Source organism: Taudactylus pleione, unplaced genomic scaffold (genome assembly GCF_031769625.1).
Source record: "Taudactylus pleione unplaced genomic scaffold, aTauple2 ptg000179l, whole genome shotgun sequence".
In the NCBI taxonomy this organism is placed as follows: Eukaryota; Metazoa; Chordata; class Amphibia; order Anura; family Myobatrachidae; genus Taudactylus; species Taudactylus pleione.
The window spans coordinates 5,376,908-5,521,086 of record NW_028284581.1 but is presented as its reverse complement, the minus strand read 5'-3'; positions in this window follow the sequence as shown (position 1 = coordinate 5,521,086).

Below are 144,179 nucleotides of genomic sequence, written 5' to 3'. Positions count from 1 at the left end.
TTGGGAGCCACCAGGGTTCTCTTACAGGGAGCTGTACTGCAACATTACGCTGTATATTGCATTGTGGATGGGTGTACTGGTTCCTTGTGTAGACTGTGGAGTGTAGGGTTGATGTGACTGTGCAGAATGTGGGGATGGAGGTGGTGTAGTCTGAGGCTGTAGTGGCCTAAATGTTTGATGTAAAGGCCTTGTTGTCAGAACAGTGTCTGTGGTCAATTCATCACTTAACCCCCTCATTATTGTGGTAAATATGATCCGCTCTGCGTGCATGCACTGGTCTTCAAACATGCTACACATTTTAAAAGCATAAGAATTTAATAAACTGTCCCACTCGTCGGGGGGCTTCTTCAGTACATTCTTTGCAGAAGTAAGTACTTCACGCTGCAGTAATAAATTGTCCTCTTGGACTTCTGTTTGAGGCTGAGTTTTCCTCTTCCTCTGGCGCGGTGGGATGGCTCAGACACTGATGAGACATGTTCGCTTTCTATGGCCTGGCTGCCTATGGAACTATCCTGAGACTGCTCTGGAGCAGTATCTGCAAAAGCAGATGGCTGAAATGAAACAAGAAAAATATGACATGAATATGTTGATAAAAAATACGTGTGTATATAGTTGATGAGATGTATAATGATAACACTTACACTTTATATATTTTTTCTAGCTCCCGACAACTGCAGATGAGTGGAAAGTATTGCTGAGGAATTTGAGGGCCACTGGCATTTCCCAAACCGTGGAAGAGCTATAGATGGAAAGCACATTCTTATAACACCAACTCCCAACAGTGGATCCTACTACAATTATAACGGCTTATTTAGCATTGTGCTGATGACAGTGGTCAATGCTTACTATTAACTTATTTTTGTGGACATCGGTAAGAAAGACAGAGCTTCAGATGGTGGCTCCTTTGAACTGACTGTTTTTTTTAATGAAAAAAATGTCCCACACTCTGAACTAGGGATGTGCAGGCTCGGATAGGTTCGAGTTTGCACGTTGAGTTCGGATTTTTCCCTCCAAAAAAACGGAACTCAGAAAGAGGCAAAACGTCATCTTACATGGACGAACATCATCATTCCTGGACAAAAGTCCAGGAATGATGATGTTCGTCCATGTAAGATGACGTTTTGCCTCTTTCTGAGTTCCGTTTTTTTGGAGGGAAAAATCCGAACTCAACAGGCAAACTCGAACCTATCTGAGCCTGCACATCCCTACTCTGAACATACTATCTATCGCAGAAATCAAACATGGACTACCGTTTGTCTTTGTGGCTTATGAGGCTTTTGCTTTATAAGAAAACTTTATGAAGCCATACCCACAAAGGACATTTATCAAAGAGAGGTGGATTTTTAATAATAGACTTTCAAACAAGGGCTAGGCGAATTGTTGAGAATGCTTTTGGAATGCTAAGCAACAGATTTCGCATTTTTCACACAGCCATCAATCTGCGTGTGGACAAAATTGACTGAGTGGTAATGGCATCCTGTGTGTTGCAATTTACTATGCAGCAAAAGCCAACATCATAGGCCCACTTCCACTGTTTTGTTAGATCAAGTGGAGTATGTGGAGGAGGAGGATAGATGGACACCACTTGTGGCATCTGGAACTCAATCACTTAGATCATGTGTCAGGCAGATCCATGAGGACTACATTTCATATTTCCATGGTGTGGGTGCAGTGCCATGGCAAAACAAATTTGTTAGATGATTGCAATATGCAATTACCATCTCAATGCCACTAAATTCCAGGTCCTCATCTTCCTCCCCATCTGGCAGGTATTCCGAATTCAAAGAGGTACTCTGCTCACCTTGGTTTGAAGGTAAATTTCAGCAAGTCATAAAACCACAATTTAGTGTGGTACACCTCATCTGCTCCTGCCCCGGGTTGCTTTTAAGAACACCGTTCGGTAACTTTAGATTATTTTGCGTAAATCCACATCCACGTCACTGTGGTACAGCTTGCTTATGCAGATGAGGGCCTGGATTGCTGCAGCACGTTTATGCTTGTTTCAATACTCCTTTGCTTCGGACCTTCCAAAGACATTCATGTTCTCTATAGACTTCAATGAACTCTTTTGAAAATCCATTGCTCTTTTCCAATGACATTTTGCTTAAAAAAAAAAAAGGACATAAAATTGAGTAATGCAAATGGTGTCATACTACACCATACCCAAATGATATAATTTGTGTCTATAAACTGTATTATTATATTTTGCTTAATGCTTTCATTTTTGATGTTTAATTTTTACTGTCAAATTGTTGTTTTTAAAGTTCTGCCAATTTTTTTATAAATGTTATATAATTTTATTTGGATATTATTAATATACCTTACCAATAAAGTCAGAAAGGTTTACGTGTCCATGGCAACTGCCCCCCAAAAACTGCAAAAGCCAGTCCCAGGATAAAAACAAACACAGACAGGTTTACATCACCCTGGCAACAGCCCCTCAAAGACTGCAAATGCCAGTCCCAACATAATAACAAACATAGCAGAATTATGTCACCCTAGCAACTGCCCCCCAAAGACTGCAAAAGCCATCCCCCATATAATAACAAACACAGCAAGGTTTACACCACTCTGGCAACTGCCCCCACAGACTGCAAAAGCCCGCCCCCAAATAATAATTAAACACAGCAAGGTTTACGTCACCATGGTAACTTCCCCCCAAAGACTGCAAAAGCCAGCCCCTACATATTAACAACAAACACAGCAAGGTTTATGCCACTCTGGCAACTGCACCCCAAAGACTGCAAAAGCCAGCCCCCACATAATAACAAACATAGCAAGGTTTATGTCACCCTGGCACCTGCCCCCCAAATACTGCAAAAGCCAGCCTCCACATAATAACAAACATAGCAAGGTTCACTTCACCATGGCAACTGCCCCACAAAGACTGCAAAAGCATACCTCCCAACATGACCTTCTCCAGGAGGGACACGATGCTCTGGTCCTGGACTTCCCTGGTAAGAGGTGGGGCTGCAGCGCTGTTCAAAATTCAAATAGGGGAGCCTCACCAACTGTCATTTCACACTCTGCCAAACATCACTGGCTGGGACTCACTGGCAGTTGGTGTGACTCCCCTATTTGAATTTTAGACTGTACTGCAGCCCCACCTCTGGAGCCGCCACCAATCATAAATTACCAGGGAAGTCCAGGACCAGAGCATCGTGTCCTTCCTGGAGAGGGTCATGTTGGGAGGTATGCAAAAGCCAGCCCCCACATAATAACAAACACAGCAAGGTTTACGTCACCCTGGCAAATGCCCCCCAAAGATTGCAAAAGCCAGCCCCCACATAATAACAAACACAGCAAGGTTTACGTCACCATAGCAACTGTCCCCCAAAGACTGCAAAAGCCATCCCCTACATCACACATAGCAAAGTAGTATACACCGTATAATTGAAAATGTGTTGCTGCTGCTCCTGCTGATGCTAGAATACACGCTCTGCACGAGGTCCAGCATACAAATGGCAGAGGGAAGAGGGAGGACCAGAGCGTGACATGAGGATGACGTCAAATCGATACGACATATCGTTTGTTTTCAGACACAAAATTGCTAGTGATATCGCTAGGTTTAATGTGCAGCACATCAGTCAGTGTGCAATTTTGTACAATATGATGTTTTGAAACATAGGGGTACATTTTCTAAGATTCGTGTTGATCCCGATTTGCATTCTCGGGTGAAAATATCACTTTTTTGCAAATATGGAATTTACTATCATTAAAGTTGGATTATTATTTTTTTTTTTTCAGATTGAAATCGAGTGGTTTAATGCTGCAAATTCGGCTGTTTTGAGCTTTAGAAATGAAATCACCATCGGCTCAATTCAAAAGTACTTTTCACTTATTCTGCCTAAATCGGGAAATTACCATTATTCATTTTGCTCAATTCGGCCATTTTACACTGAAATCGGGGACTCAATAGAAGTTTTAAATGCACCACCTCCAGACCTGCAAGTTGCCATCCAACATATACAAATCAGTGTGATTTGTGTATGTATATGAATGGCTAGTGTGTTGTAAGGGTTCATTTTAAAGAAAAAATTTACGTGAGGTCCCCCCCTAAAACAAAACCAGCCCCAGACTTTTCATAGCCAGTCCTGGTTGTCTAAGTACAAGGAAAAAAATGCATAGGATTCCACTGTACTTAGTACAACCAGCACTGGGCCCTGGGAACCAGTCCTGATTCTGGAATTAGAGGAGAAAAAAATGCGTAGGGTCCCTCTGTAATTCCCAGAATCAGCACTGGACCCTTTCTAGCGGGCGGCTGATGCCACAGCCAGGGGAGCCCTTTCACTCTGCCCCCCAGCCACAGCATCAGTCCTGACTGCTAGTCAGCCCCTCTCCAGGGCACCCCTGGCCTAGGCTATCAACATTGTCTTTACAGTCTAATTGCAGGTCCCAGCAAGCCTCCACCGCCTGCTGGTACTTGGAGAACCAGCATGTGGGACAATAAGGGCCCGCTGGTACCTGTAGTTCACCATGAAGCAGTCCAGGCACACCAGCCCAGAGAGCCCCACACCCCAATACCAGTCCCAAAACTAACACACAGCATATATATATAATAGGTCTTACCCTCAGCGTGCCTCATTAGATGTGCAGTCTGGAGTGCAAGGACTCCTTGCTAATTAAAAACACCCAGGAACAGGTGAGATGGGTGCTAATCAAGGTGGAAGTAGTCACATCCTTCCAGTGTACATACATACATGCACATAGTACAGAATACATAGGGGAGGGGCCCTAGATTGCATGCCCTAAGCACAGTGTGAGATGCTACCTGCTGAGACTTGTAGTGTTGCAAGCCCATAACTATGGCCATTATTATGCCAAGAACTTCTTCTGCAATTTAGCAGTATTATTATTAGGTTGAGCATGGTAGAGTGTGCACTTGCATTTGTCTGTTTCTGCTGGCAGCACTACGAGTCTCAGCAGGTAGCACCTCACATTGTGCTAAGGGTGTGCAATCTAGGGCCCCTCCCCCTATGTATTCTGTACTAAGTGTATGTATGTACCACCTTGATTAGCACCCCTCTCACCTGTTCCTGGGTGTTTTTAATTAGCAAGGAGTCCTTGCACTCCAGATTGCACATGTAATGAGGCACACTCAGGGTAAAACTTATTATATATATATATATGCTGTATGTTAGTTTTGGGACTGGTATTGGGGTGCGGGGCTCTCTGGGCTGGTGTGGTTGGACTGCTTCATGGCATCATAATGTACACTTTTTCACTTGTTTAGTTTGTTTTTTATATATGTAGCACTTTATACACTTTTTATTATAACCTCCTACTTATGTAGGACTTAACACATAGGCTTTCTTTATTATTCTTTAACCCTCACTTTAAATCTCACACTATTGTGATGCCGTAGGATGGTTCTGCTGGGTTGGCCTGGGGGGTCCCGTGCCCTGTATTTGTTCCATAGGAGTGTTAGGGATCTGCCTGATAGAGGTCATCTGGACCCAGTGGGCAGGCCCATAATTATGGCCATTATTATGCGAAGAACCTCTTACGCAATTAACAGTATTATTATTAGGTTCAGCATGGTAGAGTGTGCACTTGCATTTGTCTGTTTCTGCTTAAAGTACAAGAGTCTTCAGAGTAATTACATGCAACACAAGTTTACAGATCTATAATTAAAATCTGCAGATTTCATAATTACATAGTGACACAGAGGGAGAGAGGGCCGTGCTCACAAGAGCTTACATTCTAATATGGCATGTATATACATTTTTCTTAGCCAGGTGGATGAGGTCCTCCAATTCTTTGATATGATGTCAGAACACAAGCTCATCCTTTGGTTAACTGGGTAACACTGCCAGAAGGTCACTGAAAGAACCTCATTATTCCAACCTATTTCTGCAGCTGAAGTCAAGAACACAATAGCACACTGTCCATATCTTATCTTACTATAATGGCAAAAAAAAAACAACCAATAGAAAATGTTCAGCAACATAGGATGGTCAAAAATAAGAAAGTCACACAATGTCATAATGGAAGCACAAGTCGATAAAAAGGAATTCAGTATGGCGTAAGGGATAGGTTTTAACAGTGAGCGAATTGTCTGGATTGGTAACAGGTCAAAACAATAACACATGGTAATTTCCCGAAATTCTGTAGTGTGTAGGGAAGTTAGGGGGACACAAATGCAGGAGAGCTATAGAAGGTTAGAAGGTGAATCTCCGATTCAAAACTTTAAAGCTCAGGTTCAAGACTTCCCACCAGGGTGCTTATATCTGTGGGCAGTCCCAAAATACATGTAGTAAGTCCCAGACAGAATAGCAATTGTGTCAACACAGATTAGATTGGGAAGGCCACAAGTTGTGCAATTTTGCCAGGGTGAGGTACAAAAAGTAAACTAATTGAATTTGTATTTCTAGGTGGTTACAGCCTCTGGAAACCTGGTGCATATAGAGGAAGACCAACTACCACTGTTGACTGATAATGTCACCTGGATGTCAGTCTCCCATTGTAGCTGAGACATTGACTTCTCTGTGGGGGCATCGCTTTGTAAATAATCATACCAAAAAGCTGATACCACTTCTACTGTTACCCCTGGGAAGCCCAGTCAAAACTTCAGGTGGTGGAGGGTAGGATTGCTATATTTCAAAAATAAAATCTGGGACACGTTAATTCTCCCATATAAAATAAGGCAAAACTTGCCCGGGATTTTGCCGGCACAGTAAACCTGCACCACACCCTATAAATGGCATAATATGGAATATATTTTGTAGTGATGGCAAAATACAGGCTGTACTTAGTGGTGTTTGTACATTTAAAGCACATTTAAAGTTAACAATTTATCCTGACTATATTCATTTTCAAAATATGTCTACTGAATAAATAAAGTAATATTTTTAAAAGCTGACATTATTATGTAGATGATGATGCTCCCTCACTTTCATTTTGGATTTGAGAGTGAGGGGTAAATTTACTTAGAATCGAGATTGATCGAGATGTCAATTTCGGGTGATTTAAGGGTTGATTTTCATCTCTTTTCTTACTCGCAAAACTCGGGGGAGGTAGCTAACTCAAATCAACTCACCATCAGGCAAGTCGGAAGTACTTTTCACCTAAAAAATACATCTCTCAAATTTACCAAGAATCGGGATGACAATTTCGAGTGAGATGACAGCAAACTCTCTGCGAGTTTGCCAGAAACATACACAGATCAGTGTGATTTGTGTATGTTTCTGCCTGTAAATAGTTAAATTAGGGTTAATTTTTTTTTAAAATGACGTAGGGTCCCCCCACCCAAAAGCATAACCTGCCCCGGACTTGTCAGCCTGTCCTTGTATCTAAAATTATGGGGAACAAAACGAGTAGGGTTCCACCATAATTTAGGTACCAGCACCAGGCTGCAGGGCCAGTCCTGGTTTTCAATATAGGGGGAAAAATTGCATAGGGGTCCCCCTATATTTAAAACCAGAACCAGACCCAAAACGGCCGGGGTGCAATGCCACAGCCCAGAAACCCTATTACCAGATCTCCAGGGCCAAAGCATTGTCACCCCAAGCTGCTCAGGCCAAGCCAGGGATCTCAGGGGAGGTGGGGACCCCCCAAAAAGGGGTCCCCCCTCTCCTGAAACCCCAGGCTTGGTCTGAAGCTCTTCCCTACACCCCAGGGCTGTGTGTATGGGGGTAATAAAGTGTAAAATAGATGGAAACTATTGTATTTTACCATGGAACTATAGGTGCCAGTATGCCTGCCCTTTGGCACTTGTGGACCTACCAGTGACAGCAGGCGGCCGGCACCCATACCCCCACTGTAAAATAAATAGTTAAATAAAAACATGACACACACCGTAGTTAGTAAAGATTTGTTACACACATACATCAATCACACATACTTACCTTCTACCAGATATTTCTGATCTCATCTCCAAGTAGAATCCGTGTGCATGGCCCTGCAAAAAAGATCGTATACACACCAACATCCTGGTGCTGCTCTCCATAATATCCAGGCTCTACTTTAAATAAAAAAATGACTTCATGGACAGAACCTTGAGGTTTAGGTTGCGGGTGGAATCCAGACCCCTGGAGTGGGTGTGGCCACAGCATGTTGGGGGCATGGCTACACCTCTTTGGGGGCATGTCTAGCATGTGAGAAGCACCCGCTACTACAGTAGGAGCATGACATCCACCCAGCAGCTAGGACAAAAGTATTAATTATTAGGATGGCGGTACAGTCCCATAAAAGCTGCATTTTTAGCAGGTTGGGGGTCTTCTCAGTTCTGAAATGTTGAAATCCTGACCATATATTGGTTTAAACTCATCAGTTACTGTCAACTTGGATAGAGGAGGAATATAAACTTGTGACAAACGAAGCAAGCCACCATGCCCAAAGAGTGGTGAGCAGACAAATTTCTTCTTTTGGTGGCCTTTATGAGCATGGAACTGCACTTCTGCCCTCACTCCACGTCACTTCCAGGTACATCTACGGAAGGGGATCTATACACTATCCAGAGTATATAGGGCCTGATTCAGAGCCGGACGCTCTGACCAGAGCGCTAGCTCTGAATCAGGGCCCTCCTCCATTAAAATGGAGCGTCCTTCTGGACGCTCGTATAGCTGTGGGTCACCACCCACAGCATATACGAGCGTCCAAAAAGATGGTCGCGATGGTCTTGACCATCACGACCATCGGACTTGCGACGGAGACCCTGCGGTAGGGTCTCCCTGTCACAAGCCCTGGAGTGATTTTGGCTCTATCAGATCTATCTATCTATCTATCTATCTACCTTCGGTGTGCGCACCTACTTGGGGGGTGGGGATTCATTTTTTAACTTGTCCTGGGCTCCAAATACCCTAGTTATGCCACTGATAGGGACGGTTGACTTGTGTGAAACATTAAATCAACCCCTTACTGTAGATGGCACAATTGGACAAACTCTCCATTTAGAGCATGAACTAAAAAGCCAAATCTTTCCCAGCTTAACTAGGGCCTGCTAACATTGGGTCTGATTATTTACGGATCGCAACTGCGATTACGCACGCAGATCCACTGCGAAAGTATGCTAATGTTTGCAATCACAATGTCATCGCAGCCTAACATAAGGACGCCCACTTCCCTTACACACATCTGTAATACTTCGCAAAACAGCAAAACCATCGGTAACATCGAGTACCATTGTAGCCTCACGCACAATTGCACAAGGTCAGACCTTTCTGAGAAATTGGTAACCTCGTTGCATGCAGTGGGAGCTCAAGTTGTGTATACCATCACAGTGGCTAATTTATGCATGCCCCTGTAATGGCGTTTAAATGCACCGACACACCTGTGTTTGACCGACCACCCCCATCACCACCCCCATCCTCAGGATGCTCCAAGCGGCTGTTAGGGCAGCAATATGCACATTTGAAGTGTCTTAGGAGTGCCGCCCGTAATTGCATATATACATATATATATATTTGGTTTTTATTTTCGGATCTGTATCTCCTTCATGTTTTGGATCTGGATTTGGTTTTGCAAAACTGCGCTTGCTTGTTTTGGTTTTGATCTGTGTTTTTTTTTTCAAAAAATGATAAAAACAGCTAAAATCACATAATTTGGGCCTGTTTTTGTTCCTACAGTATTATTACCCTTAATAACAATGATTTTTAGGCATTTCCAGTCAATTTTAACCACCTCACAGCACACAACATTGTTTTTACAACTTTTCACCAATATAGGTCAAGGACTGCAGCGAGCTGGCTGGCTAAAGTAAGCGGCAGAGCAGCGGCACAAACGCACGGCAGTTTAAAAGAAACATAGGACATCTATGAAGCATTACCACACAACAGTGGCAGACAGGATGGCAGTTTAATAAACTATAAAAATGCCAGTCAGCAATGTCCCAAAGAAAAGAGATGCAAGATGGAATTGTCCTTGGGCCCTCCCACCCACTCTTATGTGGGATAATAAAAAGGACATGCACAGTTTAACAAACCAAGCACTTTAGCAACACGGATGAAACTTTTGTTGGTGACGTGATGGGTTTGTTTGGGCAACCACAAAACTATTTTTTGGAAGGACTACCTCCAATCATTAAGGAGGAGGTTGATAATGAGGGTGTTGGCGGTGTAGATTGCATGTGCTGGTCCAAACTGCTGGTTGCTGATACTGGACTGCTTGTTATTAATTTATAAATTAATATAATTTTGTTAAATAAATTGCATGAACTCGCTGCAAATGATGTATCAGGAAAGAGGTGCCTAGATGGTTAATGTCCCTAGCTCTACTAACTTTAGCATCACAAATGGTATAGATGCCTTCACAACCCAGGATTTGGGTTAAAATCATTCCACACCCAAGACGTGGCTTTTCTGGTCTGATGCCCAGGCATGACAAGAGCTTTCTTTTTATCAAGAGCAATAACTGCTGCCACTGGTGGCTGATTTACACAAACAACATCCTCATCATCAACATCCTCATTAGCGTCCTCCTTTTGCACTTCCTCCATGCTACCATCCTCATTTTCTATTATTTCACCATCAAATCTTCAAACGGGCTCTCAAGACCCACTACTTGCAATGGATATTATCGCCCCTGTGCGTATACGACCCCGCATACCACACCGTCAAGCCCTTGGTTTGACAATAGTGTTAGTGAACTAAAGAAAAGGGGGCGTAGACTTGAAAGACGATGGAGGAAGACTAACCTGGTAAAGGATAAGTTAACACTAATCAAACATATTGGAGAATATCAATCAGCACCCATAAGAAAAAGGAGTTACTTGCAAATGAGATCAAGGCAGCAAACAATAGGCCAGCTCAGCTTTTCCATACAGTGGAGATGCTTTGCAAACCAGCATGCCTGCAGCTTGATGAAACCCTCTCCCAGGCAAGATGCAATGAGTTTGCAAAATTCTTTGCAGATAAAGTATCCTCCATCCGGGCTGGAATCCACACAGTGCCATCAAAGAATTGCCAAACTACCAAGCCTGCCAAGGTAAGCCACCTGTCTCCCTGGAACAGCTTTGACATAATGGATGTAAAAGACATTGGCAAAATTATCAGAATGTTGCCACCCACCACCTGTGATCTGGACCCTCAACCAAGTTTCTCATAGGGTGTATGGACAGGATTGGCCCTGTAATTGCAAAAATAGTTCAATGCTCTTTGCAAACAGGCATTTTATAGAACCACTAAAGGAAGCAATTGTTAGACCACTTCTTAAAAAACCTAATTTAGACCCCGACCGCATGACCAACTATAGACCAGTATCAAACCTTCCTTTTCTAGGAAAGGTCATTGAGAAAGTGGTTGCAATGCAACTGGAAACCCCCCTGTCTACCCATGATATTTATGATCCATTCCAGTCAGGATTCAGGAGAAGACATAGCACTGAAACAGCTCTGGTATGTGTGCTTAATGATCTTCTGATGGCAAGAGACAGAGGTGATTGTTCAATCTTAATCTTTCTGGATCTCTCAGCAGCATTTGATACTGTGAACCATGGGATTCTAATTGAGCGCCTGAAACATTTCTGTGGACTGGATGTCACAGTCATTAGCTGGTTCAAATCATTTATGACCAGCAGGTCACAGAGAGTTTCTTCTGGAGTAAACTCTTCATCACCAGTGCCACTTCCATGCGGTGTCCCACAGAGTTCTATACTATCTCCCATGCTTTTTGCAGTATACATGCTACCATTGGGTGAAATAATCAGACATCATGGCCTGGTCTACCACTGCTATGCAGATGATACACTACTGTACCTGTCCTTTACTCCAGGTACAAAGGACCCCATAACAACCCTAAATGGCTGCCCAGCTGAGCTTCAGGAGTGGATGAGTGCCAGTTGGCTGTGACTGAACCCTGATAAAACAGAGGTCCTTATGAGAGGTCACAAGTCAGGGCTACAGCATAGCCAACCAACAGGACTTACGCTTGGGGGATCAGAATTACAAAACACTGAACATGTGCGGAATCTTGGTGTTGTCCTGGATAGTGGCTTGACACTTAAACATCAGGTATCAGCCACAATCAAATCCTCATTCTTTCATCTGAGGAACATTGCCAGAATCAAGCAGTTAATTCCCTCAGAAGATCTGCCTAAAGTCATACATGCATTTATATCATCACGCCTAGACTACTGCAATGCCCTCTACCTTGGTCTCCCAGCAAAAGAATTGCACTGCTTGCAGATGGTACAAAACGCAGCTGCCAGGCTATTAACCAACCAGCCCCAATCCAGCTATATAACACCCACTCTCTACTCCCTTCACTAGTTGCCTGTCAGATGGCGAATTGTTTTCAAGATTGGATTACTAATTTACAAAGCCCTACATGACCATGGCCCAAGGTGCATAAAACAGCTTCTGATTCCTTACCGTCCCACTCGAATACTGCGATCCGTTGATGAAGGACTATTAACAGTACCTAGAATCTCCCGGAATTCGTCTGGGGGTTGAGCCTTCAGTTTTGGGGCGCCAACCTTATGGAACTCACTTCCCCGCACAGTTCGAGAGGCCTCCACTCTAGAATCCTTCAAAAATAGACTCAAGACTTACCTCTTCACCAAAGTATTTCACTATTGTCCCTTGTTTAAGCTTATTTTGTACTGTAAAGGCAAATGTAAAGCACTTTGAGTCCTTTAGGAGAAAAGCGCTATATAAATAAAATTATTATTATTATTATTATTATTATTATTATTACTTCATCAAGGCCTTCCAGCTCTCATCCTAACCTACTTCATGCTCTTTCCGCCTTATCTACCCCTTCTGTGTCACGCCTGTCTGTCCGCCCCTCCCCTTTAGAATGTAAGCTCTCACGAGCAGGGACCTCTTCCCTCATGTGCTTCTCTTTACATTTTCTTCTACTCCTTACTCCCCATAAGGGCACCTAACACTTGACTACCAACTCTGTGTTGCTGCTTATTGTGAGTGCTTTAATCATTATTGCAGCAATGTATATAAATCATGTCCTTGTCCTGCACTGTAATGTACTGTAAGTTACTTGTTTCTTGCTCACTTACTTGTTTTATGTACTATGTAAGGCGCTGCGGAACACTTGTGGCGCCATATAAATAAAGGATAATAATAATCTAATACTAGCACAGCCGTCATAGCGTCAGTGATCTGCTGTGCAACTGGGTGATAGCTGTCATACCTGCGTCCCCTATCAAAGGATTGTTTAACAGTCAATTGTTTTTTTAAATTACTACTAGTAGTAGTCTTCTTGGTCCCTTTCTGGGATGAAGATTCTTCTAAGGAATCCTAGATAAGGGAGTAGTCACCTAGCCTTATGTTGGATGCAGAACTACCTCCGATCATTAGTGAGGATATTGATGATGAAGGTGTTGGTAATGGTGATTGCCGGTGCTGGGATCTAGCTGATTGAAGGGAACTGATGCTGGTCTGTCTGTTGTTATTTTTCTAGCACAAGTTTCTGATTTTCACTAAAACACTGAAAATTAAGTACAGATGGACCCAGCTGTTTGTTGCTCATAGTGCAACATTCAGGCTACTAAGTCATGCCTTGGAACCTTATTTGTGATGGCTGTACTGTGGCGCACCGTGGCGTTCTACAACGTAAGAGAATCCACAGCATGTAATTCTCCACTTAATCGCTGGGTGGCGAGTGCTCCATTGATGAAATTAATACTACTGAGTACCATACTGCAGAAGTGGATATCCCTGATGAGCGGGCCAATCACGTTCACGCAGTGTATTTGCATGTTCGCACAACTAATCTTTTTAATAATATCGCAGAAGCTCATTGAACGGGATGCAAATCAGTACACATACTGTACTGTACGGTAGTGTAATTGCCGAGTTGTTATGATTGTTATGACTGTATAAACGATACATTAACTAGACGCATGCACAGCTTTCAATGAGAGGGGATGAATTATTATTCACTAATGGTGGGGTTATGTGTTTACATGTATTAGTATAATATTTAGAAAGGAAGACACATTTTTATTATTATCATTATTATTATGCTTCCCTCACTGCACCCTCCCTAAAGGCAGCGGGTGGGTGGAGTGCACAAGGATTCAGTAGATGGATGTCAAATCCTTCGTGGCCTAGTGGTAGAGCGGAGGTTTTACTTTGCCATGGTCCAGAGTTCAAATCTCACCACAGCCCAATGTTATTTCTTAATCAAGATTACTTTAGATTGGGGTTCAGGGACTCAAACACAACCTCAGTTTTAAATAAGACCACATGATTTCCTGTTCAATAATGTTGCAGTAGTGTATTGAAGGCTCCACAGCTCCCTGCATCCTGCAGTGACGCACCCATACAGTTATGGGGTGCAGGGACTCAAGTGTCGGGATTAAGACACAGTGTCAGGGCTTAGACGGGTCAGACACATGCACAGCGTGTTGGGGTTCAGGGGCTCAAATGCAACCTCAGTTTTAAATAAGACCACATGATTTCCTGTTCAATAATGTTGCAGTAGTGTATTGAAGGCTCTAATCCAGGACATCCCATTTAATTTATGATTGCTGTCACCTGTGGTGACCTTTATTGTCAATTAACTTGCTCAACACAGGTGATGGTATTCATAAATTCAGAGGGATGTCCAGGAATAGAGCTTTTCATCCCTACTGGAATGGGTCATGTTGGTACAGTAAGTACTGTATAACTTACTGTAGTCACATAGAGTAGCGCTACATTTGTGAAAGTACAGTATGTTTAATTGTTTACACTGCTATAATGTAAAAACTTTATTTTTCCACTATTGTGCTTAATATTTACAGTATCCTTATACTTGTATATTTCAGAGTGCACTGAACAGTTAAAATGGTGAAGAGTGGAAACTTTTACATCTGTGCCCATTCTCGTCCACTTCAAGTAAGCAAGAAGTTGACTGCAGTAGTGCCACCAAAGTCTGCAAGACAACCTTCCAAGAAGAAAGCAGGGAAGGAAAATGTGCCTGTTGTCAAGGCAAGGAAGAATGCAAATGCAAAGTGCCTGGCCTTGCATAAGTCAGAAGGCAAAAACTATGAAATGTCTTACCTTGGTGGCATAGAAATGGAGCAACCAATGAACGTGGAGACCCAGGAGGAAATCTCAGTCATCAATGCACCAAATCCCCTCAATGAACAACTGGACACCTTGGAGCATCTGCACTCTACACCCCTGAAAGTGTCATCCCATTCACCAACCCGTCGAAAACTTGCATTTGAAGATCAGAATGCATGCACATGTAGCTGTGCTCAAATGGTGAGAGACATTATGGGAAAAGTGTGTCATCTGGAGGCAAAAATTGACAGTTTGAAAGAAGGCCTGAAGAACACACTTGCAGAAGCAATGAAGGAAACAATCTGTCAAATAAAAGAAGAATGGCAAGTTGCTATTGCCCAGCCTAAGAGGAAAAAACATGACCAAGCAATACAGTATGATCTCAAAATGGCCACCCCGGATGTAATTGACCTTGATGAGGATTAAAACTTGGAGACTATACCATCATTCCACTTGCTAGACTTGGACACTACAACAGTGGCATAACACCACATTGCCAACCTGGAAATAACACCACTTCCATCATCCAGCTTGCCTCATGTGGAGAAGACACCACTTGCATCATATTGCCTGCCCAAAGTGTCAGCTGAAGCAAGTACAGGTACCATGAGAAACAACAATGCACGCTTACCTGTACTCTCGCCTGGAACACCTGTCATGTTCAGCACCCCAGCACCACAGACTGTATTTGGGACACCATTGCAGATATACCATTGGCTGTAATCAGCACTGAGAAGGATAATGACTTTTAGAAAAGCATTCAATGGAGAGATGCATCGTTATGCACAATTAATCTTCCAAGAACATGTGCCCTACTACCTTCACCGGGATTGGGCCAAGCATGTGAACTTTGATGGCAGTTGAAAGAAATACTAATCCCCAACAATTTAAATGAAGATATCCTCTCAAGATGTCGGGCAAGATATAGAATTGGAAATGAGGAAATGACCAGGATAAAGGATACGTTGAATGGGGTGCTGCGGATGCCAACAAAACACATATGGAGGGCAGTCACACGGCCAACAAGTACAGGACATCAAGCTTCAAACAGTGAAGCAACAAACACGACTTGAAACAGCTGTGATGTGAAGAAGGATCAAAATTTCTTTCTTCAGTCAGAATGAAAAAAGGTAGAGTATTGTACTGTAGTGGGTAATACTGTATTATGTGCTTACTGTGTAAACAGTTATATTGTACTGTAAGTGTTACAGATTGAATAACAATATTGTTAAAATGCATAGCAAAGTGTTTCTCAAAATCATCAATTACAGTACTATAATGTTTACATTACTGTTACAGTATTAAATCTGTAACATCTGTTATCAATTAAAGTTTCCTTTACTGTTATTAAATATGTATTGTACAGTAATATGTTTACATTACTGTTATTCAAACTGTCACATTTACAATTTAAGTCAGCTACAGTAATAATGTGTACACTGTACTATACAGTGTACAGTACTGTAAGTCAGTATTTTATATTGTATTCTGTCCTCAGAACACCTAATATTTCTTTTCATGCTAGGGGTACTGGGGACCGAGTACGATATGAAAGACTGACATACTGTTCGTACTGTACAGTGTGTTGTCAGCAAAGGAAATTTTGTGAACAGTAGTGTACTGTAGTCATAACAACATAATGTATATTTTTCTTTTTTACCACCATGCATGCAACCATTTTAACAACCATTATGTGTATTCTGAATCTGATAAAGTTGTGATATTGTTACAGATTTTGGCACTCTATGACAAGACTGTACAGTAGGTCATACTGTTGGTTATCAAACTCGGTGCTCAGGACCCCAAACAGTGCATGTTTTCCAGGTCTCCTCACAGAATCACAAGTGAAATACATTAACTACAGTAGATCCACCTGTAAATCTTTTAAAATGTGTCAGTGACTAATGAATACACCTGTGCTCCTGCTACAGTAGGTGACCTGCAAAACATGAACTGTTTGGGGTCCTGAGGACAGTGGGCCTGATTCAGAGCCGGACGCTATTTGCGCTCGCTCGTTCAGAAAAAGGGGCCGGATATTTAAATAGAGCGCTCGCTCTTTGCGGTCTGTTGACGCCTCTATGTCTGAACGAGCGAACGAAACATGCGCTCGCTATTTTTAAAAAAACGCCCCCTGGCCGCTCGCATCCTACGTCATCTCCGCTATTTATTAGATTAATCGAGTACATCGAAAGGCATCTGAACTGCTCGCAGTGCTTGTGGTAGCATTTTCCTACCGCAATCATGCGAGCAGCTCAGGCTAAAAGACAACCAAGTGACGTGGTCGATGACGCCGCTTTGTTAATTATGCACACCCTTAAAACGCCCGTTTTGACCGTTTGGCACGCCTGCGTTCGGATCTCCACTCCCCGTTTTCAAGCACCTTCCCCTGTTACCACCCACAAACGCCTCATTCTGTCACTCAAATTAGCAGGCATTCGCTATTTTGAGAGCACACAATTTCCAACCGCAATGACTGGTTCGCGCATGCGTATTACACAACCCATACGCATGCGCAGTTGTGCGAACATCGCTCAGAGCGAACGAGCGGCCGCTAACGAGCGGCTCTGAATCAGGCCCAGAGTTTGATAATCACTGCTGTACAATAGATGTATATAATGTACAGTGAATGCTGTATAAAAGTTATTTATTTTTGTTTCACTGCATACTAATGTCATAGTAAAATACTGTACACTTATAGCTAAATAAAGCCTTACTGAAAAAACTACACTATAGTACATAAAGATTTATATAAAAATAATACTGTACATGTCATTTTACTGTACTGTACAGTACTGTATGTTGTCTAACCTACAGTAATCATTTTTGTTTTGTTATTCAGGTCGCCATCACAAGTTTATGGTCTTTCTTCAGTCAACATTGCAGAGTATTGTACTGTGGTGGATATTTTAATTTGCTTACTGTGTAAACATTAATATTGTACTGTAAGTGTCAAAGATTGAATAACAGTAATGTTAACATGCATACCAAAGTATTTCTCAAAATCAACAAGTTACTGTAATGTTTTCATTATTGTTATTCAATCTGTAACATTTGTCATCAATTAATGTGTTCTTTACTGTTATTCAATATGTAACACTTACTGTACAATATAAGTAAGCAATTAATGTTAACATTTTACTATACAGTATGTCAGTCTTGTATACAGCACTACTGCAGCTGATGTACCCGATTTCACCTGGGTAGACCTTAGATACAGTGGAGTTGGACACTACCCTTCCCTGCCATATACAGTACTCATATTAAACTGCCCTGCCCTGCTACAATATATATCGTACTCCTATTACACTGCCCTGATACTGTATATTCTGTACTCCAATTACAGTAACCTCCGTTATACTCCTATTGCACTGCCAGTGTGAGGTGTCCTCATGTAGTAAGACACACTGGCAATACTGTATGTATGTACAGGTGGCTTAGTCAAGGCATTGCACAGGGGGAGAAACATTTTACTCCTTTTCACCCCATTAGGAGTGGAATTTTGAAAAATCCCTTCTTAGTGAGTACTTACGTAAAGGAAGTAATATACAGTGCTCCCCGAAATTCATGTTTCTAGGTCCAGGGGTTTGGAATGGGCATTGGTCAGTCAGTCAGAATATACTGTACTGTATATTCAAGACTGTAGATTCTGTCCTCAGAACCCCTAACATTTAATTTCATATCAGCTACAGTAGCCAGAATCAGTATGTACTGTATTCCCGACGGATGGGATGCCAGTGGTCTAAAGACCGTCAGCGGCATCCCAATGTTCAAAATACTGACAGGGGCTGGTAAGTATTGTAATCCTCCGTTGGTGGTGCTTAACTGTAAATTCCCCTCAGTGGTGCCTGGGCATAGATTGTAAGATATACAGTACAGTAAAAAGGTAGACAATGTCTAGATAGACACCAGATATTAGACAGTTAATAGGTCGAAAGGGACTAAAGGTCGACACAAAAATGGTCAACACAAAAATGGCTGACATTTTTGTTTCTAATCCTAATATTCACTCCTATCCTAACCCTCCCTTTGGTGTCTGACCTTAACCTTCCCTCCTGGTGCCTAACCCTAACCATTGCGGTAGGTACCTAACCCTGACCGTCCATTCTAGCGCTTAACCCTAACCCTCTGGTTAGTGCCTAACCCTCCCTCCTAGTGCCTAACCCTAACGCTCCCCGGTACGTGCCTAACCCAGTCCGGGAGGTCCCTAAACCTACATCCCCCATCCCCGGCCTAGCCCTAACACAAACCCATATACTTACCTTTGAGATGCCGATGTCTGTATCTTGAATTGTTCGAGATATCAGTGTCGGCATCCTGACTGCATCCCCAGTAGCCTACATGAAACCTGATAGTACTGTACATAAAGTAGCAGAGGAAATGTTGTGAACCATAGCGTATAGTACTTGTAACAACATTTTTTTTCCCACCATGCATTGAACTGTTGAACACTCATACTGCGTATTCTTGTAAAGTGGACAGTAGTTTGTTGGGCTGGAGAAGGAAGAGGAACTGTTGGCAGTTATCCAGTAGCTGCATTGAAGAATGTAAGTTTGTGATACTGTTCTGTTTGGCACTCTGTAACAAGACTGTACAGTACTGTATGTGGTTCTACTGTAAATACTGTATACAGTAAATGTAAATTATTTACAGTTTCAATGCATGCTAATGTCATAGACTAATACAGTTGTTGAGTAAAGACTTCCTGAATCTACAGTACAGTACTGTTGCCCTGATTCAACAAGCAACACAAATGAGAGAACGAATGGTGCGAGCCGATGTTTGCGATGTGTGCATGCGTATGCATCGCATTGCGCGTTCATGCACAGGTCTCTGAGTATGGTAAGGGCTCTCTCAGGGTATGCAGGGAGCACACAGAGGGCCTGATTCAGACCTGCTCGCGAGCGCAGGACGCTCGCAAGCCGGTCGATGGTGCCCTACTGCGCATGCGCACGACGGAGGGAGCTCCATCGTGTGCATGCGCAAGACCCGGCTAGCGACGGGGTAGCCGTCGCTCCGGGTCTCGCACCAAAGGGGGCGTGCTGTCGATGTTGATTGACAGCACGCCCCCTTTGGTGGGCGTGCCGGGGGCGTGGCTGCCAGACGGAGGCGTTCCCATGGGAATGCCTACTGTCTGAAGCCGGCCCCACTGACATCAGTAGTGATGTCAGTGGGAGTGATTTTGGCTCTGATAGAGCCAAAATCACTCCTGGGCTTGCGGAAGCGAGACTCTACCACAGGGTCTCCGTCGCAAGCCAGATGGTCGCAATGGTCTTGACCATCGCGACCATCATCATGGACGCTCGCTATAGCTGTGGGTGGTCAGCCACAGCTATGCGAGCATCCATGAGGCCGCTCCATTTTCATGTAGGAGGGCCCTGATTCAGAGCGAGCGCTCTGGTCAGAGCGTCCGGCTCTGAATCAGGCCCTCAGACCTTTGATGCTGAGTGACAGGAAGTGCCATGTGTGGGTGGTGACAGGGGGGTGGAATCTCTCAAGTCCTGCGGCAGGGTCAGGTCTACCATTAGCTTACGCGCAGCTTCGATGGCACTCAATGCTCCTGATGTTTAAGCTATCAATCACGGCATAGGTGGGCAGCTTTATGTTTTGCTGGGTGTCTGCTTCTTGTGCTGCGGTCTCTGGCCCTGATTCAGAGCCGGACGCTCTGACAGAGTGCTCGCTCTGAATCAGGGCAGTCCCTCTTACTTTTTGGAGCGGCCTCCTGTGACCACCCACAGCTATAGCGAGCGGCCAAAATGATGGTCGCGATGGTCAAGACCATCGCGACCATCAGGCTTGCGATGAGACCCTTGTGGTAGGGTCTCGTCTGCCGCAAGCCCTGGAGTGCTCCACTGGCATCACTAGGGGGCGTGCTGTCAATCACCATCGACAGCATGCCCCATTTGGTGCGAGACCCATAACGACGGCTTGGACGTCGTTATTCGGGTCTCGTGCATGTGCACGACGGAGCCGCCTCCGTCATGCGCATGCGCACTTGGGCAACATCGACCCGCTTGCGAGTGCTCAGCGTAATAACACTGAATGTCATTTTTCTTTACTGTACACTACTGTATGTTGTCTGACCTACTGTACAATAATAATTATTGTTTACTTTTTCTAGTCGCCATCCTGCAGTGACCATTTGCAAAAGTACTGTAATCTGATCTACACTCTGGACCGTACAGCTTCTCACCAAAAAGAGTGCACATTTTTTAAACCTTCGACTGTATTGTACAGCACTGTAGCTATTGCTAATGTTTCCAATAATTTTTTTTTTCAGTTTGTACAAAACAGTTTACTATACAATATTTTTTTGTGCTACAGTATTTGCAGAAGGCCACACTTGTTGAATGGCCCTAGGCCTGGAGAGCATAAGGTCTTGCACTTGCATAAAGCAAGTGTGCCTGATGCAGCAACCATTTTGTTTCATATAGTATCTTAGCTAAAAGCATGTAATAAAAAGTGTGTGTTTGTCTCTGCAGGTGTGATTAACTGCATATGCATACAGTACAGCACCCTCACACATGATCCCAGTGGATGTGTACATGACTCGAAATTCAGCAAAATACAGTTACATTAGAAACAATGGGTTGTACAGGCAGGCCCGCATTAGCACAGCTGTTGTGGCTCTATACACAAGGGTATGCAGCACCATAGGCTACTTATACCAGCCAAGGAGCGATGGTGACCAGTGGAGAGTGTAAAACCGCTGACACAATAGCCAACAGCACACGGGCTGGATGTCTGACGATCGCAGCACAGTACCAGCCTCACCAATGCCTGGGTCTCCAGCTGCCACCTGTTCCCACACGCAGCTACCTGGTGCCCACACACACGCGTCTCTTCTGCACCACGTGACCCACCTCCTCCAACTATCTGCTGTGTCAACTGGGCTCTACGGGCGGACGGAAGGAAAGAGAATAATCGATGATGTGTGAGGGAGGATTCAGAGCGCAGCAGGGACTCTTCCTTCTATACTTATACCAGCGTGTACATATACAGGCACGTATCTACCCCCTGGCCATGGATGGCACCGCTGTGTGGCGCCCCTCCCTTAGCCAGCACCCCTGGTGATTGCCATCCTGGCCAGTGTGTAGATACGCCCCTGCGTGTGAGACCCACCAAGTGCATATGTCATTGCAGGGTAGGGGTTCTTGTGAATAATGTAGTGAGTTCAACACAGTACCCCAACAGTATTGAACAGGAAGTAATCTCATCTTAGGGTGCCTATACACTAGAAGACCTGCAAATGATGCAATATCATCAATGATTTCCCTTGAACTCTCCCGGGCAGCTCCCCGGAAATCCAGGACATGATATGGAGAAAAAACAGTACGTGACATAAGATCTATCATGTATGATCTAACGATTTTCATATCATTATAGTGTGCGCAATAGCAGACAGATGCTTGCAGAATGGATCAGGGAGTTCTGTGCTGCAAGCATCGGTGTAAAAAAATTAATCACAGATGCATGCACGGATCAGTGTGATCCATGCTGCAAGCAGATGTGATAAAAAGAAAAAGTCAACAAGACACAAATGCACAGACGGATCAGTGAGATCCATCCATGCATCTATTTTAAAAAAATGTATAGTGTACAAGTGTAAAAAAAATGCATGCCTAACCCCGCCCCTTTAAAGCACAACCAGCCCCGGGCTTTTCAGGGCTGGTGAAAATAGAAAATACAGGGGTACAAACGATGTAGGGGTTCCCTGTATTTAGCACAACCGGCATTAGGCTCAGCTGAGCCGGTCCTGGTTTTGGATATACAGGGATATACTCGGGGGAGTAATACCACAACCAGGGGAACCCTTTCACCATTTCAAGGCACCCCAGGCATGGGCTGATAGCCTGAGGCTATCCCCAGCAACTCCTGGAGCAGTGGGTGCCGGGTTGAATGGGTAAAATGTAGTGCAAATGAAAGAAGTAAAGATATTGGGCAAAATTTACTAAGCAGCGGTTTGACGGCGGGTTCTATTCTATTGTAAACCCCGGCGGTTTGGTGTCGGGTTCTATTCTGTTCTAAACCCCGGGGGTTTGGTGGTGGTCTCTATCCTATTCTAACCCCGGGGGTTTGGTGGTGGTTTTGCAGCGGTTTCTAATTGACAGCCCTGTTCTATTCTATTCTAATATGTGTTTTGACTGCGGTTTGGCGGCGGTTTTGCTATCTGCAGATTTACTAAGGCCAAAACCGCTGCAAAACTGCCATCAAAACACATTTCAGAATAGAACAGGGCTGTCATTTAGAAACCGCTGCAAAACCGCCACCAAAACCCTGGGATTTAGACAGAATAGAACCTGCCATCAAACCGCCGGGGTTTAGAATAGAACCCGCAGTCAAACCGCCACTTAGTAAATTTTGCCCATTGTCTTTTGCAGTAGAACTACGGGTACCACCAAGCCTCCCCCACATGCTAGTTCTTGGAAAACCACAAGTACCAGCATGTGGGGAATTACAGGCCCGCTGGTACGTACATGTACATGTAGTTCACCGGCAATAGAAATATTACAATAAACATAGGACATACACACCATGATAGTATAGTTTTATTAAAGCATACATGCACACTCACATTCACACTCATAATCACTCATACTCACCTACAGTACTTTAGGTGCATTTGAGTCTTTGAAGCCTAACACCTGTGGGTGTATCTGATCCATCTAAGCCCCTGATGCTGAGAGTGCATCTGAAACCCGACACTTGAGCCCCTGCACCGCATAACTGTACGGGTCTGTCATTGCAGGGTGCGGGGGAGTTGTGGAGCAATGTAGTGCCTTGAAAACACTACTGCAACATTATTGAACAGGAAAACATGTGGTCTTATTTAAAACTGAGGTTGCATTTGAGTCCCTGAACCCCAACACCTGCAAGTGCGTTTTATCCGTCTAAGCCCCTGATACTGAGAGTGCATCTGAAACGTGACACTCGAGCCCCTGCACCCCATAACTGTATGGGTATGTCATTGCATGGTGCGGGGGAGTTGGGGAGCAATGTAGTGCCTTCAATACACTACTGCAACATTGTTGAATAGGAAATCATGTGGTCGGTCTTTTTTAAAACTGAGGTTGCATTTGAGTCCATGAACCCCAACACATGTGGTTGCATCTGAACCTCGATTAGTGCGGATGGATCCACCACTGTATTTTATAAAAAAAAAATATAGAGAGGAATGAATCTAAAGTAATCATGATTACAAAATAATATTGGGCTATGGTGAGATTTGAACCCTGGACCATGGCAATGTAAAACCACCGCTCTGCCACTAGGCCAAGGCTTTCACATCAATCTACTGAATCCTTGTGTACTCCACCCACCCACTGCTATTAGGGAGGGCGCAGTGAGGGAAGCATAATAATAATGATAATAATAAAAATGTGTCTTCCTATCTAAATATTATACTAGTACATGTAAACACAGTACCCAAGCATTTACCCAAGTATTAATTCATCCCATCTCATTGAAAGCTGTGCGTGCGTGTGGACCCTGTCTGAGCCCCTGAGACAAAAATATTAAAACATATTTTTTTTAAAAGTACAGGACTCACACATATACTGTACTAATTCCATGATGAAAATGCTTTACTATAGTGTACCGAATCACGAGTTCTGTCAGCCAATCATCGGGCGGCGATACAGAAAATGCATTGGATATCAGACACATGGGCAGTGTAGTTTAGGAAAATCGACACATGGTGGAATAAAAGTTGTATTACAGTCTATGACTTTTTCCAGTGCCATGGTACGTTCCATTGCAATTAATACTGAAAGCCAAGACTCAAGGCGGTATGTGTGGCACAAGATGCAGGGTGCACTTCATGGCATATGGAGCAACAAACTAACTGGGCCCATATGTAACAGGGAGGAGGTTCCTAGATGGTCAAGGTCCATACTTCTACTTACTGTGGCTTTGCAAACACTACAGATGGCTTGACCATTGTTGTCCGGTTTTGTGAAGAAATAATTCCACACATAAGAAGTGGATTTTTTTGTCTTATGCCCAGTCATGACAATGGGTTTTTTCTTATCATGGGCAACAACTGTTTCCACTGGTGCCTGCTTTCCACAAACAACATCCTCATCATCAATATCCTCATCATCAACATCATTATTAGCGTCAGCTACCTAAATATCCTCCTCATCCTGGTGCACTTCCACAGCAGCATCCTCAATTTCTATGTCAACATGTTGACTTCTGCTGCTCATCCCCACATTTGCAGAGGGTGCACAAATGGTGGAAGGAGGCTCCTCTTTGAGCACAGTACTGAGTATTACACTGTGCTATGACCTACAGCGTCACAATACTTGTATGAATATTACACTGTGGTATGACCTACAGCGTCACAATATGTGTATGAATATTACACTGCGGTGTGATCTAGAGTGTCACAATATGTGTATGAATATTGCACTGCGGTAGAGCCAGCAGGGTTACAGAGCTTATATCGATAGACTGGGGTACAGCACAAACATATTCTAATTTTACCTTTTTTAAAACGTATTCTTTTTTAAAAATGTTTAAATTTTATTGACTTTTTTACAGGCTGTGGATGGACAGCACACTGGATGGACATCACACCCCTGAACAGCAAACCCCTGGATGGACAGCACAATGGATGGACAGCACAACCCTGGACAGCACACTCCTTGATGGACAGCACAGCACACCCCTGAATTGGACAACACAGCCCCCTGGGTGGAGCCCAGTACACCCGTGGATGGAAAACACAGCCCCCTTTACAGAGCACAGCACACCCCTGGATTGCACAACACCCCCCTGGATAGAGCACAGCACAGCACACCCTTGGATTGGACAACACAGCCCCCTAGACAGAGCACAGCACACCCCTGCACACCACTAGATTGGACAACACAGCCCCCCTGGATGGAGCACAGCACAGCCCAACAGCCCAGAAATCAGTAAGGAAATGGTGCCAATCACCGCGGGGAGGAACTAATATACAATACAAAACCTGCGAGAATCCAACAGTGGGGGCATGACATTTTGCCTCATTTTGGATTCCGAGTCAGATGGGAAAACCCGAGCCTGACGCGGATCCACCATGTTCGGGTGGGTCCGGTTCTCTGAGAACTGGACCCGCTCATCTATATATATATATATATATATATATATAGATGTCAGGTGCATAAATATTGAGACATTGACAGAATTTTCATATTTTGGCCTCTATTCACCACCACAATGGCTTTGAAATGAAACAAACAAGATGTGCTTTAACTGCAGACTTTCAGATTTAATTTGAGGGTAATTACATCCAAATCAGGTGAACGGTGTAGGAATTACAATGGTTTCTATATGTTCCTCCCACTTTTTAAGGGGCCAAAAGTAATGGGACAAACTAAACAATCCTAAATCTCACTTTCACTTTTTAATACTTTGTTGCAAATCCTTTGCAGGCAATTACAGCCTGAAGTCTGGAACGCATAGACATCACCAGACGCTGGATTTCATACATGGTGATGCTCTGCCAGGCCTCTACTGCAAATGTCTTCAGTTCCTGCTTGTTCTTGGGGCATTTTCCATTCAGTTTTGTCTTCATCAAGTGAAATGCATGCTCAATTGGATTCAGGTCAGGGGATTGACTTGGCCATTGCATAACATTCCACTTTTTAGCCTTAAAAAACTCTTTGGTTGCTTTTGCAGTATGCTTCAGGTCATTGGCCATCTGCACTTTGAAGCGCCGTCCAATGAGTTCTGAAGCATTTGATTGAATATGAGCATATAATATTGCCTGAAACACTTCAGAATTCATTCTGCTGCTTTTGTCAGCAGTCACATCATCAATAAATACAAGGGAACCAGTTCCATTGGCAGCCATACATGCCCACGCCATGACACTACCACCACCATGCTTCACTGATGAGGTGGTATGTTTTGGATCATGAGCAATTCCTTTCCTTCTCCATACTCTTCTCTTCCCATCACTCTGGGACAAGTTGATCTTTGTCTCATCTGTCCATAGGATGTTGTTCCAGAACTGTAATGGCTTTTTTAGATGTTGTTTGGCAAACTCTAATCTGGTCTTCCTGTTTTTGAGGCTCACCAATGGTTTACATCTTGTGGTGAACCCTCTATATTCACTCTTGTGAAGTATTCTCTTGATTGTTGACTTTGACACATATACACCTACCTCCTTGAGAGTGTTCTTGATTTGGCCAACTGTTATGAAGGGGTTTTTCTGCACCAGGGAAATAATTCTTCTGTCATCCACCACAGTTGTTTTCCGTGGTCTTTTGGTGTCGCTGAGCTCTCCGATGCGTTCTTTCTTTTTAAGAATGTTACAAACAGTTGATTTGGCCACACCTAATGTTTTTGCTATGTCTCTGATGGTTTTTTTTTGTTTTTCAGCCTAATGATGGCTTGCTTCACTGATAGTGACAGCTCTTTGGATCTCATATTGAGAGTCGACAGCAACTGATTCCAAATGCAAATGTCACACCTAGAATCAACTCAAGACCTTTTACCTGCTTAATTGATAATGAAATAACGAGGGAATAGCCCACACCTGTCCATGAAATAGCTTTTGAGTTGCTAGTCCCATTACTTTTGGCCCCTTAAAAAGTGGGAGGCACATATAGAAACCATTGTAATTCCTACACTGTTCACCTGATTTGGATGTAATTACCCTCAAATTAAATCTGAAATTCTGCAGTTAAAGCACATCTTGTTTGTTTCATTTCAAAGCCATTGTGGTGATGAATAGTGGCCAAAATATGAAAATTCTGTCAATGTCCCAATATTTATGCACCTGACTGTATATATATATATATATATATATATATATATATAATGTGATGTCTTGGGGTTTATAAGCTCGGCAGAGGGTGAATGGGTACAGTGTTTAGGTGCTTAATGAGGGTCCACACACAGCTTTCAGGTGAAATAACCAAGGTGATGCTTTACTGCCAGCATATGAAATCAGGAAACAGAAAATAACAAACAAACCTAGCCCCTGTTTGGGGCGACTAACTCACTTCTTCAACCCTCTCTATAAGGGAGCAGCTATTCTGCAAACAAAAGTCCCAAGTCAGCTTAGCCCTGCTTCCTGCAGGTTAACACAGGCTCCGGCATGGTCTTTAGTTGGCTGACACAACTACACACACATAGTCTGTCTCTATGCCTTCCCTGTATCCTCCAGGTTAGGCATTGGCTTCATCAGCCTGCAGCTCCACTGCCTTCTCGTCTGAGAGTTTGTGGTCCCCCCTTGCCTCCTGCAAGATTTGGACACCGGCCTCCTGGCCTCCCAATGGCTCGCTCAGCTTCACTGAGCTCTCTGACTGGTCTGCCTCATCAGCCCACACCTGAGCTCTCTCCACCAGGCAGCCCTTACACAACTTCCCAGACTCCTTTTCTTCTCTGTGTGAGCGGATCTCTCCTGCCCCACACAGAATCTGCTGCTCAACAGAGCCACCTCTGGTTATACTGGCACAATATATATATACATACATACATATATACAGGTTGAGTCTCCCATATCCAAATATTCCGAAATATGGAATATTCCGAAATACGGAATTGTTTTGGCTTGACTGAAATAATGAAACTTTTGATTTTTGATGGTTCAACGTACACAAACTTTGTCTAAGGCACAAATTATTAAAAATATTCTATAAAATTACCTTCAGGATGTGTGTAAAAAGTATATATGACACATAAATGAATTTCATTTCTGTACACAAACTTTGCTTGAGCCACAAAATTATTGAAAATATTGTATAAAATTACCTGCAGGTTGTCTATATAAGGTGTATATAACACATAAATGCATTCTGTGTGTATGTTTGGGTCCTATTCCCAAGATATTTCATTAAGCTATGCAAATATTCCAAAATACGGAATATTCCATTATCCAAAATACCCCTGGTCCCAAGCATTTTGGATATGGGAGACTCAACCTGTGTATATATATATATATATATATATATATATATATATATCTACAGTATATCTCGAAGATAGTTTTATATATATATATATATGTATATATATATATATATATATATATATAGACACACACACATATATATATATATATATATACACAGTATATATATATATATTTAGATAAAAACAATTAAATAATGCCACATGATCTTTAGAGAACAAGAAAGGTTGACAGAAAAAAAAAACCTCCCATGATTAACACAATTAAAGTACAACTTTTATCACGTTCTAGTAAAAAGTGGGATGTTAGTATTACTTTACATATAAATATCAGATGTGGTTAATACAGTTTTACATCATTATGTTTGAAAACTGAGAACTTTATGATTTAAATCAAGCTTTAGAATTCATATTTAAATATAAAATAGAAATACATATAGGAGCTTGCAATTGAAATACATAACTTTGTTTATTTTTATCATGTAGTGTAAAATAATCCTATGTAGTTATTCACAAATATATTGCTCATAGAGTCATTTCAATAAGCTGAATATTTCATATATACAACAAATCATTTAAGCTTGCAACTCAACATTACAGGTCCTAATTTTTGCAAGTTCTATACCAACATACTGTATATGCTTCAAACTTTACAGAAATGCAGTTAATATCAAATTCATTCACCTGCCAGGCCTGTAGGCCTGACATGCAGTAAAGGGCAGGTTTATAAACCATACCCAAATAGCCTTATATAATCTGGATGGACAGTAGCTAAACCAGAATTAGGAAATATTTGAAAACTAAATAAAATTAACAAAATCTGGTCTTGGTTAATCCCATTGTACATGCCAGTACAGTTGCATGGCAATATAAATGTATTACTGCAAGGCCGTAGCTAGGGTAGTGCGGCCGGTGCCATCGCACAGGGCACCACAGGTCAGGGGGCGCTGTTTGGGCCTGTCATATTTCGGTTTATTATAATTCTTGCTTGTAGCTTCCTCTTATTTCATCCCCAGCATCTCCTGGCCTCCCCTATCTCTTTCCTGGCCCTTCCCCATGAAGCCATGACCCATGGGTGCATTATGTCCATTTAAAAAATGAGGGGGGCGCCAATGCTCTTTCTGGCACAGGGCACCAAAAAGTCTAGTTACGGCTCTGTACTACTGTATATAGAAACTAAACAAAAATGGTTCTCAATTATTTACTATTGCAAAGCATATGATTTCAGCAAGATAAACTTTTATATTATCCTAGATCACGCCTTAAAAATTACACATATTACAGGTGAATTAAAAGATTATATTATTTCTATAAATTAAAATCCATCCATGCACTACAGTTAAAGAACTATTGCTGAAAACAAAATTGTATCCTCCACTTTTTAGATGTGGGGATGACTTGTATTTACAGCTATAAGAGACCAGTAATACAGCTGCCTAGCTTCGAGTCCTGTAATAAAGTGGCAAGTAGTGAGTAGTAGCTAATCAATCTAGCAGGTCCCTTTTCCCATTTGCATTAGCTAAATCACCACTATGATCCGTGCATTCTTCTTATGCTTAAAATAACCTAAACAGTTAAAAAAAAAAAAAAAGGTCCTCCATAGACCCATAACTAGCCCTGGATGTTTTGGCCTGTTCCTTTAATGGGTAATCGGAGGGGGATGGGGGGTGGGGGGGGGGGGGGGTTGGTGGTGAAACAATGTGGGGTTCCCCATATTTTCCATTAACCAGCACCAGACTGAACCAGCCTGGGTGGTAATGCCACAGCAGGGGGACGCACAGCATGGGGTCATCCTGCCCGAGCATTAAATCAGCCCCAAACTGGTCAGCCCAGGGCTCGCAATCCCCAGAAAGTGGGGACCCCCCCAAAATGGGATCCTCCATCCCAAACATTAACCAGCCCAGGGCTCTTCCCTGCATCCCTGGTGGTAGTGGATGCAGCAATGGGTTAAATGAAAAAGTAATATAGTTTTTCACAGTGGAACTACAGGTACTAGCAAACCTTCCCTTTGGCACTTGTAGGTAATATAATGGGAAAACAGCACAGTGTACCCCCACTGTGAAAAAAATATTAAGGCCTCATTTTGGGCCTGATTCAGTGGACGGTATTGCACAGTCACAAGGAAGCTGCTGTGCAATCCGTCCAACTAAATACAAATGCAGTAGGAGGTGTCTGTAGAAAATAGATACCTCCTGCTGGCATCTGTGATCCGAATTCGGCGACCATAGACGCTGCCTCGAATCACTATTGTGATCATCAGTTGCGATCGTTTCTGCTTTGGCCAGGCTGCGTAAGCGGAAGCACCTGGCTGCTTGCGAAGTCAGGAAATCTTCCTATGACTCAGACCCAGGCATCCACACTTCCAGGAAATGGGTGCGACACGACTCCATTTCCAGGAATGCAGCCTGGCGCCGTCACCTACCAGCCCACAAATGGCCGCAGCTTGTTAATCAGACTACAGCTCATGGGACACTGAGAGCATGATCGGAGGACTAATGCACAGTTCACCCACCATTGGGTTAGTACATAAACCATCAGGTATCTTGGTCGGTATATATGTTTCAAGGTATACGTTGGTTTTCAGATCTATTCATTTTGGAATATTGTTGTTATCACCCTTACTAGTACAATGGTTGCTATGCAATAGACTCCAGTAACACAATATAGGAATTAAGTATATGGATAGAGTACATTATATGTGTTTTTAGGTGCAGATTCGTGTAACTGTGCATATGTGTTTATGTATATATACGCTATGTGCATATGGACATATATGCAAGTATGGATGAGTATAGATGTGATTATATGGGTGAGAACTGTATAATGCACATTTATACATCGGTGTAATTCCCAATTACACGTATTACAAATTAATGTTTAGAAGTTAATTTATTCATTTATATATTTATATACTTATATGGAAGATACTATTGTACTTTCCTTCTGCGCAATACTACGACACCATGAATGCAATACTAGTAAGCTGGAACAGAAGTATTTGAAAACACACTAGTGATATTGGAACATAGAGAAAGAAAGCAAATGAGTAACAAAGAGATAGAATGAAAAACAAAATATGAATTAATTGAACATTTATGAATGTATTAATCTATTAACATACCTGAAAAAGTACAAATATTACATATGTGTGCATGCATATTCTTAGAGATATTTATTGAAATATTATGTGTTATTTTAACTCTATCTTCTATATATATATGTGTATATATATATATATATATATATATATATTAGGGGTGAGCGGGTTCGGATTTCTGAAATCCGAACCCCCCCGAGCCCCCCCGATCCGAGTCCGATCCGAGTCAGGCTCGACTTTTCCCGCCTGACTCGGATTCTGAAATCGAGGCAAAACGTCATCTTCCCGCCTTCCGAGTCTCGCGGGTTTTGGATCCTATATAAGGTACCCACGTCGGCGCCATTTTCTCACTCGGCTGTGGACAGTGAAGAGGGAGGGTGGGAGTTAGGGCTGTGTAGTGTAGTGTAGTGTAGTGCTGCTGTTGTCCACTACTTCAAAGTCCATAGGGGCTGGCTGTGTTGTGCTGTGCTGCTGTTGTTAATAGGGGCTGTGTCCACTACTTCAAAGTCCATAGGGGCTGGCTGGACTGTGTTGTGCAGTCAGTTCTCCATAGGGGCTGTGTCCACTCCAAAGTCCTGTGCAGTGTCCCAGTCCTAAAGAGGTGCTGTAGTGTTGTCCAGGGGGTGCTCTGTCCATCAGGGGTGCTCCCCCCAAGTGCTAAAAAAATAATATATTTTCTGTGTTTGTGAATTGTGTGCGCAGTAGCCGCACGTGTATCAACAAAGTAGTGCCAAGCGTGCGCCTGTGTCATAAGTAAAGGGCCGGCTGGCTTGACCGTTAAAGGGTGCTGTAACCCCTGAAAGTACACTCCAGTCCAAACCAAAAAAAAATATTTTCTGTGTTTGTGAATTGTGTGCGCAGTAGCCGCACGTGCATCAACAAAGTAGTGCCAAGCGTGCGCCTGTGTCATAAGTAAAGGGCCGGCTGGCTTGACCGTTAAGGGTGCTGTAACCCCCGAAAGTACACTCCAGTCCAAACCAAAAAAAAAATTATTTTCTGTGTTTGTGAATTGTGTGCGCAGTAGCCGCACGTGCATCAACAAAGTAGTGCCAAGCGTGCGCCTGTGTCATAAGTAAAGGGCTGGCTGGCTTGACCGTTAAGGGTGCTGTAACCCCCGAAAGTACACTCCAGTCCAAACCAAAAAAAAAATTATTTTCTGTGTTTGTGAATTGTGTGCGCAGTAGCTGCACGTGCATCAACAAAGTAGTGCCAAGCGTGCGCCTGTCTCATAAGTAAAGGGCCGGCTGGCTTGACCGTTAAAGGGTGCTGTAACCCCCAAAGTACACTCCAGTCCAAACCAAAAAAAAAATTATTTTCTGTGTTTGTGAATTGTGTGCGCAGTAGCCGCACGTGCATCAACAAAGTAGTGCCAAGCGTGCGCCTGTGTCCCATAAGTAAACGGCCAGCTGGCTTGACCGTTAAAGGGTGCTGTAACCCCCAAAGTACACTCCAGTCCAAACCAAAAAAAAATTTATTTTCTGTGTTTGTGAATTGTGTGCGCAGTAGCCGCACGTGCATCAACAAAGTAGTGCCAAGCGTGCGCCTGTGTCATAAGTAAAGGGCCGGCTGGCTTGACCGTTAAAGGGTGCTGTAACCCCCGAAAGTACACTCCAGTCCAAACCAAAAAAAAAATTATTTTCTGTGTTTGTGAATTGTGTGCACAGTAGCCGCACGTGCATCAACAAAGTAGTGCCAAGCGTGCGCCTGTGTCATAAGTAAAGGGCCGGCTGGCTTGACCGTTAAAGGGTTCTGTAACCCCCAAAGTACACTCCAAACCAAAAAAATATATATTTTCTGTGTTTGTGACTTGTGTGCACTGTGGCTGCACGTGCATCAACAAAGGAGCAGCGCCAAGCGTGCACCTGTGTCCCATAAGTAAAGAGCCGGCTGGCTCATTTCTTAAAGGGTGGTGTAACCCACAAAGTGCACTACTCTCCAGCAAAAATAAAAAAATATTTTCTGTGTTTGTGTGCGCTTTAGCCGCACGTATATATATCAATATAACATAAATGGAGGACCAAACTTTCTCTGATAAAAATAAAATAGGGAAAGATCAAGAACCACTTCCTACTAGTGCTGTTGCTGCTGCTGGGAGTTGTTCATCATCCCAGAGAGGAAGTAGGAACATCACTACTTTTACTAAACAATTGACCCTCCAACAGTCCCTAGCGATGAGGATGAAGTACGACAGCAGTCATCCTGAAGCAAAATGTATAACTGAGGCCTTGACTGCTATGTTGGTGTTAGACGTGCGTCCGGTATCCGACATTAGTGCAGTGGGATTTAGACAATTGATGGAGGTAGTGTGTCCTCGGTTCCAAATCCCGTCTAGATTCCACCTGCATCCTCAAAGCAGCAGCGACAAGCGTGCGTCTGTCTGTTAAAGGGTGGTGACACCCTCAAAATGTGCTACACAAACAATTAAAATATTGTTCTTTTTTTTCTGTCTTTGTGAAATGTGTGGGCTGTAGCCGCACCTGCATCCTTAAAGCAGCAGCGACAAGCGTGCGTCTGTCTGTTAAAGGGTGGTGACACCCTCAAAGTGTGCTACACAAACAATTAAAATATTGTTCTTTTTTTTTCTGTCTTTGTGAATTGTGTGGGCTATAGCCGCACTTGCATCCTCAAAGCAGCAGCGACAAGCGTGCGTCTGTCTGTTAAAGGGTGTTGTAACTCTCAAAGTGCTCCAAAAAAATCAAAATATTTTTTTTAATGTGTTTGTGACTTGTGTGCGATGTAGCCACACTTGCATCCTCAAAGCAGCAGCGACAAGCGTGCGTCTGTCTGTTAAAGGGTGGTGACACCCTCAAAGTGTGCTACACAAACAATAAAAATATTCTTCTTCTTTTTTCTGTCTTTGTGAATTGTGTGGGCTGTAGCCGCACCTGCATCCTTAAAGCAGCAGCGACAAGCGTGCGTCTGTCTGTTAAAGGGTGTTGTAAATCACGAAGTGCTCCAAAAAATAAAAAACTATTTTTTTAATGTGTTTGTGACTTGTGTGCGATGTAGCTGCACTTGCATCCTCAAAGCAGCAGCGACAAGCGTGCGTCTGTCTGTTAAAGGGTGGTGACACCCTCAAAGTGTGCTACACAAACAATAAAAATATTCTTCTTTTTTCTGTCTTTGTGAATTGTGTGGGCTGTAGCCGCACCTGCATCCTTAAAGCAGCAGCGACAAGCGTGAGTCTGTCTGTTAAAGGGTGGTGACACCCTCAAAGTGTGCTACACAAAGAATAAAAATATTCTTCTTCTTTTTTCTGTCTTTGTGAATTGTGTGGGCTGTAGCCGCACTTGCATCCTCAAAGCAGCAGCGACAAGCGTGCATCTGTCTGTTAGAGGGTGGTGTAACCCTCAAAGTGTGCTCCACAAACAATAAAAATATTCTTTTTTTTTTCTGTCTTTGTGAATTGTGTGGGCTGTAGCCGCACTTGAATCCTCAAAGCAGCAGCGACAAGCGTGCGTCTGTCTGTTAAAGGATTACATCGGTGACAGCATCCAAGTAGGCATGCCAGACAGTCCGTACCTGTACTGGCAGGAAAAAGAAGCAATTTGGAGGTCCCTGTACAAACTGGCTCTATTTTACCTGAGTTGCCCCCCCTCCAGTGTGTACTCCGAAAGAGTGTTTAGTGCAGCCGGGAACCTTGTTAGCGAAAGGCGTAGGAGGTTGCTTCCACAAAATGTGGAGAAGATGATGTTCATAAAATGAATGATCAACTCTTCCAGGGAGACCAGCCTCCAGAACGTACAGAGGGACCTGTGGTTCCAGCAGGGACGAATTAATACTCTGTGAGGATGAGGATGTACATAACACTGAAGAGGGTGAGGAATCTGTGGAGGAGGAGGATGAGGACGACTTCTTGCCTCCGTAGAGCCAGTTTGTGCAGGGACAGATTAATTGCCAGCTTGTTTTGTGGGGGCCCAAACGAACCAATCATTTCAGCCACAGTTGTGTGGCAGACCCTGGCGCTGAAATGATTGGTTTGTTAAAGTGTGCATGCCTAGTTTTTCAATGCCATCCTGTCTGCCACTGCAGTTTCACGCCTAGATGGGTCACGTGTTTGTGCCGCCCACTCGTGTCGCTTAGCATAGTCATCCAGCTACCTCGGTGCAACCTTTTGGACATAAAAACACTATTGTGAGGTGTGAGGTATTCAGAATAGACTGGAAATGAGTGGAAATTAAGGTTATTGAGGTTAATAATAGCATAGGAGCAGAAAAACCTACAAATTCTGTGATTTTAGCTGTTTTTATGCTTTTTTAAAAAAAAATACAGATCCAAAACACAAAACCCAGAACCCAAAACACGGAAGGGTGGTTTTGGCAAAACCAATCCAGATCCAAAACACGAAGAAAGATCCAGATCCAAAACCAAAACACAAAACACGAAAAGTGGCCGGTGCACACCCCTAATATATATATATATATATTAGGGGTGTGCACCGGCCACTTTTCGTGTTTTGTGTTTTTTCCTGGCAGCCCCAGTTGCGGGAGAAAATGAAGAAGGAGCTGTTGACGTGTCACGTTCCGCTTCAGCTGACAGTGTGTTCACCAGCAGGTCTTTGCACCTCTGCAGGCTTGTGTCGGCCGGAAAGAGAGACACCACATAGGCTTTAAACCTAGGATCGAGCACGGTGGCCAAAATGTAGTGGTCTGATTTCAACAGATTGACCACCCTGGAATCCTGGCAAAGCGAATGAAGGGCTTCATCCACAAGTCCCACATGCCGAGCGGAATCGCTCCGTCTTAGCTCCTCCTTCACTTTCTCCAGCTGCTTCTGCAAAAGCCTGATGAGGGGAATGACCTGACTCAAGCTGGCAGTGTCTGAACTGACTTCACGTGTGGCAAGTTCGAAGGGCTGGAGAACCTGGCACAACACGGAAATCAATCTCCACTGTGCTTGAGTCAGGTGCATACACCCTGCTTTGCCTATGTCATAGGTGGATGTATAGGCTTGAATGGCCTTTTGCTGCTCCTCCATCCTCTGAAGCATATAGAGGGTTGAGTTCCACCGCGTCACAACCTCTTGCTTCAGGTGATGGCAGGGCAGGTTCAAGAGTGTTTGCTGGTGCTCCAGTCTTCGGCACGCAGTCGCTGAATGGCGAAAGTGGCCTGAAATTTTTCGGGCCACCCAAAGCGTCTCCTGCACGCCCCTGTCGCTTTTCAGAAAATTCTGCACCACCAAGTTTATTGTGTGAGCAAAACATGGGACGTGCTGGAATTTGCCCAGATGTAATGCCCGCACAATATTGGTGGCGTTGTCAGATATCACAAATCCCCAGGAGAGTCTAAGTGGGGTAAGCCACTGGGCGATGATTTCCCTCAGTTTCTCTAAGAGGTTGTCGGCGGTGTGCCTCTTACTGAAACCGGTGATACACAGCGTAGCCTGCCTTGGAACGAGCTGGCGTTTCTGAGATGCTGCGACTGGTGATGCTGCTGCTGTTGCTGCGTAAGGTGATACATCTACCCAGTGGGCTGTCACAGTCATATAGTCCTTAGTCTGCCCTGTTCCACTTGTCCACATGTCCGTGGTTAAGTGGACATTGGGTACAACGGCATTTTTCAGGACACTGAGGACACTTTTTCTGACGTTTCTGTACAGTCTCGGTATCGCCTGCCTAGTGCAGTGGAATCTAGACGGGATTTGGAACCGGGGACACACTACCTCCAGCAATTGTCTAAATCCCACTGCACTAATGGCGGATACCGGACGCACGTCTAACACCAACATAGCAGTCAAGGCCTCAGTTATACGTTTTGCTTCAGGATGACTGCTGTCGTACTTCATCCTCCTCGCTAAGGACTGTTGGAGGGTCAATTGTTTAGTAAATGTAGTGGTGTTCCTACTTCCTCTCTGGGATGATGAACGACCACCAGCAGCAGCAACAGCAGCAGTGGCAGTAGGAGGCGTAGCAATGCAGGATCCTCCGGAGGAATCCGGGATAGGAGAGTCAGTCATGCCAGTGACATGGCCTGCAGGACTACTTCCGATCCTGACTAAGGAGGAAATTGACGAGGAGGGAGTTGACGGTGTGGTTTGCAGGCGCTTGGATACAACAGGACAACGGGATTTAGGTGTCCCTGGACTGCTTACGGTCTTAGCCAAAGTTTCTGAACTTGACAGTAACTTATTATGAACGCGCTGCAGGTGCCGTATAAGGGAGGATGTTCCTAGGTGGTTAACGTCCCTACCCCTACTTATTCCACCTTTACATAAGGTACATATGGCAAGACAGTTGTTGTCCGGATTTGGATAGAAATATTGCCAGACCAAAGAGGTGGAATGTTTGGTCTTCTGCCCAGGCATGACTGTGATGGGCTTTTTCATCCCACGGACAACAACTGTCTCCCCCGGAGCCTGATTTAAACAAGCCACATCATCATCAGAATCCTCCTCGCCAACTTCCTCCTCAGCGCCAGCTACACCAGTATCCTCATCCTGTTGTACTTCAACAGTGACATCTTCAATTTGCATATCAGCAAGTGGACTGTGGGTGCTCCTTTCAGCACTTGCAGGGGGCGTGCAAATGGTGGAAAGAGCCATCTCTTCCCGTCCAGTGCTGGGAAGGTCAGGCATCGCAACCACCACCACAGTTGGACTCTCCTTGGGGATTTGTGATATCTTCTTAGAAAGCACAGTTCTTCGCTGTGCTTTTGCCAGCTTAACTCTTTTGATTATTTTAGTGGGAGGAGGGCTTCCATCGTCATGTGAAGCTGAACCACTAGTCATGAACATACTAGGGATCGACCTTAGCCGTTCCTTGCCACTCCGTATCGTAAATGGCATATTGGCAAGTTTACGTTTCTCTTCAGATGATTTCAATGTTTTTTTCAAGGTCATTTTCCTGAACTTTGTCATTTGGGATTGTATGTGCCCTCTATTATGACATTGGGCATCGGCCTTGGCAGACGACGTTGATGGCATGTTATCGTCTATGTCATGACTAGTGGCAGCAGCTTCAGCACTCTATTTTATTTTTATCGGAGAAAGTTTTATCGGAGAAAGTTTGGTCCTCCATTTATGTTATATCGATTTGATATATACGTGCGGCTAAACACAGAAAATATTTCTTTATTTTAGCTGGAGTAGTGCACTTTGTGGGTTACACCAGCCTTTAAGAAATGAGCCAGCCGGCTCTTTACTTATGGGACACAGGCGCACGCTTGGCGCTGCTCCTTTGTTGATGCACATGCGGCTACTGTGCACACAATTCACAAACACAGAAAATAATTTTTTTTTTGGTTTGGACTGGAGTGTACTTTGGGGGTTACAGCACCCTTTAACGGTCAAGCCAGCCGGCCCTTTACTTATGACACAGGCACACGCTTGGAACTACTTTGTTGATGCACGTGCGGCTACTGCGCACACAATTCACAAACACACAAAAAATATTATTTTTTTGGTTTGAACTGGAGTGTACTTTGGGGGTTACAGCACACTTTAATGGTCAAGCCAGCCGACCCTTTACTTATGACACAGGCGCACGCTTGGCACTACTTTGTTGATGCACGTGCGGCTACTGCGCACACAATTCACAAACACACAAAAAATATTATTTTTTTGGTTTGAACTGGAGTGTACTTTGGGGGTTACAGCACCCTTTAACGGTCAAGCCAACCGGCCCTTTACTTATGACACAGGCGCACGCTTGGCACTACTTTGTTGATGCACGTGCGGATACCGCGCACACAATTCACAAACACAGAAAATTATTTTTTTTTTGGTTTGGACTGGAGTGTACTTTGGGGGTTACAGCACCCTTTAACGGTCAAGCCAGCCGGCCCTTTACTTATGACACAGGCGCACGCTTGGCACTACTTTGTTGATGCACGTGCGGCTACTGCGCACACAATTCACAAACACAGAAAATAATTTTTTTTTTGGTTTGGACTGGAGTGTACTTTGGGGGTTACAGCACCCTTTAACGGTCAAGCCAGCCGGCCCTTTACTTATGACACAGGCGCACGCTTGGCACTACTTTGTTGATGCACGTGCGGCTACTGCGCACACAATTCACAAACACAGAAAATATATATTTTTTTGGTTTGGACTGGAGTGTACTTTGGGGGTTACAGCACCCTTTAACGGTCAAGCCAGCCGGCCCTTTACTTACGACACAGGCGCACGCTTGGCACTACTTTGTTGATGCACGTGCGGCTACTGCGCACACAATTCACAAACACAGAAAATATATATTTTTTTGGTTTGGACTGGAGTGTACTTTGGGGGTTACAGCACCCTTTAACGGTCAAGCCAGCCGGCCCTTTACTTATGACACAGGCGCACGCTTGGCACTACTTTGTTGATGCACGTGCGGCTACTGCGCACACAATTCACAAACACAGAAAATATATATTTTTTTGGTTTGGACTGGAGTGTACTTTGGGGGTTACAGCACCCTTTAACGGTCAAGAAAGCCGGCCCTTTACTTATGACACAGGCGCACGCTTGGCACTACTTTGTTGATGCACGTGCGGCTACTGCGCACACAATTCACAAACACAGAAAATCTATATTTTTTTGGTTTGGACTGGAGTGTACTTTGGGGGTTACAGCACCCTTTAACGGTCAAGCCAGCCGGCCCTTTACTTATGACACAGGCGCACGCTTGGCACTACTTTGTTGATGCACGTGCGGCTGCTGCGCACACAATTCACAAACACAGAAAATAATTTTTTTTTTGGTTTGGACTGGAGTGTACTTTGGGGGTTACAGCACCCTTTAACGGTCAAGCCAGCCGGCCCTTTACTTATGACACAGGCGCACGCTTGGCACTACTTTGTTGATGCACGTGCGGCTACTGCGCACACAATTCACAAACACACAAAAAATATTATTTTTTTAGCACTTGGGGGGAGCACCCCTGATGGACAGAGCACCCCCTGGACAACACTACAGCACCCCTTTAGGACTGGGACACTGCACAGGACTTTGGAGTGGACACAGCCCCTATGGAGAACTGACTGCACAACACAGTCCAGCCAGCTCCTATGGACTTTGAAGTAGTGGACACAGCCCCTATTAACAACAGCAGCACAGCACAGCACAGCCAGCCCCTATGGACTTTGAAGTAGTGGACAACAGCAGCACAGCGCAGCACAGCACAGCACAGCACAGCACAACACTACTCTGCACTACACTACACTACACAGCCCAGCCAGCTCTAACTCCCTCCCTCCCTCTTCACTGTCCACAGCCGAGTGAGAAAATGGCGCCGACGCGGGTACCTTATATAGGTTCCAAAACCCGCGAGACTCGGAAGGCGGGATGATGACGTTTTGCCTCGATTTCAGATCCGAGTCAGGCGGGAAAAGTCGAGGCTGACTCGGATCTGCCTCGGATCGGGGGGGCTCGGGGAGGTTCGGATTTCAGAAATCCGAACCCGCTCACCCCTAATATATATATATATATTAGGGGTGTGCACCGGCCACTTTTCGTGTATTGTGTTTTGGTTTTGGATCTGGATCTTTCTTCGTGTTTTGGATCTGGATTGGTTTTGAAAAAAAGCATAAAAACAGCTTAAATCACAGAATTTGTGGGTTTTTCTGCTCCTATGCAATTATTAACCTCAATAACCTTCATTTCCACTCATTTCCAGTTTATTCTGAACACCTCACACCTCACAATATTGTTTTTATGGCCAAAAGATTGCACCAAGGTAGCTGGATGACTATGCTAAGCGACACGAGTGGGTGGCAAAAACACGTGGCCCATCTAGGAGTGACACTGCAGTGGCAGACAGGATGGCAGTTTGAAAAACTAGGCCCCAAACAGTACATACTGCAAAGAAAAAAAAGAGGTGCAAGATGGAATTGTCCTTGGGCCCTCCCACCCACCCTTATGTTGTATAAATAGGACATGCACACTTTAACAAACCAATCATTTCAGCGCCAGGGTCTGCCACATGACTGTGGCTGAAATGATTGGTTCGTTTGGGCCCCCACAAAACAAGCTGGCAATTAATGTGTCCCTGCACAAACTGGCTCCACGGAGGCAAGATGTCGTCCTCATCCTCCTCATCCACCGATTCCTTGGATAAAACAGGAAAAAGGGATTTAGGTGTCCCTGGACTGCTTACGGTCTTAGCCAAAGTTTCTGAACCTGACAGTAACTTTTTATGAACTCGCTGTAGGTGCCGTATAAGGGAGGATGTTCCTAGTTGGTTAACGTCCCTACCCCTACTTATTTCACCTCTACATATGGTACATATGGCAAGACAGTTGTTGTCCGGATTTGGATAGAAATATTGCCAGACCAAAGAGGTGGAATGTTTGGTCTTCTGCCCAGGCATGACCGTGATGGGCTTTTTCATCCCACGGACAACAACTGTCTCCCCCGGAGCCTGATTTAAACAAACCACATCACCATCAGAATCCTTCTCGCCAACTTCCTCCTCAGTGCCAGCTACACCAGTATCCTCATCCTGTTGTACTTCAACAGTGACATCTTCAATTTGCATATCCGCAAGTGGACTGTGGGTGCTCCTTTCAGCACTTGTAGGGGGCGTGCAAATGGTGGAAACAGCCACCTCTTCCCGTCCAGTGCTGGGAAGGTCAGGCATCGCAACCGCCACCACACTTGGACTCTCCTTGGGATTTGTGATATCTTCTTAGAACGCACAGTTCATCGCTGTGCTTTTGCCAGCTTAACTCGTTTCATTTTTTTAGCGGGAGGAGGGCTTCCATCGTCATGTGAAGCTGAACCACTAGTCATGAACATAGGGAAAGACCTTAGCCGTTCCTTGCCACTCCGTGTCGTAAATGGCATATTGGCAAGTTTACGTTTCTCTTCAGATGATTTAAATGTTTTTTTCAAGGTCATTTTCCTGAACTTTGTCATTTGGAATTGTATGTGCCCTCTACTATGACATTGGGCATCGGCCTTGGCAGACGACGTTGATGGCATGTTATCGTCTATGTCATGACTAGTGGCAGCAGCTTCAGCACTAGGAGGAAGTGGTTCTTGATCTTTCCCTATTTTATTTTTATCGGAGAAAGTTTGGTCCTCCATTTATGTTATATTGATATATACGTGCTGCTAAGGCGCACACAAACACAGAAAATATTTTTTTTATTTTTGCTGGAGAGTAGTGCACTTTGTGGGTTACACCACCCTTTAAGAAATGAGCCAGCCGGCCCTTTACTTATGGGACACAGGCGCACGCTTGGCGCTGCTCCTTTGTTGATGCACGTGCAGCCACAGTCCACACAATTCACAAACACAGAAAATATTTTTTAATTTTGTTTGGAGTGTACTTTGGGGGTTACAGCACCCTTAAACGGACAAGCCAGCCGGCCCTTTACTTATGACACAGGCGCACGCTTGGCACTACTTTGTTAATGCACGTGCGGCTACTGCGCACACAATTCACAAACAAAAAAATATATTTTTTTATTTTGTTTGGAGTGCCCTTTGGGGGTTACAGCACCCTTTAACGGACAAGCAACCGGCCTTTTACTTATGGGACACAGGCGCACGCTTGGCACTACTTTGTTGATGCACGTGCGGCTACTGCGCACACAATTCACAAACACAGAAAATATTTTTTTATTTTGTTTGGAGTGTACTTTGGGGGTTACAGCACCCTTTAATGGACAAGCCAGCCGGCCCTTTACTTATGACACAGGCGCACGCTTGGCACTACTTTGCTGATGCACGTGCGGCTACTGCGCACACAATTCACAAACACAGAAAATATTTTTTTATTTTGTTTGGAGTGTACTTTGGGGGTTACAGCACCCTTTAGTGGTCAATCCAGCCGGCCCTTTATTTATGGGACACAGGCGCATGCTTGGCACTACTTTGTTGATGCACATGCGGCTACTGCGCACACAATTCACAAACACAAAAAAATATATTTTTTTATTTTGTTTGGAGTGCCCTTTGGGGGTTACAGCACCCTTTAACGGTCAAGCCAGCCGGCCTTTTACTTATTTGACACAGGCGCACGCTTGGCGCTGCTCCTTGATGCAGCCACAGTGCACTCAATTCACAAACACAGAAAAAATATTATTTTTTTATGCACTTGGGGGGAGCACCCCTGATGGACAGAGCACCCCCTGGACAACACTACAGCACCCCTTTAGGACTGAGACACTGCACAGGACTTTGGAGTAGACACAGCCCCTAAGGACAACTGACTGCACAACACAGTCCAGCCAGCCCCTATAGACAACAGCAGCACAGCGCAGCACAGCACAACACTACACTGCACTACACTACACTACACAGCCCAGCCAGCCGTAACTCCCACCCTCCCTCTTCACTGTCCACAGCCGAGTGAGAAAATGACGCCGACGCGGGTACCTTATATAGGATCCAAAACCCGCGAGACCCGGAAGGCGGGATGATGACGTTTTGCCTCGATTTCAGATCCGAGTCAGGCGGGAAAAGTCAAGCCTGACTCGGATCGGCCTCGGATCGGGGGGGCTCGGGGGGGCTCGGGGGGTTCTGATTTCAGAAATCCGAAGCGCTCACCCCTAATATATATATATATATATATATATATATATATTTCTCAAACACACAAGGCTGGCACTCCTCAGAAACATGAAAAAAAACTTGCCCTGGTACCATCGGAGGTATGGAAAGCCTTATCAATAAAGTACAAAGCAGAGGCACTCATGGGTATTGTAATTGAAGAATGAGAAAACAGCTAAGTTCTTTGTTCAACAACTTAGCTGTTGTCTCATTCTTCAATTACAAAACCCATGAGTGCCTCTACTTTGTAATATATATATATATATATATATATATATATATAAAAATAATCATTTGTATTGATTTAGCGATGTTAAGTTCAGATGTTGTCACGGTTCTGGTATTCTGTAGATCTGGCACAGCGCCCAGGGTATTAACTGAGGAGTGCAGGAATCGGGGAGGCTTCAAGATACCATGACTCATAGGTAATACAGGTACTGGCAGACTACAGACACTAGGAATCATGGACCGGAGCAATGCAAGGATACTAGAATTGGAACAGGATCCCAAGCCACCGGGCAGCCTCTCACCTAATGGTCCAAGGACCAATCAGACCAGAGAACTACTCCAATGACAAGAAGAAGCTGAACTCAAAACAGTATAGTACTGACAGTTTGGACCTGGGAAGCAAGCCAGGAATCAGAGTCTTATGTAACCAGGGAAGAACTAATAAAGCTATATCCCTGGTACAGCTCTGACGCAAGACCTGGACCATAATCCTGAAGGGGAACTCAGGATAGAGAGACACTTCAGGCACACACAGTACTGAACACCTCGATGCTAAAAGACTGTGTTCCGATCATGCCCTCCAGACCTGGAACCCCAACGCTAACTGTCAGCCCAAGACAAGAGCTCACAGTGCAGGATAACCAAAACAGTCAACCTAGATAATGCTTTAAACCACTATAGCCACAGAGTGTAGTGAGACTTCCAACACAGTCCAGATGATGCCTGCACAACGCAGAGTGGAAACCATGCAAATGATAAGATGTGTGGCAACAGCAGATGGTATGCACTGCAGGTACACTGGCAGAACTGAAGCTGGAATTCTAAGCGGTCTGTGTGCAGCGTGGGAGCCGCAGCACTGATAAATGGTACACAGCGCTAGATGGAAAGCAGACAATGATGATCAGTCTGTGTGCAGTGTGAAAGCCGTGACACTGAGAGATTATACATAGCAGTAGATGGAATGCAGACAACAGCAAGCAGTCTGTGGGCCTGATTCAGAGCAGGTCGCTCTGACAGAGCGCTCGCTCTGAGTCAGGGCCGGACCTTTTTTTTATAGAGCGGCCTCCTGGCCACTCGCATAGCTGTGGGTTACCACCCACAGCTACAGTGAGCGGCCAGGAAGATGGTCGTGAAGATCAAGACCATCGCGACCATCGGGCTTGTGATGAGACCCTTGTGGTAGGGTCTCGTTGCTGCAAGCCACAGAGAGAATTCGGCTCTAACAGAGACGAAATCTCTCCCACTGACATTACTCGTGATGTCAGTGGGGCCGCCCCCAAACGAAGGCATTCACTTGGGGAAGGCCTCCATTTGGGCAGCAAGTACCCCGGCCTGCCCACCAAAGGGGGCGAGCTGTCACTCAACATCGACAGCTCGCCCCCTTTTTTGCGAGACCCGAAGCGACGGAGTGCCCGTCGCTATCCGGGTCTCGCGCATGCGCACAACGGAGCCGGCTCCGTCGTGCGCATGCGCACTGGCCCACCATCGACCCGGTTGCGAGCGCACAGCTAACTCCAGCTAACTGACCAGCGGTCTGCAATTTCAAGCAGCCAGAATTATATGTCCACATTATCGGGGATCAATCATAATATCAGGAACTTAGCCTCCTAATTATTGAGGCCAATACTGGGGCACATCATTACTACAAGTCTGTGGGTGAGTATACCATCATTTTCCCTGCTTATCCTTAATTGTGGATTCATATATGGTGGAACTGTTTCACCTCTCAGCAATATAAGAGAGGGAACTGTATTGAAAAAACATATACAATTTTATTGGCTCAGATCCATAAGTGAAAGTACTGTAGCAGTTGGTTAGATACAGTCTGTTTAATTATATAAATTTTTGTAGCATGTGATGTCTCATGTTTTTTTACCTTTTTTTGTGAAGCAAGCAAACGTAAATGTCTTATTACATTTATTAAGAGAAGTCTGATTATTGAGATCAAGCAAGCACGTTTTTATTGGTATTTTTTTATTGGTATTATTACATGACTATACAGTTTCATATTACAAGTACCAGCGCAGACCATCTACCTTTACTTAAAAATGATATAAATTATGTTTGTAAATTAATTTCTGCAGGAAGGAATTACTGCACCATCTACCTTTACTTAAAAATGGTATAAATAGCTTTTCCTTTGTATGTCAAACATGGTTATGTATATTCTGTTATGTGAAGGATGTGGGGAAGGGCAACAATGATCGATTTATATTCAGGTTAAAAGTCAGATGTACTTTCACCTTCCGTATAATACTTACTGGAGGTACAGTACAGTGCTTTTGTGCATTGTGCTGGGATTCTTGATTGATTCGTATAACAGAAACAATTAAGTTTTCGTATTTCAGCAATCTCAAGCATGTTCTTGTGCTAGTATACTAGAATATATATCTTCATGTAGAGCAGAACTTTAAAGTTTACAGGTTTGGAAAACATAACAACGTATAATAATATTCTTTAAGCCAACCATGATGATATTACAGTTTTGAATGTATATGTAAAATGATACCTGTGTCCCACTTTTTAATAGGTGATGATTTAAGAGGCACTTTCATATTATTACTGTTTGGGCTTATTTTTATGTTTGCAGTTTACACACCTGTTAAGTAACTGAATGTTAGGTCAATTTAGAACAATGTGATATTGTTTCATTGTTTAGTAAATGTTTTTGTAATGTGTAATTAGCACGTGATGTAGTGGTAAAACCACTGAAATGTTATGTTGTCTTAACTACTTGAAATATGCTTTATACTAGAACCTGAAACATATCTGTAGATGCAGTATAACCTCATTTATTTTGTGGGTACAGACTATGAGGCTTATATAATAGGGTTCGAGCTGGCGCCACTGCGGGAATTCATGCGCGTGTTCCCGTATCTTTAAAGCAGCAATCATTTTCAAGGCAAAGCCAAAAATGGGGACTGCAGTATGCTACAATACTTATGCTGGCCATACACTCTACAATTATCGGGACGATCCGCCCGATATCGGTGGATCGCCGCGATAATTGCAGCGTGTATGCGGGTGACCTAGGGTTAAATATTGCTCGGTCGGGCATGCTGGATTGTCCAGCATGCCCGTCCGATGCGATATTTACCCGGGAAACTGTCGGCCGCATCGGGCAGTGTATGCCCAGCGCGGCCGACAGACAGAAATTTCCTGTGTTCCTTCCTACGGAAGGAACAGGGAAATGTCTCCTCCCCCGGGGGGCGGAGCGCGGATGTCGGGCTATACACTGTGAGATTTCTCTCACAGTGTATGCCGGCGACATCTGCGGCTGGCAGGCAGCCAGATAAAATGTCTGTCGGTCTGACAGACATTTTATCTGGCAGTGTATGCCCAGCATTAGATGAACACAGTAGATATCTCCAATGATCAGCATTTTGTAAACTGCAGTGATATATAAATTATGCTGAAACTGCTGTTTCCATATGATTTTCTTAGGTGAGACCTTTAAAAAAATAGACCTGTAAATAATTACTGCATGTGAATATTGGCATAGCTCACTCATAAAAGCTCAAAGTCTTTTCATAGCAGCAGTATGTATATGCTTTGAAATCAGAATAATATACATAACAGTGATCCTATAGCTGTGGAACAATTGCAGCAGCCTGTGATGCCAAAAAGCCACAGGCTCCATTTCTCTAACAATAATGTGTGTATGTTTGCTGTAAAGCATGATGTATCAGCTGACTCCTGCATCTGGTCTAATACATGTGTAATGTAAATTTTGATTGCAACTGACAAGCACCTGATACAAGGTGAGCTGGAGCTTATGGCAGACAGGTCAAGTGACTTGACATAATAGATGAGGTCTTTGAGAATCCAATCACACAAGTATATTGTTTAACTCTTTTATTACTTGAAAGTCAAGAAATAAATTGCTTTACAAAGTGTAAACCAGTCTTTATCAGCAGCTTAAAGCGTTATTATGTCTTTTCAGAATACAGTATATGCAAGCAAGCATCTGTGAGCTGATTTTTTAAAATCTTCCTTTAAAAATAATTTCCAGCTGAAACATATTTATTAATAATGATAATGATGATGATAATAATAGACATCTCTTGCTATTATATATAAAGGGGTGGCTTGCATTGCATATTTTTCAGCCTATTACAGTAAGCTGATTCTGTGAGATAACGTACAGGAAGCCCTGGAACAGGTTCCAACGTTTCCATGTTTAATTGAATCTGTCCCAAAATCTTGGAAATGACTTACAGTGAGTTGTTGGGCAACCTCTTATAGTCAGTTAGTTCTGGTGTCATCACTTCCGGATTCATTATGGAAATGTATTTATTATAAGTTAGTGGTGATTGAGTTAGGAGCCAAGATGGCATTTACATTTTCCAGACCCTGTCTTAGGTCAGTATCCAGTGGCAAAGACAGGATTTCAAGAGGGGGGTTTCCAAATGCTTGATTTTAGAGTAAGGGTGTATACACACGTAACTTTTTTTGAGCGATTTAACTGTAACGATGTCGTTATTGTTCAATCACTGAAAAAATCGTTCACTTTCTGAGTTGTAACGATGAATGATTATCGTTCATGCGCGTTCACGTTTGTAGTTTGTAGTTCATTCAGACTGACCAACTCAACGATTTTCAGTAAGGGAATATGAAAAAATTGTTAGTAGTTCAAAAAAATCGTTCATTACATTTAGTAAATGGACGATTTTAGTAAACGATTTTGATTAGTTTTTCTCTTGAAAAAATGAACGAAAATCGTTCATTTACTAAATCATTGTGTGTGTGTAAGCACCTTGAGTGTGGCCAGTCCATGAAGAGGGCATAATTACCACTTATCCAGCTTTAATTTGCATCATACGAAGTGTTTTGTGTGTCATAATTCCAGCATATAGAGGACCAGGAATCACAGTAAGCAATTAAATGCAACAGTAGGGCCATCCTGTCTGAGCTGAATGTTTTTATTTTAGATGTGTCACCATTCCAGAGTATTAGAACAAGTGCGGGAGTCTGGGGGAGCAGCAGAATAACCTAGCACTGCCCTGGACATATATGTACATATTGGGCTCTATAGCAGCACATCCCTAATGCTGGGCATACACTCTACAATTATCTGTCAGATATCTGTCCAATCTGTCTGGTGGGAAGGAAAATCTGGTCCCTTTTTCTAGTGTTTGGGAGCAAATTTCTATTGTCATTTGCTCCCATACATTACAGTGAATGTTTTCAGATCTCCTAGTTGATGCACAGGTTATTTATTACTAGCTGATACATATTAAAAGATCCACAGGTAGTGCTAATTATTTCATTTGTGATACTGAGAATAACATGCAGCTTTTGTTAAATTCTATTATATTACTATTTCTATTGTGGTCATGGTGTGGGCTGGGGAGGGGGGTTTCCAGGCAGACGTAAACCCCCCCCCCCCCCACACTGCATTTGCCTATGGTATCTGTATGGCTGGCTAGGTAGTACTGATCAAGTATCACTATTACAGCATTGCTCCTAATATATATATATATATTACCTGGCCAACCTAATAGCTGCTTTTTGTAAGTAGCAGGCGCCTGCTAATAGGTATCTTTACCATCACCACCACCCTCTCACTGGAGGAGACAGAAGAAAGAAAGACAGAAAAGGAAATACAGAAGATATAGGGGTTGATTCAGACCAGGACGCTAAGCTGCGCTCTCTCGCTGCCAAAAGAGGCCGGGTATGCAAATTCTGTGATCGCACTGTCTGGTGTAAGGACGCCCTCTATGTTTTAGGGAGTGACGTCAGAGTGAGCGCACGCCAGTATAAAGACACCCACTTTTCTTTCTTAGCACACGTCATCTCCAGGAAGTGTATGATTAATCAGAACCATCGTGAACCATTGGAGCTGCACGCAGCGCTTGAGGTAGACTTTACCCCACCGTAAGCACTGCGACCACTGCAGGGTGAAATACAACCAAGTGACTTGTACAATGACGCTTCCATGCTAATTATGCACACCCATAAAACTCAGTTTTGACGCCCAGACACACCTGCGTTCGCAGCACAACTCCCCCGTTCTCAAGCACCTTCCCCTGTTACCACCCACAAACGGCACATTCTGTCACTCAGAGTAGTGCTCAGACTTTGTGTTAAGAGCACACGATTCCCGATCACAATGACTGGTTTGCGCACGCGCACTGCGATGCATATGCATGCGCAGACGGGTGACAATCACTCATAGCGTGCATCCGCGGCTTAGCGTCCGGGTCTCAATTGACCCCATAGAGTGCAAAAGAAGGAAAAAAATAGGTTACATGTAAGAGCATGTACAATATTTTATTATATTGCTTTTCTTGTAAATACTTTATTGTTTTTACAGTTTAAGATGAAAAGATATGCAGTGGCAGAAATAACACTATTGCAGCGACTATGGGGCCCGAATATGAGGTGGGGCCCATAGCTGCCACAGACCATACAATGACTGTAAACCACACAAATGATGGCCAAACAGAGGAGCACAGTAGAGTTCGTGAGATAACTGTATCAGGCCGCTTCCCTATATTTTGCTATGATGATCGGTGTATATATATGAAATCTCCAAATAATCCCACACTTTTAAAATTGTGATTTCATGGGGATGTCCCCAAACATAACACTCACAATTAATGAATGAAAGTGGAGCCCATCAAGGTATACCTTTACTTTTATTGACGCCAACCACCCCCACCATAACAAAAATATTCTTGGGGAATGTCCCCACGATTAAGTACTCACAAAACATGGAGTAATAATAAACCCATCAGTTGGATCTTTTGTTGTCCTCAGCTGACTCTTTACCTCCTTGTAATTATGGTTGGTTTCTCATACTCGTTATCCCCACCAATCATGCAATACAGCAGTCAGGAGAAAAGTTCATACAGCTCTTTAATTCCAAAACCAAAAGATTCCACACAAAAAAACAAAGGATTTGGATAAACTCCTACCTAGGTATTGGGGGCTCTGAAGGTGTAGTGTAGAAAACGGGTCCCCGTTTCTAAATGTCCTCCTTACTCCCAGGTAGGGTCCCTCTTAATCCTAAACACTTGACTCCCTCACCAAAGTGTTTCAATCCAAAGGATTGATCCTTTGGAGAAAGATCCTTTGGATTGAAACGCATTGGTAAGGGCTATGGTTGAGGGCATCACCATACAATCCCGATTTTAAAATTGTGGGATTAGAAGGGAAGTAATGTCCATTTATTATTTAAAGTGCTAGTGCACTACTATAGACATGTTTCTGTTTTTATGATTGAAGTGGACAAATTTAGTATCAACTTTGTTTGAATCTGCCCCTTGTACTGTTGTTTTCAAATCTTCTGCTGTATGGATGATGGTGATGCCTTAAGGCCCCCATACATCTACCGACATAGCACCAGATCCTGCAAAGGAATCGGAAATGCCGATCCACCGGTCGGAAATGCTGTCCAGTGGCTATCGATGTTCCGTGAACCATCGGTGGATCGGTGAAATTCTAAATGTTACATTTCACCAATTTGCTAATCATGATCATATTCTGATAGTGATCAGCAAATAAGTGTAATCGAACATGTTGGAGTTCACCGATCTAGAGATGCTGGGTTGTAGGATCGCAACATCGCGGTGATCCGTCACTAGTGTATGGGTCCCTTAATTCACTCACTTGAGGCCGGCAGTGGGGGGTTTGAAATCATCAGTGGTGGTGGGTTGGGGATGCTGCCGGTCAGAATACCGACAATGGCATCCTGACAGTCAGAATCCCGACACCCGTAGGTAAGTACAGTACCACTAATCCTGACCCCTACCCTAACTCTCCCTCCCATCCTAAACCTAACCTCCCCCTCCATGCACCCTAAACCTAACCCTCCCTCCACAATGCCTAAACCCTAACTCCCCCTCTAGTGCCTAAACCTAACCTCCCCCTGCCTGCCCCCTAAACCTAACCCTCCCCCCTTAGTGCCTAACCCTAACCACTAACCCTAATGCTAACCCTCCCCTAACCCCAATACTTACCTCGGGATGCCGGCAGTCGAGATACTGGAGCCGGGATCCCGATGCTGTCCTTATACATCTTTGCTGCCCCTCTCGGCACGCCAGGTCCCGTTAGACTCTGCTAGTGCCAGGCGTCTTCTTTGCTTCTTTATTTACCAAAAATGCATCTAAGCTGCAATGCGTTGCAACCAGGAGACGGCTTTTTTCATTCCAAGTTTCATCGTGGTTCATATAAAGACAGATGCTCACAGATATAGAAGTATTACATATCAAATTAATCAGCACAGGCTCCTCATGCACCATAGTCACATCACATTGCGACTTAGATGCATTTTCAGCAAAAAACGATGCCTGACAGTAGCAGATTAACATGGGACCTGGCAGCTCACTCACGCCAGGCAAGTCATGCTGTTAAGAGTTGGCCCAGACCCCATTACTGTTAAGAGTGTGTGGCATAATCGCGGGAGGCATGGGAGGCCCCCTTAGAAAAAAATAAAAGAAAAACCCTATTTGCACTCTGTAGGGGGGTACTGAGAGCCCCTCAGCCCGGTGAAATTCCGGGGGGGGCACGATTAGTGTGATCGCTCCCTCCCACAGGCAGAGCAGCCTCTCTGGTCTCCAATTCCAGCACAGCTCATAGCAGCGTGTACTGGGCTGCCGACAGGTAAGAGGGAGAGCTGGTGGCGTTTGACCCAGGTGCCTCCTAAGCCCCTCCAGCAAACCAGTCCTCCCCCCTCTCAGCACCCCTGGATGTATGAGAACACATCTGTGCTTTGATATATTGGTTGAGGCTCCATTATTTGGCGTTATTGTTAGTGGTAACGCCATTAATATATAGGTTAACATGAAAACAAGCCTGTTTATCAGTAAAAACATCCATTAAGCAAGTCCCATTTACAAAAGTAAAAATTGCCCAATAAAAATGAAATATGTTTGTGTTTCCTCCTTGTGAGCGGCATGCACCAAGAATCGCATTTTGCATGTGATGCATCCCGCTACTCATTGCATACATGTCAGTGTTAATAAGGTTGGTATGCATAAAGAAAATCACAAAAAGACAACCCTTCTGATAACAGCTGTCCTTTGCTATAGAGGGACTTCCAGGTTTGTGACCCATAAATCCCTCTGGTGATCTGCGCATGCGTATAAGAATGCATGCACCGTGGGAGACACTGGGAGGGATCCGATTAGATAAGAAGTCCATAGGCTTCTATGGGCAACTCCATCTGAAGATGGCATTGCCCAACGGCTCCAAGCTGCGAACCTCAGTGCATATGAGAAATGCAGTCAAACCTCAGAAAACTGCATTTTCGGGGATTTGACCGCATAATAGAGGATAGTGCATCCCTCCCTATGTGTCTTTGGGGGTATGTAATGAAGTCCCTTTCTACAAAAATCATGCAGAAACTGCAGTTTCCACATGATTTAATGTAGCGTAATAATAGCGTAAATAAAGCAAAGATCACACATATCTCCTGAAAAAAGGCTTATTAGCATTAGACAGTAAGATGCCCATTATTCTCAAAGGGGACTGCAGTTTGCACCTATGCACTAATCTCCAAAAAGTGTAGCTTGGCCCTGTAGGTTAACGCCATCAAGATGGCAATAAACACTTTGTGCCAATTAAAGCATTTTTTCAGGAGGGGGATCTTGCAAAAAATGCAAAAGACTCCTTTGCTTGTGGTGTCTTGTATTTCTCAGGGACAGTGTGTTATTCCAACCGCTGTCCCTGCATTACATTTTTCATACATAGGTAGGTTCATTATGTTAAAAAAAAAAAAAATGCCTCAATAAAGATAGAAAAATAATAGCAGCACCACCGCACTAGTGCAGAGGTCCTTTTGAGTTCATATGTCTCTTTTCCATACAAGTTTGAGAACCACTGCACTAGACGATAAATTGAACGATATGGATGATAACGATATTGCTCATGGAGCATATAATTAAGTGTGTATGCGGCTTAATACTCCATACACATGGGACGATTTTCCTGAATGATATGAATGACAACGATATCATTCAACGATAAATCATTCATATCCTTCATTTTTATGCAGTGAACGATCGACCAACGACCAACGATGCACGTTCCCACATGAACGATAGCAATATCTATGGTCGACTGCACATGCAGGCAAACTTGGACGATTTTGTCAAGATTTACCTGTAAAGACATGACTTCACTGAAATATCTATCATAGATATCTATCAGTGTGTACACCCAACATTGTTTGCCCTGCATTACAGAAAGTTGGAGGGAAATCTGTCAGCGATATCTTTGTTTGTGCAGGTTGTACCGTGTAGTCTGCAACTAAATTTTCACATGTTCCCTTAAAAGAATGACAAAACATATTAGGCAATGTAACTGGTGTAGTAACTGCTATAACAGTGTCCTTACCAGATGTAACAAATATAGCGCCCCCCCCCGGCGCTGTTCACCTAATGGTGGGAACAAATATTTAAAGGGGTAGGTACATAGGTAGCTGCAAAGACTACATACAAACTCTGTTCATTTGTAATTATAATAGTTATATATATATATATATATATATATAAATATACAGGGAAGTCTGCGCATTACCCAATTGTAATCCCTCTTAACATAATGATAAATTCAAAAGTCAACTAACAAAATAATAATGGTAACAGAAATGCAATTAAAGAAGTAATAGGTGCTGTCTTATAAAATCAGGTACTAATGCAGATATAAATATAGAGGTCTGTCTCATCTTCCTGCCACTGGCTCCTGCACCTGTTACAGCATTGATCAATCTCTCCCTGCACTGCCAAGTGCATCACCTGTGGGAGCGAGGTTATAAGGAGCATCTATTAGCCTCCCCAGCACCTTTGAAAAAGTCACATGGTATTGTGACGAAACGCGTTAGTTGGGACGTTTGCACTACTACGATCCAGTTGCATTGATCTTCTCACAGGATAACCAGGCTCCAGATATCACACTGATGGCATGCTTGCCTGCTATTTCTAGCCAGGCAAAAGTTATATGGCCAACTAAACACAGACATTTCCGCTGGTGGAGATTGAAACAGTGTATTCCACACCGAGCCTTATTTACCGGCTTGATTACAGACACCTCTGCTAGCGGTCCATGCTTTATGCAACTTGGGAAAGCGAATATCAGGGGAGCCCCCACAACACACGGACACCTTTCCCTCTTAACGAGATGGAACACAGGTCAGTGATTCAGAAGCCTGTAGCTGTCCATTATATCCGTATATTGAGCCCGAATACATGGAGCTTTGCTGCTGACCACGCTAAACAATTGTGAGTATCACCTCAAGTGATTACACTCATTTCGGATCACAGGAGGGTCTGTAAGTAATGACTTATTCCTATATATGAATACCAGCCAGTTATTGCCACCTTCCACTACAGTTTATACTCAAACAAGGAAACAGATACCTGCCAGGCATTAACTACATTTACCATCCAAGTGGTTTGATTTATTATACACAGCTGGAGACTTGTGGTATATGTTCTAATCAGTGGTTTCTGGAGTTTTATACAGGAACTCATTGAGTGATACATATTATCATTTTTAGGAGATCTGCAACAATTTTGTTACTATGTTTTTCTCTGTTGAATGTAGTAGATATAATATGTGAACTGCTTAGTACAATGTGAATGCTATGTGATACTCTTATTATTAGAAGGTTTTTCAATGATAAGTTAAATAAATTTTACTGCTGACACTGCTGTTTTTTTTATTATTTTTTCATTTTATTTTCTATTTTTTTTTTCTCCTCTATATAAATATATATCTGCATTAGTACCTGATTTTATAAGACAGCACCTATTACTTTTTTAATTGCATTTCTGTTACCACTCTCTCTCTCTGAACATTTTCTATAAACTGCAATAGGGACTAAGGGGTGTATGTATCAAAGCTTGATGTGAGATAAAATTGTGAAATATACAGTATATCACCAACCAATCAGCTCCAAACTATCATTTCTTAAACACAGCCTGCAAAATGTAAGTTAGAGGCTGATTGGTTGGTATATCTCACATCAAGCTTTAATACCCTAACTCCCTTTTTTCAGTCTGCTACAGTATATTTCAGCAGCATGGAGAAAAGCATTATTCATTTTATTCCTTGTGGCATGTCTTGATTCAATATACAATATTATACTAACATTGAATTGCATTATGATAATAATAATAATAATAATAACAAAATAATAATAATAATAATAATAATAACAACAAAATAATAATAATAATAATAATAATAATAATAATATACAGATTGTGTCATTGTTTCATAAATCTGTATATTATTATTATTTCTATTATTACTACTACTTTCTTGCTCTTCAGTGTTAGTATGACATTGTATATTGAATATACATAAAATATATGGGGAGTGGGAAAGCTCAAGTCTATTGTTAGTTTAACTAGAAGTTATCAATCATTATTTGTTGACGTGAAGAACACCTACAAACCTGGGACACATAAACCGACTATATGCTCCCATTTACGTCTGTCTCCCTTCTTCTATCCTATAGGAGCCCCACCTAACAGAGCCCTTGAAAGCCGTACTGCTTCTCATCCCATCCCTGCTTTCCCCAGCTGTGTGTGTATCTGTATGTTCTGCACATTCCGGCGCTTTCCCTCCCTCTGCTCTCTCTCACACACATTGCAATACATTGCAATGCACTCAGCCCTTCGCCCTGACAGCTGATTCATTGGCTCTGTAGCCCAGACTGGCTGGCGCCTGCCCCGTGATGTCACCCATTCACAGTGCGGTCCAGCTGGTGCCGGCAGGGCGGTCGCCGGAGCAACGCAGACGCCAATCTCACAATGACTTCCAGCTGGATACACACAGAGTTGCAGAGCCGGCCCAGCGCTGAGCACATCCACCCTGCTAAGGCAAAGGGAGAGCATGGGAAGAGGGAGGGGGAAGAACACAATTCCCAGACTCAGCCCTGCACACCTGCACAGCTGCAAGTGAAGCTTTGGCCAAAGTACTTAGAGAGGGGAAAAGGAGGAGGAGGTGGGGGAGTGGGTTTGGAAATGTCCTTAAAATGTTGCATCTGTTTGAGATATGCCGGGAGGCGTTGGGAGTAGGGGATGAGGGAGAGTAGAGCACCGTGCCAGCTCTACCTGTAATTCTTCTTGTATAATATCTGTGCAATGTCTCCAGCAGCGGGGCCAGTGCTTCACATTGATTCTTTGTAAATAGTTTAATAGAGATAATAATAATAAATAGGCAATTTAGTCTTTGATAATGAATCCAATTATTAGCAACGTTTCACATATGTACTTGGTTAAGTATAGAATAGAGAAATTTAGTAGTTCATAACAGAATATTAAACTCCCTCCCCCTGTTCTACCTTTTAAAAAGTCAGAAGATTGTATTTCGTATTAAATATGGGGTGATGGTGATATGGTTATTTTACATACCCTAACAATTAAAATTATCTGGTTTATACTTATTATATATATATATAAACAGCTTTTCTGTGTTTCACAAGTATTTCTTATGTTGCAATGCACTTGTAGAGGTATTTACATTGTGCTTTAAAACAGTGCTATGAGAATGCACGTGACAGTCTATTGCAGGGGTCAGGGAACTTCGTTACCTTTTACCCCAAAATATATTTAGATACACCAACGTTACCCACTTGATTTGAAAGGAAGGAAATCATATAGTAGTGCCCCCATATAATGCCCCTCTAGAAGTGCCCCATATAATGCCCCTGTGGCAGTGCCCCCATAGTTATGCCCCTGTAATAGTGCCCCCATATAATGCCCCTGTAGTGCCACTTGTACGAAAAAAAACACGTCTCTCCCATAGTACGCATGGAGAGAGGCGGAAGCTGGAGTTCAGAAGAGAACTCCAGCCTCCGGCTAACGCGGCGCTGCAGGGAAGGAGTCGGGCGCCCGCTGGTAATAACATCTCAGCGGGCGTCCGACTTAGATCCTCCCTGTGGCACAGCCGGGCATGCATATGAATCATTATAGAATGATTCATATGCATGTCTGGCTGTCCGTCCATTACCCCCAGGAATTTAATTTTTACCCCATGTGGGGTAATTTACCCCTGTTCCCTGACCACTGGTCTATTGGGCTCATGTAGAGTTGAATGCAAAAGCATTTTGCAACCTTTTTTAAGTTGCAACCTGACCCTTTTTTGCAGTGGGACGGCCTGTCACAGAGATACACAGTCCCAGTGATACAGGGCCTGATGGTTGATCATTAAGCCGCTGTCACAAAAGTTGCGGGAATATGCAAATGCTAATCTCAGCCTTCCCTTTGGGCTTGAGAAGGTGCGATGGAGTGTATGAGCAGTGAGACGCCCACTTTCAGGCTCCGTGGTCTGTGCATTTGCGATCGTTCTCAAGTGTTGGTGATGTGCGGTACGCATTTTCGAATGGCATAGGACACTTGGATTAGTGTGTGCGCACTAAGGGATTTCTGTATTTTAGCTCATGCGCAATAGCAAAACATCGCTCAATTGCGTACACATCAAATATAAGAAACTATTCTGCATGGTGCCACAAAGCGGATCTGCATGCTCAGTTTAGGAAAGCAACTCCAGGGGAGGGGAGGGGGGGCATGATCAATTCGATTGCCCCCACCTGTAACACTTCTCCTCTCTGCCAACTATCACTGACGGCACATTCGGCAGTGAGAGGAGACTGCTGCTCTCTCACTGTCCTATGTGCCGCTGCAGCTTTGCTGCTATAGAGGTGCAGCCAGTGGGGTTATCGCTGACCCAGTAAGTAGCAGATGCCCCTACTGCAATCTAGTTACATCTTTACATTAATATTTGATGGGGGTCTGCTGCCAAATAAATGTTTGCATTGATATACACTTTATAATTTTTTATATGGTAAATATGATTTTTTATTTCATTATTAACACTGCTCAGACATACATTGACTTTGTGTATGAATTGTGTACAATAACTTTAGTATGTACTGCTACCACTAGCAAGTCTTATCTTTGGTGTACACCTGGTGGTCTTTCCTGGAGTAAACCAGGCATATATTCTGCCCTGCAAAGCTGTACGTATGTTTCAATCCAGCCCCATCTGCAAGCTAAGCAAATTAAGCCTTTTCTGGGGGCACGGTAGCTAGCACATGCTTCACATGGCATCAGAACATAGTAGCCTATGCATATTTTGATGGCAAAGTATCCTTTGGATCCCTTTCCATCAGCCAGGTTGCTGCATATGCATATTAGATTGGCCAGGTCCGAACATAGAAGCAAAGTTATAGTGTGAGCTATTACTCTGCTTTCAGCCTTTCATCATGACGGGCTCTTATCGAAGCCAGTGTCCGGAGGGAGAATATTGTTAAAATATTCATTTTCACTTTGCAAATTTAGTTGTTATTATATCCACACTGCACTAAAAATGCAGGATATGATAGACTCCTTAACCCATTACCTGGCAATATCGCGATCAGATGCATCACAAGGTAAATATTTAGCTTCAAAATGTTTGCTCATTTTTAATAAACACCATGTGCCCTACCACTACACTTTGCTTTTCATATGTCTGAAGTCTTTGCATCCTGAGCTGATTGGGTTACAGCCACTAGAATGACTCCAATTAGAGCCTGTCACAATATGCCCCACCCTCCACAATGTGTGCTGTTTATTACATCAATGTTAATATCTTCCTTCATTTGGCCAGTGTAATGCACTGATGACATTTTCAATTAAGACATTCCTCATGTATAGGTATGGACTATTGGGCAATAAACCTTACTCCAAAATTGCATCATGGTTTGTCTGATGTAGTGGTGGGAATGGGTAGACTGTCTAGCTTTCACCTGCAGCCCCCAGCTCACTTTCTGCTTTGTGTCCCATTTTGTGTTTTGTTTTGGGGTGTATAGGGTTGTGAAGAGCATATGGGGATATTTTGGGTGAGTAGACATGTTGAGTGGTCTGGGGGGTAAATTTTGGAGAGCAGGACATTTAAGTGGTATACTGGAAAATCTGAAGGGTGTTTAGAAAAATATTTGGGACCTAGTCCAAGGCATGCTTGCCGACATTCTGGCTGCCCCCTCTGGGAGGGAGCAGCCAGGTTGGCATAGCAGGGGGGCATGGCTGGCATAGGAGGGCCCGGCCGGACATATTACCCCTATGAATTTGGCACCCCGCATTTGTGGGCAGAGCGGGGGGCATGGCCACGTGGGAGCATCATTTTGGCTCCACCCCTGCTACTCACTGCCAAGATTACCAGCATTGTGAAGCAGGTGGGGGTCAGGATGATGCGATTCAGCGTGAATCTCGCCATCGGTCACCCCCACTGTGGGGGGTTTCTATTGTAAGCCACGGGGGGGTCCAAAGGGGTTGGTGGCCTTGCCTGCCTTTCTGGGGGGCCAGGAGCAGCACCTGATTTTCGGGAGGCTCCCGGCCGAATCGAGAGGGTAGGCAAGTATGGTCCATGGGCAGATTATCTCAATTTTTTTTAATGTATTGCTTTGCTTGGTTACACACCTGTCGATCTACTTGACAATTGGTAAGTGCATGCACACTTGCCAATTGTCTGCCTGAAGTGTCGCGCTTGATGTCACAACTGGGCGGGCATTTAAATTTGAGCTGTCACTCATTAGCGGGTCCCCGCAGCATGTGTACGAGCAATAGGCGGGTCGCCCATACACACCAGCAGATGACCGATATATCTTTCAGATATATAAGCCATCTGCTGTGCTTCAGGGCTGATCCGATATGTCTTCGAACTACAAAGTTCATAGACATATCAGGTGTACACACCTGACAATGTACTATAGATATATTTGCCATTCAATGGAACGGCCGATATATCTATCAGTGTGTACCCAGTTTTACTGACATTAAGGGTTATTATGCAGGGTATGTAGTCATTAAGTCAACATTGAGAATGTCAACATGGTCTGAATGTTGCAATGTTGATGGTGAACATGTAGACAATCACAGTGTTGACAGTAGATGATTAGGCTGCAGTTAGGGTCAGGCTGCAGTTAGGGTTAGTTTTAGGGATAAGGTTAGGTTGTCGTTAGAGCTCCAACACTAGAAAAACCTTATGTTGACATCCCAACTGTCGACATGCACAATTTAACATTAAGACGATGCTGATATTATGACCATGTCAACATTGTGCATGTCAACTTGTCACATGTTGACATAACGTCCATGTTGACATTCTGAATGTCAACGTTCTGAATGTCGAAATAACTTACCATACCCATTAAGCAGTCCTTTTGAATGTTACAGGGCCCCAAATGTAGATATCCTATTATACCAGGTCCCCTATCACTAGTATATTGTATAGCTGAATGCAGCTCAAATGGAATGAACAACTGTTCAATTAAAAATTTGCCGTATTCATGATTTGGCAGCAAAATTTATAACATTTGCTACTAATATTTGTTCTCACCTCCACACCAAGCACAATAAAGAATTAAGTAGACTTAATTCACCATTGTTGTCCCATCTCTGGCCCTGATTCAGAGCCGGACGCTCTGAATCAGGGCTGTCCTTCTTAATTTTTAGAGCGGCCTCCTGGCTGTGGGCGAGCGGCTAGGAAGATGGTCGTGATGGTCAAGACCATCGCGACCATCGGGCTTGCGACGAGACCCTTGTGGTAGGGTCTCGTTGCTGCAAGTCCTGGAGTGCTTTCAGCTCTATCAGAGCCGAGAGCACTCCCACTGACATCACTTGTGATGTCAGTGGGGGCGGCCCCAGACGGTAGGCGTTCCCATGGGAACGCCTCCGTCTGGGCAGCCACGCCCCCGGCACGCCCACCAAAGGGGGTGTGCTGTCACTCACCATCGACAGCACGCCCCCTTTGGTACGAGACCCAGAGCGACGGCTTGCCCGTCACTATCCGGGTCTCGCACATGCGCACGACGGAGCCGGCTCCGTCGTGCGCATGTGCACTGGCCCAACATCGACCCGCTTGCGAGTGCTCAGCACTCGCGAGCGGGTCTGAATCAGGCCCTCTATTCATAGACTTTAAACTACCTAAAATGTGAATTTGCAATGGCAGTCCTACTAACTGGAAAAACAGGAGTGGAACTGTAAGATTGCATCATCGGAACATCATACTATTGCTAAAATGCGATTTTGCTGTAAGACTATTTTTCATGCATAACCTTGCAGCAACTTTGCCCAACCCTAAATTTAACTTTAAAGCATTCTTGCCAACTCTCCCTGATTGTCAGGGAGACTTCCTGAAATAGTAGCAATCTCCCTGTCTCCCTGAAGACTGTCAATCTCCCTGATTGCACCTCATCCTCATTATACAGCTGCTATATTAAAAAAATAGAGAAATATATACATTCAAATGGGATCATTAGTATCCTTTCCCTGCATTGGTTATAAGACACAATGGGCCTGATTCAGAGCCGTTCGCTATTTGCGGTCGTTCGTTCAAAAACAAGGGGTGGCTATTCAAATGATCAGTTCGCAAATTGCAGTCTGTTCACACCTCTAAGTCTGAATGAGCGAGCAAAACATACGCTCGTTTATTTGTTAAAAACGCCCCCTGGCCGCACGCACCATACGTCATGTCCGCTATTTATTAGATTAATCGAGTACATCGACCAGCGTATGAACTGCTCGCTATTCTTGTGGTTGGTTTTTGCTACCACAATCTTGCGAGCAGTTCTGGCTATAAAATAACCCAGTGACGTGGTCAATGACGCTGCTGTATTAATTATGCACACCCATAAAACGCCCGTTTTGACCTTTAAGCACGCCTGCGTTCGGATCTCCACTCCCCATTTTCAAGCACCTTCCCCTGTTACCACCCACATACGCCTCATTCTGTCACTCAAAATAGCAGGCATTCGCTATATTGCGAGCACATGAATTTCGGCCGCACTGACTGGTTCGCGCATGCGTATAACGATCCGTACGCATGCGCAGATGTGCGAACATCGCTCGGAACGAGCGTACTGCCGCTAGCGAGTGGCTCAGAATGAGGGCCAATGATCCCTATGGCTACAGTCTTTTTCAAATAAGGTTTCTCGTGCCACTTATATGGGACCACTTATAACACACAATACATGAGGAAGCCCTGAAAAGTATCAGTGTGCTTTTATCAACAAGTAGATCTTACTAACTGCTTTGGGGCTAATTTACAATGGATGTAAGTCAGTTTTATGACATGCCTCTCAGATGTATCAGTACACCCCCACTTCACCGCCACGCTCATAGGTGGTGCACTCACAATCTCTCTGAAATGCTTTTTCAAAAGAAGGCAAGTATGCCTTAAAGCAATAACTAAAATATATAGTAATTAAAAACCTACATAGCACTCCTGTTATCAATTAAATTGATTTATCTGCATTTTTAAATATTAGCTATGGGTAAAAATATAAAAGGGTTAGTGTAAAAGTGTAAATATTGCCTTATAGCACTGAGATCTTGGGTTTCATTACCACCACAGTGTGGAGTTTGTATTTTCTCCCAGAGCTTGTGTGGTTTTTCTCCGGGTGCTCCTGTTTTCTCCCACAATCCAAAAATATACTGGTAGTTTAATTGGTTCCCGACAAAAATGAACCCATGTGTGTGTGTGTGGAGTATAAATACGCTATATAAATAATTATTAAATAAATAATGCCCAGAAGCAAGCCCTGGTACATCTACATATATCATTCTGTTTTCTGATTCTGATTTTGTATGGGGTACTTAGATTACTCTCTTATATATTTTTTAACTCATTCCTGTATTGCATATATTACAAAGTACTAAATAACAGCATGGGCATTTCTATAAGGTAAGCCTTCGGGAATTATGAATTTCTATTTTGCAATCTCTGCTATAATGTCTTGAGAACTGAAACATAATGTGTCTTGTCCAAGGTTAAAGGAGTTCCCCCCGCTTCAGATGACCATGCATTCTTTTCTATGTGACTGTTACTGGGAAGAAAACAAAGGGTGACCAAGTAATCTTCAAGGGCAGCCCTCATGGGATGATTTTGTAGGATTTCATTCTCTGCCCAGTGATTACAACATGACACTTCTACATGTTGAGATATTTCTCCAAACCAGATTATGGCGGCAAGCTGCAATGGTCATTAAATGTTATGGTGATTAAAGTTACTAATTATAGACTAAAGTTCTAAGTGAGCTGTCCGATATATTTTAAGATAGGAAAATATAAAGTTATTAAAATTCAGTAATACTTGGCAATTATCTCAATATTGTATGTCATTATATAAGTAAAATGCACAATGTTATTTTTATATATATATATGTTTTTATCATTAAGCTATAGTTCCGGTAGACTCTTGAGTACCAATCTCTGGTGGTGGCCTCATTAATGTAATTACATGAAGCTTGTTCAGACAAGTTATTTTGCCAGAATTTGCTCCAACACAAGTTCTGATACTGCAAGCATATAATACTGCAGGCACTGGAATGAATGATTCCAATGTCTCTATACCTCTGTTGTTCACATGAATGGAAGTGTAATCCATGGATCAGAGAAGAAATTTCAGCCTCATCTGTCATTTATACTGCTACCAGCTTGAAAACAGCAACATGTCAGCATCAGAATCAATTATTCCAATGCCTGCAGTATTTTCAGAGCGATTTTCAAGTGTTACATTCTGTGTGTAATACATTATGCACACATTTTACCAAAATGCTCTCCTTGAACCCCAATATGTTGATATCTACCATTGCTATATCTTATGAATACTGGACATTCAACATTAATGGCTTTTCTACATTTGTGCGGATTTTATCAAGTTTAAGGTGGTTAGAATTAGAACCTGATGAAATGTGCACATAACATAAAACACTTTTAAGCTATTTATTTGCTGGCGCCGTGTAGGCAGGTATTTGCAACAGTATACTCTCCAGTGCAAATCTTATTTTTAAAGGACATCTAAACCCTTTTCCTTAGTATAACTATCAGAAAGCATCACATCAATTAAGCAATATATTTGTAGAAAATTACAGAATTTAGGGCCTGTTTCAGAGCCGGACGCTCTGACAAGAGCGCTCGCTCTGAATCAGGGCCCTCCTACCTAAAATTGGAGCGGCCTCCTGGATGCTCGCATAGCTGTGGGTGACCACCCACAGCTTATGCGAGCGGCCAAAAAGATGGTCGCGATGGTCAAGACCATCGCGACCATCGGGCTTGCGACGAGACCCTGCGGTAGGGTCTCGCTGCCGCAAGCCCAGGAGTGCTTTTGGCTCTATCAGAGCCAAAATCACTCCCACTGACATCACTAGTGATGTCAGTGGGGCCGGCCCCAGACGGTAGGCGTTCCCATGGGAACGCCTCCGTCTGGGCAGCAACGCCCCCGGCACGCCCACCAAAGGGGGCGTGCTGTCACTCACCATCGACAGCACGTCCCCTTTGGTGCAAGACCCATAGCGATGGCTTGGCCGTTGCTATGCGGGTCTCGCGCATGCGCACGACGGTGCTCCCTCCGTCGTGCGCATGTGCACTAGGGCACCATCGACCCACTTGCGAGCGGGAGCGGGTCTCAATCAGGCCCTTAGCTCACTGTTTCCACTACTAAGTTTTACTGTTTTTAAAAGAATCTGAAATGGGCAGAGGTTTGGTCCATCATTGAACTAAATTTAAAATGCAGCATTTTTCAAAGCCACCGCATCTTCAGCAGTTTTAGCCACTGAATTTAAAAGGGAAATTATATCCAATACAAGAACAGGTATGTTCTGTATTAATATTTAATTCCCACTTTAAATCCAGCAGCTGAATTTGCTATAGACCAGCAGGTTTTGCGGATTTGAAAAGCATCAAAATGTAGGCCCTTGTCTAATAATTCCTTGTGCTTTCTGACCTCATTATATTAAATTCTGCTTTCATAGCAGAAGAACATTTTTATCAGCTACATAATGGAATGTATAAAGCTTACAGATGTGTCCTTCTTTTTGCCATATGGCTCCAGGATGCCCTGCCATAGGTATCTCAGCAATCTTTTTCCTAAATATTGCATCTGAGTCGCTTCCTAGCCAAGACTAGATGACCCGGGCACGCCCATAAGTCGTGGGTGCATTCCCGGGCTTTGGGAGGGAGGTGCTGGCCCTCTGCGTGCTGTGGACATGTAATCCCTGGCCACGGTACCTCCGCCGCCCACCCTACCTGCTGACGGTCCGGGCATACTGCGTGGCCTGGGTGTTTTTCCGGGCCTCGCAGGGGACGCTGGGGCTGGAGGGGGGACATGTGATGAAGCGCACGCCAGGGACAGGGAATCGCCGGCTGCACTAAGCCCCGTTATGAAGTGGTAAATGGTACAGGGACCCCTGGCCTCTCTGCAGAGGTCTCAGGGCCCTTACCAGCCGCTATGCCCACAGGTGCCATTTTAGGGGCTACAAAGGGGAGCTCTGCAGCTCCTGTGATGGCTGGGCCTGTATTGCATTTGCCTGGGGCCCCACCTGCGGCTTCTGCAGCATATGTGCAGGCCATGAGCACTGGAAACTCATGGTCAGCAGCTTATAGTTTCCACTCTCAGCCCACTATATTAAACTCCCATAGGGCTTTATCTGGCTATGCTCTGCCTACTTTTCCCATTAATGCCCCTTTTTCAAGCCATGCCTGCCATCAGTACTGCTCAGCAGCTGTTTTTCCAGATGCCGGTGTCACCTGCGATTAGTTTTACTTACCTTCTGTGGGTTCTTCTCCCCATGCCCTGAAAACCACATGGTCATTAGGTGCACTGCAGGTTTTTCCCCAGCATCCCGTTTTCCCCCCTATGGCGGTTTCTTACCCCTGCTACACCCCCTCGGCCCTGACTTTTAGCCAATCTCCCTATGATCAGCCAAATTTTTCTGTGTGACAACAGCCACCCAGCCCTTATTGCCCTTGGCAGCCAGCTTACACTTCACCTGGGGCTTGGTTACCAGCATATCCCCCCCACCACCAAATGCACTGCAGCAGAGTTTTCCTAAATCCCCAGCAGTTCTCACTCCTTCCTTTAGCCCTGTTTCCCCATTGCCTCAGGCGGCTCCGGTCACTGCCCCGCAGGCACCTCCCATCCCTCCTCCCCCACCCCCAGTTGTTGAGTCAGTGTCCTCCATGGATTTAAACATGTCTCTTGCCACACCTGATGTTTTCCCTAGTGGTTCAGCGGCATCTATGGTACCAGAAGCTAAAGTACAAAGAAAAAGACAGGTGTTTTGGGATGAAGTTGCGGCATCAGTGAGCAATTCTACGGGGCCGGCAGAAGTTGTATCAGAGGATTTGGAGCTTCCAGGCCCTTCCGGATCCGGTGAGTATACATCTGCACAAATTTCTAATGACAGTTTGTCATCTGACTCATTTTCTAGCAGCAAGTCATCGGGGTCCCCTAAACACCTGCGGAAATTAGCCAGATTGATTGTGCATTGCATAGTCAAGAAAACAGCGAAGAGCAAGGGTGCAGACAAAACAGCTGCATCTGCTGAAGTGTCACCATATTCCGATATGGTTCATTGCGCCAATACGGCTATAAGGAGGGGTCTAAGGAAGAGAATCAGGGAAAAGATAAGAAAGAGAAAATACATTGATATGTTTACTCTCATGGAAGATATGAGGCAAGATTTTGATAAGGCTAAGAAGATGGGTGGCATTGGGGAAAATGCCTTTCGCAGTTTCCATCATTGGATGAGGGGCATTTTGGTCTTTGCAGCTTGTTTCCTTGAAACCAGGCCTGGTGAGCACATGAACATGCTTAAATATATTTACCTTGTTCATGAAATGTTTATGAACTCCCGGGATTATGTTATGGTTTTAAGGATGTGGAGGTGTGGTTGGAGGTGACCCAGCATAATAAAAACCCTTTAGAGAGTCAATATAAGAAATCAAATGTGGTAGGGAAAGGCAACTCTGGGTACATGGCAAAGGGTAAGTGCTCTGCTTTCAATGATGGAAAATGTACGAGAGGAGCGAATTGTCATTTTCATCACTCCTGTCGCACTTGTGGAGGGGGACACCCAGCCAAAGACTGCAAGGTCGGGGGTGGTGTTTCCCAAGCAGAGCAGAGGGAGAACAGCGGGTCCACTAAATAGGGTGCCAACACCTAAAGAACTTGGTAAATGGTTGGCGCATTACCCTAAAAGGGATGATGCTAGGTTTTTGTTTGAAGGTTTTAAGTTAGGTTTTCATTTGCCCATTTCCGGGTCTTTCCAAGTAGTTGCTTGCAGGAATCTCAAGTTGGCGGTAGAGTTACCGTTGGTGGTGTGGCAGAGGGTGGATACAGAGCTTCAATTGGGCTGTATGTGTGGTCCTTTTGGTGTGGAACCCCTGCCAGGTTTGTGCATTTCCCCTCTTGGGGTGGTGCCCAAGAAAGTCCCCGATAAATTCCATTTCATCCAATATCTGTTTCATCAGCACGGGGGCTCTGTCAATGATGCCATTCCTGAGGAGCTTTGCCATGTGCGGCATCAGCTGTTTGATGATGCACTGAGTTTGATTCGCAGCTTTGGCCCTGGGGCATTAATGGCAAAATTAGATATCGAATCGGCTTTTCGGCTACTGCCATTGCACCCCAATTCCATGTGCTATATGAGTTTTAAGTTGGAGGGTAAGTTCTACATTGATACGTATCTGCCCATGGGGTGTTCTGTTTCCTGTGCCTATTTTGAGAAAATCAGCACTTTCCTTCACTGGTGCATTGTTGCGGGCACAGGCCAGCATGGAGTTGCCCATTATTTAGATAATTTTCTCTTTATAGGTCCAGGTAACAGCAATATTTGTCAGGAAACTTTGTTTTCAGCTAGCTCATTGTTCCATGTTTTGGGGGTTCCGGTTGCGCAGGACAAGATGTAGGGTCCCACTTTTTGTTTGTCCTATTTGGGTATCGAGGTTGATACCAGGGCGGGATGCTGCCCCCATCCTGGAAAATAAGGTCCAGAAGCTTTTAGGGCAAATTGAGGAAAGTTTGTGGCTAGAAAGGCTCAGGTTGAAGCAGGTGCAGACCCTTTTAGGCTCTTTTAATTTTGTTTGCCAGATTATTCCAATAGAGTGAATTTTTTGCCATAAACTAGAGAAATCAATAGCATGTGTGGTAAAGCCTCATCATACCATCCGCCTCTCTAGGAAGTGGTGCATTTCGCTTCGGCCACCGTCATGGTTCGTGCAGGGTTTCACGGCCAACCTATTGTTACTGGAGCTATTCCGAATAATTGTGGCTGTGGAGCTTTGGGCCACCAGGTTGGCAAATCAGAGCGTGGTATTTCGGTGTGACAATTTGGGGGTAGTCCACGCTGTTAAAAATCAGCGTTCCTCTTCCCCTCAGGCTTTGCGGCTTCTGAGGCATTTAGTTCTGAGGTGTTTGCAGTTTAATATCAATTTTTCTGTAGAGCATGTGCAAGGGGTTTAAAATGACATAGCAGATGCTTTGTCACGTTTCCACTTTACTAGATTTGGTGCTTTGGTGCCTGGAGCTGCCCCTATTGGCCTAGCATGTCCTCCTTATGTCTGGCAGATTATCGAGCACGCATAGCTTGACTGGCGCATAAGTCTTTGGCACTATCTACTTTACGAGCATATACATTCTCATGGCAGGACTGGGAGGCTTACAGGGCTAAGTTTGGGGATGTGGGTAAGTCTCAGGAGGATTGCTTGTTAGCATTTGTTTGGGGTCACTATGTAAGGGGTAGATCTAAGGCAGCCATGGCTGCTGCATTAGCGGGTATCTCCTTTTATTAAAAAATGTATCAGAAACATGATCCCACCAAGACTTTCATGCTTTCCAACCCTAAGGGTTGGACCATGGATAGACCTGTCCCCGCAGATGGCTGCAGGCCCATTGATTTGGATTTGTTTCGGGACCTTAAGTCCATCTTGCCATCTGTGGCTTTCAGCGATTTTGAAGCTTTGCTTTTCCAGTGTGCATTTTTGTTTGCTTTTCTTGGTGCCTTTCAGGTCAGCGGTTAATAAACATTCAGAGGTTACCGGCGTGCTGTCCCAAAATGTACTGAATAAGGAGGAGTCAGTCATTTTGTAAAATTCCTTGTTCTAAGATGGATCAGACGGGCCGCAGGAGATGGGTTTCCCTTTGTGACTCTTTACAGTCGATCCAGGCCCACGGAGGGCGTTACATTTTTAGCTCATTTAGATTTTTGCCCCCTTACAAAATTCCAGTTTGCGACAGTTTTTAGGCAATGTCTGCATGGGTTAGGCCTTAAGAGCGAGGAGTATGGTACTCACTTGTTTCGTATTGGCGCAGCTACATGCGCTGCGGCTGACGGTTTGCCAGCAGTGGCTATTCAGGTGATTGGGAGGTGGAAATCAGCTGCCTTTAAGAGTTATGTTCATTGCGATAAGCTTTGAGTTGCGCCCGTTGCACCAACCCAGAAACATTGCTTACCTGTCAGTTTTTGAATGATTAGCATTCAAAAACTGGGGGTGTGAAGGAATTTTTAATTTTTCCTCCGAGGGGCCCTGATTACAATTGGCTTTGCAAGTGGGACACGGGAGTTTTTTTAAGTTTTTTTTTTTTTCACCTGGGTTTCTGTATTAATATTGTATGTTGCATGTTTCGTTCATGTACATGGTTTTGGGTTATAGTGCACTGTCTGACGGTCAGGTATTTTTCTTTTTCAGCATCTACTGGCTCTGTGGTGCAGGTGTGACTTGTGGGCCACTCCTATCTGTTTTGGGCTGTACGGCACTCTTTAGCTAAAAGGGTGGTTATGTTAATGGGCGGGGGCACAGTTAGATGGCTTGGGATCTGAGGAGGCCATCCTGATTGGTTGATCTTGCATATAGGCGGCTATGATGTGGGTCAGATTAAGGGCATTGTTCTTATCCAGGAGTGTATCTAGGGGTCCGAGCTCCCCTGGCAAACCAAGGGACTGGCGCCCCCCCCAAATGACTGATTTTACTGGAAAAAAAAACTAACACACACTGGGGGTAGTTTAATTCACACACATGTAGAAGTAGGGAGAATATTTTTTTTTATTTCCCCTTTTAATATATATATATATCTTGTATAAACTTACTCTATTGTACCCACTATTTGTTAATTTATTTATGCAAAAAAACCACAGGAAAAATTGAAAACATTGCGTCAAAAACAAACAAAATGCATTATGGGTAAAGTAATATACATATATTCAAATAGGGCTGCCTATACTGCATTATGCTTTTTAACAACTCCACCTTCACTAAGATGACAGTCCACAATTGTCCTTTCCTAAAACCCACATAAGAATAAAGACTGTCCATATACATAAAGATCATGTCCTAATCCCCCAACATGACCGTACATTTACTATACTTACACTGGGGGTAGTTCAATTATTTTTTTTTTAATATATATATTTGTATATTTTTTTCAGTTATAACACTTACTACATGCAATGCACTGTTTATTAATTTCTATATGTCAACAACACAGGAAAAGACGGCATCAATAACAAACAAGATGCATTGTGGACAAGATAATTTGCATATATGCAAATTACCTTGCGAATAGAGCCTTGTGATTGATGTGGCACTCTTTTCCTGCATGATTGACATATGGGAATCAGTGAGTGGTGATTCTTATATGGTGGGTATTGTGGGGGAAGAGATATATTAGGAAAAAAAAATGTAGTCTCTAATTTTAAGTGTTTCTGATATAAAGGGACATATAAGAAGCCTGTTACACATTTAGTGTGAATGGAGGACAGAGCAGAGCAGGGATGGGATAATTTGCTAATGATGGCTGACTGTGCTGGTAAGAGGAGACAATGAGACCAGAGATCATTTACTAATGTTGGCAATGGCGCTCACCCTTGGCCGGCACCCCTGGCGAGGGCCATCTAGGCCAATAGGAAGATACGCTCCTGATCTTATCCTTTGAATAAAAGGGGATTTGGATAGGGTGTTGTCCCATTGGCACATGGTACATATAGTATGGTTGGAGATTGTACCCAGATTTCTTTGGAGAGGCTCCAGGGACTTAGTGGCTTTAGACAAAGCTAGGAAGAAGGTGAATATTGCGGTGTCTAGGTTCGTGATTGCTGCCGGAGGTATTTCGGTCAAGCATCCGCTGTTGGTTTGAATTATTTTAGACCAAATGGAGTGTAATTATCAACTTTGGGGTTGGGAGTTAACCTTAAAGGATTTTTTACAGTTTTTGGTTAGCTGCTTTCGGTGTTGGCTGGCAGGCTGCGATTTGCAGAACCTGGCATTGGCGGGAAGGCACTACTAACCAGCGGCCACATGTGGCGTAAATGGCCATTGTGGTGCACTTGCCCCTTTGAAGGATGGCGAGTGGGTCCTACCTATGCGGGTTGGACAATTGGGTGCTTTCTTTGCGGAAGCGTCCGGACTTGCACAGCACAGGTTACGCATATTGAGAGGGGGGAGATTTTAGTCGTCCCCCATTTTTGTGGTAAGAAGTGTTTTGGCTAGAGCTGGGTTGTGGTAGCGCCTTCTTTTGCCACCCTCTTTGATTAAGTAAATTTGCAATTAATAAATACACTAATTCTAATTTGAACCCAAGCAGTTGTTGTCAGTGTCATTATTTCTTGTAGAAGTAAAGCTTAGCATAAGAGGTTAGAATGTTTTTCACAATAAATAAATGGACGCCTTATAAAAGCCTCTCCCAATGTACTAGGGGAGCTAAATTACTACTTTGTCACAAAGGAATTGGTATCATATATGTACAAAGTCGCAGATTAAGCATGCCAAATATGGCATTAGGAATAGCCTCTGTCCCTCATTTTAGAATCTTTTTTACACATATTTGCTACTTAGGGCCTAATTCACTACGGACCGCAATTCTGCTTATATGCACGCACCGTAGTTGCAAATATCAGCGGTGCTATTTAAATGTGTGCATTCACATTGTGAACTCAGCCAGACATAAGGATGCCCACTTCCCCTCATTCACATCTATATTAGGGCAACATAGAGAAACCATCGGTAACATTTAGTAACATCAGACCCATAGGCACACGTGCACAAGCCCTGACCTTACTCAGAAATTGCTAGCATCCATGCATGCTACCAGTGCTTTGACTGCTTATGGCCACGCACTGGCACGTCCCCCGTCACCACCCACAAACGGCACTTCCTGTCAATCACTCTGTTCTGGGTCTGCGTAACCTCTGCAATCGCAGAACGCAACTGTCGACCGATTGCATGCATCTTTGCAACAGCATTCCTTGCTAAATCAGGCCCTTAGTCTCACACAGAAGTGTAAGTCAGTGTACAATTGCAATGTAGATTTATTATTTTTTGACATTTTAGTGGTACAAATTTTACGAAAAAAAAGAAGCTTAGCGCCGTTAAGTTGCAAGGTCCATGACATGCCAAGCAGGGCTCTTTGGCCTGGTTACAGCAAAGATGTATAAGAACTAGGGGTGAGCGGGTTCGGATTTCTGAAATCCGAACCCCCCCGAGCCCCCCCGATCCGAGTCCGATCCGAATCAGGCTCGACTTTTCCCGCCTGACTCGGATCTGAAATCGAGGCAAAACGTCATCATCCCGCCTTCCGAGTCTCGCGGGTTTTGGATCCTATATAAGGTACCCACGTCGGCGCCATTTTCTCACTCGGCTGTGGACAGTGAAGAGGGAGGGTGGGAGTTAGTGCTGTGTAGTGTAGTGTAGTGTAGTGCTGCTGTTGTCCACTACTTCAAAGTCCATAGGGGCTGGCTGTGTTGTGCTGTGCTGCTGTTGTTAATAGGGGCTGTGTCCACTACTTTAAAGTCCATAGGGGCTGGCTGGACTGTGTTGTGCAGTCAGTTCTCCATAGGGGCTGTGTCCACTCCAAAGTCCTGTGCAGTGTCCCAGTCCTAAAGGGGTGCTGTAGTGTTGTCCAGGGGGTGCTCTGTCCATCAGGGGTGCTCCCCCCAAGTGCTAAAAAAATAATATATTTTCTGTGTTTGTGAATTGTGTGCGCAGTAGCCGCACGTGCATCAACAAAGTAGTGCCAAGCGTGCGCCTGTGTCATAAGTAAAGGGCCGGCTGGCTTGACCGTTAAAGGGTGCTGTAACCCCCGAAAGTACACTCCAGTCCAAACCAAAAAAAAATTATTTTCTGTGTTTGTGAATTGTGTGCGCAGTAGCCGCACGTGCATCAACAAAGTAGTGCCAAGCGTGCGCCTGTGTCATAAGTAAAGGGCCGGCTGGCTTGACCGTTAAGGGTGCTGTAACCCCCGAAAGTACACTCCAGTCCAAACCTAAAAAAAAATTATTTTCTGTGTTTGTGAATTGTGTGCGCAGTAGCCGCACGTGCATCAACAAAGTAGTGCCAAGCGTGCGCCTGTGTCATAAGTAAAGGGCCGGCTGGCTTGACCGTTAAAGGGTGCTGTAACCCCCGAAAGTACACTCCAGTCCAAACCAAAAAAAAATTATTTTCTGTGTTTGTGAATTGTGTGCGCAGTAGCCGCACGTGCATCAACAAAGTAGTGCCAAGCGTGCGCCTGTGTCATAAGTAAAGGGCCGGCTGGCTTGACCGTTAAGGGTGTTGTAACCCCCGAAAGTACACTCCAGTCCAAACCTAAAAAAAAATTATTTTCTGTGTTTGTGAATTGTGTGCGCAGTAGCCGCACGTGCATCAACAAAGTAGTGCCAAGCGTGCGCCTGTGTCATAAGTAAAGGGCCGGCTGGCTTGACCGTTAAGGGTGCTGTAACCCCCGAAAGTACACTCCAGTCCAAACCTAAAAAAAAATTATTTTCTGTGTTTGTGAATTGTGTGCGCAGTAGCCGCACGTGCATCAACAAAGTAGTGCCAAGCGTGCGCCTGTGTCATAAGTAAAGGGCCGGCTGGCTTGACCGTTAAAGGGTGCTGTAACCCCCGAAAGTACACTCCAGTCCAAACCAAAAAAAAATTATTTTCTGTGTTTGTGAATTGTGTGCGCAGTAGCCGCACGTGCATCAACAAAGTAGTGCCAAGCGTGCGCCTGTGTCATAAGTAAAGGGCCGGCTGGCTTGACCGTTAAGGGTGCTGTAACCCCCGAAAGTACACTCCAGTCCAAACCTAAAAAAAAATTATTTTCTGTGTTTGTGAATTGTGTGCGCAGTAGCCGCACGTGCATCAACAAAGTAGTGCCAAGCGTGCGCCTGTGTCATAAGTAAAGGGCCGGCTGGCTTGACCGTTAAGGGTGCTGTAACCCCCGAAAGTACACTCCAGTCCAAACCTAAAAAAAAATTATTTTCTGTGTTTGTGAATTGTGTGCGCAGTAGCCGCACGTGCATCAACAAAGTAGTGCCAAGCGTGCGCCTGTGTCATAAGTAAAGGGCCGGCTGGCTTGACCGTTAAAGGGTGCTGTAACCCCCGAAAGTACACTCCAGTCCAAACCAAAAAAAAATTATTTTCTGTGTTTGTGAATTGTGTGCGCAGTAGCCGCACGTGCATCAACAAAGTAGTGCCAAGCGTGCGCCTGTGTCATAAGTAAAGGGCCGGCTGGCTTGACCGTTAAAGGGTGCTGTAACCCCCGAAAGTACACTCCAGTCCAAACCAAAAAAAAATTATTTTCTGTGTTTGTGAATTGTGTGCGCAGTAGCCGCACGTGCATCAACAAAGTAGTGCCAAGCGTGCGCCTGTGTCATAAGTAAAGGGCCGGCTGGCTTGACCGTTAAGGGTGCTGTAACCCCCAAAAGTACACTCCAGTCCAAACCAAAAAAAAAATTATTTTCTGTGTTTGTGAATTGTGTGCGCAGTAGCCGCACGTGCATCAACAAAGTAGTGCCAAGCGTGCGCCTGTGTCATAAGTAAAGGGCCGGCTGGCTTGACCGTTAAGGGTGCTGTAACCCCCGAAAGTACACTCCAATCCAAACCTAAAAAAAAATTATTTTCTGTGTTTGTGAATTGTGTGCGCAGTAGCCGCACGTGCATCAACAAAGTAGTGCCAAGCGTGCGCCTGTGTCATAAGTAAAGGGCCAGCTGGCTTGACCGTTAAGGGTGCTGTAACCCCCGAAAGTACACTCCAGTCCAAACCTAAAAAAAAATTATTTTCTGTGTTTGTGAATTGTGTGCGCAGTAGCCGCACGTGCATCAACAAAGTAGTGCCAAGCGTGCGCCTGTGTCATAAGTAAAGGGCCGGCTGGCTTGACCGTTAAAGGGTGCTGTAACCCCCGAAAGTACACTCCAGTCCAAACCAAAAAAAAATTATTTTCTGTGTTTGTGAATTGTGTGCGCAGTAGCCGCACGTGCATCAACAAAGTAGTGCCAAGCGTGCGCCTGTGTCATAAGTAAAGGGCCGGCTGGCTTGACCGTTAAGGGTGCTGTAACCCCCGAAAGTACACTCCAGTCCAAACCTAAAAAAAAATTATTTTCTGTGTTTGTGAATTGTGTGCGCAGTAGCCGCACGTGCATCAACAAAGTAGTGCCAAGCGTGCGCCTGTGTCATAAGTAAAGGGCCGGCTGGCTTGACCGTTAAGGGTGCTGTAACCCCCGAAAGTACACTCCAGTCCAAACCTAAAAAAAAATTATTTTCTGTGTTTGTGAATTGTGTGCGCAGTAGCCGCACGTGCATCAACAAAGTAGTGCCAAGCGTGCGCCTGTGTCATAAGTAAAGGGCCGGCTGGCTTGACCGTTAAAGGGTGCTGTAACCCCCGAAAGTACACTCCAGTCCAAACCAAAAAAAAATTATTTTCTGTGTTTGTGAATTGTGTGCGCAGTAGCCGCACGTGCATCAACAAAGTAGTGCCAAGCGTGCGCCTGTGTCATAAGTAAAGGGCCAGCTGGCTTAACCGTTAAAGGGTGCTGTAACCCCCGAAAGTACACTCCAGTCCAAACCAAAAAAAAATTATTTTCTGTGTTTGTGAATTGTGTGCGCAGTAGCCGCACGTGCATCAACAAAGTAGTGCCAAGCGTGCGCCTGTGTCATAAGTAAAGGGCCGGCTGGCTTGACCGTTAAGGGTGCTGTAACCCCCGAAAGTACACTCCAGTCCAAACCTAAAAAAAAATTATTTTCTGTTTGTGAATTGAGTGCGCAGTAGCCGCACGTGCATCAACAAAGTAGTGCCAAGCGTGCGCCTGTGTCATAAGTAAAGGGCCGGCTGGCTTGACCGTTAAAGGGTGCTGTAACCCCCGAAAGTACACTCCAGTCCAAACCAAAAAAAAATTATTTTCTGTGTTTGTGAATTGTGTGCGCAGTAGCCGCACGTGCATCAACAAAGTAGTGCCAAGCGTGCGCCTGTGTCATAAGTAAAGGGCCGGCTGGCTTGACCGTTAAAGGGTGCTGTAACCCCCGAAAGTACACTCCAGTCCAAACCAAAAAAAAATTATTTTCTGTGTTTGTGAATTGTGTGCGCAGTAGCCGCACGTGCATCAACAAAGTAGTGCCAAGCGTGCGCCTGTGTCATAAGTAAAGGGCCGGCTGGCTTGACCGTTAAGGGTGCTGTAACCCCCGAAAGTACACTCCAGTCCAAACCTAAAAAAAAATTATTTTCTGTGTTTGTGAATTGTGTGCGCAGTAGCCGCACGTGCATCAACAAAGTAGTGCCAAGCGTGCGCCTGTGTCATAAGTAAAGGGCCGGCTGGCTTGACCGTTAAGGGTGCTGTAACCCCCGAAAGTACACTCCAGTCCAAACCTAAAAAAAAATTATTTTCTGTGTTTGTGAATTGTGTGCGCAGTAGCCGCACGTGCATCAACAAAGTAGTGCCAAGCGTGCGCCTGTGTCATAAGTAAAGGGCCGGCTGGCTTGACCGTTAAAGGGTGCTGTAACCCCCGAAAGTACACTCCAGTCCAAACCAAAAAAAAATTATTTTCTGTGTTTGTGAATTGTGTGCGCAGTAGCCGCACGTGCATCAACAAAGTAGTGCCAAGCGTGCGCCTGTGTCATAAGTAAAGGGCCGGCTGGCTTGACCGTTAAGGGTGCTGTAACCCCCGAAAGTACACTCCAGTCCAAACCTAAAAAAAAATTATTTTCTGTGTTTGTGAATTGTGTGCGCAGTAGCCGCACGTGCATCAACAAAGTAGTGCCAAGCGTGCGCCTGTGTCATAAGTAAAGGGCCGGCTGGCTTGACCGTTAAGGGTGCTGTAACCCCCGAAAGTACACTCCAGTCCAAACCTAAAAAAAATTTATTTTCTGTGTTTGTGAATTGTGTGCGCAGTAGCCGCACGTGCATCAACAAAGTAGTGCCAAGCGTGCGCCTGTGTCATAAGTAAAGGGCCGGCTGGCTTGACCGTTAAAGGGTGCTGTAACCCCCGAAAGTACACTCCAGTCCAAACCTAAAAAAAAATTATTTTCTGTGTTTGTGAATTGTGTGCGCAGTAGCCGCACGTGCATCAACAAAGTAGTGCCAAGCGTGCGCCTGTGTCATAAGTAAAGGGCCGGCTGGCTTGACCGTTAAGGGTGCTGTAACCCCCGAAAGTACACTCCAGTCCAAACCTAAAAAAAAATTATTTTCTGTGTTTGTGAATTGTGTGCGCAGTAGCCGCACGTGCATCAACAAAGTAGTGCCAAGCGTGCGCCTGTGTCATAAGTAAAGGGCCGGCTGGCTTGACCGTTAAAGGGTGCTGTAACCCCCGAAAGTACACTCCAGTCCAAACCAAAAAAAAATTATTTTCTGTGTTTGTGAATTGTGTGCGCAGTAGCCGCTCGTGCATCAACAAAGTAGTGCCAAGCGTGCGCCTGTGTCATAAGTAAAGGGCCGGCTGGCTTGACCGTTAAAGGGTGCTGTAACCCCCGAAAGTACACTCCAGTCCAAACCAAAAAAAAATTATTTTCTGTGTTTGTGAATTGTGTGCGCAGTAGCCGCACGTGCATCAACAAAGTAGTGCCAAGCGTGCGCCTGTGTCATAAGTAAAGGGCCGGCTGGCTTGACCGTTAAGGGTGCTGTAACCCCCGAAAGTACACTCCAGTCCAAACCAAAAAAAAAATTATTTTCTGTGTTTGTGAATTGTGTGCGCAGTAGCCGCACGTGCATCAACAAAGTAGTGCCAAGCGTGCGCCTGTGTCATAAGTAAAGGGCCGGCTGGCTTGACCGTTAAGGGTGCTGTAACCCCCGAAAGTACACTCCAATCCAAACCTAAAAAAAAATTATTTTCTGTGTTTGTGAATTGTGTGCGCAGTAGCCGCACGTGCATCAACAAAGTAGTGCCAAGCGTGCGCCTGTGTCATAAGTAAAGGGCCGGCTGGCTTGACCGTTAAGGGTGCTGTAACCCCCGAAAGTACACTCCAGTCCAAACCTAAAAAAAAATTATTTTCTGTGTTTGTGAATTGTGTGCGCAGTAGCCGCACGTGCATCAACAAAGTAGTGCCAAGCGTGCGCCTGTGTCATAAGTAAAGGGCCGGCTGGCTTGACCATTAAAGGGTGCTGTAACCCCCGAAAGTACACTCCAGTCCAAACCAAAAAAAAATTATTTTCTGTGTTTGTGAATTGTGTGCGCAGTAGCCGCACGTGCATCAACAAAGTAGTGCCAAGCGTGCGCCTGTGTCATAAGTAAAGGGCCGGCTGGCTTGACCGTTAAGGGTGCTGTAACCCCCGAAAGTACACTCCAGTCCAAACCTAAAAAAAAATTATTTTCTGTGTTTGTGAATTGTGTGCGCAGTAGCCGCACGTGCATCAACAAAGTAGTGCCAAGCGTGCGCCTGTGTCATAAGTAAAGGGCCGGCTGGCTTGACCGTTAAGGGTGCTGTAACCCCCGAAAGTACACTCCAGTCCAAACCTAAAAAAAAATTATTTTCTGTGTTTGTGAATTGTGTGCGCAGTAGCCGCACGTGCATCAACAAAGTAGTGCCAAGCGTGCGCCTGTGTCATAAGTAAAGGGCCGGCTGGCTTGACCGTTAAAGGGTGCTGTAACCCCCGAAAGTACACTCCAGTCCAAACCAAAAAAAAATTATTTTCTGTGTTTGTGAATTGTGTGCGCAGTAGCCGCACGTGCATCAACAAAGTAGTGCTAAGCATGCGCCTGTGTCATAAGTAAAGGGCCGGCTGGCTTGACCGTTAAGGGTGCTGTAACCCCCGAAAGTACACTCCAGTCCAAACCTAAAAAAAAATTATTTTCTGTGTTTGTGAATTGTGTGCGCAGTAGCCGCACGTGCATCAACAAAGTAGTGCCAAGCGTGCGCCTGTGTCATAAGTAAAGGGCCGGCTGGCTTGACCGTTAAAGGGTGCTGTAACCCCCGAAAGTACACTCCAGTCCAAACCAAAAAAAAATTATTTTCTGTGTTTGTGAATTGTGTGCGCAGTAGCCGCACGTGCATCAACAAAGTAGTGCCAAGCGTGCGCCTGTGTCATAAGTAAAGGGCCGGCTGGCTTGACCGTTAAGGGTGCTGTAACCCCCGAAAGTACACTCCAGTCCAAACCTAAAAAAAAATTATTTTCTGTGTTTGTGAATTGTGTGCGCAGTAGCCGCACGTGCATCAACAAAGTAGTGCCAAGCGTGCGCCTGTGTCATAAGTAAAGGGCCGGCTGGCTTGACCGTTAAGGGTGCTGTAACCCCCGAAAGTACACTCCAGTCCAAACCTAAAAAAAAATTATTTTCTGTGTTTGTGAATTGTGTGCGCAGTAGCCGCACGTGCATCAACAAAGTAGTGCCAAGCGTGCGCCTGTGTCATAAGTAAAGGGCCGGCTGGCTTGACCGTTAAAGGGTGCTGTAACCCCCGAAAGTACACTCCAGTCCAAACCTAAAAAAAAATTATTTTCTGTGTTTGTGAATTGTGTGCGCAGTAGCCGCACGTGCATCAACAAAGTAGTGCCAAGCGTGCGCCTGTGTCATAAGTAAAGGGCCGGCTGGCTTGACCGTTAAGGGTGCTGTAACCCCCGAAAGTACACTCCAGTCCAAACCTAAAAAAAAATTATTTTCTGTGTTTGTGAATTGTGTGCGCAGTAGCCGCACGTGCATCAACAAAGTAGTGCCAAGCGTGCGCCTGTGTCATAAGTAAAGGGCCGGCTGGCTTGACCGTTAAAGGGTGCTGTAACCCCCGAAAGTACACTCCAGTCCAAACCAAAAAAAAATTATTTTCTGTGTTTGTGAATTGTGTGCGCAGTAGCCGCACGTGCATCAACAAAGTAGTGCCAAGCGTGCGCCTGTGTCATAAGTAAAGGGCCGGCTGGCTTGACCGTTAAAGGGTGCTGTAACCCCCGAAAGTACACTCCAGTCCAAACCAAAAAAAAATTATTTTCTGTGTTTGTGAATTGTGTGCGCAGTAGCCGCACGTGCATCAACAAAGTAGTGCCAAGCGTGCGCCTGTGTCATAAGTAAAGGGCCGGCTGGCTTGACCGTTAAGGGTGCTGTAACCCCCGAAAGTACACTCCAGTCCAAACCAAAAAAAAAATTATTTTCTGTGTTTGTGAATTGTGTGCGCAGTAGCCGCACGTGCATCAACAAAGTAGTGCCAAGCGTGCGCCTGTGTCATAAGTAAAGGGCCGGCTGGCTTGACCGTTAAGGGTGCTCTAACCCCCGAAAGTACACTCCAATCCAAACCTAAAAAAAAATTATTTTCTGTGTTTGTGAATTGTGTGCGCAGTAGCCGCACGTGCATCAACAAAGTAGTGCCAAGCGTGCGCCTGTGTCATAAGTAAAGGGCCGGCTGGCTTGACCGTTAAGGGTGCTGTAACCCCCGAAAGTACACTCCAGTCCAAACCTAAAAAAAAATTATTTTCTGTGTTTGTGAATTGTGTGCGCAGTAGCCGCACGTGCATCAACAAAGTAGTGCCAAGCGTGCGCCTGTGTCATAAGTAAAGGGCCGGCTGGCTTGACCGTTAAGGGTGCTGTAACCCCCGAAAGTACACTCCAGTCCAAACCTAAAAAAAAATTATTTTCTGTGTTTGTGAATTGTGTGCGCAGTAGCCGCACGTGCATCAACAAAGTAGTGCCAAGCGTGCGCCTGTGTCATAAGTAAAGGGCCGGCTGGCTTGACCGTTAAAGGGTGCTGTAACCCCCGAAAGTACACTCCAGTCCAAACCAAAAAAAAATTATTTTCTGTGTTTGTGAATTGTGTGCGCAGTAGCCGCACGTGCATCAACAAAGTAGTGCCAAGCGTGCGCCTGTGTCATAAGTAAAGGGCCAGCTGGCTTAACCGTTAAAGGGTGCTGTAACCCCCGAAAGTACACTCCAGTCCAAACCAAAAAAAAATTATTTTCTGTGTTTGTGAATTGTGTGCGCAGTAGCCGCACGTGCATCAACAAAGTAGTGCCAAGCGTGCGCCTGTGTCATAAGTAAAGGGCCGGCTGGCTTGACCGTTAAGGGTGCTGTAACCCCCGAAAGTACACTCCAGTCCAAACCTAAAAAAAAATTATTTTCTGTGTTTGTGAATTGTGTGCGCAGTAGCCGCACGTGCATCAACAAAGTAGTGCCAAGCGTGCGCCTGTGTCATAAGTAAAGGGCCGGCTGGCTTGACCGTTAAAGGGTGCTGTAACCCCCAAAGTACACTCCAGTCCAAACCAAAAAAAAAATTATTTTCTGGGTTTAGCCGCACGTATATATCAAATCGATATAACATAAATGGAGGACCAAACTTTCTCCGATAAAAATAAAATAGAGAAAGATCAAGAACCACTTCCTCCTAGTGCTGAAGCTGCTGCCACTAGTCATGACATAGACGATAACATGCCATCAACGTCGTCTGCCAAGTTCCGATGCCCAATGTCATAGTAGAGGGCACATACAATCCCAAATGGCAAAGTTCAGGAAAATGACCTTGAAAAAGACATTTAAATCAGCTGAAGAGAAACGTAAACTTGCCAATATGCCATTTACGACACGGAGTGGCAAGGAACGGCTAAGGTCAATCCCTAGTATGTTCATGACTAGTGGTTCAGCTTCACATGACGATGGAAGCCCTCCTCCCACTAATAAAATCAAAAGAGTTAAGCTGGCAAAAGCACAGCGAAGAACTGTGCTTTCTAAGAAGATATCACAAATCCCCAAGGAGAGTCCAAGTGTGGTGGTGGTTGCGATGCCTGACCTTCCCAGCACTGGACGGGAAGAGGTGGCTCTTTCCACCATTTGCACGCCCCCTGCAAGTGCTGAAAGGAGCACCCACAGTCCACTTGCTGATATGCAAATTGAAGATGTCACTGTTGAAGTACAACAGGATGAGGATACTGGTGTAGCTGGCGCTGAGGAGGAAGTTGGCGAGGAGGATTCTGATGGTGATGTGGTTTGTTTAAATCAGGCTCCGGGGGAGACAGTTGTTGTCCGTGGGATGAAAAAGCCCATCACGGTCATGCCTGGGCAGAAGACCAAACATTCCACCTCTTTGGTCTGGCAATATTTCTATCCAAATCCGGACAACAACTGTCTTGCCATATGTACCATATGTAAAGGTGAAATAAGTAGGGGTAGGGACGTCAACCACCTAGGAACATCCTCCCTTATACGGCACCTGCAGCGCGTTCATAAAAAGTTACTGTCAAGTTCAGAAACTTTGGCTAAGACCGTAAGCAGTCCAGGGACACCTAAATCCCGTTGTCCTGTTGTATCCAAGCGCCTGCAAACCACACCGTCAACTCCCTCCTCGTCAATTTCCTCCTTAGTCAGGATCGGAAGTAGTCCTGCAGGCCATGTCACTGGCATGACTGACTCTCCTATCCGGGATTCCTCTGGAGGATCCTGCATTGCTACGCCTACTGCTGCCGCTGCTGCTGTTGCTGCTGCTGGGAGTCGTTCATCATCCCAGAGAGGAAGTAGGAACACCACTACTTTTACTAAACAATTGACCCTCCAACAGTCCTTAGCGAGGAGGATGAAGTACGACAGCAGTCATCCTGAAGCAAAACGTATAACTGAGGCCTTGACTGCTATGTTGGTGTTAGACGTGCGTCCGGTATCCGCCATTAGTGCAGTGGGATTTAGACAATTGATGGAGGTAGTGTGTCCCCGGTTCCAAATCCCGTCTAGATTCCACTTCACTAGGCAGGCGATACCGAGACTGTACAGAAACGTCAGAAAAAGTGTCCTCAGTGTCCTGAAAAATGCCGTTGTACACAATGTCCACTTAACCACGGACATGTGGACAAGTGGAACAGGGCAGACTAAGGACTATATGACTGTGACAGCCCACTGGGTAGATGTATCACCTTACGCAGCAACAGCAGCAGCGTCACCAGTAGCAGCATCTCAGAAACGCCAGCTCGTTACAAGGCAGGCTACGCTGTGTATCACCGGTTTCAGTAAGAGGCACACCGCCGACAACCTCTTAGAGAAACTGAGGGAAATCATCGCCCAGTGGCTTACCCCACTTAGACTCTCCTGGGGATTTGTGATATCTGACAACGCCACCAATATTGTGCGGGCATTACATCTGGGCAAATTCCAGCACGTCCCATGTTTTGCTCACACAATAAACTTGGTGGTGCAGAATTTTCTGAAAAGCGACAGGGGCGTGCAGGAGACGCTTTGGGTGGCCCGAAAAATTTCTGGCCACTTTCGCCATTCAGCGACTGCGTGCCGAAGACTGGAGCGCCAGCAAACACTCTTGAACCTGCCCCGCCATCACCTGAAGCAAGAGGTTGTGACGCGGTGGAACTCAACCCTCTATATGCTTCAGAGGATGGAGGAGCAGCAAAAGGCCATACAAGCCTATACATCCACCTATGACATAGGCAAAGGAGGGGGTATGCACCTGACTCAAGCGCAGTGGAGAATGATTTCCGTGTTGTGCAAGGTTCTTCAGCCCTTCGAACTTGCCACACGTGAAGTCAGTTCAGACACTGCCAGCTTGAGTCAGGTCATTCCCCTCATCAGGCTTTTGCAGAAGCAGCTGGAGAAAGTGAAGGAGGAGCTAAGACGGAGCGATTCCGCTCGGCATGTGGGACTTGTGGATGAAGCCCTTCATTCGCTTTGCCAGGATTCCAGGGTGGTCAATCTGTTGAAATCAGACCACTACATTTTGGCCACCGTGCTCGATCCTAGGTTTAAAGCCTATGTGGTGTCTCTCTTTCCGGCCGACACAAGCCTGCAGAGGTGCAAAGACCTGCTGGTGAACACACTGTCAGCTGAAGCGGAACGTGACACGTCAACGGCTCCTTCTTCATTTTCTCCCGCAACTGGGGCTGCCAGGAAAAAACTTAGGTATCCTAAGCAACCCGCTGGCGGTGATGCAGGGCAGGCAGGACCAAGTTTGGACATCTGGTCCGGACTGAAGGACCTGGCAACAATTTCTGACATGTCTACTGTCACTGCATATGATACTGTCACCATTGACAGAATGGTGGAGGATTACATCGGTGACAGCATCCAAGTAGGCATGTCAGACAGTCCATACCTGTACTGGCAGGAAAAAGAGGCAATTTGGAGGCCCCTGTACAAACTGGCTCTATTTTACCTGAGTTGCCCCCCCTCCAGTGTGTACTCCGAAAGAGTGTTTAGTGCAGCCGGGAACCTTGTCAGCGAAAGGCGTAGGAGGTTGCTTCCACAGAATGTGGAGAAGATGATGTTCATCAAAATGAATTATCAGCTCTTCCAGGGAGACCAGCCTCCAGAACGTACAGAGGGACCTGTGGTGGTGGATTCAAGTGGGGACGAGTTAATACTTTGTGAGGATGAGGATGTACACACTGAAGAGGGTGAGGAATCGGTGGATGAGGAGGATGAGGATGACATCTTGCCTCCGTAGAGCCAGTTTGTGCAGGGACACATTAATTGCCAGCTTGTTTTGTGGGGGCCCAAACGAACCAATCATTTCAGCCACAGTTGTGTGGCAGACCCTGGCGCTGAAATGATTGATTTGTTAAAGTGTGCATGTCCTGTTTATACAACATAAGGGTGGGTGGGAGGGCCCAAGGACAATTCCATCTTGCACCTCTTTTTTTCTTTGCATTATGTACAGTTTGGGGCCTAGTTTTTCTAACTGCCATCCTGTCTGCCACTGCAGTGTCACTCCTAGATGGGTCACGTGTTTGTGCCGCCCACTCGTGTCGCTTAGCATAGTCATCCAGCTACCTCGGTGCAACCTTTTGGACATAAAAACACTATTGTGAGGTGTGAGGTGTTCAGAATAGACTGGAAATGAGTGGAAATTAAGGTTATTGAGGTTAATAATAGCATAGGAGCAGAAAAACCTACAAATTCTGTGATTTTAGCTGTTTTTATGCTTTTTTTCAAAAAAATACAGATCCAAAACACAAAACCCAGAACCCAAAACACGGAAGGGTGGTTTTGGCAAAACCAATCCAGATCCAAAACACGAAGAAAGATCCAGATCCAAAACCAAAACACAAAACACGAAAAGTGGCCGGTGCACACCCCTAATAAGAACACATCTGTACATACCCTGTTTAAGACTGAGTAGATTAGACAAGTCTCCATAAAAAATGCCAGAGAAATACTTTGTGTACACTTTACATAATTTATCAAGCGGTTAATATTATTTTGCACAACGCACATTGACATTTATGAAGATGCTGCAATAGTCAATCAACCAAGTGCAAAATACTTAGCTTTTCACCACAAGCTAATGCCATCTCTATGAAAGAGGAGTGTGATACTGTGCAAACTCCAGTCTTCCTGTCCTCCAGGAGGCTTGATGTCCTGTTCCAAGATGGCCGCAGAGCTCACAGCTGAGCATGTGAAGAGTGACCTGGTGGGAAATAGTAGTCTCCTACTTAGAACCTGGCTAATACCTGCTATAAAGCTGTTCCAGCATCCTGCACCACTACCTGCAAGCAGCATGCACTTACAGGCAGGTGAGCTGTATAGAACCCTGCTTCACTCAAGCTCTGCTTCAGTAACAGTGTGCATGTAACAGTGAGTACAGCTGTACCTGTTATCTATCAATAAACCAACACCACTGGTTAAGTAACTGGGCTGTTCATAGTTTGAGTCATCCGCTGGTGTCTGCCTATAAAGCTCTGCAATATCAACACCTACGCACACATTATTTCCAGCAGGTTATGTGCCCAGGCACACAGGTGTAAAGTCCCCTAAGCATCCAGGTATCCAGGCATACAAGCGATTTGGATGCCCAGCATACAGACACCATCTTAAACACATGTGTAGTGCAAACTGTATAAGAATACAGTATTGCAGCAGTGAATTTAATTAGAGTACAGAAACAGCACAGTTATGTCTGTAAGAAGCATAAACACAGGAGCTACACCCATAATGGAGTTTATTATGCTAAAAGGTGCATAAAATTATACAACCTGGAAGTTTGCTATGGAAATACAATTAAAGCATGAAAGGTTGTGGAAGGTCACTGTAGATACAGAAGCAAATTCAAGCTCATATGATATAGAGAGAACTATGGGGACCATAGGCTCAAGTGTAGAGCAACACATTTACACTATAATACAAGGGAAAGAGTCAGCAAAAGACATTTTGACAACACTGCAAGCAGCGTATCAAGATGAGGAGGATAAATTTAAGCCGTACATTGTATAACATAGAAGAATCAATGCAGCAGTATTCGTGATTACATAGACATTATGTATGTCTCTCAGCAACTAACATCTGTTGAAGTGCAATTGGATGATGAAGAGATTGCTACAACAATGCTTTAGAACTTGACACCTGAGTTTGATTCTTTGTTGTGGCATTAGAGGCAAACAAGACAAGTTAACAGACAGTCAGAGCAAAGTTACTACATTTTCAAGAATGTGTGCCTTGTGATTTGAATGCAACTGCATTATATACAAAAATAATCAGAAAATGTAAATATAATGTTACATTTGTCAAAAGATAGGTCACAAAGAAAGAAATGCAATGTCAGAGATGAGTCAGGCCTGAGTGTTACAGATAGTCACAGAAAGGGATTACTGGTACATTGATTCAGGTGCAACAAGGCATTTCAGCTGCAATAGGATTGATTCAATCAGTTAATCAAATGTGACCCTATCATCATCAAAGGAATTGGCATTCAAGTCCTTACAGCTACTAAACTTGGGACAATTAAAGCTTGCTTAAAAATTGGATCAAGAGCAAACGTTATAGACATCCTAGTTGTGCTTTTTATATCAGAAATGCGAACAAATATTATTATCAGTGCCCTAGAAGAGAGAGGCCACAAAGTTCACTCCACTAAAGAAAAGTGCATTGTTAAAAAATGTAAGAGGGATCGTCCTAGCTATAGGGATGTCACAAATTGTACATCCTTACACAGCACTATTATGCGATGATCACAATTGATTCACAGTCACTGGAACTCTGGCATAAAAGATTTTGTCACCTTGAATAAGATAGTGCTCTTGTATATGATAGCTGATATGCAAAGCGAGTATGTGTCATTGGACATACCAGCAGCTGAAGATAGTCTCTGGCTCATATATCAGCATGGAAGTTCAACCACAGAAAAGGTCTTTCGGAAGATCAAATATTGGCAAACCACCTAGGAGGTTTCATGATAAATTTGTAATCAATGCAATCAGTGAACCTCGAAAATTTCAGAAGCCAAAACCAAAGTCTGATTGGTGTGAATGAAAATCCAAGATAGGCAAAGACACTTTGCAAGATTTAAAAAACCACAAATGTGAAAAGCATAAAAAAATATGTGATAGCAACAACATTACCAAATTTGTGAGTCTAGAGACTGTTGTTATGGCTCATGCTATCAGTATAGGTTCTTTTCCTAAAGTATCTTCCAAGAAGGCCAAGCTGAAGTCATGTGATATGTTGATGCTTTTTCATGTGTTTAACCCTATTTATTTTACAGGACACTTTAGAAAAGCTGAAATTAAATATTTGTGTAACATAGAGAATCTTGTAGCAAGGGGGTGTGTTGAAAGAATAGTGCGCTACTGTGCAAACTCCAGTCTTCCTGTCCTCTAGGAGGCTTCATGCTCTGTTCCAATATGAACACTGAGCTCACTACTGAGCATGTTCGGGGCATTCTTGTCTTTTACTATGAAGAGTGACATGGTGGGAGACTGTAGTATCCTACTTAGCTTCTAGAGAGAACCTGGTTAATACCTGGAATAAGCTGGTCCAGCATCCTGCATTACTGTGTGCAAGCAGCATGCACTCACTGTTCAAGGATGTACAGTATGTAACAGTGAGTATGGCTGTAATTATAAATAAACGACCACCACTGGTTAAGTAACTGGGCAGTTCCTAGTTTGAGTAATCCCCTGCTGTGTGCCTATGCCTATATAACTCTGCAATATCAACACCTGCACACACATCATTTCCAACAATCTCAGGATGTTGTTAGATTTACCCAGCAACTTGGACCTGCAAAGCTTAAATCACTATACGCATGTAAAACCTCTTGCCAGTTACACTGCTTGTGTCAGAGAAAAAACCCTTACTGAGGAATTGGCTGTGGCTTCCAGAAAGCATTTTAAATTAGTTTCATTGCATTAATTTTTTATTCAGATGTTTATCCTTTCAGCGTAAGGTAAAGTAACTGTACCGTCTACATTTGGGCGACTTTTGTAAATTTTTTCACTGACATACACTGAACCATGTGTACTGGATGGAAGCCACTTACATTATTGGAGCCCATTTATCATTTAATATTTGTGGTGTATTAACCGAAAACACAGGTTTTTGGGGGCTACCCACAAATATTAAGTATCCCCCCGATGTATTAGGGAGTGACTGCAGCAGATATCTCCGATATCTGCTGCTGATCTTCCATTTCCACAGCACCGCAACCCCCATAGGTTTCTATGGAGGATGCAATGCTGTCGGAACTTGGTCCCCGCAGCTTACGCCATCTGAAGATGGCATAAGCTGCTGTAGCCTATGGGCTACATATCGCAAAACTAACCAGCAGAGGGTTCCATAGGAACCCTTCCCGGCAATGGCTGCCACACTTGTGTGTTCTGTAGACCACTCATGTGCAGGATCTGCAGCAGAGGAGTGAAGAGACCGCTCACATGATCACTTCACTCGCAGCACATAGCAGGGACAGGCTTCTTTTCACAGCCACTGTCCCTGCTGATTCTTTTTCATGCATTTAGCTGGTATGACTGCATCCTGCAATGCGATCATGGGCACTAATATCACGCCCAGATCGCATTGCAAATGCGATCATTAATAAATGGGCCATTATGATTGTATTCTTTTTGTAAACTGAACTGTTAAAAATAAATCCAATATAAAAAGAAAAACTTTCCGACATTAAGTTGTCCCCTCTGGTGTGAAGTGCAGGGGGCATGGTACTGTAATCACATTATCGTAGCTACACCCGCACTGTTCAAAACCACAATTTCCAGAAATATATGGTAGGGGATGGGGACTCGATGATGCATTTCAATGCAAATCTCATCATGCCGCTTGGACCAAGCAGCTGTGGATGTCATGCGAGAGACTGACCTGCTCTCCTCGGAGTACGGGAGACCCTCCCAAAATTTGTGAGTAGGTAAATAAGAAAAGAACAGTATTGCCATAAATTAGGCTGACACAACCAGTGTTTTAGGAGAAAAATGGATGTTAGTTAAAGTGGCCCCTGTTAAAAATTTCTGCTCCACACTTGAGTTTATCTGCTGAGGGGCTGTGGATAGTTCAGGGAGGCTGTTGTACCTGAGCATCAGCAGTCTCCTCTCTGTGCCCACATGATATGTGGTGGAGTGTTCAACACTGATTGGTTACCACACACTCCCTTGATCTGTCCCTGGCCCCGGGCATGCATAGTATTTTTTCAGCATGATCAGTGCTCCCCTCTCCTATCTGGTGCAGAGGAGACTGCCTGTACTCTCTGCTGCCGCTCTGACAGGAGGGGGGAGAAGGGAAGTTTCGGACCTGGGCCCCTCCAGCAAGCCTGGGCCTGGGTAATCAGAACCCACTCCCTTCCCCTCAGTGCCCCTGCAGAGTGGTTGGCATCCTAATAAAAAGTTCTACCACACCTTACTTACTGTAACCGCTGCCTTGGCTGCAGTGATCAGCAGGGTGCAGGCATGTACAGGGCCCCTGCTGATCACTGCAGCAGTAACGCAGTTTGAGGTCCATCCGGCGGAGAGCTGCTGTATTGCACCCAGCATCGGCAGTGGGTGGTGCAATAAAGTTTATTTTGTTTGTTGCAGCACAGTGCACGTGATGTCATGACTTCACGTGCACCGCACCACTGAAAGACCAAGCAGAGGAGCCACGGCAGGGGCAGCCGGAAGACATAGAATAAGGTAAGTAAGTGTGGGGACTGGAGGGACAGAAGGGGTCTCGGGATGGGAAGACAAAAGGTGGGCTAATGCTGGAGAAACACAGAGGGACTGGATAGACACAAGGGGGATAAGGCTAAGGGACCTGTATCTGCCAGGGAGCAGGGGATGGGGGCCCCTAACAAATGGCTGAACAGGGCCCATGATTTTTGTTGCAGTTCCTGATCCTACAGCAAGATAATCAACCAAAACTAACCTCCAGTCTATGTCAGAACTACCTTCGGGTAAATGAAAAAGATAGTATGGTACATAGAATGGCAATAATGTTAAATACAAAACCAGATGTGTTCTGTATTTTATATTATTTCCCCTTTAAATCCAGTGGCCAATAACACAGTGGTTTTGAAAGGCGCCGATTAGTAAATTTAACCCAGAGTGTTGATTGGAACATGTTTTTGCACTTTTAAAGGGCATATGCCATTACAGTTCAATCATGGGTCCCAAACCTAAATAGGCCAAGATGGAATGCTTGGCAACATGAAACATGAGAAAAGTGACTTAATTTCCATATTTTATAATTACTGCAAATCATTAACCAGTTGTGGTTTTATTATGGGTTACTCTCAATCAAATGTGTGTACTGCAACAAATACACTATTTCCAATCTAAAGTGTGTGGTTTTAATAAAATGTACTTATGGAGCATACACAAGCAGGCACTGTATCACTATCCTTTTCTAACAAAGTCTATATGGGTGCAATTCAATTGTTAGCGATGGCCAAAGTTGCTGGTGTTCACACCATTTCTGTGGCCACAAACACCACAGATTTTTCTTTGCAGACCATAAAGGAGAGCAGAAAAATCTGAGATGTTGCTGTTCTGCAGAACTTGAATTCTCCCCTGTATGTGGAGATATATACTGTTTTATTTTATGATTCAAATTTTAGCCATCATAAATGAGGCACTCTGGCTGCTGAATCATTCAGGGTGGGTATTTGAGAATGTGTGGGACAGCAGAACTAGGCAATTGTCCAGTGCCCCAAGCACCCGGGGGCCACCAAAGGTTTGCTGCACATGTGAGGACACAAAATATCAGCAGGAACATCTGCAGTCATTCCACTTTGTCAATAACAAGAAAAAAGTTATATATAACTCTTTTCTTTTTTTGGACCAGGCTCTAATGAAGTATAAGCAGATGTGTTTGTGGATGCCAATGTTGCCAGTACGGCCTCACTGTGATTGGTACTGTATGCTCACTCAATTTCTGCCTGTGGCCCCAAACTGAATAAAATGTCCCTGGCTGCATTACTAATGAAAATGTACTTGTACATCACTCCTCAATGATGCAATGATTGAAACTAATAGCAAAATTCTCCTTCCAGGCTGGGATAGAATGTTGCTTGTCGTTTTTCCTTCTGATAAAGGAAACAGATCACAGACCTGCGTATTATTTTCTATAGGAAAAAATATGTTTTATTTTCTGTGTTGCGCTATAGAGTTGCAACAGTCCAACCATTTTAGTTACAAACACTAATGTAAAACACTATAAATATTAAATTACTGCAGCCCCGAAAGAAAAATGAACTTCTATACTCTATTGTCTTTCATTCAGCCACATAAATCTGTTCCATTTGGCAAAACATTGGAACATGAGTTGTACCTAGTTAATCTTTACTGGAGACAAATACATTTGTCTACAGAAGGTTCAGCAGTCAAATCCTATTTACATTCTTTTTATTTACTCAATCTTAGTAGGATGAGACTGAATAGTAGGTAATGGCATGTGGGTATAGGGGAGCAGATGTTGTAGATTGATGACCTAGAAAACAATTGTATGAATATTTATTGAGTCCACATTGTCTTCATCAACAATTTTATGATATTATAATGAAGAATGTGTTGCAAATTTGAAAATGAGCAGCATGGCTGGCCATGACCTTATTAGAGGTCACTGAAAGGTTTTCACTTTATCTGCAGAGTAAATTTACTTACAGGGGAAGAACGGGCAAAATATACCAGTCTTACATTGTAACGCCTACTGCTGAGAGGTACAGTATATATTGCCGACTTGAATGAATCTCTGTGGCAGTCCACCAGGGGGTGCTAATGTGCACAGTCCTAAAAAAAAGTCTGCGTGTGCCTCAAAGTTTCGAAGCTAACTTGTATTACAAAGTATTCAGTTTGTGTGGATAAGGGTAGTGCATACGTATTTCATAACTTTATCATTTTTATGAAGTCTACTAAATATAATAGGAGCTAATAACAATCAGTTGTCCTCTTTTAGGCAGTCTTTCATATATGAGTCATGAATGATTCCTCTTCTCTAGTGTCAGACTGGAATGTCTGATGTACTGTAGCTACAGTTAAATTAAAAATGAATATATTACATAGCATATAAAGTAAATGTTTTGCATGTTTGTTGGGGTAATTGTAGTTTTATCCTAATCTCTTGCTGTACCCTTAAGTCAGCCATCCAGTGGTAGTTCAGTCTCTCTCTCATCGACCGTCTGTGAGTTAATCACTAAATAAGAAGACGTGATAGACATAAAGAATATTCAGAAGGTGTAGCTCTGTACAGTTATCAGTGATGAGATGAATAGGCACCAGGTGATTCACTTGGGAGAAATAATTGAGGTAGTTTACTTAGGGGGCAATTCAATTGTTTTATTTGGTGCATAAACTAATGGGTACACGATGGAGCAATTAACTAAAGCCTGTGCCGTGGTTAGACACATTTCTGCTCGCAGCCTCCTGAGGTGGCTAGCAGAAATGTGCAATAAGTAGGCTGTTTGACTTAGACAAGGTTAGCTGCTAAACACGGCTAAACCCTGTGCTTTTGGGCGCGCACACATGACACAGGCGACCAAACGGAACAACAACTGAATAGCTTCTTTGGATGCCCATTACATTTGGGCACCCAAAAAACTATTTAATCGTCCCCTTAAATTCTTTTTCGTTCATCATCCAAATGTTATCCTCAACATTCACCTTGTTACACTTGGCAGGGTAATCAGTTGGCATAACAGCTGACACATGTTTTGGAATTGTCGTGTTCTATCCACACAAGTTTTGGTCTCACTAGCATATTCACATGCTCCATATAAAAGTTCTATCATACTCTATTCTTGGCTATACTAGCAAATCTTCTAGGTGCTTCTTAGAGCAAGTATACATGGTCATGCCTCTTTATTCAATTACAGGACAGCAGCATCCTGCACTCATTGTACTCGCTGTCTTAACTCTCCTGTTTCCCTGCCTCCCTCTATGTTCTGCAGCCTCTCTGAACCCAGTATCCATGGGCATAACAATCATAGATGCAAGGGGTGCCGCTGCTATGGGGCCCAGAGCTGAGACCCCCATCTTTCTTGTCAAAGTTACATGTGTTATATACAATTTTCAGCATTGGGTGGTACATAGGGGACCTTACAAACTTTTTCTATGGGACCTTCAAATACCTAGTTACACCCATGCCAATATCCGTAATATTTACTTAAGGAACAACCACAGTTGGCTTCACTTAGCATTGTTTGGTGAGATCCGAAGAGCTTGGATACTTGAATTGGATTCCTCTAGTAATTTCAGTGGCCAGCCCAACATTGTGTCTCCTATGGGAAGTTTAAATTCCATATAAAATTTCTGTATGGTGAGGCACAATGGGGGAGATGTATCAAGCTTTGGAAAGAGATAAAGTGGATAAGTCACTACATAGACTTTGCAAAATAAATGACAACTAGAAGCTGATTGGTTGCTTTGGGCAACTTCTCCACTTTATCTCTCTCCAAGGCTTGATACATCTCAGCCAACATATGGCAACCAGACATGTTTGAGAATATAAATAGTGTCATATTGTTAGAAAAATAAAAAACAACAACATTAAAAGTGTATCTAGGAGACTATTCACTTTCCAGTTGCCATAATGTTGTCATGACGGTGATGTGAAACATGCCATTAAATGTTGACACCTCAGCAACACCTTTTGGCAGGGCATGAAGATGGGCTTGGGTCATTATGCCCAGGCCACTATTTGTGTATTGATAAGGGCCTGGCTTAATAATCCATTTATCTCACCCACTATTATGTATGCTTAAAAGGTGTTATGTAAAAATGGTATGTTCAAAAACTTTCCAGAGCTAACATGTTCTCTTTTAACTAAAATACTAACATACAAGTAAACCCATAATATACCTTGTAACAGTCATAAAAATATTCTAATGGTATGACAGGTGTTCTTTTACCTACCCCATAAGCAGTTTTCTTCTTAAACATCCATGAAGTAAGAAGAGTTGATAATTGATAATTGTTGGAGCCACTGGGTATAAGATAGACCAGCTAGCTAGTGCAGTTAGATTGTGTTCAGTTAGTACAGGGTGGTTTACTATAGAGAACAGTGGGTGTGTGTGTCTCCCTCTTTTTCTCTGGGCTCTGTTAGCAGACAATGAGGCAAGTTGAAAAGAATACTAGTAATGAGAACATTCTTTATGTGTGTGTCTTTCCTTCTGTCTAGACACCAGTGGGCCTTACAATCAAGTTTAAGTTTGTAGTTTCCACCTGGTGCATAAGCACCCATAGGTGAACTTGAGATCTGAGGTCAAAAATATGAATGACGATCTTTCATTCTACCCCAAAGAGGGACACCTGTTAAAGTAAGGTGTTCCCACTGTATCAAACAGGGACCTTCCTGATCCATCGCTCTGTTCTTACCTTTTGGGGTCCATTCCACATCATCCGTACTATGCCAAGCTGAAGGATCATCCTAGCAAGGGGCTCTGATGATGGGACAATAAAATAAGAAAAGACTAAATGGGCACGATTCTATTCAGCGCGATGTAAATAGCGCCGGGAGTGAGCTCCCGGAGCTATTCAATACACCGCGCAGCCAAGTCCGACTAATGATTTCTTCTCTCATCCCTCCGGGGATGAGAGAAGAAATCCTACGAAAGTCCCGGCGCGAGGCTGTTTTCTGCCCTTCGCGCCTGGAAAACAGCCTCGCGCCGGGAAGTTAGGTCGGGGAATGCCCGTTATCGCTATCTCCCGGCGCTATTTACATCGCGTTGAATAGAATCGTGCCCATTATGGGCTGTGAGTTGAAATTATAATGGATTTTTTTAGAAATGAAACCTGTCTTTAATAATAATTATGATTTAGTGAAAAACTTTTATGAAAAGAGAACGGAAATGAAAGATCTTGAAAGACAAGAAATTGCAACAGATATTTCTAACCATGATTTAATTGTTTAAAAAATTCCTACAAAAGTGTTGGGCAATTCAGATTTGATAGTTTATTTGTTCCAACATATTGATGTTGCATTTAATTTTGCTCATTGGAGAAATTTAGTTCAAATGTAGTGTTTGTTTTTAAAGTGCTGTGTGGTAAAGTTAAGAAAATAAACACTACTTCTGCAATGAAAGCAGCCTTGGATCCAACACTAAATTTTGACAGTCATGTATCAAAGAAAGCACCACTATGGAATGATCTGATTGATGAGCAGGTTACACATTTCTTGATATACAGTATGTGTATGCATATGACAGTACATTTAAGCCACTGGCTGAAGTGAGAAGAGTTGAAACTTGATACTGGCTGAAGAATTGATAATTGGTGCAGCCCCTGGCTGAAGAATTGATAATTGGTGCAGCCCCTGGCTGAAGAATTGAAAATTGGTGCAGCCCCTGGCTGAAGAATTGATAATTGGTGCTGACCCTGGCTGAAGAATTGAAAATTGGTGCAGCCCCTGGCTGAAGAATTGATGATTGGCGCAGCCCCTGGCTGAAGAATTGATAGTTGATAGTTAATTGTTGATGCAGCCTCCAGGCTGAGTAGTAGTGGAATACAGAGCTATGATTAGTCCTGCAACAGCCTTGAGGCCTGGGACTTTTGGCAAGTTACGGCCATTACAGCCTTGAGGTGAGGAGTAACGACAGGTGGCCTCTGGGCTGTGAAGCAGAATGCGACCTTTGGGCCATGTAGCTGCCTTGGGCCATGTAGCAGCCATCTCTAAATGTCACTGTTGTGCGACTTGTGCCGATGGGTTAACACAACAAGCAGTAATTAGTTCAGAATATTCTTTAAAAAAATGAAAGGGGCATGCAGGAGATGCTGTCTGTGGCCATTACAATTTCTGGACATTCATAAACCATAACATTAAAAATGTCAGGTAGCAATGCCCCAACCAGCACATAAAGGAAAGGAAAAAGGTGCAAGATGGAATTTTCCTTGGGCCCTCCAACCCATCCTTATGTTGTATATATGACAGGACTTTCACAGTTTGACAAACCAATCACTTCAGCGACAGGGACTGCCACTTGTGGCTGAAATGATTGGTTTGTTTTGACCCCCCCACATAACAAGCTGCCAATGCGCAGTGGACATTGGTGGCAATGATCCCATACACAAACTGGCTTTACAATAAATTAGATTAGATGCCATCATCTTCATCCCCATCAGTGTGTGCATCCTCCTCTTCTTCACACATTATGAATTCGTCCCATCTGGAATCCACCATTACGGAGTCAGACGCTTCTGTATTTTTTGGACTTACAGTAATTGCTGGTAAAGGTCTTCCTAATGGAATTTGCAATTCATATTGATGAACATCATCTTTTCCACATTTTGGGGAAGCAACCTCCTACAACCATCACTGACAAGGTTCCCGGCTGTGCTGAAAACTCTTTCAATGTACAGCAAAGCCAGTTTGTGTAAGGGACTCCAAATTGCCTCTTTTTCCTGCCAGTAGTGAAACGAACTGTCTGACATGCCTATTTGGATGCTATTCCTAAAATAGTCATCCACCATTCTCTGAATGGTGACCATATCAGACAAAGTCACGGTAGACATGTCACTCATTGTAGGCAGTTCTTTCAGACCCAACCAGATGTCATTAGATTTAGCTGACTGATCTGCATCACCACCAGCAGTGGGTCTCTTAGGAAAATTTAGTTTTTTCCTGGCAGCTGTAGAAACTGAAGGATGAGATGCTGCCGTGTCACGTTCTGCTTGAGCTGCCAATTTTTTCACCACCAGCTCTTTGCATCTTTTCAGATTTATGTTAGTCGAAAAGAAAGACACAAGGTATGACTTAAACCTAGGATCAAGTATGGTCGCCAAAATATAGTGATCTGATTTCAAGAGATTGATGACCCTTGGATCATGTCGAAGTGAATGAAGGGCTTGACCTACAAGTCCCACATACTTAGCGGAATCACTCCATTTCAGCTCCTCCTTCAGTTTCTCCAGCTGCTTTTGCAAAAGTCTGATTAGGGGAATGACCTGACTCAAGCTTGCAGTGTCTGAACTAACTTCATGTGTGGCAAGTTCAAAGGGTTTGAGAACCTTGCACAACATGGAAATTATTATCCACTGCACTTGATTAAGGTGCATTCCCACTCCTTTCCCTATGTCATAGGCCATAGTGTAGCCTTGGATGGCTTTTTCCTGCTCCTCCATCTGCTGAAACATATAGAGGGTAGAATTCCACCAAGTTACTACCTCTTGTTTCAGCTGATGGCAGGGCAAATTCAACAGTTCTTGCAGGTTCTGCAATCTCCGACACACAGTTGATTGTCAAAAATATCCAAAAATCTTTTGGGCCACCGATCATCTACTGCATGCCCCTGTCATTTTTAAAAAAAATGTTGCACCACCAGATTAATTGTGTAAGCAAAACATGGGATGTGATTGAATTTGCCCACATAATATTGCTGGCATTGTCAAAAATCACAAATCCCGAGGAAAGTCCAAATGGGGTAAGCCATTTTTCAATGATTTCCCTGAGTTTTTCTAAGTGGTTCTCAGTGGTATGCCTTTTACTGAAACCGGTGATGCACAGAGTAGCCTACCTCTGAATGAGCTGGCATTTGTTAGCTGCTGCTGCTGCTGTTTGCACTGTTGGAGGCAATAAACCTACCCAGTGAGCTGTAACAGTCATGTAATCTTTAGTTTGCCCTGTCCCATTTGTCCACATATCTGTGGTTAAGTGGACAGTGGGTACAATGGCAATTTGGAGGACATTAATAAGATTTTTTCTACTGCCCTTGTACAGATTGGGAATTGCTATTTTAGAGAAGTGGAATCTATAAGGTACATTGTTGCTGGGACACAGGACCTCCATTAACTGGGTAAAACCCAATGCACTAATGGCGGACACTGGACGCACATCAAATACCAGCATAGCTGTTATGGCGTCAGTAATCCACTGTGCTGCTGGGTGTTTGCTGTCATACTTGTTTGCCAATGCAAAGGACTGTGTGACAGTCAATTATTTGGTTGAACTTCTTGAACTACTAAATGTAGTCTTCTTCCTGGTCCCCTTCTGGGATGAAGATCTACTTATAGCAACAGCAGCAGCAGCAGACGTAACACTCAAGGATCCTTTTGAGGAACAACGGATAGGAGATTAGTTAGTCCTTATGATATTGGATACAGGTCTGCATTCGATCAGGTGTTGGTGGTGGATATTGCAGGCCCTTTTATCCAAAGAGAAGGGAGCAGCTTGGTGACACTGGACTGATTGTTTTTGTTTTTTTGTCCCCAAAGTTTCAATTTCAATACCCTTTCCAATTTGATGAATGTGCTGCAAGTGACGTAACAAGGAAGAGGTTCCAAGATGGTTAAGGTCCTTACCTTTACTCACTGTTACATGGCAACAGCTACAAATGGCTTAGCAATGGTTGTTTGGATTTGGGTGGAAATGATTCCACACATGAGAAGTGAATTTTTTAGTCCTTTGCCCAGGCATGGCAACAATGGGATTTTTCCCACCATGGGCAACAACTGTTGCCTGATTTACAGTTTTTACACAAACATCCTCACCATCATCAACATCCTCATCATCCTTGTTGTTATCACCAACTAGATAAATATCCTCCTCATCCTCCTCGTGCAATTCCACAGAAGCATCCTTGATTTCTACGTCAGAAGGCACACAAATGATGGAAGGAGAATCCTCTTCAAGTACAGTATTACTAGAAAGGTCAGGCTCACACACGGCAGCAGTGGACACACTTGGACTCTCCTCTGGGATTTGTGATTTTTCCGAGCACACAGTTGGTTCCGGTGTCTTACTCGTCTTAACAATTTTAATTTTTTTTTGTACCTCTTCTAAAAGCAGAGGGGCTTAAATTATCATTAGAACCATCAGACATTATAAATACAGGCCAATGCCTTTTCCTTTCCTTGCCACTTCATGTAGTGAATGGCATATTGCCAATTTTTTTTTCTTTATCAGGGTAAAAGTTGATTTTTTTACATGACCTGACCTAAGCCCTGGTGCATCGGCTTTCATAGATGACGTTGATGGCCTTGCATCATCATGACTGCTGGTGGCAGCTACAAGACTGGTATGTGGATCCTGGTCTCCTGTCATGTGACTGTCCTCCATACTCACTGCGGTCTTACAGCAGTGTCACCAAGCAATTATAGTGCAGCTCAGTTGTGGCTAACACACACAACCAAAAAATTGTTTTTATTTTTTCACTGGTGGTGTGGCTAACATTCACACTTAAAAATAGTTTTTTATTTTCACACTGGTGGTGTACACACAAAAAATTGTTTTTATTTTTTCACTGGTGGTGTGGCAAGCTGACATGCACACACAAAAAAAATGTTTGTTTTTTCACACTGGGGGTGAGCCCCTTGACAGGCAGCTGCACAGCACCCCTGCGCACCTATGTCGCTGACAGATGTGGCTAACACACACACAAAAAAAATTGTTAATTTTTTTTTTTTTAACACTGGGGGTGGGTGAAGAGCACCCTTGAATGACAGAGCACCCCCTGGACAACACAGCAGAACAGCCAACTTCTATGGACAACAGCCAGCCCCTATGGAATAGAGCAATCAAACAGCCATGCCTTATGGACAGGGCAACAGCCACCAGCCCTTATGGACAGGACAACAGCCAGCCCCTCTATAGACAACAGCCAGCCATTAGGGACAGGACAATAGCCAGCCTCTATATGGACATTAACCAGCCAGCCCCTGAGTGACTACAGTAGCCAGCCCCTATGCACAGCGTCAGCATCAGCAACAGCACAGCACCTTGTAGTAGTTGCCACATATAGGGCTCTATTTATTAATATTATTTTTACTAAAATAAAGTGAAAAAGGATGTTTTTACACCCTTTTCACATTATTTTAGTATCACTTAAATTTACTAAAGGCCAATTGGAGTAGAATTCGTAAAATTCTACTCCAAACCCTAATTAGCACATTTTTTTAGTAGGCAGATCGCATTTCCCATAATTGTAATGGGAAATGTGATCTGGCTAGATTTACTAAAAATAAATAGTGAAAAAATACCAGGGGATGTCCTGTGATAACGCCACCTGGAGATGGCGTTATCCAGGGTTTCCTCAAGTTCCCTGACTCCTGCTCTGCTCTAACAGGAGAGAAGAGCCAGAAGACAGGCCCCTCTGATCAGTTGTATGGTCTAAACAGACCACAAGCTGATCACTGCAGAAAAAATAAAAACTATTACCTACATCAAGGGTGACCGGTGCTCCGGTGATGTCCTCTGGGGCTCCGGTCAGCTGGTCTCCCAGCTCTTACCATATGACCCTGGACAGCTGCTGCATTGAACTGCATATCACACTACAACTGCATTTTAAATGCGGATTGTAGTAAATAGAGCCCATAGAAGTGCTCCGACTGGGAGGCTCCCGAAAATTGTGTGCCATTCCTGGCCACCCATAGGAGTGGCCAAGTCTCCTGGAGCCAGTTGCCTACCGCTTGCCAGCACTCATCCACTTATCAAGCAAAAGTGGGCAGTGAGCGGGGGGGGCAATGATCTCGGCACTGTACAGAAAAGGGCCAGGGCCATGATGATGCGATCACGCCACCTTGACCTCACAGCATCTACATATGCCACTGCCGTACCCCCTGCTGTGCCAACCTGGCTGCCCTCTCTGGGAAACTTGGCAAGTTGGGTCTGTACTGGTCATTCTTTGGTATGAGATCATCTTCTAACTTCAGATAATTGGTGTTGTCCCACCTTTTGCTTCTGACATTCTAAACTTATTGTGAAGAAGAAGTTGCTTGCACTTAATAGTAGTGCACACAGCACTGCTAATATCTAAAAGGGATGAGAAAGGTTGGGCAGTGGTCTAAATCTGTTTGAATTGACAATCATGCCAACCTTGGTGGCAAGGCATAGAACGTCACCTCCAGAAATTCTGCATTTGACAGCAGTTCAGAGGCAATAATTAAATATATGGAATTGCACTACTTTTTTTTCATATATATCTAAGTACATTGACCCTTTGCTTCATTCACTGGTTACTCTTTAAAATGTTACATTATTTTTCACTTAATTAATAAGGTGGTCTGACTGGGATACTACCATTACAAAGCTGATTCACTATAATGTCTTACTGATACAACTTTGCTACAAATACTACTAATGAATATCTTTGTTTCTGAATGCTACCATTGTCCGGAGAAAGAACAACAGCGTAACTCAGTGGAGACCGACATCTGGGAAAACGCGGTGAGTATCCTCACCGGAGCCTACCAGTGTAGACGCAAGCCATCGGTCATCATAACACACCAACAGCTTCAAGCACTGCTGCCTTTGATTATTTGTAGACAGAAACACAGTATATTCCAGTGGAGGCTGATGTCTAGGGAACCAGAGCTCATATGGCGGGTCATAATCCACCCCCATAATTGGGACAGATTGTAGTATTCCTACACAGGTTACCTGTGCATCTTTTTAATGAGTATGGTGATAGACATCATCTTGGTGGCTGATTTGTAGTAGTAATTCAATCTGGCAGTTATTTTGATACTGGACATTGGTGGCTGGTAAGCAGAAACATATTATACAGGGTGTTTCACTCGCTATTGGCCCCAAAGTTTTTTCTATAATTTTTTAATTGACGTAATTTTGTGAAATGTGACACAGACATACCTTGGTCTATATGAAACATGAGGAAGTCATAGCAAGTGTTGAAAGTGTTCTCCATTAGCATCCAGGCCAGCTGTTCATGCATGTGCAAAGTGAAGGCCAACTGTTCACCACCCTAGTCAGCAGCGCAGTCCAAAATTCAAATAGGGGAACCACACCACCTGCCAGTGATGATGATAAGGTCACCTGACCTTACACCACTAGATTTCTTCCTATGGGGCATGTTAAAAGGGAAAGTGTACCACAACAAGCCACGGACTCTCATGGCACTGATAGAAAACATTCAGCGGGAAATTGAAACTGGAACTCCCAATATGTTGGTTAAAACCTTCCATAACATGGAGCAATGAATTCAAGCTTGCCTGGATGCTAATAGCGAACAATTTCCACATTTGCTATGACTTCCTCGTGTTTCTCATAGACCAAGGTATGTCTGTGTCACATTTCACTATATTACGTCAATTACTTTACAAGTTATAAGACAATGTTTTGGGGCCAATAGTGAGTGAAACCCCCTCTATAAACCCCCTCTATAAGAACAGTATTGTTGTACAATACTTAATTTATGGAAACAGTGTACAAACTCTCATAATCAATACATATTGGTAAACTCTTGGATTAATTTCTGTTGTGGATGATCACAATTGACCATTTTAATTATATCAATTTCCAAAAGGAGGTTAATTGGTTTAAACATATATATGACTAAGAATGGTTGACATTTCAGCTGAGATATTATATATATTTGTTATGCTTTTTTAGCAACATTGTGTGTACAGTATTGTGCAAATAAATTGCTATATTCTTATATACATTGCTTGGAAAGTGTTTATTCACCCTACTAGCGCTGTGGCTTCCTTCATTCGTTTCTTCAGAAAACCTGCATTTGTTCATGACAGGAGTTCAAAGAGGCAATAATTACATATATGGAATTGTGACACTTTTTCCTTCATTTATATCTTAGTACATTGACTCTTTGCTTCATTCACTGGTTACTCTTTAAAATGTTACATTATTTGTAATTTTTTTTTTCAAGGTTAAGTTTTATAGAATGCAATCCACTTATTCCATACATATTACATGCCCTATGACACCGTAGAGCACAGGAGAGTCCTTGTAATGTAATTATCTCATCAGGCCCCTAGTGCAAAACAATGTGATCCAGCTTCATAAATGTTGTTAGTGTATTGAAGACTGAGATCTGATCAACATACATTGTAAGTCCTGAATGTACATGAATAAATAACTTACAAGCACATTATCAGCAGCCTGGTACAATACTGATAGGATTGCACTCAGCCTGCTAGTGTTATCACTATCTAAGCAAATACCTTATACTGGCTTGGTCTGTAATGTATAATTAAGTGTCTCTTTTCTTTGTTAGCTTTAGTTGAGTTTAAGATGGTCAGGTAAATAACATAGCCATCCACATAATAGTATTTAAGAAAAAAAAGACTAACTGATAAGGCTATTTAAAGTTCAGTTTAAATAATAATTAAACAAGACATTTAATCTATTTACAATGCAACACTATTAAGCCTAGAAAATATAGACAGTAGCACAATGGGAATTAAAGTACTATATGTATATGTAATGTATGTATTTCTTTATATAACTCCTCATATTAACAAATATCAAGGACTATAGGGAAATATTTCATGTACATGGTGTGGTTGTGTATCTTTCATGACTCCTACCTTTTATTGCCCTTAATCTGACCACATGGCCAACATCTAAAGCGGGCCCTGGCATTCACAATGATTCATGGCCCACGACCTGACACACATGGTGATGCTCCATAGTGCCAGGACCAGAAATATCTCCTGGCATCCCTGCAGCTGGCTATTGCTCACTCTCTTCCACCTTAGAAATCTGTGTGCAAGATGTATTAACCCTAAAAATGTGGTCAAACCTCCAAATATTGCCACATGCATTAAAATGGTCCGCAGCAGATATCGGAGCTCACCGGCACTGCAGCAGACTCTAGAAAACAATACTTTCCAGAGCTTGTGCCCAATAGGCAATACCATCTATAGATGGCAATACCTATGGAAGCCTATGAGCTCTTTTACACACAAATCCCCTAAGAGGGATCTGTTATTGCATTGTGCATGCTGATCAACTCTTTATCAGTCCACATGTCATCAAGATTATTGGGAGAAATCGGGTTACTCAGAACCTGACAATCACTATCTAACTGTACTATACGTCCACCTGTCACTTCACTCATCTTCTACAGATCAGTGGCATCATTCAGCTGATTATTGCTTCTTCTTTTCCTAATTTATGGTACTTCTCTAGAGTGTCTTTCTATACTTGTCGATCCTTTACATTGTGGTACCTATGTTTTCTCTCTCTCTTATCCTTATTAAATAATTTGACTATTATCATCTTGGGCGGCTCTCCTATATACTTTTCAGAGTGGCCAAGTCCCTCGGAGGCTGCCCGCCATATGTCTGCCCACTTCCCGAGTGAAGTGGCTGGTCCGGAAAGCCAATGATGAGATTCACGCATCATTGTGGCCCCGCCTCTTGCTTCACTGTGTAGGTAATTGCAGCATTGTGTAGTGAGGGGTGGGGCTGAAATAAAGCAAATGCGCTTTCATCCACCCCCCCACTTGGCGCTTACTTTGTCATGTCATGCCACCTGCACTGCCCACTTTGCTACACCACAGCCAACCTAGCTGCCCCCCTCCTCTAGGGGGCGGCCAGAAAGTTGTCATGTATAATTAGGCCACAGCAACCAATTAGCAAATAGCTTTTATCTGTCTAGTGCAAATTAGACTATGAGAGTAAATGTCTTATTGGTTGCTAAGGCTAAGGACATATCTGCTAATTTGTACAGTGTTAGATATCCCTCACTGTATAATATATTGCTGACACTTCACCATCATTGCATTCAATGGCATTTAAAGAAACAAAAACAAAACATGAATGTAGTTAAAAACTAAAAAAAAAGTTAATGCTGAGTTTTTTGTCTTCAGTAAGGTTTTCCTAGCTAATCTGTACTGTTCTGTGGACAACTAACCTTTTTCTCATTGTGGCTACTGATTGCTCCTAGTTAGCTGTACGGCACTGTTTATACCTCGCCTGGCAGGCATATGAACTTTAGAAAGATGAAGAAATACATATTTCCTTTTAGTTAAGCCACATACATTTAGTTTTTCTTTCTATCTTACGTTCAACTCCTGATAAAACCACTTCCTCTCTTGATATCAGTGTTGTAATATGGGTCACGTAAAAGACCAGCAACCATGATGATATGTCTTCCTTAAAGTCAAGTCATTCATTAGGATTCATATATATTATTTTTAGTTTGGACAGCTATTTTGCTTAGTGTTGGGATCTGTAACGAGTGTTAAAAGACCATTAAGACCCTAAAATTCCATAGCAAGAACTTACACTCGTACATTGCTAGAGGCCTATATATTAATAAGGCTGGATAAGAAAGATTTTCTATTGTCACAGCAATAGAAATAAAAATTAGCTAGTGCAGCCGAGCACTGGGCCTGATTCAAAGATGGGCGCTAATGCGATTTTCACACAGATCGAGCGATTGTTTGCCATCGTGCATGCGTATAAGCCACACACGATTACGGATGCACGGAGGATCCCATCACAAAGTGACTGACAGGTTGTTAGTGTTTGGGGGTGGTAATGGGGAGTGGTCTGAAAAACGCAGGCGTGCCTGTCCGTTTAAATGCAGTTACATGGGCTTGCATACATTAGCCACTGCGAGTGCATGCGCAGCTCTGCATGTCAGACCTGCCGCAAGGGTAAGATGGCCGCCGATGTTACCGATATTTAAGCAGGTATGCGTTGCCGCACGCAGGTAACATGGCAGCAGTGGGCGTATTTATGCTCGGGTGATCTTTGCTAACATTGGCATATTTTCGCTGCTACATTGCGTATGAAATCGCAGCAGTGATTGCATTAGCGTCCAATATCTGAATCAAGCCCACTGGTCATCTCCCTGGCAATACTGGCTATCAGTGTTGAGGAGAGGCTTACTGCTTCGCCAACTAGTCCATATCACCAATGCACTTGCGTGACCTGGACGGCTGCCAGTAGCAGATTCTATTAAAAGTAAAAAAAATAAGGAAATTACTGAAACAAACAACAACAAAATAATAGAAACATTAAATTTCATTTGATTTTCAAAAGGAAAAAATTAATAAAACAAAAAGCTTTTGTTCTTTACCAGTCCCCATTATCACCATCCTGAGATGGCAATAGTGATGGGAAGGCAGCAGCATTATTTGTACTACTGTCCTTGTTAAATAGGCAGCAGCTAGTTTCCGAATGGGGAAATGTGCGCTTGGCTTCTGCTAGTGTTACTATTCTTGGCTGGCTAAAATGTGCTCTAGTGTGTGTGTGGCTTGTGTAAGGGGATTAAGGTTGTAAACTCCAATGGGTCAGGGACTGATGTGAATGATAATAATAACAATACATTTAGCTCTAGTGTTGAACAACTGTGCTATTAAAAAGATACACTAGGCATGCAGCCAGTGGCGTAACTAGGGGGGGTCGAGCAGGGCGTGTGCCCTGGGCGCCGTGGGACCGGCGGGGCGGGGGGGAAGCGACGGGGCGGCGCACCCTAGTTAGCCAGTGTAGCGCCGACCGCAGTGAGTGCGGTCAGCGCTACACATTTACACAGAACCAGCGCTAGGCTTCCAGCGCCGGTCCTGTGCTGCACAGCTGAGCCTGTTCCCTCCCCATGAACGCTTGCCCAATAGCGCCAGGAGGCGGGCTCAGGCTGTGCATAACACATGCATCGCCGCCAGCGCTGGCGGCGATGCGTGTGTTAAACAGCAGCCAATGAGAGTCAGATAGACTCTCATTGACTGCTGCAGCACCCACTGCCGGCTTCCATCCGGCTCCTGCAGTGGGTAATGGGACAGACATCATGACGTCTCTATCATAAAGCTGAGCATGCCAGCCCGGGAGGACTGGCGGGCGGCGGCGGGAGCGGTGTCGCGGTCCGGAGCAGCAGCGTGGATTCAGGTAAGTATGTTTGTATATATATATATTTTTTTAAACCTGTCTGCACTACTGGGGGCACAACGGGGGAGGGGAGTGGCTACTACTGGGGGGACCTCTACTAGGGGTGGGGGCACAATGGGTGAAGGGGGGGTGGCCACTTCTGGGGGCACCATTACTGGGAGGACCTCTACTGGGGAGGGGGCTACTACGGGGGGCACTTAATCGGGAGGGGGAACCTCTACTGGGGACTACTACTTGGGGGGGGAACTACTACTGGGGGCATTATAAAAGGGGCCTACTACACTGGGGGACCACTACTGGGGGCAATAATAGGAAGGACCACTAAAGGGGGCACTGAATAGGGGGGATCACTACTGGGTGCCTGCATAAGGGGGACCACTACTGGGAAAACTGCATGGGGGGGACTACTGCTGGGGGCACTATATAAAGGGCACTGCATAGGGGGGGACTACTACTGGGGGCACTATATAAAGGGCATACCACTACTGGGTGCACTGCATTGTGGGGACTGCTACTGGGGGCACTGCATAAGGGGGAACACTACATGGGGCACTGCATTTGGGGGACCACTACTGGGGGCACTGAATAAGGGGAACTAATTGGGGGCTGTATAAGGGGGACCACTACTGGGGATACTGTATAAGGGGCACTACTATGGGCCTGCATAAGAAGGACCACAACTGCATACTGGGGGTACTGTATAAAGGGCACTACTGGGGTTAAGGTGCATGTGGATAGGAATGTTCAGCGTGAAAATAAACGGGTGTGTCATGTTGACACGCCCCATTTTTAAGTGACCACGCCCATTTTTTTGCCACGAGCGCCTTCGGCGCGCGCACATATCGGGAGGGGACTCCCTTTTCAAATTTGCCCTGGGCTCCAAATACCCTAGTTACGCCACTGCATGCAGCTAACTGATATACAACTGTAAGGCATACTTACCTACTCACCTGAAAAGTCTGGGCGACTCCTGAATTTGTGACCCTTCCCCCTCTTCATAGCATAGTAATTCGCAGCATTATGCCACAAGGGGACAAGAGGCACTAGGCCCCACCCCCTCAGGGATCTGCTAAATCTAAAGCTGGTGAGTTATAGTGCATAATTATTGGATATCATCACTGCAGCCATTGGATTCACACTGAATTTCTGACACCTTGATAATATTTATACAAACAGATCATACAGGACAAATCAGGTCTATCATTGCCCTTTGCCCTGAGGCCATGCACCTTTTTCGGGCCCGTGTCTCATGTCCCTATTTGAAAAATGGGGAGAGCGCCAACGCTCTGTCTTGCCCAGGGCACCAAAAATTCTAGTTACGGTTCTTTTCAGGTTCATTTTAACAATAATTGATGAAAATAAACTATTCCTATACCGCAATGTTTTGGATTTGATACACCCGAGATGCCTTTTTGATGGTAGGAAGGAAAGTGCACTGTGATTTGGATGATGACAGTTTTTATAATGCATTTTCCTTTTTGCAGGCTGCTTCTAATATAGATATCATCAATAGAGGGCAAATTTCTACCAACAATGTCTACTGCTGTTTTAACAACCCGCTCTAAGAGCCTGCAATCAGCTTTGGTGCTATTCCCATACCATACCGGTATACAGTAAGTTAACACATACAATAACGCAACTGTAAAAATTCACCAAATGTTTCTTAGATAAATTTGCTGCCCTCAATTTCCTTAGAAAATATAGCCGTTGTTGTGCCTTTTTTTTTACTATAGCTTCAATATTAGTATTCCATGACAAATCCTCAGCTATTATGGTGCTTAGTAATTAAAAATATTTTACCCTCTCAACCTTCAAATTGTTAATAGATAATGGCTACAACATTGACCTATTATTTTTTCTAAAATCAATAATTAGCTCTTTAGATTTTTTCAAGTTTTAAACCAAACAATTACTCTCACTCCATTTGACCAAGTGCACTACCTCGTCATGGTACACTTTCTCATCTCCGTCAGAGATAAGACCCACTATGGTTGTATCATCAGCTTCACAATAAAATTCAATGTAAATAAGGGAATGCAGTCATATGTAAAAAGAGAGAATAAAAGTGGTCTTAGAACTTTAGAACACACCCCTGAGGGGTACCAATGCTAAGCCTAATAACAGAGGACTCCAGATTTCCCAGTTTAACTTGTTGGAGACTATTGATTCAAAATATCTAAGATCCAATTCAGTGGTTCGAAGTGGGGCGGTATACGGCGGTATGACATACCGCCACTTCCCGGCCCCACTTCATTTTAGCCGCAGAAGAGAATGCACCAGCGCTGGGATGCAGTATGGCATCCCAGCGCTGGAACAGCAGCGGAAATGTGTAGAGATGTGTCCCGCAGGGGACACATCTCGATCGGCGGCAGCGGAGACGCTGGATTGTAGCCGGGAAACAAAGTATCCGGTCCCGGCTACAGTCAGCACAAACTGGCTGCAAGCCAATCACAGGGCTCGCGGCCGCCAGCCAATCACATGCCTCCCGGCCGCCAGCCAATCACAGGGCTCGCAAGTGGCAGCTTCTCATTGGCTCGCGCAACTGCAGCAGCAATGTAGGACCCGGTGCTCCTGGCAGCTCCATCCCAGCAGCACAGGCAAGAGTTAAGTAGAGAGAGGGGAGGATGTGAGAGAGGGAATAGAAAGAGGGGCAGACAGAGGAGGGAGGCAGGTTATATGGAAGCAGGGGCACAAGGGGGGGGAGAGATACATTCTCCATACCCCCACGTCTAAATTCCCACTTCGAGCACTGATCCAATTACATAAACATAAAATCCTAAATTCCGTAATTTACTTATCAGAATAGTAGGGAGGATGGTGTTAAATGCTGAAATTAAATCAACAAGTACTCTAACGTATGTATTTGGCTGTTCCAAATGACTGAGGGAGGGATTAACCACCAAAATCAAACATCCTCAGACAACCTGTTATGCCTGTAGGCAAATTAATAACTATAGATCTGCGCTGACCCCCGTGTTTTGATTTTGTATCTGGATTCATCTTCCTGTTTTGGTTTTGCAAAATCACCGTCAAGTGCTTTGGTTTTGGTTATGGTTTTGGATCTAGACTAAAAAAAATATATATAAAACGTTTTTAAAAAAAGCTAAAATCATGTAATTTATACCATACAAAACCCAAAATTCGGATTTAAAATCTGAATCCTGAACTACTACCTGGATCTCCTCAGGAGACAAGACCCATGACTCAGATTTACCCGGATCTCCTCAGGAGACCAGAACTGCAACTCAGATTTACCCGGATTCACGAAATTGGGGTGGATTCGGAATTCTGGAGAACCAAACCGCACATCTCCATTAATAACTATCTTTAACAGACATATCAGGACGGCCCTGCAGCACAGCCAATGCCATCTGCATGTGTGTGCGGGTGACTCACCAACTGCCCGCCCACTTGCTGCAGGGACACCAACAGTAACGTCACAAGTGGGCGGACAAATTTAAATGCCCATCTAGTTGTGATCTCAGCCCAGACATATCAAGCAGCCAATTGGTAAGTGTGTATAGCTTACCAATTGGCAGCTAGGACGGCAGACCAGTCTCAGGGCCTGATTCAGCAAGTATTGCTATTCTGCTTATACGCACGCAACGCAGTTGCTAATATCGGTGGTGATGTGTAAATGTCTGCATTCGCATTGTGATCGCAGCCTGACATAAGGACGCCCACTTCCCCTTACTCACATCCATATACTTTGGCAACATAGCGAAATAAACGGTAACATCGAGTAACATTGGACCCAAACGCACAGTTAAGGCAGGTCAGACCTCACTCAGGAATGGCTTACTTCAGGTCACGCTATGAGTCCTCAGACTGCGTATGGTATCGCAGTGGATAATTTATGCACACCCCTGCAACATCGTTCAAACGCACTGGCATGTCTGTGTTTGCCCGACCACCCCACGTCACCACTCACAAACGACACTTCCTCTCTGCGATGGGTCTGCTTGGTCACAGTGGCCGGATTGCGCACGCGCACTGCAATGCTTACGCATGCGCAGTACGCAGCAATCGTCCGATTGTGTGCATATAAGCAACTGCGATCCTTGCTGAATCAGGCCCTCAGTGTGTACCCAGCAAAGTGTAAACATTATTTTGTCTAAGTTTTTCTGATTGTCATTTTTGACACCACAGAGAAGTTTAATTGTGCTCTAATTCCTTATTTATAATGTAATTTCTGCTAGCTAACAGGACTGTCTATAGCACACAGCTGTGGCTCCTAAGATAAATGCAATTGGCCCAATATTGCAATATGTAGCTTGAGAACTATTATTATTTATATTGTGCCACAAAATTCTACAACACCGTGAAATTGCTCTGGTTACTATCGAGCTGGCAAACTGGTAAATGCAGTCAGCAGTGGCGTCCCTCCCTGTGGTGTCACCCGGTACGGGGAGGGACGTTGTGAGTGCGGCGAAGCTGCATGCACCCCAAAAAGGGGAGTGGCCTCACGGGACTGGAGCGTGGCCTCGCGGCCCGATCCACCGTGGTCCTGTTTTTTACTGGGGGGTGCGTGCCGACTGCCTTGTGTTGCAGTGCCGGCTCCCTCACAGTGTCAGGAGCTGGGTGCTGCACCTAATACTACAGTGCAGCACCTGGCTCCTGTCACTGTGGGGGAGTGTCAGTCTGCACCTTGGTGTCACCCCTCGGCGGGTGACACTCGGGTGCGGCCTGCAAACCCCCGCACCTCCTTGTGATGCCACTGGCAGTCAGAATATGAATGCCATAAGCTTGTGAGTAAACTCCTCTTCCAACAATGTTAACAGGCCATAGTGATGCTGTAAATGATCAGGCTTTTTAGTCCATGCTACAAATAAACATTTTGTACAACTGTGCCATCTAAGGCGCTGATTCAAAGTTGCACCCCCCCTGGCTTTGCGCCAGGCTGAGGGGCTCACAGCGCTCTGCGTTGCAGCACTGGGGGCATGACCACGCCTCCCGCTATTAGGCCACACCCCCTCTGTACCTGGGCATGGCAGAGCTCTCTATGGCCCTGCATATCTGTCTCAGTGTATGTAATTTTGGCACCGATGCTGTACATGCAGTTAAATGGGGTGTAACCTATTGGTTTGTGCAGATTCATTCTACTGATCACCATTTGGCTCAGATAATGTAGATGAAGGGATGGGGCTACCCCAGGCCATCAATAAAGGCTCTTTAACATCACCCACCCTACCAACTCCCTATACCCCTGGATGAATGCACCATGGAATGCTGCATTCATGTGAACATGCTCTACTTCAGTTAGCTGATAAATATCACAAGATGTTACAAATGATTATCATGTCAGTGAGTTACAAACACAACTGACTTTCTGGGTTTTTGTGGAAATCATTGTTTGCATTGTGACAATATTTCAGTTCTCTATTTATATGTGTGTAGTGTACATGATGTGGGAAATCAGAATATTAAGATGACTTCTTGTAACTAGGAGCCTGGTGCATAGTTGCATGCTATGTAAGTGTTAGACGATTTCTTTGCTAGTGCGTGTGCAGTTAAGTCGCACTGAGGCCCTGATTCAGAGCCGGACGCTCTGACCAGATATTTAAATGTGGAGCGGCCTTTTGGACGCTCGCATAGCTGTGGGTTACCACCCACAGCTTATGCGAGCGTCCATGATGATGGTCGCGATGGTCAAGACCATCGCGACCATCTGGCTTAAGACGAGACCCTGCGGTAAGGTCTCGCTGCCGCAAGCCCTGGAGTGATTTTGGCTCTAACAGAGCCAAAATCACTCCCACTGACATCACTAGTGATGTCAGTGGGGCCGGACCCAGACGGTAGGCGTTCCCATGGGAACGCCTCCGTCTGGCAGCCATGCCCCCGGCACGCCCACCAAAGGGGGCGTGCTGTCAGTCACCATCGACAGCACGCCCCCTTTGGTGCGAGACCCGGAGCGACAGCTTGGCTGTCGCTGTCAGGGTCTCGCGCATGCGCACGACGGAGCCCCCTCCGTCGTGCGCATGCGCATTGGGGTAACATCGACCCGCTTGCGAGCGTCCAGCGCTCACGAGCGGGTCTGAATGAGACCCTGAGTTGGTATCCAGAGTCCGTTCGCACAGCTGCACAGTATCAGAGATGTTTTACAAATGTACTGGGCAGTGACTGGTCGGTGACAGGGAGGCAGCTAAGTGGACACAGGGAGATGGTCTGTCTTATGAGCATGTTATGGGAGTGTTGTGGGTGTGTCGCTGAAGTGGTTGCAAACTCAGATACATAATCATGCACAGGCCATATACTGATGGAGAATCTGCATCTACCATAGGTCTGGTACAAGATTTGAAGGTGCGACCAATGGGTGCGTCTACAGATGCATCAAGTGATTTTACAGCATCTAAAGCCGCTGACCGTGGGCATCTCTGTCCTAGCACATTCAGTTGTACACTTGTACACCAGGGGAAGGTCTGATACGAGTGTTACCATAAAGTTGCAGACATGACTATGGCAAAGACCACTAAATCGGTCTCAGGGCCTGATTCTGACCTGGTCGCAAGCGCTGTGCGCTCGCAACCGGGTCGATGGCAGGCCAGTGACCATTGCGACCATCATCATGGCCGCTCGCTATAGCTGTGGGTGGTCACCCACAGCTATGCGAGCGGCCAGGAGGCCGTTCGAAAAAACCAGAAGGCTGGCCCTGATTCAGAGCGAGCGCTCTGTCAGAGCGTCCGGCTCTGAATCAGGGCCAAAGGCCCTAGAAGTTTTAGCTTGTGTTTGAAAAATATGCAATCTGTCTGCAAATAGGCAGCAAAACACTACTCTATAGGCAGAGCCGGATTAAGGTCTGTGGGGGCCCCTGGGCAACAAATGTGGGGGCCCTTTTAAATGTGACAATCTGGGGGTATGCACAATGGGGACTCCAGTAGTGTCAGTGCCCACAGTGGTAGTGCTGCGTATGCAGAGCCCACAGTAGTGGTGCCCTTTATGCAGTGCACCCAGTAGTAGTGCCCCCAGGAATGGTGCCCCTTATGCAGTGCCCCCTATGCAATACTCCCATTAGTAGTGCCTCCAGTAGTCATGCCCCCTGTAGTTATCCCCCAAGTACTAATGCCCCCTGTGGTAGTGTCCCCAATAGTGAAGCCCCCTGTATAACTACCCCCAGTTCTAATACCCCTGTAGTTGTGCCCACAAAAGTAATGCCCCCAGTAGTCATGCCCTCAGTGTGTGCCCAATAGTAATGCCCTAGTAGTAATGCACCCTGTATAAATGTCCTCAGTAGTAATACCCCTGTAGTTGTGCCCCCAGTAGTCATGCCGCTTGTGGAAGTGGCCCCAGTAGTAGTGCCCCCTGTAGTAGTTCCCCAGTAGTAATGCCCGGCCTTCAAGTAGTAGAGCCCCCAATAATAATGCCCTCTGAGTAATGCCCCCAGAAGTGGTGCCTCCAATAGCAATGCCCCCAGTAGTAATGCCCCCCCCAAGTAATGCCCCAGTAGTAATGCCCCCCCCGAGTAATGCCCCCAGTAGTAATCCCCCCCCGAGTAATTCCCACAGTAGAAAAGCTGCTTGCACTAAAAAAAAAAAAAAGCATATACGTACCTTAAGCCACGCTCCTACTGCCGTCCACGTCCATTCTGCCCAGCTGCTCCACTGCACTATGGGAGAGCCGTCATGATGTCTCTCCCATAGTGAGCCAGAATCCGGAGCTCATGAATGAGCGCCAGTCTCCGGCTCCGACTGCCACTGTGGCGAGGGAGCCGGGCACCCGCTGGTTATAATCTCAGTGGGCGCCTGGCAAATGGTGCCTCCCTGCGGCGCCGGGGTTAGGTTGACCGGAGGAGAAAGAACTGGTTCCATCTCCTCCGGTTCACGTTAACCCCGATGGGTGTGGGGGCCCTTCAGGTGTGGGGCCCAGGGATGATCGCCCCTGTCACCCCCCGTTAATCCGGCCCTGTCTATAGGGTGGAAACATAGGGACATATATGGGACACTATTCATGAAGAACAAAAAGTGCAGGATGTTAGTTATCATATTATAGGGGAGATTTATCAAAACTTGGAGAGAGTTAAAGGGACCCATTTAATAACAAGTGATATTCTTGTTATTACTTGTTACTAATCTTAAATGGTGCTCCGCCTCCAACCAATCAGCTCCTAACTGTAATTTTTCAAACACAGCATGTAAAATGACAGTTAGGAACTGATTGGTTGGTATGTTATCTCTCTCCTTTTTATCTCTCTCCAAGCTATGATATATCACATCATATTGATGCGATCAGGGGCATATTTATAATGGGTGCACACCCTGTACCCATATTTAGTTATACCTACCTTTTCGTAAACTCCAGTGAGATGCTCTGCAGCCGAACCGGCGCTGCAGAGCAGCAAAAATCACGGGGAAAATGGTGGCGGCCATTTTCCCTGTGACTAGCGCACACACAGAAAAGATGTCCCTGGGAAAATGGTGCCTTCGCATGAGCAGTAGATTCTGGAATTAAGCCAGAATCTATTGCACTGACAGAGAGGAGGGGACCCAAACAGAGACTGCACATGGGCTACCTCCTCTCTTAAAATGCCCCTGGAGGTGATATGGGCCCTCATTCAGAGCCGTACGCTCTGAGCAGAGCGCACGCTCTGAATGAGGGCCGGCCTCCATGAAAATGGAGCGTCCTTCTGGACGCTCGTATAGCTGTGGGTCACCACCCACAGGCTATACGAGCGTGCATTTTGATGGCCGCGATGGTCGAGACCATCGCGACCATCGAAATTGCGAGCCGGAGCCTGCGGTTGAGGTTTTCAACCGCAAGCTCCGGAGTGATTTTGGCTCTATCAGAGCCAAAATCACTCCCACTGACATCACTAGTGGGCCGGCTTTTGACGGGAGGCGTTCCCGTGGGAACGCCCCCGTCAGGGAGGCACGCCCCCGGCACGCCTACCAAAGGGGGCGTGCTGTCAATCAACATTGACAGCACGCCCCCTATGATCGGACACAACGAGCGAAGGACTTTCCTTCGCTCGTCGCGTCTGGCGCATGCGCATGACGGAGCTCCCTCCGTCGTGCGCATGCTCAGTCCAGAACATCGACCCACTTGCGAGCGGACAGCCGCTCGCAAGTGGGTCTGAATCAGGCCCATAGTACTTTTTTAAGTAGTCATTCAATAATACAGTACTTCCTTTCTAGTGATGACCTCTGATAAGTAGCCCACACTACCATCCAGCCAAGCAGTGCAGAGACTGAAATATAACAATTCACTTAGAAAGAAAATAATAACTGTAGAAGTCAAACAAATGTTGAAACCATAAATTAAGGGAAATATTTACTAAGAATTGTGTCTGTCCAAGTTTTAAACACACTATGCATCACAGACAGGGCCAGTTCTGGGGTGTTTGGCATGCCCCTGCAAACTATAAATGTGCGCCCTCCTAAATAAAGGGACATGACCTCATAGGGAAGGGGTGTGCCACACAAAAGTATCAATTCACATTACACTGTACTGTTATTCACATTACATCACAAAGTACAGTAGTACGCCTTATCCCTTTTACATCTTACGCCACACAGTAGTACCCCCGTATACACAATATGTCACATAGAATCCCTTATATACATTATGCTATACAGTAGTGCCCCTTATACAAATTATTGCATACAGTAGAGCCCCTTATACACATTATGCCACACAGTAGAGCCCCTTATACACATTATGCCACACAGTAGGACCCTTTATACATGTTATGCCACATAGTAGTGCCATTTATACACATTATGCCACACAATAGATCCCTTATACACATTATGCCACACAGTAGTACACCTTATACACATTATGTTGCATAGAGTCCCTTATACACATTATGCTATACAGTAGTTCCCCTTATACAAATTATGTCACATAGAGTCCCTTATATACATTATGCTATGCAGTAGTGCTCCTTATATAAATTATTGCATACAGTAGAGCCCCTTATACACATTATGCCACACAGTAGAGCCCCTTATACACATTATACCACACAGTAGTGCCCCTTATACACATTATGCCACACAGTAGGACCCTTTATACATGTTATGCCACACAGTAGTGCCATTTATACACATTATGCCACACAGTAGAGCCCCTCATACACATTATGCCACACAGTAGTGCCCCTTATACACATTATGCCACACAGTAGGACCCTTTATACATGTTATGCCACACAGTAGTGCCATTTATACACATTATGCCACACAATAGATCCCTTATACACTTTATGCCACACAGTAGTACCCCTTATACACATTATGTCACATAGAGTCCCTTTATACCTTATGTCACACGGTAGTACCCCTTATACACATTATGTCACATAGAGGGCCTCATTCAGAGGTGGTCGTAGGATGCAAGCGGTCGTTCTGAAACAGGGCGGCCGCTTGCATCCTGAATGGCCGCCTCCATGTCCGTCGTTAGGCTGTGGGTTAACACCCACAGCTCTAACGACCACTACAGGTGATGGTTACGATGGTCAAGACCATCGCGACCATCGGGGCTAACGACGAGACCCTAAGGCAGGGTCTCGTCAACCTTAAGCCCCACAGAGCTTCCTGCTCTGTTTCAGCAGGAAGCTCCCCACTGACATCACTGATGATGTCAGTGGGGCCGTCCCCAAACGGCAAGCATTCTGACAGGAATGCCTCCGTTTGGCCAAGCACGCCCCCGGCCTGCCCAGCAAACAGAGCGAGCTGTCACTCAACATCGACAGCTCGCTATGAGACCCCTATGAGACGGATCACCCGTCGTTAGCCAAGTCACGCGCATGCGCACGACGGAGCCGCCTCCATCGTGCGCATGTGCACTGGAGCAACATCGACCCGGTTGCGAGCTCGTAGAGCTAACGACCGGGTCTGAATAAGCTCCAGAGTCCCTTATACACATTATGCTATACAGTAGTGCCCCTTATACAAATATTTGCATACAGTATAGCATCTTATACACATTATGCCACACAGTATAGCCCCTTATACATGGTATGCCACTAAAGTAGTGCCCCTAATACACATTATGCCACACAGTAATGCCCCTTATGCACATGCCACACAGTAGGACCCCTTATACACATTATGGCACACAGTAGTGCCACTTATACACATTATGCCACACAACAGATCCTTTATACACATTATGCCACACAGTAGTGCCCCTTATACACATTATGCCACACAGTAGTGCCACTTATACACATTATGCCACACAATAGATCCCTTATACACATTATGCCATACAGTAGTGCCCCTTATACACATTATTCCACACATTATGCCAAACAATTATGCTTACCTGGCCATTAATAATACACTCCCCCCCAAAAAAAATCTCCTTCCTATGCCTCCCTCTCTCTTAGACCATCTGTCAATCATTGATGTCATGATGATGTGATTCATCAATCATTTTATTAATAACATATGCAGACTAAGGGGTCTATTTACTAACAGGAGAAAAGGATAAAAAATGAAAAAGACAGTGAATATCCCTGTACATATCGCTTCTCAACATGTACTAAACGATTTGAACTTCTTTTTCTCTGCCTACACTAAGTTCTGACATGCATATCGCGCTGCTATGGCGGCCGATATGTCCCTAAGCTGTTACTAAAGTATAATATGAGTCACTGCTAGCGCTTACCTCCAGCGACGTACTCGTCTCTGAGGTCTGCCGTAATCTGGCCTCTCTGCAGTGCAGATTGCAAAATCGAGGTTGGTTCTATGCTGTTGTTAATTTTGTCATTTTATAAATAAAGTTCTTCTGCTGTGTGCCTTAGCTCTCACCGCAGAGAGGGTGACTTTACGATCACCCTCTTCGGCAGGAGCTGCAATAGTAACTATCATGGTAGCCACCTCCTGCTTCGCAGCGGTAGCAGGCAGGAGGGCCTTTTTCTCAGCAAAAAGTGCCATGTTAGTAAATAGACCCCTAAGGCTGCTGCATCACTCACCCCAATCTGTGACTGAGGGCAGAGCAGGGGGTACACACTAGTGCTGCACTGCTGCTTGCTGTGCTGTTTCTCAGTCTGACACCTGTAGGCTGTCAGACAGTCTCCATCTCTGCCAGTGCCACCTCTTCTGCTCCCCAACGCAGATGGAACAGCTCCTTTGAGCAGGGCACTGTAGTAGGACTGGGGAGAGCCATCATGGCATTGTGGGAGATGGGGGAAGGGGCGGAGCACACAGGGCAGACAGCATAAGCACTGCCAGCTGTAATGCATATTAGTAGTGGTGTGCCCGGCAGAGAAGGAGCTGGGCGTACCACTTTTATTATACACTGCAGCGGCGGTGGCACATATAGATCGCCGATGGTGGCAAGAGGGGGCCGGTTCATCCCACAGGGCACTGGCCGCACCACCCTATTTACGGCTCTGCAGCATGAAGGCGCCTCTCTAACCCAGAGCCCTCCTGCATTGCTTACCCCGCGGAGTGCATCGCGCCAGCCCTGGTCGCAGGGACACGGGTGAGTTTTTCTCAAACAAACTCACAGATTTACTAAGAATCATGTTTGACTGAATCATGTTTTTCAATGGTGTATGGAATTGTGTTTGCAAGCATGTGAGTTCAGTCGTATTTGTACTGAAATGAATGAAGTGCATGTGATCAGTGTGTTCCACAGAAGCACTGCTTCTGTGTGCTATAGAGTATTGAAAAATATAATAAAGTGATAAAACAGTTGGTGTGTGTGTACTGTTTTTTTAATACTTTTTCAGTGGAGGTACAGATGCCAGTGGCCTGCTGGCTCTTGTGGTTTTACAAGTGCCACAGGGCAGGCTGACTGGGACTTGTAGTCCCACTGTAAAGAACAATATTACTATCATTAACTCATTACCCCTGCACCCATCGTCACCAGGGGTGCACGGCAGAGCGCTGGGCTTCACCTTAGCCCGGGGATATTTTCTGGAGAGTAGACCCCACTTTCCAAGGAATCCCAGGGCTGGGTGACCAGTTTGGGGCTGGAGAATGCTTTGGTAGGGGGACCCCATGATGTGTGTCCCCCTTGCTGTGGCATTACCAACCGGCTAGTTGAGCCAGGTGCTGGTTACTGGAAATATGGGGGTACCCAACGCCATTTTTCTCCCATTTTCCAGTACCAAAATGGTCTCAAAAGTCCAGTGCTAGTTATGCTTTTGGGGGGGTACCCCATGCCATTTGAAAAAAATTGATATATCTTTCAATACCCTATAGTACACAGAAGCACGGCACAGATCACACTGATTTGTGCAGTGCTTTTTCTGTACACTCTGCTATTTTAAACTTTTATTTTGGCCTGAGTTTGCTCCATTTACAATTGTGTTTGCAGATGTGATTCTTGGTAAATCCCTGTGTTGTATTCCATTATATGGAAAATGCTTGTGAGTTTGTTTGATGGTGTATTTGCTTGTATTTGTGTGTTCGGCCGTGTTTTGCAGATCAAATCGTGTTTACACACTCGTATTTGTCTTTCGGCAATCTCGATGTTTGAAATTTAGAACAGACACGATTCTTAGTAAATATACCCCTATGAGTGAACATTGCACGATACTGTGTACTGCAATAGTTGAGGAGGCAGTATTACATATTACAACCTTTTATGATTGATACTTAATTGATACTTAATGCATGGGAAATTCTAAATATTATTTACAGATTTCCCATAATTTTGTTTGAGGAATGTAAAGAATGCAGATGCTTTCTACAACTGATTAGTGAATATAAATATGCAGATTTACGGATCACTAGACAAAGCAAATTAGCGTTTGTTTTTAAAAATTCAAAGAGGAAAAAAAATATGATAGTGTGCTGTGTGTAATATTGTGCAGCTGTCACCTAGGGCTCTATTCATCATCATCATCATCATCATCATCACTTAATTTCTATAAAAGTAGGTGAAAATTACCATTTTCACCTGCAATTGTAGAAATTAAGTTTTCGGGCCATTCATCAAAAAGGTAAAGCAGGAGATATCACAGATATCTCCTGTTTACCTTTCTTTCCTGGAATGGCCCACTGTCCCCATACACTAGTATGGGGACAGTATTCATCAAGCTCCAAAAATACAATCTTCAGATGGCGAGTGCTCCCGCAACCCGCTCGAGTCCCGAGTTGCGAAAAGTGATCCTTTCAGATCTCTTTGCCCCTGTCCGGCTCCTTCTGTCGGGGCTCTTGTGCGCATGCATGACCTGTACGTCACGCATGCGCACTAGTTACACTGCTTCGAAAGGAGCAGTGAAAAGTTCCGGGGAGACAGCTGATTTTCAGATAAGCTGTCTCTGTGCTGGAGCAAAGATGAATTGCTCCGGCACACGCGGCGAGTAGGAATATTAATTATCGGGGTCCGAACGAATGATGAATAGAGGGCCTGATTCAGAGCCGCTCGTAAGCGGCCGCTCGTTTGCTCCGATCGATGTTCGCACTACTGTGCATGCGTATGGGTTGTAATACGCATGCGCGAACCAGTCATTGCGGTCCGAAACTGTGTGCTCACAAAATAGCGAATGCCTGCTAATTTGAGTGACTGAATGAGGCGTGATCCGAACGCAGGCGTGCCAAACGGTCAAAACGGGCGTTTTAAGAGTGTGCATAATTAACAAAGCAGCGTCATCGGTCACGTCACTTGGTTCTCTTTTAGCCTGAACTGCTCGCATGATTGTGGTAGGAAAATCCTACCACAAGCACTGCGAGCAGTTCATACGCCTTTCGATGTACTCGATTAATCTAATAAATAGCGGAGATGACGTAGGATGCGAGCGGCCAGGGGGCGTTTTTCACAAAATAGCGAGCGCATGTTTCGTTCGCTCGTTCAGACATAGAGGCGTCAACAGATAGCAAAGAGCGAGCGCTCTATTTAAATATCTGGCCCCTTTTTCTGAATGAGCGAGCGCAAATAGCGTCCGGCTCTGAATCAGCCCAGAGTCCCTAGGGAGATCTGCACACACCCTTATAATGGACCAAAATAGAAAATAAGGTGTAGCGCTAAATTATGCGAAATGACAAGGCAGGAACTGTTAAGTAAAAAAAAAGATCAACAATACATTTATTAAATACACATATAATACATAGAGATTAAGTAATAAGGAGAAATAGTGTGCTAGGGAACATTTTTTTTCTTTTTTTCGCCTCACTTTCACATGTGAAAGATTATTAAGTTGATCTGAGCAGCCACTACTTTATATTACTGTTCTGGATGGGACCAGCATGAGGAGGGTGTGCTGGTTCCTGTAGTACTATTTGGAGGATTCTGGGGTACCTCCATGTGAGTTGGCTCTCAACTTAGATATATTAATGTAATGCTATTATCATGTGGCATAACAGTATGCAATTATATAACACAAAATTGGTGCTATTATCATGTAGCTTTAGGGACATCTTGACACGGCCCGGATGGCTTAAACATATCTTTACAAATATATGCAACCAAGATCTCTGGATTTCTATTATCATGTAACATTCTTATTCCTGATTCAGAGATGTAAGCTAATGCCGCAGCAGCTGCAAATTTCTATGCCGTGGGTGTGTGAAAATATGCCAATATAAGCGGGGTGGTTTTGTATTGAGATGCCCATTGGCAGATTCGCAAAACCAAGCAACCATGTACAAAGATGCAGCATCGGATGCAAATCAGTAGATTATCAAACTTCTGAGTAACCCTATGGTTGCACAGAATGGCCGCTGGAACTGAGACGCCGGAGCCATTTTTACTGCATACGGGATCACAGTCACAGGCAGAGACATGCCCCGAAAATGGACATGACACACCTACGCTTGAGTGGTCACCCCCATCCACAAATGCTCCCTGCATGTCAATAACTTTGCGAATAAATCCAAACTGAGAGCGACATCGGTAATTAAACTTGACACATGTACAGTGCAGCTCAGATGCATGTGCAGACCACCGATAATCGCTGATCTGCGCAAACATCGGTATTGCTCCATCTCTGAATCAGGCACCAAAGTACATATGTGATACTTGTCAATGGAACTCACAAGTCCCTCTAATATACCACTAATAAGGAACTGCTTGTAAATGTACCCTGTATAAAGCTAAATTAACTCACCCAGAGGAAATTGCCCTGTCACAGAGAAATGCGTTAACGATAAGGAAGTAGCTTTCTACTATTTTACTGCCAATACTTGTATTTGTACATATTGGGATAACCCCTGTACACAGCTTCCATTTCATATGGTTGATAATCTGGACAAGGGCGGACTACCATAGGCCTAGTACAGCAAAGGATTAGAGATGAACGGGTTTGGTTTTAAGAGATCCGAACCCACCCGAAATTTGTAGATCCGAGTCGGATCCAAGCTGGCTCGGATGTTCCCGCCTTACTCGGATCTCTCAAATCGAGGCAAAACCATAGAGACGAAATCTCGTGGCTCGTGAGCTTTCGTCTCTATATGTAAGGGTGGGTAGTGTAGGGCTGGGGAGAGGTGCTGTGCTGTTATGTCTGCTGTGTTCTGTTCTGTCTGCTGTGTCCTGGGCTGGTACTGATCCATTCTGGGCTGTCTGCTGTGTCCTGTTCTGTCTGCTGTGTCCTGGGCAGGTACTAGGGATGTGCAGGCTCGGATAGGTTCGAGTTTGCACGTGGAGTTCGGATTTTTCCCTCCAAAAAAACGGAACTCAGAAAGAGGCAAAACGTCATCTTACATGGACGAACATCATCATTCCTGGACAAGTCCAGGAATGATGATGTTCGTCCATGTAAGATGACGTTTTGCCTCTTTCTGAGTTCCGTTTTTTGGAGGGAAAAATCCGAACTCCACGTGCAAACTCGAACCTATCCGAGCCTGCACATCCCTAGCTGGTACTGATCCATTCTGGGCTGTCTGCTGTGTCCTGTTCTGTCTGCTGTGTCCTGGGCTGGTACTGATCCATTCTGGGCTGTCTTCTGTGTCCTGTTCTGTCTGCTGTGTCCTGGGCTGGTACTGATCCATTCTGGGCTGTCTGCTGTGTCCATCTGGGCTGTTGCTGATCCATCAGGGCAGCTGCTACTGCTGTCACTGTGCTGTCTGCTGTGTCCATCTGGGCTGTTGCTGATCCATCTGGGCTGGTGCTGTCTGCTGTGCTGGGCTGCTGCTGTCTGAGCTGGAAAAAAAATAAAAACATATTGTCTTTTTTCTCAAATAATTGTCTGTGTGTCTGTGCGTGTTAGGCTTAGCCGCACAAAATCTAGCAAGTTGGCAACGCAACCTAGTGCTGCCCGACTCCAGTCGTCATCAATCTGTGCTCTGGGCCCAAGTTGTGGACGGCAAAAAAAAAACAACATAGTGTATGTTTTGTCAATTTGTTTCTGTGTGCGCACGACTGCACGTGTATGAATTTTGTAACCGCACCTTGGCTACACTATTGGTGCTTGTGACACTGCTTCAAGACTGCAGAAAATATGGAGGGCTGTCACATGACAGGAGAGCAAGGCCAAGAACCACATATTGTAGCTGCCGCCAGCAGTGCAAGGCCATCAACTTCCTCAACCTCTATGAAGGCCCATGCCCCAGGGCTTAAGTCACGCTATCGATATGGTAAAGCTACTGTTACTGATGTTAAGAAAAAAAAAATTGAAAGGAAATTTGCCTTTAGATAAACAAAAAATTGGCAATATGCCAATCACTACACAAAGTGGCAAGGCAAGCATAAGGCCTTGGCCTTTCTTTATGAAGACTGCTGGTTCTGATTCTGATAGCCCTTCGGAAAAAACAACTGTGTGCCCTAAGATATCGAAATCACAAATCCCTGAGGAGAGTGCAAGTGTGTCTGCGGTTGCCGTGTGTGAGCCAGACCTAAATACTAGTGTACTGGGGGATCCTCCAAGTTCCAACATTTGTGTGCCCTCTGTAAATGTGGGGAAGGGCAGTCAACATCTTGCAGATGTAGTCAGTGAGGATGCTTCTGTGGAATTGCACATGGAGGAGGAGGATATTTTGGTAGTTGAAGGTGCTAAGGATGATGAGGATGTTGATGATGAAGATGTTGGTGATGAGGATGTTGATGCCGAGGATGTCCTTTGTTGCCCATGGATTGAAAAAGCCAAAGCCCATTGTTGTCATGCCTGGGCAAAAGAGTGGAGGAAGTGGAGGAAGGAAAAGGAGGATAAGGGGGAAATTTGTGTCCTATCTGACGATAATGTGGATGTTGATGATAAGGATGCGGTTTGCGTAAATCAGCCACCAGTGGCAGCAGTTCTTGCTAATGATAAAAAGAAAGCCAGAAAATCAACGTCTTGGGTGTGGAATTATTTTAATCTAAATTCTGACAACAGTTGTGAAGGCATCTGTTCCATTTGTAAAGCCAAAGGCCCTGATTCAGAGCCGTTCGTTAGAGGCAGTACGCTCATTGCGTTCCGATGTTGAGTAACCGCGCATGCGTCGGTGTTACACTGCGCATGTGCGTACGGCAGATTGCGAGTTTTTTTTGTCTCGTTCGTCAAATAGCATACAGGAAGTGACATGTCTAATGTGATTGACAGAACAGGCCGTTTTTGGGCGTTGACGGGGGTGGAGATGGAAAAACGCAGGCGTGGCGAGGCGTTTTTTGGGCGTACATACATTAACAAATGCGAACGTCAAATGTGTTCGTACCAACTCATACGTCACTGGATGATCCTCTTTCCCTTCAAAATGCTCGCACAGCTTAGGGGCTGGATAACTCGACCACAGTGGCGATGGCCTTCTCCTCCGTCCCGGCACTCCACGATGTTGCATCGATTAATCACGGCTTGTCAGAAACTCAATTAGTGTTGGATTGAAAACCGGCTTGGTATGTGTTTTGAAAGCAGTTTTTTTGTGTAGTTTTTTTATTTTGAACGTTGTTGGCTTGTGGGCCCGGATTAAAAGTAACCCATTTTTTCAATAATGTCAGAATACAAAGTCGTACATTTGTGGTAAATTTATTGGTATCCACCCAAAAAAAAATACACATATTGAACTCCAACATTTTTGGCAGTGTTCCACAATATTTATTAATTGTGCAAACAATAATTTTTGGGTAAACGTAAATGCAAAAATTAAAAACAATTCACAAGAAAGGAGAGGGAAGTTTTGGCCAGAAAGGAATATGAGGCAAGCACAGAAGGAGTGTGGGAAAAGTAGCCAATGGTGTCACCGTTTTTTCGCCCGTTTGGCTGGGGGAGGGAGGGCGCCAGACCGGGTCCGGGATGTCATCGGGCTGGCCTGTCCAGAGGCAGATGTTATGGCCTCTGGACTAGGCACAGGGCTAGGCACATTTGGAGGATTGGCTGATGTTGTGCCAGAGGTGGAGGATCCTGATGTTCCGGTAGGAAGGGAGGTCGGCTCCACCATGTGCTGGCGAACGAGCTGCTCCAGGGCAGTGGCGATGCGGATGTTGGCCCTGGTATTTTCCACCAGGGCCTGACCAATGGTCACGTTGGCCGCAGCATTTTGCTCCAGGGCCTCAGCCACCCATACCAGACTGGCGTCCATCCTCTGCAGAATCTCCGTATGGAAATCCGATTTAAAATTGAGTTCTGTGAGGAGGGACACTGCCTGCGAGGGGGATTGCCCTGGACTGGCTTCTGCAGGGTCCTCAGCCGGATGTACTGGTTCCTCCCCTGCAGAGCCAGCAGAAATTCTGCGGCCAAGGCTCCCCTCTGGAGCAGACTCATCCGCCTGTGTCTCTATTGGAAAAATGAGAAAAGACTCACATTAGAATCTACATATTGGCACAATAACATTTCACAGTTGGTGACATCACAACATTTACCTGGACAACATGAGGAGCCGCAAAGTCTGGCATGTCCGTATCCATGTTGGACACGCCAAACACCTCCACAGGCTGCACACACCCCTGTGCCAGCTCTTCTAAATCAGTCAACTCCAATGACACAGGGGTGGGACCCCCACCTGTCCCCCTTGCATGCCTAGCCCTGTCCGCCAGTTTTTGCTTCAGGCGATATTTGAAGTCGGCCCATCTGTGGGATGAAATTGGAACCATTATTTTTTATTTTATTTTGTTTTTGGTTTTAGGGTGGTCAAGTGTTTACTTACCGCCGTTTGACATCCCGGGCTAGACGGACATAATCACCCACCCTATTGACATCCACGGCTACCTCTTCCCACATTCTCCACTTCTGGCTTGCACTCATATTCCTGTCTGCCTGTGGCAGGATGTCCACACACTTCTGAATCAAAACCTCCATCTCCTTTCTTGTGAATTGTGGCTGCCTTTTCTTTTTGGCAGCTTTGCCCAGAATACTGGGCCCAGCAGCCTCTTCCATGTCATCCTCCTCACCTATTTGGGTAAATTTGCAGAATTCTCAACTTCACAACTTGCACAATATTATGTTTCTAATTAATCATTGAGTCAAAATGCATGAAATACTTACCGCCTGACTGTTGTCCATTGTTTCCCTGGTCTGTAGCCATGTGTGATGTTCAAACTAGAAATACACCAGAATTGTGTTTTTGTCTCGTGACGTATTTATACATGCGTCCTTATTTTGCGGCCGCATCATTGATTGTGCGTTCTTCTGATCCTTCCATAATTTGTGCGGGAAACGAAAAACTATTTATGGCTTGTGGCGTCTCGACTCGAGGTGGCATTTATTGAATGTTGGAGGTTACGTTGGTTGGAGTTGATTGTTGGCTGGTGTCGGAGATTGCGTTTTTTTTTTTTTTTTTTCTTTGTTTTCCGTTCGTTTTTTTTCCATTTTGAATTTTTTGGTCGTTTCCAGTTTTGGTAAGTTTGGGGAAGTCTAACTTTGGGTCAATTTGTCTCTCATTCTGGTGTCGATTTTTCTAATAAGTTTTTCCCGTCATTTCATCTCTCTTAGGTTTTATTTTGGCTCTGCCCCAAAGACATTTTGGTCCGGTTTCTTATATATTATCTCTTGGTAAGTTCATTTGTTAAACTGTTTAGGAAATGTTCTTGTTTGTCTGTACGCAACTTTGGTTGGCCTTCCACATGTAACGTTGTTTTTAGCAAATTCGAACTCTGTGTTTTTTTTACATTATTTATGCGGCGTTATTGTGCCTTGTATTTGCAAAATAATTAGCGCATTTTTACTACTTCCTATTGTGCCTTGTATTTGCAAAATAATTAGCGCATTTTTACTACTTCCTATTGTGCCTTGTATTTGCTAAATAATTAGCGCATTTTTACTACTTCCTATTGTGCCTTGTATTTGCGAAATAATTAGCGCATTTTTACTACTTCCTATTGTGCCTTGTATTTGCGAAATAATTCGCGCATTTTTACTACTTCCTATTGTGCCTTGTATTTGCGAAATAATTAGCGCATTTTTACTACTTCCTATTGTGCCTTGTATTTGCGAAATAATTAGCGCATTTTTACTACTTCCTATTGTGCCTTGTATTTGCGAAATAATTAGCGCATTTTTACTACTTCCTATTGTGCCTTGTATTTGCGAAATAATTAGCGCATTTTTACTACTTCCTATTGTGCCTTGTATTTGCGAAATAATTAGAGCATTTTTACTACTTCCTATTGTGCCTTGTATTTGCGAAATAATTAGCGCATTTTTACTACTTCCTATTGTGCCTTGTATTTGCGAAATAATTAGCGCATTTTTACTACTTCCTATTGTGCCTTGTATTTGCGAAATAATTAGCGCATTTTTACTACTTCCTATTGTGCCTTGTATTTGCGAAATAATTCGCGCATTTTTACTACTTCCTATTGTGCCTTGTATTTGCGAAATAATTAGCGCATTTTTACTACTTCCTATTGTGCCTTGTATTTGCGAAATAATTAGCGCATTTTTACTACTTCCTATTGTGCCTTGTATTTGCGAAATAATTAGCGCATTTTTACTACTTCCTATTGTGCCCTGTATTTGCGAAATAATTTGCAAATTTTTACTACTTCCTATTGTGCCTTGTATTTGCAAAATAATTAGCGCATTTTTACTACTTCCTATTGTGCCTTGTATTTGCGAAATAATTAGCGCTTTGTGAAATGTGTATTCATCCCTTAAAAATGTTTTTTTTTTGCTGGACATTTGGCCTCAATTTGACGTAGTGTGCGCAACGTCGTTTTGCTCTTTGCCCAAATGTGTGTGTGTCCCCTTTTATGTTTTGTCTTGCTTAAATTTGTGATAATGACATGGCCAGCATAAAATTATGTATATTTTTGATGTTATTATTTGCAGTTACAACATATCATGACAATACCCCGGCATGTAAGCATCAATGGATGGTATTTTCAAGCAAAGTTACATGTATTTTTAATGGGTGGGGTAAAAAGGCTGACATTCCAATGTTGTCATTTCAGGTTGATATGGGTCGGATTGTTCTGGCCCTGCTCCCGGAAGCCGACCAACTTCAATCTCGTCCCAGGCGTAGGCATCGTAGGCGTGCAAGGCCCCAGATATTTCGAACACGTGTCACCCTTTTTGGAATGCCAGATGATGAGGTTTTAAGACGATACCGTCTTCCTCCAAAAATCATCATAGACACTCTCTCATTAATAGAGAGTGATCTTGAGTGGCAAATTGACAGTCCTACAGCAATTCCACCACTTACGCAATTTATGGCGGTGTTACATTTCTGTGCCTCAGGATCGTTCCAAACAACGGTGGGAATAGTGGCGGGCATCTCACAATCCTCCTTTTCCCGGATCCTGAGGGCAGTGATGGAGGCACTTTTCAAGCACCTCCATCATTTTATTCAAATGCCTTTGGATATGGGTGCCCTTAGTGTGGCCAAGGCCAATTTTTACCAAATAGCTGGCTTCCCACACATCATAGGGGTTGTGGATGGTACTCACACACCACTTCAGCCTCAAGCATGGCTGGAGGCAATATTTAGAAACCGGAAACACAATCACTCCCTCAATGTAATGGTGGTATGTGATGCCTCCCTCCAGATCCTGTCCCTGAATGCAAAATTACCAGGAAGTGCACATGACTCCTTCGTCATCCGGCAATCAGGGATATGGCACAAATTAACCAACCTACAAGCTGGTGATGCGTGGCTTCTGGGTAAGTGGAGACCTTTAGTACATAACAATGTTAAGCTTCATACACAGTGAGCCTGATGTTGACTTTTCATTTTCACAGGAGACAGTGGCTACCCTTGCACGCCCTGGCTGCTCACTCCTTATTTGGCTCCCACACCAGGGCCACAAAGTGAGTATAATTCCGCACTTACAGCCACCAGGCAAGTGGTGGAGCACTGTATCGGCCTTTTAAAAGGCCGATTCAGATGCCTCCACCGCTCTGGTGGTGAACTCATGTATTTGCCGGATATGGTTTCGAAAATTGTGGTCCTGTGTGGGATATTTCACAACATCGCCATAAGGAGTGGGGTCCCAATGCAGCCAGAGGATGCCTTACCTGAGGATGGCCCCCCCGAGGTTGGTCGGAGGTCAGTCTAATTTTTTTCTCCATCTTCTGTTTTTTAACATAATCTTTGGCACTCCAACGATGACTACTTCCTGCTACCCTTACAAAACCTGTATGTGGATATTTTGGGGATATATTCTGGAACCCTTATTGCAACGCCATATATGTGGAATCATGTTGGCATGGTCCTTCGTCAACCAGTTCTTGATTTTTTTTTTGTGATGTGGTTTTTTTGGTATGTGTTGTATTTGAGATTATGACTGTGTGTTTTGTTTGTGAGTGACCACTTTGATTTTTCAGTTATGTTGATAATAAATGTTTTGAGAGTGAAATGTTGTCTCTTTTTTGGAACGTTACCACCAAGTGTAACCAGGTTCAGACACGTTACATTTGACTAAGGGGTAATCCAGTACTGACGCCATTTGAGCAAAAATGTTTTCTTTATTGAGGGTCCAAACCAACACCAAAAGGAAGCCTGTACAATCCTTTTGCTTCGTAATATTGCCCTAAGCTGCTTGCACACCAACTAGGAACCTGTAAAATGTAGAAATATCTAATTGTGACTACACCAAAAAAGGGAAATCACATTTGTACTGTTAGGTGTTTCTTGTGGCTGTTTGACATAAAAATACAACACACACTCTTATTGACAAAAATTTGAAATCCTTGCAGGAACACTCTACTTATGTCAGGGTAAACAATATGTGGTTTTGAAAAAATGAATGAGCCAGAACGTAACTTCAAACAAAACAATTTATTTACAGAATGGGCCAAAAATAAAAAACTACTCCCTAAGGAGGACCGACATACGGTCAAGGACCACCAGCACCCCGATGATATTGGTGTGCATCTGGGCCACACAGGCGGATAAATTGGCCCGAAGCCTCTGTTCCTCTGTGGGTGAGAAAAGTGTGGGGATTAATACAACAATAGTGAAACCACATTAAAAAAAAAAAAAAAACTCCACAAAAAACATTTTAAAAAAACTGCATTAAAACTCATCAAACTAAAATGGTGTAGGGCAAAAATACAAGGCCTATGTCCAAATTCCGACAGGTGTGCTATGTGTATGTTGAAAACAGCAGTAACAGGTTACGGCAATCGCCCAAAACCACAAAATTTTGGAAAATAAACACAAAAAAAAAACAAAACATGATTTCATACAAACAGTTTGTGACGATAAAAAACTGCAAAAAAAAACATACCGGAAGACCCAACGCCAGCTACAGAAGGCCCTCCATCGTCCTCCTCAGAGGTGGGTCCATTCCCCAAAGATCAGGGCGGGGTAATGACCGACTCCGGGGAGGGGGTCATTCTAAGAGGGGTGGTTGGAGGAGAGGGGGAATTGGGACGGAGGGGAAGGAGGCCAGAAAAATCTGGCTGAGGGTGTAGGAAGGCTGGGGAGGAGTGGGGAATAGGGGAAGGAGTGGAGTTGGAGTGTTGGCTGGGGGTTGGGGAGAGTGGCCGTGATCGTCGTCTGGCCGGACACTGACGGCGTAGTCTTCGCTGGGCCCCTAATAGATGGGCAACAAATTGGGGTTAGTTCCAACACAAATCCGCGCCCAAAAACAATTTCAAATGCACCCCCAAAAACAAAACAAAAAAATGATATGAGGATAATGAATAAATATAAATTACATAGAAAACATGGCCATGCAGATATGAGGATAATGAATAAATATGAAATACAGGGAAAACATGGCCATGCAGATATGAGGAGAATGAATAAATATGAAATACAGGGAAAACATGGCCATGCAGATATGAGGAGAATGAATAAATATGAAATACAGGGAAAACATGGCCATGCAGATATGAGGAGAATGAATAAATATGAAATACAGGGAAAACAGGGTCATGCAGATATGAGGAGAATGAATAAATATGAAATACAGGGAAAACAGGGCCATGCAGTTAGGGCCACAAAGACAAACATGAAAACCACAATCCATTAAACTTACTTTCAGCGATCTGCATGCGAAAGCATGCCAGCAAGCGGGGCGTCCGCCGTTGCAGGTCCGACCACCTGCGCTCCAGCTGCCCGATATGGCGGTGTGAGCCGAAGGAGCGCAGGTGGGCCCGAACCTCCGCATATGCGGATCGCTTCTCGCGGTTGGTGATGGGTGGAGGCTGGCTGGTGATCCGCCTATCCATCACCTCCGTAAGCACCAGCAGCTCGCGCCTGGTGAATGCGGAGGCTCTCATGATGGCAATGGAGTTTTTCCTAAAAATCATTTTTGATAAAGTGCTCCCAAATTTTATGATTGGCTAATGTATTTAGGAAATTATCAGGAGCAATTCTATTGGTTAGTGTATGAGTCATGTGTTCGACAGGGCCAGAAATCTGTGGAGACTTATGATAGGCTTGATGCAGTGACATGCGTAAGCAAATTTATATAAAGAAATGAACTCCAGGAAATATGCGGGTATAAAAACAAATAGAACAATTATTTAATAGGGGCTAACATGTATTTTGACAATTAAAAGCGAATGTTTAAGCCATACGTATTCTGCGGGTAAACACAAACACGGACATAAATAAAGTTTATTGCATTGTGTAAAAAAAAACAAAAAAACAATTAAGCTAATTGATATATTGATTGGCATGTTACGATTGAGGGAGGTAAGCAGAATAAACGAGCAGTTAATCGAAATGTGACAGTCCAACTTCCGGGTAGTACTAGTGCGTGCGTTCCCTTCAAACTACTTCGGGGATGTATGCTCGCTATTTGGCACGCTCGTTAGTTAGACGAGGGGTCGCCTGAGTTTGGGGAGGATGTTTTGATGCGAACGAAAATACGAGCGTGTGCCTGAATTTAAATTTTTTTTACGTTTGCCCAACGTACGAACGGCCACTTGCGTCCGGGTCTGAATGAGGGCCAAAGTTAGCAGAGGAAAGGATGTTAACAATCTAGACACCTCCTCCCTGTTACATCATTTGCAGCGAGTTCATGCAATTTGTTTAACAAAATTATAATTTGTAAATTAATAACAAGCAGTCCAGTATCAGCTACCAGCAGTTTGGACCAGCACATGCAATCTTCACCACCAACACCATCATCATCAACCTCCTCCTTTATAATTGAAGGTGGTCCTTCCAAAAAATGTTTTGTGGGGGCCCAAACAAACCAAGGAGTTCAGCCACGAAAGTGTCAGTCCTACTGGCTAAAGTGCTTGGTTTGTTAAACTGCGCATGTCCTTTTTAATATCCCACATAAGAGTGGGTGGGAGGGACAATTCCATCTTGCACCTCTTTCCTTTACAATTGGCACAATTTGGGGCATTGCCGACTGACATTATTATAGTTTATGAAACGGTCATCCTGTCTGCCACTGCTGTCTGGCAATGTTTCATAGATGTCCTATATTTTTTTTAAACTGCCGTGTCGCTGCTCTGTTGCTTACTTTTGCCAGCCAGCTCGCTGCAGCCTTTTGCCTGTATTGGTGAAAAATAGTGAAATCAATATTGTGAGCTGTGAGGTGGTTAAAGTGCCTAGAAATGCCTGAAAATGATTGTTATTAAGGTTAATAATACTGTAGGAACAAAAACAGGCCCAAATTATGTGGTTTTAGCTGTTTGTATCATTTTTTGGAAAAAATACAGATCCAAAACCAAAAAACAAAACACCAAGGAAAAAAATCCAATACCAGATTCAGATCAAAACCAGGGGAGATCCAGATCCAAAACCAAAACCAAAACACTAGGGTAGGCGCACATCTCTACAAAGGATGTGTTTGCGTAATTGCGAACATTTGCTGACATAAAAACACCTATACACCTGTCAGGGTTGGTGCAAATACACACTGATGGTGACAGTACTATCTAACTGCTTCTGATTGGCTGAATGTGAACTCATCTCTGAAGCTGATAAGTGTTTTTCACACATAAATTGGAGTATTGTACGCTATATTACAGATGTTTTATAATTGTATTGAAACTTAATATTGATGCATGCCTGGCATAAACTTTGTGCATATGATACTGGTGTAGACCAGTGAATATCTTACAATGTGTATGCCTCTGCATATGGGTGTAAATACAATATTGTATGTGCAGCTATTGGTTTTTACACAAATTATGTGTAATATTTGTCCAACTTGAAATCAGGCACAGTATGTGCTGCAGGGTAATAATGCATACTTGCCTACTTTTGAAAAAGCATTTCAGGGAGATTGTGAGCGCGGCGGTAAAGTTGACGTGTACTACTACATCTGAGAGGCGTGTCATAACAGTTACTTACATCCACATGTATATGAGCCCCAAAGCAGTTAGAAAGATCTACTTGTTTATGAAAACTCACTGATACTTTTCAGAACATGCATGTAACCATAGGGATCATTGTGCTGTATAATCAATGCAGGGAAATGATACTAATGATTCCATTTGAAAGTATATATTTCTGTTTTTTTATATAAATGTTACATAATGCGGGTAAGGTGCAATCAGGGAGATTGGTAGACTTTTCAGGGAGACAGGAAGATTGCTTCTATTTCAGGAAGTCTCCCTGACAATGAGGGAGAGTTGGCAAGTATGGAGTAATGTATAATGATTTAAAGTTTTGGTGGTAAGTACATTCTGGCCCAACACTAAAAGTGTAGTGTAAAACATAGATGGCCAGTGTTTGAACCCTTTGCACCTGGACAAAATTTGTCCTAACAATATAGCAGGGCCCTCTTACATGGTATCTGTCTGTTATTACCCAGGGCTGGATGCATCAAGCATTGCGTCCATCCTGCCAATGACTGCATGAATACCGGCATTTAGGAATACCATATGCATGAATATTTAAGCAAATGTCTGGGGACTTCTGGGTTTATGACCCCTGAGTCCCTCTGCGCATGAGCAGCCATCAGCTAGCACATGCGCAAACCGTGGGAGATCCTGGGAGGGAACCTACTTGATCTCTCTCAGAAAATCTCCCGAAAAGAAGCCCATAGGCTTCTATTGGGTAACACCATCCACGGAAAGCTTCACATATGGAAATGTGGTCAAAATATCCAAAAAACTGCATTTTCGGAGGTTAGACCAAATTTTTAGCATTGATGCATTCGACCCCCAGTCTTGATTTATTACTCTTTTGTTCCTAACAGCAAAGTGCCATGAAATATGCTGGTGCTATATAAGGAAATATTCATAAAGAAATAAATAGCAGCCCCAGTAAGTTTATCGTCAAGTGTCTAATCTAGACTCTAGCAGTCTCTACCTCTTCATAATCCAGTTCAAGATGAAGACCTCTGGATCCCCTTATCAAAGATCTTAGGAGAAACACAGGGAAGCCTACACATCTTGATTTTAGTGTCAGGGGTGAATTATCTAACAGTAAGCTGGGCTAAAAGGAAGGGCGGAAACATTGTAAGTATACCACTGAAACATTTAGGGGCCTATTTATATAAGTTGTTTTCAAGGTATCGGTTATGTATCCCCTGAATATATGTATATATGTGTCAAGATATCTGCTGCTATCCCCCATTTTTGTTCACAATAGCAGCTCCATAGGCTTCTATGGGAGATGCTTAATTGGCAAATTTACCATTTCATAGCTTGGCCTTGGTAGCTGATACCATCTTCAGGGGATGTATCCCGACCGCCGGCATCCCAAAGGTAAGTATCGGTGTGTTAGGAGGAGGTTAGGGTTAGGTAGTGGAGTTAGAGTTAGGCATTAGGGGAGGGTTAAGGTTAGGCACTCGGTAGGGAGTTAATATTAGGTTTAGGGTGCTGGGAGGGGGAGGTTAGGTATAGGCACTAGGGGGAGAGGTTAGGGTTAGGCATCTGGGAGGGTGGGTTAGGGTTAGAGTAGGGGTTAGAAAAATACTTACATCACTTACTATGAGTGTTGGGATTCTGGCTGTTGGGATGCTGCTGTCAGTATTCTGACCAGCAGCATCCCGATAGCCGGGATTTCATACCCAACCCTATCTTCAGATGGCATTGGCCATTGTAACCTATGGGCTACAATTCACAGATTCCTTCAGGAGAGGCATCAGTAGGATTACTCCCCGGTGACGTCCACTGGAACATGCACCGACGGACACCTCCCTTATTATTGTCCCGCCACACAACAGAATCATTTTTCATCTTCATTCCAGCTCTATTTATTTAAATTGGAATTTGCAAATATGGAGCACAATGGCCATTCTGCAGAATAGTGAATCAAAAGCAGAACTAAGATTGTATTGGTGAACAGTGTACCTGTGCTACATGGCCTGATCTGCTGTGAGATTTTCTGCAGCTCTGAATATTATTACTGTAAACACAAAGGCTGTCTCTGCTCACACTATTCACACATACTAACCAGCTTGAAATACAAGTAAAGCGACACATAAGGCAAGAGCTTTTTCATTTCCTCCTCATTCTCTGTGTATGGACCTGACAGTGTTAGGGCATGATAACAATAGCAGCTATAATAGTTTTTGTTATGTGTTGTTTCATCATATATCAAGTCGTGCTTTTAAGCAATAGGTTTTGCTGCTGGGACAGTTGACTGCACACCATGGGCTAACCTCTGTGTGATCTGGTGCAGACTGGAGGTTCCAGCTGTGGGTTTATTTACTCTGGACTCTAATCCCTTGCCATGCTTGTCAGAGATGCAGACCTGTTGGCTGACAAGTGTGTACATAGTGAGTCTCTTCCTCTCACTGTCAGGCACGGAACAATACTTTAAATCAATTTATGTAGGAAAATGTTATGCCACTTTAAAATGCAATCAGCTCTTCATACTTTAAAAATTACATCAGTAGTTGTCCAATTGTCTTCCATAGATGGTGCTTGATGAACCAAAATTGTGCTTACACTGGCGCTACATAAGAGTACTGTTTATGCTAGGAGTCTGCTATATCATAATCATGGGTATTAGAGAGCATTGTCGGATATCCAAATAGTTATAAAAGAACATTAAATACCTCACAGCCACACAGTGCTAGAGAAGAAGCTCATTCTCTTTCATAACATAGCTGGATTATCTGAAGCTGCAATACATTTTATTGCAGGAATGAAAAATCATATTTATATGTTAGACATGTCCTCTGGCGATCCTCTGCTCAGCCACAAAAAGTAGCATCTGATCTCCATCATCTACTTATAACAACGTCTGTGTGTAATGTTTATATTGGACAGAGAGAGATATTATCCTAGCACAAAATGTCTGTGCACATAAAACTGTAATTTGTGTTAATGCTGCAAACACTGAACATATATATATATATAAAGCAGCAAGTGTGGCTGCACTTGGAGTCTTGCTTCTGTAGTTTAAAATGCTTTTATTTTCCTACGTTTCAGGTTTTACCCCACCATCAGGGAAGCTGAGCAGTAACAAACAGGGCCGTAACTAGGGTTGTGTGACCAGTGCGCCACAGGGTAGGGGCCGCTGTTTGGGCCTGTCAATTTTCCTGTTTATTATCATTCTCACTGGCCTCTCCAATCTCTTCCCTGACCCTTCCCGATGAGGCCATGGCCCTTTTTCAGGTGCACTATATTATGTTCTTATTTCAAAATGTGGGGGGGGGACCAATTCTCTCTCTGGCACAGGGCACCAAAAAGTCTAGTTACGGCTCTGGTGTAATAAACATATAACTTAAATAACATACACATTACTAAAATGTTTAATTACCTGATTGTGATACACGCCAATGACAATCCATCGGAGTCCACATCGCAAACCAAGTGCGGGCAGCTACCCATGGCATCAAACAGACAAGACCACCAGCTTGTCCAATCAGTAACCTCATCTGTTGCCACAGGATCTACAATCTGCTGCTCATCAGCACCATCTCTGGTGATACTGCCACAATATATGTATATATATACTCGTGTATATATATATATATATATATACTGTATATACATATATAATAGTACCCATCCTTTGCTTCACACAGGGATCTTATGCTGGGTACACACTGGCCGATATATTGGCCAATCACTTGATCGTCCAATACATCTGCTGGCCGTTGGCCAGTGTGTACAGACCGCGTCAGTCACAGACATATCGCTTTGGTTCTGCTGCACAGCCGGTGGACAGATATGTCTGCAGACATATCTGTCCATCGGCAAGTGTGCCCGTACACACACAGCAGCAGCCGCGGGTAGGGGGTGGCCCCTCCCCTGACCCGCCACCCCTGCCAGCGGGACCAGCGGCTGCCTGAGAGATGATGACCTATCAGTGTGTATGAACGACCATCATCTAAAGATATATCTGCAAATCGCTCGATCTGCAGATATAGATTTCAGGTATGTTCCCACCTTTACGGACTGGAAATTTATTGTAAATACAAAACCTGAAAGATTTTAATTTACTTATTTACCCTTTTAATCAATACTTGTTGTTAAACTTCCTCTGTTAGTTTGGTACCCCAAAAGTAAAGTATAAGTTTGTGATGGTTCTAGTTGAGAATACCGGTAGATTTCTGTTCCGGAAGTGGATTGATATACTCTATATAATTACTATTTGCTGTTATCTGAGCATTCCTATGGCAAGGACCATTACAATAAGGATAAAAATTGTTGTTATTGCAAAGATACATGTTAATGCCAACAATTATTTTCAAGTTTTTCTATTCTTACTAGGTAGATGAGATTTAAAGTGGCAGCTGTGATGTTGCGCTTTATATTTGTTCCCATATGAATTTAATATCTATTCCCCATTATACAAGTAACAGATTGCTGCAGAATAACATTTAAAGTGAACTGATAAAGTTGTTGCAGTGTAAAGCAGCAACGACTGATATTCTCAATAAGACCTTTGGTAGTTCTTAACTTATTAAAACAGGGAGAGAATAAGGGCTCCAGTTATCAACGAAGCATAATCCCTTTAGCGCTCTCTAAACAGGTTATGGCTTCCTTTCTGGATTTAACAAACAGCTGTAATCTGATTACCACTGTTTGTCACAGCATTGCTTTAACCAGCAATGGGGACCCGGCGCTGCCTTTACGGCTTCTGCCAGGTCCCCATGTTATGCACATCCGCAGATGGACCGACTCCATAAGGTCACTATGTGACTGATGTTTTAACAACGAAGATCCTAAAGCTTGGAAATCACTGTGCTTAGCAGTCACTGAACTAGCTGTTGAACACTCATAACTCACCTAATCACATTAATAAATGACCGTATCCTTCTTTGGTACTTTAAAGAAGTTCTCATTTATTTTTAAGGCAAACAAGTACAGCTCTCTGTTGAAGAAATTCTTTAGTGAAGCTGGCTCTGAGGTAAAAAAAAGTCTATATTATGCAAACTGTCTCTGTTGTGGAGGCTGGCTCTACAGTATATTGAAGCTGGTTCTGAGGTGAAAAAACAAAACCAGTCTCTACAGTGTCATGCAAACTGTCTCTGTAGTGGAGGCTGGCTCTATATTGAAGCTGGCTTTGAGGTAAAAAAACAAACAGTCTCTACAGTGTCATGCAAATTGTCTCTGTAGTGGAGGTTGGCTGTATATTGAGGCTGGCTCTGAGGTAAAAAAACAAAAACAAACTGTCTCTATCATGCAAACTGTCTCTGTAGTGGAGACAACTGATGGAGGCAACACCTGAACTTGACCCTTCAGTCCTACTGCTTTTGCTCAGCCAAACCTGAGATATCTGGACATATGGAAGGCAACCTAGAGGGATTTTGGATGTGTTAAAAGAAGGGTGGAAGCAACAGCCATGCCAAGATCCTAATATCATTCAGTTTGTGTCCCAATTGTATGGTCAGTTAAGGCAGATTGCACCACTGCTGAGCGAACATATGGACAGAGCTCAACAGCATCACAAACACAATTATGATGTTACCACAGTCGACCAGTCTTTCAAACTGGGAGACAAGGTACTAGTGCTTGTGCCTACTACAGAGAGCAAATTGTATGCTCAATGGCGAGGTCCTTATGAGCTCATAGAGGCAGTGGGACCTGTAACCTACAGGGTACAACAGGAGGGTAGAAAGAAATTTCTCATGTAAATCTAATAAAACCTTGGAAAGAAAGTACCAGTCAGCCCTCTTTAGTGGCAAAGAAAACCCCAGACTGTAAGGTACCCATGGAGGTCTCCCTCAGTCTTAGCCAAAAACAGGAAGTGGTGAGCTTAGTAGCACGAAACCAAGATGTATTCTCTGCTATTCTGGGAAAGACCAAATCATACAGCATGATATTGTTACTCCTCCCGGGGTTATAATAGAGACCCTATCGCATACCCGTTGCAAAATGGGCAGCAGTAAAATGAGACATAGAGGAGATGCTGCACTTAGGGGTCATAGAGAAGTCACACAGTGAATGGAATAACCTTATTGTTTTAGTGCCTACACCTTCAGGGGCTTTAAGATTCTGTAATAACTTTTGCAAGTTAAATAAAGTTTCTCAGTTTGACTCATACCCTATTCCCCAGGTTGACGAGCTGGTGGAGAATCTAGCAAAAAGCCAGTATCTCACCACTCTCGATTTGACAAAAGAGTATTGACAAATTCCTTTGACTGAAGCTGCTAAAGCAAAAACAGCCTTCTCTACTCCAGAGGGCTTGTTCCAGTACAAAATGCTGCCGTTTGGTTTGCATGGAGCCCCAGCAACTTTCCAGAGGGCTATGAATAAGTAACTTCAGCCCCACAGGAAGTATGCAGCTGCATATCTAGACAACATAGTCATCTTTAACTCTGATTGGGAGTCACACCTTCCAAGAGTAGAAGCAGTGTTATGGTCTATACGGGCACATGGGTTTACTGCTAAAGAAGTGTGCCATTGGAATGGTGGAGGCAAAATATTTGGGATATGATGTAGGCAGATGGCAGGTAAAACCTCAGCCCAGTAAGGTGGAGGCCATCCTCACATGGCCTAAACACAAATGTACAGTAAGTCCTAGCTCAGAACATTCCTTGGGCTCTTGGGTTTCCACCGCAGATTCATTCATGATTTTGGCACTAGGGCAGCAACATTAACTGATTGTCTAAAAAAACAGTTCCCAGACAAAATAGTGTGGTCTAGACCAGCAGAAGCTGCATGGCAGGATTTGAGGCACGCCTTGTGTGCAGAACCTATTCTGCAGGCTCCTGATTTCAAGAAGCAATTTATATCGCAGACAGATGCCTCAGGTGCGGGATTGGGGGCAGTCCTTTCCCAAGTGGTAGAAGGGGAAGAGAAACCCATCCTCTACCTCAGCCAGAAATTGCTGCCCAGGGAGTGCAAGTACTCAACTATGGAGCAAGAGTGCTTGGCAATCAAATGGGCAGTAGACTCGTTAATATATTATTTGTGGGAGTGTGAATGTGTGTTGGTTTCAGATAATGCCCCTTTCCAGTGGATGCACATGAACCAAGAAGTAAATGCTAGTGTAACCCGCTGGTTTTTATCTTTGCAGCCTTTTAAATTTGAGGTACAGCATCGTCCGGGGAAACAGCACCTCAATGCTGATGCCCTTTTCAGAAATTTTTTTGGTCCCGATTCTCCAAACAACCCTATGGTGAGGCTAGGGGAGGAGGAGGAAGAGGGTGAAGATGGAAAACTTTGGAAAAAGGTAGAGAGATGTGTGTCTGGATGGATGGCACAAATAGATGTGGGCGAGGCATATAGCTTGCCTGATGGTTTCTTAGTTTCACCAGGGTGGTTGAAGCTAAAAGGGGAGGAGTATGTCTGGGTCAGCATAATTCCACATGAAGTGAATGTGGAATGTCCAGATATCTCATGTTTAACTGAGCAAAAGCAGTAGGACTGAAGGGTCCAGTTCAGGTGTTGCCTCAATCAGATGTCAGATCCAGGCCAGGGTTTGTTTGTGTAAGTTTGAGTCTGAAGAGGCAGTTGATTACAGACACCTGTGTGAGGCTGGTAAAAGAGCTGCAGAGACACTGGGAAACTGATCCTGATGGTGAAGTAGTCACCCAGGTTATAGGCCTGTGGGTGACTAATGTTAGGAATCCTGGACCTGTGAGTCCACTAAATAACTGTGTTGCTGTTTGGAATATTCTGTGTACCAGCCTGCAACATCTTGCTGCACTGTCCTGTATACCCCTGCCTGTAGTGAGAAAATATACAAATAAATATCTGTTGGATTTTACCCGTCCTATGTGATTCTTGTCACAATATATATATATATATATATATATATATAAAATGTTAAAAGGATTGTGAGGACACAAAATTTATATTAGGTGTCATTGGTAATAACTACCTATACAGCACAATGCTTCTATATCAGTTGTTTATAATGGATTGGAGAATGGAATGGTATCAAATGGGTATTTGGTAATATTTGCCACATATTAAATTTCATGCATTATTATTGAAATTTTGAGGATGAAGGGTTTAAATAAGGCAAAATTTATGTTGTGTTTTTTTTTTTCAATTTAAGCTACAAAGTTTTACACGGCATTTGCAATGTCTCCGTGATCGCAAGGTCCTGAGCAAACCACTCCCATCCATGGGCATTCCTTGGTGGAGTCGGGATGGTGGCCGGTCTATGTTATGGCATTTCCATTGGTGTGTCTGTGATCGTGGCTTCATCGCAAAACCACAGGCTTAGAGGCCATTTGTAGAGAGAAATTTGACCCAGAATCTACAAGGTCAATTTCCATTAATTAGTGCATCTGGGAATTTGCCTCCTGTCCCAGATAGCAG